The sequence below is a fragment of the Bufo bufo genome, chromosome 4 (assembly GCF_905171765.1).
Source record: "Bufo bufo chromosome 4, aBufBuf1.1, whole genome shotgun sequence".
NCBI classification, from domain to species: Eukaryota; Metazoa; Chordata; class Amphibia; order Anura; family Bufonidae; genus Bufo; species Bufo bufo.
Window position 1 is genome coordinate 318,629,767 of NC_053392.1, and position 144,179 is coordinate 318,773,945.

A 144,179-nucleotide genomic window follows, 5' to 3' on the forward strand; every position below is an offset into this window, starting at 1 on the left:
GTGGCCAGTGCGGCCCCCCTTCCTCCCTCCCCAGAATTAAAAGCAATATGTGGCCAGTGCGGCCCCCCTCCCTCCCTCCCCAGCATAAAAAGCATTGGTGGCCAGTGCGACCCCCCCTCCCTCCCTCCCCAGCATAAAAAGCAATATTTGGCCAGTGCGGGCCCCCCCCTCCCTCCCCAGTATAAAAAGCATTGGTAGCCAGTACGGTCCCCACCTCCCTCCCAGTATTAAAAGCATTGGTGGCCAGTGCGGCCCCTCCCCATCCCTCTCTAGTATAAAAAGCATTGGTGGCCAGTGCGCCCCCCCCCTTCCTCCCTCCCCAGTAGTAAAAGCATTGGTGGCCATTGCGGCCCCCCCTCCCTCCCCAGTATTAAAAGCATTGGTGGCCAGTGCGGCCCCCCCCTAACTTCCTCCCCAGTATTAAAAGCATTAATGGCCAATGCGGCTTCTCCCCATCCCTCCTCAGTATAAAAAGCATTGGTGGCCAGTGCGGCCCCCCCATCCCTCCCTCCCCAATATTAAAAGCATTGGTGGCCAGTGCGGCCCCCCTCCCTCCCTACCCAGTATAAAAAGCATTGGTGGCCAGTGCGGCCCCCCCTCCCTTCCTCCCCAGTATAAAAAGCAATATGTGGCCAGTGCAGGCCCCCCTCCCTCCCCAGTATAAAAAGCATTGGTGGCCAGTGCGGCCCCCCCCTTAATCCCTCCCCAGTATTAAAAGCAATATGTGGCCAGTGCGGCCCCCCTCCCTCCCCAGTATAAAAAGCATTGGTGGCCAGTGCGACCCCCCCTCCCTCCCTCCCCAGCATAAAAAGCAATATGTGGCCAGTGCGGGCCCCCTCTCCCTCCCCAGTATAAAAAGCATTGGTAGCCAGTACGGCCCCCCTCCCTCCCAGTATTAAAAGCATTGGTGGCCAGTGCAGCCCCTCCCCCTCCCTCCCCAATATAAAAGCATTGGTGGCAAGTGTGGCCCCCCTCCCTCCCTACCCAGTATAAAAAGCATTGGTGGCCAGTGCGGCCCCCCCTCCCTCCCCAGTATAAAAAGTATTGGTGGCCAGTGCGACCCCCCCTCCCCCCCTCCCCAGTATTAAAAGCATTGGTGGCCAATGCGGCCCCTCCCCATCCCTCCCCAGTATAAAAAGCATTGGTGGCCAGTGCGGCCCCCCATGACTCCCTCTTCAATATTAAAAGCATTGGTGGCCAGTGCGGCCCCCCCTCCCTCCCTCCCAGTATAAAAAGCATTGGTGGCCAGTGCGGCCCCCCTCCCTTCCTCCCCAGTATAAAAAGCATTGGTGGCCAGTGCGGCCCCCCCTACCTCCCCAGTATAAAAAGCATTGGTGGCCAGTGCGGCCCCCCTTCCTCCCTCCCCAGAATTAAAAGCAATATGTGGCCAGTGCGGCCCCCCTCCCTCCCTCCCCAGCATAAAAAGCATTGGTGGCCAGTGCGGCCCCCCCTCCCTCCCTCCCCAGCATAAAAAGCAATATTTGGCCAGTGCGGGCCCCCCCCTCCCTCCCCAGTATAAAAAGCATTGGTAGCCAGTACGGTCCCCACCTCCCTCCCAGTATTAAAAGCATTGGTGGCCAGTGCGGCCCCTCCCCATCCCTCTCTAGTATAAAAAGCATTGGTGGCCAGTGCGGCCCCCCCTCCCTCCCCAATATTAAAAGCATTAGTGGCCAGTGCGGCCCCCCCCTCCCTCCCTACCCAGTATAAAAAGCATTGGTGGCCAGTGTGGCCCCCCCTTCCTTCCTCCCCAGTATAAAAAGCATTGGTGGCCAGTGTGGCCCCCCCTACCTCCCCAGTATAAAAAGCATTGGTGGCCAGTGGGCCCCCCCTTCCTCCTTCCCCAGTATAAAAAGCATTGGTGGCCAGTGCGGCCCCCCCTACCTCCCCAGTATAAAAAGCAATATGTGGCCAGTGCGAGTCCCCCTTCCCTCCCTCCCTAGTATAAAAAGCATTGGTGGCCAGTGCGGACCCCCCTCCCTCCCTCCCTAGTATAAAAAGCATTAGTGGCCAATGCGGCCCCCTCTCCCTCCCTCCCCAGTATTAAAAGCATTGGTGGCCAGTGCGGCCCCCCTCCCTTCCTCCCCAGTATTATAAGCATTGGTTGGCAATGCGGCCCCTCCCCATCCCTCCCCAGTATAAAAAGCATTGGCGGCCAGTGCGGACCCCCCCTCCCTCCCTCCCCAATAATAAAAGCATTGGTGGCCAGTGCGGCCCCCCTCCCTCCCTACCCAGTATACAAAGCATTGGTGGCCAGTGCGGCACCCCCTCCCTTTCTCCCCAGTATAAAAAGCATTGGTGGCCAGTGCGGCCCCCTCCTACCTCCCCAGTATAAAAAGCATTGGTGGCCAGTGTGACCCCCCCCCCTTCCTCCCTCCCCAGTATTAAAAGCAATATGTGGCCAGTGCAGCCCCCCTCCCTCCCTCCCCAGTATAAAAAGCATTGGTGGCCAGTGCGGCCCCCCCTCCCTCCCTCCCCAGTATAAAAAGCAATATGTGGCCAGTGCGGGCCCCCCCTCCCTCCCCAGTATAAAAAGCATTGGTGGCCAGTGCGGCCCCCCCCTTCCTCTCTCCCCAGTATTAAAAGCATTGGTGGCCAGTGCGGCCCCCCTCCCTCCCTCTCCAGTATAAAAAGCATTGGTGGCCAGTGTGCCCCCCCTCCCTCCCAGTATAAAAGCAATCGGTGGCCAGTGCGGCCCTCCTCTCTCCCTCCCTCCCTCCCCAGTATTAAAAGCAATATGTGGCCAGTGCAGATCCCACCCCCTCCCTTTCTCCCCAGTATAAAAAGCATTGGTGGCCAGTGCGGCCCCCTCCCTACCTCCCCAGTATAAAAAGCATTGGTGGCCAGTGCGACCCCCCCTTCCTCCCTCCCCAGTATTAAAAGCAATATGTGGCCAGTGCAGCCCCCCCTCCCTCCCTCCCCAGTATAAAAAGCATTGGTGGCCAGTGCGAACCCCCCTCCCTCCCTCCCCAGTATAAAAAGCAATATGTGGCCAGTGCGGGCCCCCCCCTCCCCAGTATAAAAAGCATTGGTGGCCAGTGCGGCCCCCCCCTTCCTCTCTCCCCAGTATTAAAAGCATTGGTGGCCAGTGCGGCCCCCCTCCCTCCCTCCCCAGTATAAAAAGCATTGGTGGCCAGTGCGACCCCCCCTTCCTCCCTCCCCAGTATTAAAAGCAATATGTGGCCAGTGCAGCCCCCCCTCCCTCCCTCCCCAGTATAAAAAGCATTGGTGGCCAGTGCGAACCCCCCTCCCTCCCTCCCCAGTATAAAAAGCAATATGTGGCCAGTGCAGCACCCCCCTCCCCAGTATAAAAACAATTGGTGGCCAGTGCGGCCCCCCCTCCCTCCCCAGTATTAAAAGCAATATGTGGCCAGTGCGGCCCCCCCTCCCTCCCCAATATTAAAAGCATTAGTGGCCAGTGCGGCCCCCCCCTCCCTCCCTACCCAGTATAAAAAGCATTGGTGGCCAGTGTGGCCCCCCCTTCCTTCCTCCCCAGTATAAAAAGCATTGGTGGCCAGTGCGGCCCCCCCTACCTCCCCAGTATAAAAAGCATTGGTGGCCAGTGCGCCCCCCCCTTCCTCCTTCCCCAGTATAAAAAGCATTGGTGGCCAGTGCGGCCCCCCCTACCTCCCCAGTATAAAAAGCAATATGTGGCCAGTGCGAGCCCCCCTTCCCTCCCTCCCTAGTATAAAAAGCATTGGTGGCCAGTGCGGACCCCCCTCCCTCCCTCCCTAGTATAAAAAGCATTGGTGGCCAATGCGGCCCCCTCTCCCTCCCTCCCCAGTATTAAAAGCATTGGTGGCCAGTGCGGCCCCCCTCCCTTCCTCCCCAGTATTATAAGCATTGGTGGCCAATGCGGCCCCTCCCCATCCCTCCCCAGTATAAAAAGCATTGGTGGCCAGTGCGGACCCCCCCTCCCTCCCTCCCCAATATTAAAAGCATTGGTGGCCAGTGCGGCCCCCCTCCCTCCCTACCCAGTATACAAAGCATTGGTGGCCAGTGCGGCACCCCCTCCCTTTCTCCCCAGTATAAAAAGCATTGGTGGCCAGTGCGGCCCCCTCCTACCTCCCCAGTATAAAAAGCATTGGTGGCCAGTGTGACCCCCCCCCTTCCTCCCTCCCCAGTATTAAAAGCAATATGTGGCCAGTGCAGCCCCCCTCCCTCCCTCCCCAGTATAAAAAGCATTGGTGGCCAGTGCGACCCCCCCTCCCTCCCTCCCCAGTATAAAAAGCAATATGTGGCCAGTGCGGGCCCCCCTCCCTCCCTCCCCAGTATAAAAAGCATTGGTGGCCAGTGCGGCCCCCCCCCTTCCTCTCTCCCCAGTATTAAAAGCATTGGTGGCCAGTGCGGCCCCCCTCCCTCCCTCTCCAGTATAAAAAGCATTGGTGGCCAGTGTGCCCCCCCTCCCTCCCAGTATAAAAGCAATCGGTGGCCAGTGCGGCCCCCCTCTCTCCCTCCCTCCCTCCCCAGTATTAAAAGCAATATGTGGCCAGTGCAGATCCCACCCCCTCCCTTTCTCCCCAGTATAAAAAGCATTGGTGGCCAGTGCGGCCCCCCCCCTACCTCCCCAGTATAAAAAGCATTGGTGGCCAGTGCGACCCCCCCTTCCTCCCTCCCCAGTATTAAAAGCAATATGTGGCCAGTGCAGCCCCCCCTCCCTCCCTCCCCAGTATAAAAAGCATTGGTGGCCAGTGCGAACCCCCCTCCCTCCCTCCCCAGTATAAAAAGCAATATGTGGCCAGTGCGGGCCCCCCCCTCCCCAGTATAAAAAGCATTGGTGGCCAGTGCGCCCCCCCCTTCCTCTCTCCCCAGTATTAAAAGCATTGGTGGCCAGTGCGGCCCCCCTCCCTCCCTCCCCAGTATAAAAAGCATTGGTGGCCAGTGCGACCCCCCCTTCCTCCCTCCCCAGTATTAAAAGCAATATGTGGCCAGTGCAGCCCCCCCTCCCTCCCTCCCCAGTATAAAAAGCATTGGTGGCCAGTGCGAACCCCCCTCCCTCCCTCCCCAGTATAAAAAGCAATATGTGGCCAGTGCAGCACCCCCCTCCCCAGTATAAAAACAATTGGTGGCCAGTGCGGCCCCCCCTCCCTCCCCAGTATTAAAAGCAATATGTGGCCAGTGCGGATCCCCCCCTCCCTCCCTCTCTAGTATTAAAAGCAATATGTGGCCAGTGTGGCCCCCCCTCCCTCCCCAGTATAAAAAGCATTGGTGGCCAGTGCGGCCCCCCTCCCTCCCTCCCCAGTTTTCAAAGCAATATGTGGCCAGTGCAGCCTCCCCTCTCCCCCCTCTAATTAAAATCACCCCCATCATTGGTGGCCAGTGCGGCCCCCCTCCCTCCCTCCCCAGTATTAAAAGCAATATGTCGCCAGTGCGGCCTCCCCTCTCCCCCCCCTCTAATCAAAATCACCCCCCCCATCATTGGTGGCAGAGGAGAGTTCCGATCAGAGTCTCAGTTTAATCGCTGGGGCTCCGATCAGTTACCATGGAAGCCAGGACGCTACTGCAGTCCTGGCTGTCATGGTTACTTAGCAATTTTAGAAGAATTACACTTACCTGCGCTTTCTGTGGCCGGCCGGGCGCTCCTCCTACTGGTAAGAGAAAAGGTCTGTGCGGCGCATTGCTTATAGCACAGACCTTTCACTTACCAGTAAGAGGAGCGCCCGGCCGGCCACAGACAGCGCAGGTAAGTATAATGCTTCTAAAATTGTTAAGTAACCATGGCAGCAAGGACTGCAGTAGCGTCTTGGCTGCCATGGTAACCGATCGGAGCCCCAGCGATTAAACTTGGACTCCGATCGGAACTCTCCGCTGCCATCAATGATGGGGAGGGGGGTGATTTTAATTAGGGGGGGGAAAGGGGAGGACGTACTAGCCACCAATGAATTTAATACTGGGGAGGGAGGGGGGGGCCCCGACATGCCAATAATTAATTTATTACTGGGGAGGGAGGGAGGGGGGCCGCACTGGCCACCAATGAATTTAATACTGGGGAGGGAGGGGGGCGACATGCCAACAATTAATTTAATACTGGGGAGGGAGGGGGGCCGCACTGGCCACCAATGAATTTAAAAATGGGGAGGGAGGGGGGTCTGGCCCCTGCTGCCTGGCAGCACCTGATCTCTTACAGGGGGCTATGATACGCACAATTAACCCCTCAGGTGTGGCACCTGAGGGGTTAATTGTGCGGATCACAGCCCCTGTAAGAGATCGGGTGCTGCCAGGCAGCAGGGGGCCGTTATGTCCACAGTTCTTAGTATATTCTAACTTGAAGCGTCCCCATCACCATGGGAACGCCTCTGTGTTAGAATATACTGTCGGATCTGAGTTTCACGATCTAACTCAAATCCGATTGTATATTCTAACATAGAGGCGTTCCCATGGTGATGGGGACGCTTCAAGTTAAAATATACCATCGGATTGGTGAAAACTCCGATCCGATGGTATATAATCGGCACACACTCACCCTGCTTTATGTGTGGAGTGTGTGCTGATTGGTTTGTGCGCTGCGTGTGCGGATTGGTTTGTGCGCTGCGCATGCGCACTTCACTAATCGGCACACACGCACGGACAACAGCCCTGAGCACGTACACAGGGCTTTTATTACTATAGATGTGGACACGCCACAAACAGTAGAATGAGCCAGGTGTATCACCCCAATTTATGAATCAGGGACTAAAAGAACTGCTTATCTATTAATTAATGTGGACACACCACAACCAGTAGAGTAAGACATGTGTTTTACCCCTATTTGTGAATCAGGGCCTAATAGAATTTCTTATCTATTAATCAATGTGGACATGCCCCAAACAGTTGAATAATATAGGCGTATCAACCCAAGTTGTAAATCAGGGCCTAATACAATTGCTTATCTGTTAATCAATGTGGACACGTCACAAACGGTAGAATAAAACAGGGGTATTATCCTAATTTGTGAATCAAGGACAAACATAACTGCTTATCTATTGATCAATATGGACACCCTAATGTGGACACGATTCAATTGGATTGCTATGTGCCTAACACCACAATTGACATACTGTAGATGTGCAACAGATTCAACAGATTAATTCTTAATGGTGCAGCAGGTGAACTAGATAAACACACCTATATATTATACTGCCTCTTGACAATGAGTCTGACGCATAGTAAGTTTATGTATAACAGAACAGATTAAGTATTAATGGCACAGCAGGTGAACTAGATAAACGCACCTATATATTAGACTGCCTGTTGAAACCTAGTCCGACGCACAGTAAGGGCTCATGTACACAAGCGTATTTTATTTCCGTGTCCATTCCATTTTTTTTGCGGGTCCGCAAAAAAAAAAAACGGGAGTTACTCTGTGTGCATTCCGTTTCCGTATGTCCGTTCCACAAAATACAGAATGCACACGGATGTCATCTGTATTTTTTGCACCTCTGTTTTTTGCGGACCGCAAAATACATATGGTCGTGTGCATGAGCCCTAAGTCTATGTATAACAGAACTGATTAAGTATGAATGGTTGAACAAGATGCACATAGCAATTACACTCAGCCTGTCCCTGCAGTCTCCCTTCGGTGTGTAAAAACTCTCCCTACGATCTCCCTACACTGCCCCTGCACTCTCCATATCCAATATTCTACAATTAAAAGCTTTATGAAACACTGTCCCTAGCGCTCGCCACGTCTCTCCCTATGGTCAGCTCACAGTGAAATGGTGGAGACCACACGGGATGAGGCGTTTAAAGGGCTTTGAGATCATAGGGGATCACAGGGGATGGCTATCAATGGATTGTCTTGCACGGCATTATAGGTCATATCACATTCCCTGGCTTCTTACTTTCACTTTGTAACATGTGTAGCCGCCATTTTAGGAAGAAAACGATTTCTTACAACAAAGCGCAAGGAAATTCGGATTCATAGCAATTCAAATTTTTCCTAAACTTTGGATCAAATCCCACTTTGGATGCATCAATTAACTCATCTCTAGCTTTCAGGACACTATAATTGACTCTTGGAAGACTAATGGTATATAGCAGGGTTGCTCAACCCGCGGCCCTCCAGCTGTGGCAAAATTAAAACTCCCATTATTCCTGAACAGCCTACAGCTATTAGAGCATGCTGGGAATTGTAGTTGTGCAACAGCTGAAGGGCCGCAGGGTGAGCATTTTAATAGCTAAACAGCAGAATCCAACACACTACACCCCTGCTGATCAGCTGTTCTGCTGTATCTCTGGTGCTGGAAGTAGGCACTGGTGTCTATTGCATACTGGATAGCAGTGGTTACAGCAGAATTGCTCCTTTTCACTTCAGTGGGAGCAGCGTTGCAGTAACCAGTTTCATCCACTACACAATGGCTAGAGCTATGCAGTTCCTGCACCAGAGCTAAAGCAGAACAGCTGTTCAGCAGATGTGCGGGTGAAGTGTCCTGGAGAAGGGATACTTTGAATTGTGGACATTTGCCCCCGGTTTCCCCTATGCAAAGTCATCAACTCCTTATTTTGTTTCACTTTAAAGGGTTAACTTGCACTCACTTATACTGTTTAATACTGTGTAACTGCATTTTATATGTACTGTATGTTGTGACACACATCCTGTTCATTTACACTGTATTTGCACAGCACTGTGGACAGGATTAATGAATACTGGGAGACTTTCTAGCTAATATTGATAAGCTATTAATTTTCCACAGTTACCATAAGATTTAAAGAAGAGTGTGTTTTAGAGTGGGAAAAAACAGACTTGTTTACCACCAAAATCAGACAGACTGACCTTCTGAGAGAGAGAGAGAGCGAGAGAGAGAGAGAGAGAGAGAGAGAGGAACAAATAAATCAGGCCTTTCCTCAGTATAAATCATTCTTCTGCCTGGGAGGAGACTGGAGGTGCTAGCCCAGTGTCTTGCCAGTATTGTTTTGCACTTGAGTTCCTCCAGTAAAGAACTGGTTTACTACAGACTCTGACTCTCTAGACTTAATTCCCATGGGAATGCACCACTCCTTACCAACACTTGGTGACACCTCAACGGTGTCCAGGGGACCCAGCACAGCATTGGGGCCACCCCAAACTTGACCACTGCAAAAGTTGTGGTACCCCCAATCGATCAGATATTCATAGCCTGCCCTGAGGATAAGCCATCAATATAAAATAATTAGACACCCATTTATAATAATACACTTTACTTCTACTTTAGTAGAAAGGGTAGGTATGTAGATTGGACCACAAGGGACTGTATGTCTGTAGGTCTAAGTGCAAATTAATATTACTTACTTCTGAACTTTTCTTTCATGACATAGCGATTATCACACTTTAGAGATGGCCTTGCAGTTCGCCTGGCGGTCGTTTCGCGGCGAAACTTTACTCGTTCGCTGTCTGCCGAACAGGCGAACATATGGCGATATTCGCTCCCGCCATATCCTTTTACATTGTGAAGAACTTTGACCCATGACACATCCATCAGATGGTACAGGACAGCCAATTGAGACGGAGCACATGGACACACCCCTTACCTTATAAATAGACCCGATCTTGCCGCCATTTTACATTCAGTCTTTTGCCAGTGTAGGGAGAGGTTGCTGTGTGGAGCAGGGACAGACTGTTGGAACACAAATCGCTAGCTAATAGGGCCACAAAAGTTCGTTTAAGGACTGGTATAGGTGTGCTATCAATAGGTGTGATATACTGAGGGGTGTAATATACTTATAATATACTGTACTTTCTAACATAGAAAGTATATTATAGCGCAATTGTATTGTGCAGCAGTTGTATGCGGTTCTACTGCGATACTGCAGCCACACAGAGTGCCAAACGCTATTGGAACAAATAATTTCTACTGGTGTGATTTACCAGTTGCCCCCCAAAAAACTGATTGAAGCAGGGGTGTTATATACCAATAATATACTTTCTATATAGTGCATTTAGGTAGTGCAGCATTTTGTTTGCGGTTTTGCTGCATTACCTCAGCTACACAGAGTGACAAACACTATTTGAAGAAATAATTTCTACTGCTGTGATTTACCAGTCCCCCCCCCCCAAAAAAAAAAAAACTGATTGAAGCAGGGGTTTTATATACCAATAAAATACTTTCTATATAGTGCATTTAGGTAGTGCTGCATTTGTCTACAGTTATGCTGCACTACCGCATCTACACAGAGTGAAAAACACTATTTGAAGACTTTTTGGGGCCTGTACTGACCAACAGTTACATATTTATCCTGTGAATGCCTAATGTTCCTCCAGCCACAGAATCCAAAGTTCTGTGCTGTCAGGTGAATGCCTATTGCCTAATTTTTGTGGCCTGTACTGGCCGACAGTTACATTTTTTATCTCTAGCCACATAATCACACCCTTGTCTCACTCCTCTGCCTCTCATTATGGTGGTGTATGAACCTCATTCACCATAAGGACCTTCTAATGTCACAGGGTCATGTTACTGTGCCCCCCACCCTGTACTGTGCTCCTCGCCCCGTACTGTGCCCCCTTATACTCTGCATTGTGCTCTCTTACCATACCCTGTGCAGTGCCCCTAGTCATTCCCTATACTGTGCCCTCTTATACTCTTTTATCCGGTCACGGTATGGCGGTGTTATCCGGTCACTGTACAGAGGCGTTATCCGGTCAATGTACGGCGGTGGTATTCAATATCTGGATGGCCATAACTGTATCCCTTTCCCTGCCCACGCCATCCTTTTTTAGAACTGGCATGAGCGGGAAAAATATGCAGATTGCGGTGCTATGGACCTTTGCGCCACAATCTGTGTCAGAAATACGCCTAACATAGACGTATTTTTATATAATAAATGATCACCTAATTGTATTATCATTCGGGTATAGGGCTAATATCTTTATATTATATAGATTCTAGTGTATTATACTGTGCCCTGTATTTTCCAGTAGAAAATGATCCTTGGGAAACACAGTCCTCATCCCTGACCACCAGGACCAGGTAGCGATCTGTCAGTACATGGTGGCCTCCCCTCTCTGCCACGCTGCTCTGCTGTGTACTGGTGCTTATTCTGACACTAGGGCTAGGTTCACATCCTACTTTTGCCATCCATTTAATGCATACCAAAAATGTATGCGTTAACAGATGCCTCAGACTGATGCCGTACAGTGGCGTCCGTTCACCATAGTTTTCAATGGTAGAAAAAAATTTCTAGGCTCCAGCAGGGCACATTTTAGAGAGTTTCCCTTTAGGACGCATAAAAATGGCCCCTGATTAAAATACATATTTTTTGTGTGAATTTTTGCCAATGATCCCCCTCTGGAATATCACTGTCCATGATGTGGGACTATTTTTGTATTTCTAGTGTTTGCTGGCTGCAAATATGACCTGAAGGTTTTTCAGGTTCGCCTGCCATTAAAGTGAATAGGGCCTGCCGCGAATCGTCCCGGCCGATGTTCGTCCATCACTATCAGTCTTAGTCTCTTTAGTGTTGGCAAATTTATATGATATATTCTGTCTGCCTTCGGTCCCTTAGTCCTTCTGACATCATAAGTGAGAGTTTACAATGTCTATCGTCAGGCTGTAGAAAGCTCTATCCAGTCTTCTATCCTCCAAGTGTGCACAGAATCTTTTCTCTTTTCCCTTCACTGCTTTCTGTCTCTAGTAGGTTTATTTAGCTCTGCTCCAAGCTTATAGCAAAACAAAAGGTCTTAGTTTTGAAACTTTCACTAGAAGTTAAAGAGGATGAGGTTACAACTCATACTCCATAAAAATCTTAACCAAGTTTGAGATAACGTTTTATCTTCTGTAGCACTTGAAATTTTAATTAAAGTTTAATTTAGTTGAAGTTTTTAATTTAAGTGAATCACATGGCGACAATTGTACTGTACATTGCTATTGAATTACACCTAATTATATTTAAAACAGATAGCATTGCTGAAACCTGAAATTTGTGTAGAAATGTTTTTACCCAAACTTCACGACACTCTTGATACTCATCTAATAACAGTTTTAGAATTGTTAACAATTTAACTTCTGACTATATATTTGATACTTTCCGGAACATAATACTTGGGTAAACCTGGTATTGTTTTAGAGATATGAGAAGAATTTATATGTCATAAGTCTTGATCATGGAATTAAGGCTCATTGCTACTGGCTCTGAGTCTATATAGGTCTTTGTCACAGTATGTCATGTGAATGACTATATTTTGTATGAAGGGATTGTCCCATAAAAAAATATTTTACACTTTTCAAAACAGCACATGTATTGGAATCCATTTATAATTGCATGAAATTAAGAATTGCGTACATCCACTGAGTTATTCAAGAAAATATACCTGTAGAGCACCACCTGTTGTTTAATTCCCCCCCCCCCCTTATTTCTCTATTCACTTGGCTGAGGTGGTATCACATGCATATTTCCATCCTTCAACTGCCACCAATCCTATCTTCTGTTATATGCTATGACAGTTACAAAGAGATGGCTGTAGCAGAAAGGACATGCCCCTTTAAAAAGGACATGTCCCCTGAGCTGTCAGCTTGAAATAGATCTGGAAGAACAATGAATAGGGAGCTTTAGATCCATGTGGGTTACAGTGATGGTTCTAGCTTTGTTGGGAAGACATTGTTGTGTACTATGAGATGTCTGATTTTCGTTTTTACATTAAACATGGCATAACCCCTTTAACCCTTTCGCTACCAGTGCCGTGCATGGCACTGGAGCGATTTGTAAACATGGCGCCCGCTCGCACGTGCAGCGGGCGCCATTGCTTGCAGGTCTCTGCTTTTTTATACAGTAGAGACCTGCGGCTAATTACCGTGACCTGCAATAATGCCGATGGCGGTAAAGGCTTTAGATGCCGTGATCAAGTGAGATCACGACATCTAAATGTGCAAAAGCCCAGAAGCTTGTGTAATAAATGCAATAAAATGTGACCAAAAAGTCACACACACTCCAAAATGGTATCAATAAAAACTACAGATTGTCCCGCACAAAATTAGCCCCTATAGAGTTCAGTAGACATGAAAAAAGTTATGGGGGTCAGAATATATTTTTTTTAAAGTTTACATTTATTTTTACACTATTTATACATATAAAAACCTATACATATGGAATATCATTGTAATCGTACTGACCCAGAGAATGAAGGGCATGTGTCAGTGTTGCCGCAAATGAAATGCTGTGAGAACAAAACCCGTAAAACAGTTGAGGAATTGCATTTTTTTCCCAATTTCACCCCATTTGGAATTTTATTTACTGCTTCCACTACATTTTATGCCATAATTAATGGTGGCATTAGAAAGTACAACTTGTCCTGCAAAAAATAAGCCCTCATACAGCTCTGTGAATGGAGATATAAAAAAGTTATGGCTCAAGGAAGATAGGGAGGAAAAATGAAATGCAAAATGAAAATGCAAAAATGAAAAAACCTCCGGGTTAAATGTGTTAACTCAATCATATTATGTGACACTGTATATTGGAATTTTATAGTGTGTAGTAATTTATGGGATTATCATGTGCTACCTTACTATATTTGGCTCTACGTATGTAGTATGGTTATGCTAAATACTTTATAAGGTAATTTATTTCATATACAGTCAGGTCCATAAATATTGGGACATCGACACAATTCTAACATTTTCGGCTCTATACACCACCACAATAGATTTGAAATGAAACTGACAAGATGTGCTTTAACTGCAGACTGTCAGCTTTAATTTGAGGGTATTTCCATCCAAATCAGGTGAACGGTGTAGGAATTACAACAGTTTGCATATGTGCCTCCCACTTGTTAAGGGACCAAAAGTAATGGGACAATTGGCTTCGCAGCTGTTCCATGGCACGTGTGTGTTACTCCCTCATTATCCCAATTACAACGAGCAGATAAAAGGTCCAGCGTTCATTTCAAGTGTGCTATTTGCATTTGAAATCTGTTGCTGTCAACTATCAAGATGAGATCCAAAGAGCTGTCACTATCAGGGAAGCAAGCCATCATTAGGCTGAAAAAAACAAAACAAACCCATCAGAGAGATAGCAAAAACATTAGGCATGGCCAAAACAACTGTTTGAAACATTCTTAAAAAGAAGGAACGCACCAGTGAGCTCAGCAACACCAAAAGACCCGGAAGAACAGGAAAAGGCCAGATTAGAGTTTGCCAAACAACATCTAAAAAAGCCTTCACAGTTCTGGAACAATATCCTATGGACAGATGAGACCAAGATCAACTTGTACCAGAGTGATGGGAAGAGAAGAGTATGGAGAAGGAAAGGAACTGCTCATGATCCTAAGCATACCACCTCATCAGTGAAGCATAGTGGTGGTAGTGTCATGACGTGGGCATGTATGGCTGCCAATGGAACTAGTTCTCTTGTATTAATTGATGATGTGACTGCTGACAAAAGCAGCGGGATGAATTCTGAAGTGTTTCGGGCAATATTATCTGCTCATATTCAGCCAAATGCTTCAGAACTCATTGGTCGGCGCTTCACAGTGCAGATGGACAATGACCCAAAGCATACTGCAAAAGCAATTAAAGAGTTTTTTTAAGGGAAAGAAGTGGAATGTTATGCAATGGCCAAGTCAATCCCCTGACCTGAATCCGATTGAGCATGCATTTCACTTGCTGAAGACAAAACTGAAGGGAAAATGCCCCAAGAACAAGCAGGAACTGAAGACAGTTGCAGTAGAGGCCTGGCAGAGCATCACCAGGGATGAAACCCAGCATCTGGTGATGTCTATGCGTTCCAGACTTCAGGCTGTAATTGACTGCAAAGGATTTGCAACCAAGTATTAAAAAGTGAAAGTTTGATTTATGATTATTATTCTGTCCCATTACTTTTGGTTCCTTAACAAGTGGGAGGCACATATACAAACTGTTGTAATTCCTACACCGTTCACCTGATTTGGATGTAAATACCCTCAAATTAAAGCTCACAGTCTGCAGTTAAAGCACATCTTGTTCGTTTCATTTCAAATCCATTGTGGTGGTGTATAGAGCCAAAAATTTTAGAATTGTGTCGATGTCCCAATATTTATGGACCTGACTGTACAATATGGAAGTATTAAATATATACATATCATTTCAGTATTGTATTGCTTTCATCCTACATAGCTAATGTATGGTGGTGTTAATTACATACTTTATTGTTCAGATTAATAATACTCTGCTGCTTAATTATGCATTTTATGGCAGTATTAATTTTAGCTCTACTCTGTATAGTGTTATTAATTATGAATTATAAGGGGGTATTAATTGTATAGCTGTATACTTTATTATGACTGTGTAAATAGCTGTATTGTTAAGCCATATAGTATTTAAGGAAATATAAAACCTGACCAAGGCCAGATGTTTTTGATTGCCTGTAAGGCCCTTAAAGGGGTTCTACAGTTTGTTTAAACTGATGATCTATCCTCTGGATAGATCATCAGCATCTGACCGGCGGGGGTCCGACCCCCGGGCCCTCCAATATGTGCCCCCCTTGTGCACCTCCAACCCCCCCTGTCCCCGCCTGCCACTGATGCATTTCCCCCCTGCCCCCATCCATATGCATGTATCCTGCCCCTGATGCGGTGCGCCCCCTCCGCACCCCATACATTCATCCTGCCCCCATCTGTGCCCCCTCAATCCTGGCCATACCCCCCACCCTTTTCAGCGCTGCCCCTGCCCACGATGCTGTGTTTGATGGTGACGGCTCCATTCCTGAGCCGCCGCCATCAGCAGCGAGTGTCAGCTGTATGCTGACACTGCTGTAACCCCTTAGATGCCACGGCAGCGGCATCCATGGGGTTAATAGAGGGAGGGGCCTCCCTCTCTAAAACCACTGGGGCTGCCGCGTTGCGATGGCAGTGCCCAATAGTTGCAATGGCAACCGGACGCTTTGCAAAGGCGTCCGGTGTTGCCACCTACAGGAAATCTGGTAGTATTATACTTTGCATTGCAAGAGCATTGCAAAAGATAGTACAGCCATCAGCCCCACTGGATCTTCAAGATCAAAGAGAGACTTGATAAAAAAAAAAATTGAAAATAATAAAAGTAAAAACAAATAAATAAAAATGTAAATAAAAAAAATAAAATTGCCTTTTCCTATAAAAAAAAGACACATACTAGGTATCACTGCGTCTGTAATGACCATCTTTATAAATATATCACATGATCGACCCCGTACAATAAACACTATAAAAGAAAACTGTGTAAAAAAAGCCATTTTTGTCACCTTACAAAATATGCTATTATTGTGTTAAAGTGAAATAAATAAAAAAAAAGTGTACATATTAGGTATCGCCACGTCCATAACAATATGCTCGATAAAAATATCACATGACCTAACCCCTCAGGTGAACACCGTAAAAAAAATATATATATAAACAGTGCCAAAAAATCCATTTTTGTCACCTTACATCACAAAAAGTGCAACACCAAGCGATCAAAAAGGCGTATACCCCCCAAAATAGTACCAATCAAACCGTCACCTCATCTCGCAAAAAATGATACCCTATTTAAGACAATTGCCCAAAAAATAAAAAAGCTATGGCTCTCAGACTATGGAGACACTAAAACATCATTTTTTGGTTTCGGAAATGCTATTATTGTGTAAAACTTAAATAAATAAGAAAAAGTATACATATTAGGTATTGCCACGTTTGTAACGATCTGCTCTATAAAACTGTTACATGACCTAACCCCTCAGATAAACGCTGTAAAAATAAATAAATAAAAACTGTTCCAAAACGGACAATTTTTTGGTCACCTTGCACCATAAAGTGTAATAATGAATGATCAAAAAATCCTATGTACCCAAAAATGGTACCAATAAAAACCTCCACTCTTTCTGTAAAAAACGAGCCCCTGCACAAGACGATCGGCAGAAAAATAAAAAACATACGGTGTTCAGAAAATGGACACAAAAACATAATTTCTTTTTAAAAAATGCTTTATTATTTAAAAATGAAAACAAACAAAGAAAGTAGACCTATTTGATATCATTGCGTCCGCAACAACCTGCTCTATAAAAACATGATCTACCAGATGAATCTTGTAAAAAATTAAAAATAACATAACAGTGCCAAAACAGCCATTTTTTGGTTACCTTGCCTCACAAAAAACATAATATAGAGCAATTAAAAATCATATGTACCCCAAAATAGTACCAATAAAACTGGCACCTTATCCCCTAGTTTCCAAAATAGGGTCATTTTTTGGGAGTTTCTACTGTAAGGGTGCATCAGGGGGCTTTAAATGGGACATGGCATCTAAAACCAATCCAGCAAAATCTGCCTTCCAAAAACCATGCGGCAGTCCTTTCCTTCTGCTCCCTGCCGTGCGCCCTTACATCAGTTTACGACCACATATGGGGTGTTTTTGTAAGCCGCAGATTCAGGGTAATAAATATTGATTTTTGTTTGGCTGTTAACCTTCAATGTGTTAAAGAAAAAAATGTAATAAAATGGAAAATCTGCCAAAAATTTGAAATTTTGAAATTTAATCTCCATTTTCCTTTAGGGTTAACAAAGTTTTTAAAATCAGTTTTGAGTAACTTGAAGTGTGTAGTTTCTACAATGGGGTCATTTATGGGGGGTATCCACTATGTAAGTGTCATGGTCTTACCTGCTTGCTGCTCTCTTTCGTTTGACATGTGCTGGCGGCCATCTTGGTTTCTGGGTTTCTTGTAGCCTTCCACCCTGCGGCTCCTCCTTCCCCTGGGAGGAGCTGGATGCCTAGCTCATATATATAGGAGGTCTGTGGCTTCAGTTCCTTGCTTGGTCCTCTTGTGTTCACATGCTTCTAAGACTGCTGCTGCTTCTGGTTCCTGATCCTGGCTTCGTCTGACTACCCTGCTGGTTCCTGATCCTGGCTTCGTCTGACTACCCTGCTGGTTCCTGATCCTGGCTTCGTCTGACTACCCTGCTGGTTCCTGATCCTGGCTTCGTCTGACTACCCTTCTGGTTCCTGACCTCTGGCTTCGCAAAGACTCTGCTCGGTTTCACCATCCGTTTGGACTTTTGCTTTACAGCTTTATTTTCAATAAAGCCTTCTTATTTTCATTTATCTCTTGTTGTACGTCTGGTTCATGGTTCCGTGACATTAGGACCAAGCCATGAATTCTGACGGTACAGGGCCATCCTCGCTACCCATGCTGGTTGCCAGACTTGATCAGCAGGATCACCTGTTGGGTCGGTTCGCTGTGGCGATGCAAACCCTGCTTGAACGCACGGCTCATTTCGCTCCCGTTGCCGATGGGTCGGTTGTCGCTCCTGGGCTCGCTCCTACTGCCGCTCCGGTTGTTGCGCCAGAGTCTACCCCGACACCTGTTGTTGCGCCTGCGGTGTTTCGGGGTATGACCGGTTCTGCCCCTCTTCCACAGCGCTTTGGGGGAGAGCCAACTCAGTGCCGAGGTTTCCTTAACCAGGTGGGCATTTATTTCGAGTTGCTGCCACATGCCTTTCCTACTGAGAGATCAAAGGTGGGCTTCTTGATCTCGCTGCTCTCGGACAAGGCCTTGGCTTGGGCCAGCCCTTTATGGGAGAACAACAATCCGGTGGTTGCCGAGTTTTCCGGTTTTGTTGCTTCTCTTCGGAAGGTATTCGATGTGCCGGCTCGTGCTGCCTCTGCTGCGAAGCTCCTTATGTCCGTCAGACAGGGTTCACGATCCGTAGCTGAATACGCCATTGAGTTTCGTACCCTGGCAGCAGAGGTGGGCTGGAATAATGAGGCTCTGGTCGCTGCTTTCTCTCATGGTCTCTCGGATGCCTTGAAGGATGAGGTTGCAGCTAAGGACCTACCAGTTGAGCTCGAGTCTCTTATTTCTTTCCTGATTTTGATTGACACCAGACTCAGGGAGAGACCTTCCTTTAAGGAGAACCTGCGGAGGTCTTCTAACAGATTGGTGCCTACGTTTGCTGTCCCACCCGTGCCTCCCTCTCCTCCCACGCCTCCTGGGGATGACTTGTCTGGGGGTGAACCCATGCAGCTGGGGTTTGCTCGCCTGTCCGAGGGGGAGAGGGCACTCCGGAGACGCGAGGGCCGATGCATGTACTGTAATCTCGGTGGGCATTTTCGGTTGGCATGTCCGAACCGTCCGGGAAACGCTCGTACCCTGAGATCCTGTCGGGGGCAGATCTTGGGTGGAGTCTCCTCGTCCCCGGTTTCCCGTGTTGACAAACCACTGATCACTGTTGTCCTCTCCTGGGTCGGGGGCTCGGTGACGACCCAGGCGTTAGGGGACTCTGGTGCTGGTGGTCTGTTCATTGATAGTGTGTTCGCTGCCGCCAATTCCATTCCTCTGCAGGCTCGAGGTTCCCCACTGGCTCTTGAGGCGATAGACGGCAGACCCCTTCTGCCGCCACACGTGACTCATGAGACCCTTCCAGTGGGGATAGCCATTGGTGCCGTTCACAGAGAGTCGGTCTGCCTCCAGGTTATTTCGTCTCCACACTACTCGGTGGTCTTGGGGTACCCCTGGCTCCAGAAGCATAATCCGACTTTCGATTGGAGATCGGTCGAGATCCTCTCGTGGTCACCGCAGTGTGGGGCTAGTTGCATCCATGGGTCTGTCAAGTTGCTGTGTACTTCCTCGGACTCTCTGTTGCCTCCTGAATACGAGGAGTACCGGGATGTATTCGATAAGGTGCGCGCGGTTGCCCTACCTCCGCACCGCCCATACGATTGTGCCATAGAGTTACAATCTGGTGCCGTTCCTCCTCGTGGCAAAGTCTATCCACTGTCGGTAGCGGAGAATGAGGCCATGGAGGAGTACGTGAGGGAGGCGCTTTCACGCGGACACATTCGCAAATCTTCGTCCCCGGCAGGGGCTGGATTTTTCTTTGTGAAAAAGAAGGGCGGTGAGTTGAGGCCTTGCATCGATTACAGGGGTCTCAATCGCATCACGATCAAGAACGCTTACCCGATACCCTTGATTTCCGAGCTGTTCGATCGCCTTAAAGGGGCCACGGTCTTTACCAAACTCGACCTGAGGGCGGCATATAACCTGGTAAGGATCAAGGCGGGCGATGAGTGGAAGACCGCGTTTAACACCAGGACCGGTCATTACGAATCCTTGGTTATGCCCTTTGGGTTGTGCAATGCGCCCGCAGTCTTTCAGGAATTCATCAACGATGTTTTCCGTGACCTGTTGCAGCAGTGTGTGGTAGTCTATTTGGATGACATCTTGGTATATTCTGAATCCATGGAGGCCCACATTCTGGATGTCAGACGAGTGTTGCAACGGTTACGAGAGAACAAGCTGTTCGGTAAGCTTGAGAAATGCGAATTTCACCGTTCCCAGGTAACCTTCTTAGGTTACATCATTTCCGCTGAGGGGTTCTCCATGGATCCTGAGAAGGTTTCGGCTGTCTTACAGTGGCCCCAGCCCAGTGGTCTTCGTTCCCTGCAGCGCTTTTTGGGCTTCGCCAATTATTATCGGAAGTTCATCAGGGACTTTTCCATGCTGGCCAAGCCTCTCACGGATCTGACCAGGAAGGGCAGTAATTCCCAGGTCTGGCCGCTCGAGGCCATCCGAGCTTTTGAGGCCCTAAAGTCCGCCTTTGTGTCGGCTCCGATTCTGTCGCATCCCAACCCTGGGTTGCCCTTTGTCCTCGAGGTGGACGCGTCTGAGACGGGAGTAGGCGCCCTTCTGTCTCAGCGTAGAACACCAGAGGGTCCTCTGCTTCCTTGTGGGTTTTACTCCCGGAAACTGTCTTCCGCGGAGTGCAACTATCAGATTGGTGACAGGGAGTTATTGGCCATCGTGCAGGCCCTTAAAGAATGGAGGCACTTGCTCGAGGGTTCGGTGGTTCCGGTTCTCATCCTGACGGACCACAAGAATCTGACCTACCTTTCTGAGGCCAAGAGATTGACACCACGTCAGGCCAGATGGGCTCTGTTCTTGTCACGTTTTAATTACGTGGTCTCCTACCTACCCGGTTCCAAGAACATCAGGGCGGATGCCTTATCACGGCAGTACTCCGAGCTGTCCAGGGAGGAGTCGATTCCGACTTCGGTCATACCTCCGAATCAGATCCTGGCCGCCATTCGCACCAGCCTGACCTCTCCCCTGGGTGAGCAGATTTTGGCGGCTCAATCTGGTGCTCCCTCTGGGAGACCCAACGGCAGATGTTTTGTGCCTGAGGAGTTGCGCACTCGGTTGTTGCGAACCTACCATAACTCCAAGACCGCGGGGCATCCTGGAAAGAATCAGCTGTCCTGGGCTGTTTCACGTCTGTTCTGGTGGCCTTCCCTACGTTCCGACATCGCCGCATATGTAGCGGCATGCTCCGTTTGTGCCCAGAGTAAGTCCCCTCGGCACCTTCCGTTGGGCCTTCTGCAACCCATAGCCACCGGGGAGCGCCCATGGTCACACCTGGGGATGGATTTCATTGTGGACCTCCCTGCATCCCGAGGCCATACGGTCATTCTCATGATTGTGGATCGGTTTTCCAAAATGTGCCACTGTGTTCCTCTCAAGAAGTTACCCTCTGCACAAGAGTTGGCCACGATTTTTGCCAGGGAGGTCTTCCGGTTGCACGGTTTGCCTAAGGAGATTGTGTCGGATCGGGGGAGTCAGTTTGTGTCCAGGTTCTGGCGCGCCTTTTGCTCCCAGTTGGGGATTCATCTCTCCTTCTCCTCGGCCTACCACCCTCAGTCCAATGGGGCCGCAGAACGATCCAATCAGGCCTTGGAGCAATTCCTTCGTTGCTATGTCTCCGATCACCAAGACAATTGGGTTGACCTCCTGCCTTGGGCTGAGTTTGCCAGGAACACGGCGGTGAACTCTTCCTCTGGGACGTCTCCCTTCATGGCCAATTATGGGTTCCAACCTGCCGTGTTACCGGAGGTATTCTCTCCCCAGGATATTCCGGCTGTGGAGGATCACCTTTCCGTCCTACGTGCTTCTTGGGTACTGATCCAGAAGTCCCTTGAGGTCTCTGCGCAGCGCCAGAGACTCCAGGCTGATCGCAGACGAGCGCCTGCTCCTTCCTACCAGGTCGGAGACCGTGTATGGTTGTCCACCCGCAACCTCAACCTTCGAGTGCCCACTCCCAAGCTGGCGCCTCGCTTTGTTGGTCCCTTCCGAGTGCTTCGCAGGGTAAACCCGGTAGCCTATGCCCTTGCGCTTCCTCCTGGCATGCGGATCTCCAACGTGTTTCATGTCTCCCTGTTGAAGCCACTGGTGTGTAATCGTTTCACTTCCTCGGTTCCTCGGCCTCGTCCGGTCCAAGTGGGCAATCGTGAGGAATATGAGGTGAGCAATATCCTGGACTCACGCCTGGTCCGCGGTCGGTTGCAGTTTTTGGTCCATTGGCGTGGTTATGGTCCAGAGGAGCGTTCCTGGGTTCCCTCCGCAGATGTCCATGCTCCTGCCTTGCTCCGAGCCTTCCACGCACGCTTCCCTCAGAAACCGTTTTGTGCTCCGCGGAGGAGGGGCCCTTGAGGGGGAGGTACTGTCATGGTCTTACCTGCTTGCTGCTCTCTTTCGTTTGACATGTGCTGGCGGCCATCTTGGTTTCTGGGTTTCTTGTAGCCTTCCACCCTGCGGCTCCTCCTTCCCCTGGGAGGAGCTGGATGCCTAGCTCATATATATAGGAGGTCTGTGGCTTCAGTTCCTTGCTTGGTCCTCTTGTGTTCACATGCTTCTAAGACTGCTGCTGCTTCTGGTTCCTGATCCTGGCTTCGTCTGACTACCCTGCTGGTTCCTGATCCTGGCTTCGTCTGACTACCCTGCTGGTTCCTGATCCTGGCTTCGTCTGACTACCCTGCTGGTTCCTGATCCTGGCTTCGTCTGACTACCCTTCTGGTTCCTGACCTCTGGCTTCGCAAAGACTCTGCTCGGTTTCACCATCCGTTTGGACTTTTGCTTTACAGCTTTATTTTCAATAAAGCCTTCTTATTTTCATTTATCTCTTGTTGTACGTCTGGTTCATGGTTCCGTGACAGTAAGCCTCACAAAGTGACTTCAGACCTGAACTGGTCCTTAAAAAGTAGGTTTTGGAAATTTTCTTAAAAATTTTAAGAATTGCTTCTAAACTTCTAAGCCTTCTAAAGTCCTAAAAAAATAAAATGACATTTCCAAAATGATGCCAACATAAAGTAGACATATGGGGAATGTTAAGTAGTAAACTATTTGATGAGGTATCACTTTCTGTTTTAGAAGCAGAGAAATTGAAATTTAGAAAATTGCGAATTTTTCAAAATTCTGGGTAAATTTTGGATTTTTTCATATATAAAGGTGAAATATATTGACTCAAATTTATGACTATCATGAAGTACAATGTGTCACGAGAAAACAGTCTCAGAATGGCTTCGATAAATAAAAGTGTTCCACAGCTATTACCACATAAAGTGACACATGTCAGATTTGTAAATTTTGACCTGGACACTGGGGCATCAATGACCCATGGTCATGAAAGGGTTAAACAAGCTACAGAACCCCTTTAAAGCATCATGCTGGTAAATTTTGAGATTTTGCTATAATATTATTGCATTGTGAAATTTATATATGGTCTTCGTTTGACAAAGAGGACCACTGACAACATGCTATATTACATTTCAATTCAAGTACCAATGAAACAAGAAAGCAAGTGAAAACTATAATTATGGTATTCTTACTATATAATTAATAATTTTCATGCAGAATTTTTCCCTTTAATTGTATGGAATATGATTTTTCCTGGGATTCCCTTTAATGCTTAGTTAAAAAGAAAGACCTTTACCTTGTCCAGATGTGATTCTCTCCAGGGAGTCTCCAGTATGCTTTCAAATGGTTTTACAAGGTTTGAAATCATTTTCCCATAGTATTAAAAAATATAATTTCTCATATTATCTGAAGCATCCAACTATGTTTTGTTCTTCCTCTAGACTTCTATGCAACCATGGCTAAAACAGCCACAGATATATTCTCCTATGCATTAGCTATTCAGGTGTAGCATAGCTCAGTTTATTTCAACTCTTTGTGACTATATTGTTTGTGCACCATAGTAACTATTTTGGTTAAAGGAGTTACCTCATGAAAAATATTGTTATGCAATGAATAGGATAATTCATAGGAAGTATTATTGCACTATATATACGATAAAAATATTGTTATTTTATGTACATTACATTTTCCTCTCTGTTGTTAATTACAGTATGTGGTCCTAATTCTAGTCCACCTTCTCCTCCATTCAGTGGTGTGCTCACATGCTCTTTGGCTTTCTTGCTTGTTTCCTAGTGTCAGTGCTGGTGTAGTGATCTCATGGTGACCCAGCACAGAAACCTTTCATTTATTCATAGAAATGTTTAGCTACATCTCTCTCTAGACAGTGAATGCCGTAGTGCTATTATGACTCCAATCTCAGGTGTTGTGTGTGAGGGCCTATTTTCTCTACAAAGGAGAAAGGCGGCAACAAGAGCTAATTGCAATGCATTCCTGTGGTTGTTGGTGCTTGATGACTTCTGCCCACCAACAGAAAAAGAAGAAAGAGAAAGAAGTCCTCCAGACAATGTGAATAAAAATGACCACTCATTTTTTAATTTAGTCATTTTTTTATTTAGTCATTGTGGAGTTCCAAGAGCTGTAATTTTAGATTTTTGTATGTAGCCATATAATGTACACATGGGGTACATATAACTTAATGATTAACTTTTATTAACTCTTTCTGCATAGGGGATGGGAAAAAAACAGAGATATTGCCAATGAGTTTTTATATTATAAGTTTTGTGAAGTTCATTTTTCAGCACAAAAAACATGATAACTTTATTCTCTGGGTTAGTAGGATTACAGCAATACCAAGTATACATTTAGTTTTTTTTTTAACATTTACTACTTTTACACAGAAAAAAAAAACGTTATTTTTAAATCAACTTATCTGGACCCATGGCTTTTTTATTTTATTTTTTCTGCAGAGCTGTGAGAGGGCTTGTTTTTTGCAGGATGATTTGTAGTTTCCATTGGTACCATTTTGGGGTACATAACACTTTTTGAGTAGCATTTACTGTGGGTTGTAATGGATGTCATGATACCAAATATGTGGAGGGGATTTATTTGATAAAACTTTTACTTTTTTAAACCTTTTACTAGTCCATCCCTCTATCCCCCTTTAAATGCTGCAGTCGCTCTCACCCATGTCTAAGGGGTTAAATGACCCGGATCGGAACTTCTGTCTCATATCAGAGCCACACTCCTGCTCTGTGCTACACAGATCTCCTTAGACTAGGCCAATGTAAAAAAAAGTGGCAGCTTAGCCACTCACTATTGACAAGAGCCAACAACAATTTTTATAGGTCATTGTTTATTTCATTGAAATAATTTAGTCATACCTTAATAGGAGAGTGAGAAGCAAACTGTTGCATTCTGAATATTGGTGATGATTTGTAGAGGAAGGACAAACATATTTCAGAAATGCAAGTGGATACATAGTGCAAAGTTAGCTGTGGTCATACATACAGTATATAATGGTAATGTAAAGCCTCCTGATTCCATGTATTATCATTCTGCAGTCAACAATTGTATTAGTAACTATAAACCCCTTCAGTACTGAGCCACTTTTCACCTTAAATGACAGGTTGATTTTTGAAAATCTGACAAGTGTCACTCTATGTGCTAATAACTTTGGAACGCTTTTACTTATCCGGGCCATTCTGAGATTGTTTTTTCGTGACACATTCTACTTCATGACAGGGGTAGATTTGAGTCAATATATTTCATCTTTATTTATAAAATAATCTAAAATTTACCAAAAATTCTGTAAAATTCACAATTTTCTAAATTAAAATTTCTCTACTTTTAAGACATATAGTAATACTGTCACAGCCTCGTGGCAGTGTCTTGGCCTTCTTGGTGATTGCCGTGACATGGTTGCCACGCATGCTGTTGCCGGTGGTTACGTGTTTGGTATGCTTGTGTGTGCACTTTTGTGGTGTGTGCTGTGTTCTTTAATGTTGGTGTGGACAGCAGCACTAGTGCACGGGTTCCAGTCAGTGTGTCTGTGGCAGGTAAGTGTGTTATTGGTTTCACTTACCTGCCATCTCCTTATGCTGTATGTGTTCCCCTCTCCTTGCAGCCTGGTCTCAGATAGAGACTCCTGTTCCTCCATTACTGGGATGAACAGGTCGTCTCTTCCCTGCTCCTTGGTGAGGGATTACCAGGGCGACTTAGGGTCTCTAGGAATCCAGAGTGTGAGTCTGGATTCGTCCTACCATCGGGTCCGCTCATACGGTGAGGAGTCAGGGAGAGGATTAGGGACGCTGTAGGAGGTGACCTGCTCCCTTATTACTCCTTTTGGCAAGGCTGATCCCCTTTTACCTTTTGACACCGCACGGTGGGGGGTTTCCCCCACTCCCCGCCGTGACAGTATGAAAAGTGCACACACAAGCATACAAAACACGTAACCACCGGCAACAGCATGCGTGGCAACCATGTCACGGCAATCACCCAGAAGGCCGAGACACTGCCACCGCATGCTCTCACAGCAACACGTTGCCGCGGTCAACCGCAAGTGTGGCAACAGTGTCACAGCGTACACCATAGGCCGTGACAAATACCTCATAAAATAGTTAGCAATCAACATTCCCCATATGTCTGCTCTATGTTGGCATAATTTTATAAATGTCATTCTATTTTTTTAGGATGTTAAAAGGCTTAGAATTTAAGAAGAAGAATTTCAAAAATAATTCCAAAACCTTTTTTATAAGCACAAATTCCTTTATAAAGTGATTTTCAGGGTCTTGCATAATAGAAAACACCCGTAAATAACCCCATTTTACAAACTACACTCCTCAAATTATTCAAAACTGATGCTGCAAACTTTGTTAACACTTGAAGTGTTCCACAAGAATTAAAGTAAAAAGGAGGTGAAATTTGTAAATTTCATATTTTTTTTTGTAGATTTTTTGTTAAAGAGTTAACAGCCAAATAAATCTCAATATACATTTCTCTGATTCTGTAGTTTAGAGTAATACTCCATATGTGGTGGTAAACCGCTCTATGGGCACGTGTCAGTGGTCTGAAGGAAAAGAGTGCTATATGATTTTTGGAGGCAGATTTTGCTAGAATGGTTTTTGGGGACTATTTTCTGTTTGAAGAGCCCCTGACATACCCATACAGTGGAAACCCTGAAAAATTGACCACATTTTGGAAACTACACCTCTCAAAGAATATTTTAAGGGGTGTACTGAGCACTTTGATCCCCTAAGCATTGTATGGAATTTGGAAACACTTGGCTATGAAAATCAAAAGTTTCATTTCTTCCAATAAAATGTTGCTTTTGCCCCAAATGTTTCATTTTCACAAAGGATAACAGGAGAAAAAGCACCCTATAGTTTGTTACCCATTTTCTCCTGAATATGGCAACACCCCATATGTGGTGGTAAACTAATGTGGGAGCACGTGGCAGGACTCAGAAAGGAAGGAGCGCCATTTCGCTTTTGCACCGCGGATTTTGATGGATTGGCTTTCAATTGCCATTGGTTTTTATTTTTTCAGTGATTATCTTATATGAGGGCTCATTTTTTGCGTGATGAGGTGACCTTTTCATCGGTCCCATTTTGGGGTTTATATAACTTTTTTATCTCTCGATATTATGCAGTTTGTAAGGCCAGGTGACAAAAATGACTGTTCTGACTTTTTATTTATATCATTTTTACAGCATTCACCTGACATGGTATATCTTGTGATATTTGTGCAGCTTGTTATGGACGCAGCGATACCCAATATGTTTATCATTTTTGTTAAGTTTTATACAGTGAAATCATTTTTGAATAGCATAAAATCTTGTTTTTGTGTTGCCATGTTCTACGAGCCATATTTTTTTTTATTTTTGTGGCGAGTATCATTTTTTGCAGGATGAGAAGACAGTTTTATTGGTACCATTTTGGGGTACATTCGACTTTTTGATCAATTGGTATTACACTTTTTGTGAGGCAAGGTAACAAAAAATGGCTGTTTTGGCATAGTTTTTTGAAATTTTTTATTAAAGCATTCACCTGCGGGGGAATATAATGTGATATTTTTATAGAGCAGGTTGTTATGGATGCGGCAATACATAATATATCTATCATTTTTATTTTTGTTAAGTTTTACACAATGAAAGCATTTTTGAATAAGATAAAATCTTGTTTTTGTGTTGTGATGTTCTGAGAGCCATATTTTTTTTACTTTTCTGGCGATTGTCTTAGGTAGGGTTTCATTTTTTCATTGGTACAATTTTTGGCTACATACTCCTTTTTTATCGCTTGGTAGTACACTTTTTGTGAGGCAAGGTTACCAGAAGATGTCTGTTTTGGCACTGTTTTTATTATTTTTTTATGTCATTCACCTGACGTGGTGAATCATGTGATATTTTTATAGAGCCGGTCGATACGGATGCGCCAATACCAATATGTCTTCCCTATTTTTTCCCATTGTTTTAACTTAATTTTGGGAACAGGACGCATTTTTTTTTTTATGTGAAACTTTACATTTCTTATTATGTAAAACATGTTTTTTTACTTTTTTAAACTTTTTTTTTTGCCCCACTCTGGGACTTCAACTTTTGGGGGTCTGATCCCCTGTACAATGCATTGCAATATATGTTTTTTGTAATGCATTCGTTGTAAGTGTATTACACAGTGTAATGCCCTTCAGCCTGTTTGCCTGTGAGATCCAGGGGGCTGGATCTCATAGGCTGACATGTAAGGCAACCACGATGCTCATTGAAGGGATACTGCACATGCTGAAAGCTGCATTGCGAGGGTTAAAGAAGAAAGAGAAGCAGCGTGGCAGGCAAAAGGTGCAGCACGTCAGTCGCACAGCAGCGCACATTACTCAGCTTTTCAGGTATGTGTCCGCTGCCTGCTCCCCCCTGGCTACTGACTGTGCCCCCTGGCTCTTGCCTGTATCCCCTGGCCTGCGCCCCCCCTGGCCCTTTCCTGCAGCCAAAGTAGGAGGAGGAATGGCAGTGGGCATGGGTGGATTAGGGCAGGTTTGATTAGAAGAGACTATGGAGTTCTGGACTATGTGTAAATCTGGGAGAGTAGAGGAAAGCAGGCCAGGTACAGCAGGTTGCAGGCAGTGTAGCTGCCACAGCCTCCTGTATTATATGCATCTCTGCTATAGTAGAGAACAGAAAGCTGGCACAAGGAGTGGGCAGAAGCTGGGATGACTATCTGCCGGGTAGCCATCCCAGCCTCTACCCACTCCTTCCTATGCCAGCCTTCCGTAATAAAGCATGCGGTACATGGCAGCCTCCCCTCTCTGCTCGCTGTTCTGCCATCTACTACTGCTTATTTTGGCACTTTTTTATATGCACACGTGATGCAAGGATGGTCCTGGGCTGGCATCAGGTGTGTACTTATATGTGCCGGAGGAGAGGGCAGAAAGCGGAGGCTGCCATGTACTGCAAGCTATAGACAGGAGGCTGGCAGAGATTGGGATGAAAGTTCAAATCACCTCCCTTCCCAATGTTTTAAATAAAAAAAAAAACATTTTCACTATTAAAATTTTTTTTTTTTAAAAACACGATTTTGGTGACCAAATCCCCCCCCTACCCCCTACCCCCTACCCAACATACACATACACCAAACAAAAAAAATTTGAAAAAGGGCCCATGCACACAACCGTATGCCCTCTGAGACATACCGTCTGAGGGATGAAGGGGGTGGGGGGGCCGTCTAAAAGTTTGCTGTGGGGCCAAGTCACTTTTAGCTATGACCCTGCCCTGAGCTCTGCTATAAAGGATATCTACACCTGTTTTGGTAGAAAAAAGTCTACTAGGAACATCACAAGTTTGGATGGTCAACCTCTTAAATTCCAAGTTATGCTTTTGGTACTGCCCTGTTCAAAGTGCTTTAATCTGAACAGGATAAAATCTAGAGTCGCTAGATCTTACGCTAAAGTTCTTCATAAGTTGATTCATAAAGCAAAAATATGGGCCGATTTCTTGCGTAGGTATTAGCTTTACTAACTATAATAGCTAAATATGGATTTCATTTTTAAGTTAATATCCAAGATGAGAGTTCTCCATGCTAGAGTGCATCCTATCCCTAATTACATGTCTGTTAATTTGATTTTTCCTAATCCCTGAAGTAATTGGTTAACAGAAGCAAAGCGATACACATACTAATGGCTTGCTTTCCCCAAACTGTTCCTACTGGAAGAGAGCGCCTGGTGTGTAAATCTGAGACTGGAACAAAGATACACTAATTATCCTTCATTTATTCGTCTGCTTCAATGGTCCTAAATACCAAAGTGATTAATTAGCACAAGGCAACAAGGGCAGGATATCACACCCTTCTCTGTGTTTAAGTGTTGGAAAGGTTTTATACAAGTGTTGACAACAGCATATCTCCAATATTTCAAGAGGGTATAACGTACGGTTGATACACTTAATTGGCATTGGTTAAACCTTTTACCTAGGATTGCAGATATAATTAATATGTACTTAATTTGCTTTCACATTTACATGATTTTAACAGCATTTCTAATTATTATAAATATTCTCAAAAATTAATATTCCGATATGACAGAAAACAGATTGTTAACAAATCTTAATTGGTTTACCTGAATCATTTAGACTGCAGTTTTATAGACATTCAATTTTTATATATACACGTGTGTATGTTTATGCATTTTTTTTATTCTATACTGTTAATGAACAAATAATAACATAATTTATATTGTCTGCATTTTTATGTGATTGATGTCCAATAAAGTTCACAAACACACAAGCAGTTCACGACATGCTTGTATGTTCGAGGTGTGTGAGCTATGTATGAAAAAGGCTCAGGAGCTGAGCCCACTCCATACGTGGTAGGTGCTCACTGTGTAATACAGCTGATACCTGGCTACAATGACCAGGATCAGAGATAACTCAGATTTATGTAATTTAACCCTTCCAATGCCACAGTCAATAGTGACCTCAGCATCTAAGATGTTAAACTGAGGAAAAAGGCTCCCTCTGTCTTCTGATCGGAGACCCTGAGGTGAAATATATGGGTACCTTTAGCTCACTCCTCACACAGCTCTGTAAACAGAAATATATTTTTTATAGTGATACAAAGAAACATTTTTTCAAGTTTTTATTTTTTGAAAGTATAAAAAAAAAGTTTATACATTTTGGATAACTGACCCACAGAATACAATTGCCATGTCATTTGTAGTGCACAGTGAACGCTGTAAAAAACAAAACCTCATAAAATGGCAGAATTGCATTTTTTCAATTTCATCCCACAAATAATTTGTTTTACATTTCCTAATACATGATATGGTAAATTCAATGGTGCCATTAAAAAAAAATACTTGTCCTGCAAAAAAAAAAACCTCAACTGGATATGTAAACAGAGAAGTTAAAAAGTTATAGCTCACAGAAGCCAGGGAAAATACAAAAATTAAAAGAAAAGAAAAAAGGATTATTGGCTGGGTCCTTAAGGGGTTAAATATGATGGGAACGGGGCATGAAATTCTCACTGCTACTGGAACAATATTTTATAGATGGATGAAACCAAAATATAAATTTTTACATTAAATAGGTTGTCCCACAAAAAAATATTCTGCAGTTTTCAAACCAGCACCCAGATCTGAATACTTTTGTAATTGCCTGTAATTAAAAATTTAAATAATGCAAATAAAAACTTGTCTGTTTATGCTTTGGGACTATTTGGTTTTGGTAAACTGTCACTAGTTTATTGTTTTTGTCTCCTGTCTACCTTTCCCGTGTAGGACCCAGAACTTAGTCAAGAAGGATCGTCTACCACAGAAACATTGCACTTTATATGTGTATATGCTGTGAAGTTTTCGCAAAAAAAAAAAAAAAACGGAGATGCTGCTGCGACTTTTCTACTTCGTCTACCACACATGTCAGCAACCACCGGCACTCCAGGTGTTGTGAAACTATATCTCCCATCATGCTCACTTGCTTGGCTGTTCTCTAAACTTCCACATAAGTGGAAAGAGCATACTAGGAGTTGTAGTTTCACAACAGCTGGAGTGCCGAAGGTTGCTGATCCATGGTCTACCAGTTGCGGATCGTTATTTAGGATAGATCCTACGATAGGGACAGTAGTTTGAGTAGCTCAGAATCTCACTAGTCCCCACAGTGACACGTTCTGTGCACACAGGTCAACGCTGCAGCTAATCACTGGCCTGAGAAGCCCTATGTATAACTGAGGCCAGTGATTAACTGCAGCTGTGACCTGTGCATGGAACACCACCAATGCAGCCAAGAAGATTACATCATACAGCAGGCGGACTGGTGTGCAGCACTCAAAGAAACAGGGAAGAAAACAGGTGAACATTAGAGATGTCCCGAACTATTCGCCGGCGAACAGTTTCCGGCGAACATAGCTTGTTCGCGTTCGCCGCGGCGGGCGAACATATGCGATGTTCGGTCCGCCCCCTATACATCATCATTGAGCAAACTTTGACCTTGTACCTCACAGTCAGCAGACACATTCCAGCCAATCAGCATACCCTCCCTCCCAGACCCTCTCACCTCCTATCAAAAAGCAAGGACAGTATCCATCTTAGATTCATTCTGAAGCTGCAGTTTTCACAAATTTGACTAAGTTATAATCGCAATGCAATTAATACAGGTTATATTAATCGCATTGCGAATTCAACTTAGAGCTGGGTTCCTAATGGTTGTATTGCTAAAATATAACGAAGATTGAGAATATAGTGCTATATTCGTTATATTCGTCAATTCTAGCAATACAACCATTAGGAACTCAGATCTAAGTTGTAATCGCAATGCAATTAATACAGGTTATATTAATCGCATTGCGAATTCAACTTAGAGCTGGGTTCCTAATGGTTGTATTGCTAGAATATAACGAAGATTGAGAATATAGTGCTATATTCGTTATATTCGTCAATTTTAGCAATAAAACCATTAGGAACTTAGCTCTAAGTTGAATTCGCAATGCGATTAATGCAGGTTATATTAATCGCATTGCGAATTCAACTTACCACACTCTGCGTCAACTACGTAATTTTCCATGGGAGTTTTGCCATGTATCCCCCTCCGGCATGCCACAGTCCAGGTGTTAGTCCCCTTGAAACAACTTTTCCATCACTATTGTGGCCAGAAAGAGTCCCTGTGGGTTTTAAAATTCGCCTGTCTATTGAAGTCTATGGCTGTTCGCCCGGTTCGCCTGTTCGCGAACATTCGCGGAAGTTCGCGTTCGCCGTCCACGAGCAGAAAATTTTATGTTTGCGACATCTCTAGTGAACATTAATTTGTTACTTTAGTCCATTTACTGTGGTTGTCCAAGTTTTTATATAACTCAGACAACCCCTTTAACAAAGAAATATGCCTTCTTCTTAACTTAGCAGCCACTTCATGTCCTGAACCTTCCTCTCTTGCGCAGATCATTGACTTGCCCATATAAGTCTATAGAAAGGGGAGCAGGAAAAGAAAGAAGTAAATGCAGAGAGAAATATTGCTGCTGAATCTAGTAAGTATTTTTCTGTCTAACCCCAGTCTTGGATTTACAATTACACTAATTAATATGGCTGTTTCTTAAGGTGTACTACATAGAGCATATCCTTTTCCCTGTAGGAGACATCATAGTGCCTAGTCTCCATCCACTAGCTCAATGATAACTAACAATTTGGGTTGGAGCCTCAGAGGGGAAAAACTGATGAGCAAAGGACAAAATGTCCTGAAATACTATCCTTTTTCACTTGCATCACAGTTAATCCTGAAATATTACCTAAAACAACAGGTATGCTTCAAGCTAAACTTCAATTTCTTATAACACAACTGAAATAATGAGAAAATGTGCTTAACGCCTGTTTCAATTAAAATATCTTTTTCGAAATAGGACGTGATCTGTTCCAATGTTAGTGATGAGGTAAGGACTAGTTGATCGAGCACCAAAGTGCTTGGGTGTTCGGGTGCTCGGTTCAAACACCTCAGGATGCTCGGGTGGTCTACCGAGCACAATGGAAGTCAATGGGAGAACCCGAGCATTAAACCAGACACCCCCTGCTTTGAAGAGGGGAGGGTGTCTGGTTCATAGGAAAAGGTCAGAAATTGATGGAAACACCACTGAAATGGTTCGGGAACAGCATGGGGAGGATGTCTGGATGCATCTTGGACTCCCAGGTCGCTGCTGGGAACAATGTTGTCCGAGTAGTACACCACTTTTACAGACTGACAATAATATGCACAAAACCAAAGATAAAATCAGTTTTAGAGAAAAAATTGTTAGGAAACATTCTTTCCTGAATATTTACTTGTATATAAAGTGCAAATACTGGCAAAAATTACAAGGAAGAGGCACTCCAATACAACCTGTATATCACATAATGGAGGGCCTCATTCACACTGTGGTACAATTGTTCAGGTAGTGGGACTCCTACACTCATAAAGCCTATGCACTAAGTGAAAGGGCTTTCAAAAATTACAAGGAACCAGCACTCCAATACATCCTTTATTATACATAAAGGAGGGCATCATACACCCTTGAAAAATTATGATTGATGGACTGCTGGTGAAACTCAAAAACATTAGGAGCAATGGCCTGCTGGTGACCCTCTAAAACATTATGGGTGAGGGCCTGCTGCTGAGATGATGATCTAAAACATTAGCGGTGAGGGTCTGCTGTAGAGTTGACTCTCTAAAACATTAGGGGTGAGTGTCTGCTGCTGATCTGGGCATCGGAAAAATTATGGGCGTGCCTGATGCTTAGCTAACCATTGAAAAAGTTATAGGTGAGGGCCTGCTGGTGAGCTGACCCTGTAAAACATTATGGTTGAGGGCCCGCTGGTGACCTGATGCTCAAAAACATTATATGCGAGGACCTGCTAGTGAGCTGATCCTCTAAAAGATTGTAGGTGAGGGCCTGCTGGTGAATTGACCCTGTGAAACATTATAGTTGAGGGCCTGCTGGTGAGCTGACCCTCAAAAACATTATATGCAAGGGCCTGCAGGTGAGTTAACCCTCAAAAAGATTGTAGATGAGGGCCTGCTGGTGAGCTGACCCCCTAAAACATTATATGCGAGGGCCTGCTGGTTAGCTGACCCTTTAAAACATTATATGCGAGGGCCTGCAGGTGAGCTGACCCTCTAAAACATTATATGCAAAGGCCTAGAGGTGAGCTGACCCTCTAAAAGATTGTAGGGATGGTTTGCTGGTGAACTGACCCTCAAAAACATTATATGCGAGGGCCTGCTGGTAAACTAACCCTCTAAAAGATTGTAGGTGAGGGCCTGCTGGTGAGCTGACCCTCTAAAACATTATATGCAAGGGCCTAGAGGTGAGCTGACCCTCTAAAAGATTGTAGGTGATGGTCTGCTGGTGAGCTGACCCTCTAAAACATTATATGAGAGGGCCTGCTGCTGTGATGATAATCTGAAACATTAGGGGTGAGGGTCTTCTGTAGAGCTGACTCTCTAAAACATTAGGGGTGAGTGCCTGCTGCTGATCTGAGCATTGGAAAAATTATGGGCAAGTGCCTGATGCTTAGCTAACCATTGAAAAATTTATAGGCGAGGGGCTGCTGGTGAGCTGACCCTTGTAAAACATTATGGTTGAGGGCCTGCTAGTGAGCTGATCCTCTAAAAGATTGTAGGTGAGAGCCTGCTGGTGAGTTGACCCTGTAAAACATTATGGTTGAGGGCCTGCTGGTGAGCTGACCCTCAAAAAGATTGTAGGTATGGGCCTGCTAGTGAGCTGACCCTCTAAAACATTATATGCCAGAGCCTGCAGGTGAGCTGACCCTCTAAAAGATTGTAGGTGAGGCCTGCTGGTGAGCTGACCCTCTAAAACATTATATGCGAGGGCCTGCTGGTGAGCTGACCCTCTAAAACATTATATGCAAGGGCCAGCTGGTGAGCTGACCCTCTAAAACATTATATGCAAGGGCCTGCAGGTGAGCTGGCCCTCTAAAAGAATGTAGGTGAGGGCTTGCTGGTGAGCTGACCCTCTAAATCAGTGGTCCCCAACCTTTTTTGCACCCAGGACCAGTTTCATGCAAGACAATTTTCCCAGGGACCAAGTGGGGGTTAAGGGGGCAGGGTTTTTGGGGTGGGGCTTAGGGGGTGGGCGGGCATTAGTGGGTGCTAGTCAGTACTGACTGATTCACTCGCATAACAAAACACAAGGTGCATATTAATATATATAACACTATATAAAGACTATATAAACTGACTAGGGTCTCTGCTGCACTAGTCTCTGCTGCACTGTACCGTATAAGATGCACCTAGGTTTTAGAGGAGAACAATAAGAAAAAAATATTTTTCATTACACCTCAGGTCAGACCAGCAATCAGACCCCCAATGTTAATCAGACCTCTGCTGACAGCCCTAATCAGACCCCCAATTCCTCAGATCAACCCCCCAACCTTTAGCCATCTATCAGCCCCCATGTCAGCCATAAGCCCCATGTCAGCGATCAGCCCCCATGTCAGCCATCAGCCCCCATGTCAGCCATCAGCCCCCCATGTCAGCCATAAGCCCCCATGTCAGTCATAAGCCCCCCATGTCAACCCCCAGCCCTTATGTCAGCCATTAGCCATATGTCAGCCATCAGCCCCCCATGTCAGCCATCAGCCCCAATGTCATCCATCAGCCCCCCATGTCAGCCATTAGCCCTCATGTCAGCCCCCAGCCTTTATGTCAGCCATACCCCCCATGTCAGCACCAAGCCCTTATGTCAGCCATATGTCAGCCATCAGCAATATATCAGCCCCCAGCCCTCATGTCAGCCATCAGCCCCCCATGTCAGCCATCAGCCCCCCATGTCAGCAATAAGCCCTTATGTCAGCCCCCAGCGCAAAAAAAAAAAAAAAAAAAAAAAACACTTACCTCTCCTGCTCCTGGACGCCACCACTCCTCACCATCACTATCCTCTTCTTCCTGCTGTCGGCTGTGTATCGCGGCACACAGTGTAAGGTCACAGAGCGCCCTCACGATGTGCACAGCCCTGCACAGCTGATAGCCGAGCCAAGGAACAGGAAGCGGTGAGTACAGATCCTTTACCTCTTCCTGGTCCTCCTGTACTAATAAAGCGCTTCCATAATGGAAGGGCTTCAGTAGTACTGCGTTAAAGACGGCCCTGATTGCCGCTGCCCGGCAAACAATCTTCCAGGGCCCAGTCCTGGGCCGCGGCCCAGCGGTTGGGGACCGCTGCTCTAAAACATTACATGCGATGGGCTGCAGGATAGCTGACCCTCTACAACATTAGGCGCGAGGGCAGACTAATAAGCATGTTGATATGATGGAAGAGGAGGAGGACGAGAAAAGGAAAATTGAACTATATACCCTTTTTGTGGTGGAAGGGGTGCATGGGAATACAGTATATTCAGCACATTATAAAAAACACATTTAAAGTGCATTTATGTTTAGCCGCTTTCCTCTGGTGGAGAAGAGAAGTCAGGGGCAATCCAGGCCTTGTTCATTTTTATAAGAGTCAACCTGTCAACCAGTTGACAGGCGGATGCACTTATCAGTTATTATTCCCCCAGCAGCACTAAATGCCCGCTCTGACAAAACGCTGGTGGCAGGGCAGGCCAGCACCTCCAAGGTGTAGAGCACCAGTTCGTGTCACGTGTCCAGCTTAGACACCCAGTAGTTGTAAGGCACAGAGGGATCATTGAGGACGCTGACACGGTCTGCTATGTACTCCTTCACCATCTTCCAAAACTTTTCCCTCCTTGTGCTACTAGGCCGAGCATCAGGGTGAGGGTGCTGGCGGGGTGTTGTGAAAGGCTTTGGAGAGTGTTGCCCTGCCTCTGTTGGAACTGCTGTGTATGCCCCTCGTCTCCCCTCCTCGTTTGCCCAAGGAACTACATACTCTGCTGCTAGCGTTGTCAGCTGGAAATGTTTGGAGCAATTTTTCCACAAGGACTTTCTGTTATTGCACCATTTCGCTCGTCCTCTCCACCACAGGAAAGAGAGATGAGAAGTTCTCTTTGTAGTGGGGGTTAAGAAGGGTGAACAACCAGTAATCAGTGTTGTCCAAAATGCGTAGGTCACGGGAAAGGCAGCCTAACATAAAGTCAGCCATGTGTGCCAGACTGCCAACAGGCAAGACTTAACTGTCGTGCCAGGGTGATGACTCTCAATCTCCTCATCCTCTTCCTCATCTTTTGCCCATCCACGCTGAACAGATGGAATTAAACTTCCATGGGTACTACCCTCTGTAGCGGAGGCAACCGTCTTCTGCTCCTCATCATCCAATTTGCGATGAGAAGACGAACTGAGGGTGGTCTGGCTATCACCCTGTGTAATGTATTCCCCCATTTCCAACTCTATCACATGCAAAGCGTCGGCCTTAATTGTGAGCAGCGAGCGTTTGAGTAGACACAGAAGTGGGATGGTTACACTGAAAATAGAGGCATCACCGCTCACCATCTGTGTTGATTCCTCAAAGTTTCTTCAAACCTCACAGAGGTCAGACATCCATGCCCACTCCTCGCTTGTGAAGAGCGGAAGCTGACTGGAAAGGCGACGACCATGTTGCAGCTGGTATTCCACTACTGCCCTCTGCTGCTCACAAAGCCTGGCCAACATGTGAAATGTTGAGTTCCAGCGTGTGCTCACGTCGCACAACAGTCGGTGAGCTGGCAATTGTAAGCACTGCTGCAGCATTGACAGACCGGCAGAAGCTGTTGATGACTTGCAGAAATGGGCACACACGCGGCGCACCTTCACCAGTAGCTCAGGCAAATTGGAGTAGGTTTTGAGAAACCGCTGAACCACTAAGTTGAACACATGGGCTCGGCATGGGATGTGTGTGAGTTTGCCAAGCTCCAAAGCCGCCACCAAGTTACGGCCATTATCAGACACAACCATGCCTGGTTCTTGGTTGAGTGGCGAGAGCCATAGCTCAGTCTGGTCTCTTATCCCTTGCCACAGCTCTGGGGCGGTGTGCTGTTTGTCACCTAAGCAGAACAGCTTAAGCACGGCCTGTGCTACACTGCTTCCAGCTACTGACTGGCTGGCTGAATGGTGCGGCAAGAGGATAATTCAGAGGTAGAAGTGGAGGAGAAGGTGGAGGAGGAGAAGTAGGGGTTGGAGCCACTAACATAGGTGGTGGCGGAAACCCTGATGGAATTAGGGCCTGCAATCCTTGGCATCGGTAGCACCTGTGCCACCCCAGGGTATGACTTGCTCCTGGCCCCCACAAAGTTCACCCAGTGTGCCGTCATGGAAATGTAGCGTCCCTGGCCGAAAGCACTTATCCATCTGTCAAAGGTTAAGTGGACCTTCCCAGTAACTGCGTTGGTCAGGGCATGGGTGATGTTACGGGGCACATGCCGGTGTAAGGCGGGCACGGCACACCATGAAAAATAGTGGGAGCTGGGGACTGCAAAACGAGGGACGGCCACTTACATCAGGCTGCAGAAGGCCTCAGTGTTCACAAGCCTAAATGGCAACATTTCCAGGGCCAGTAATTTGGAAAGTTGCGAATTTAGTGCTATGGCCTGTGGGTGGGTGGCTGGGTATTTGCACTTGCTTTTAAATGCCTGGGTTAGGGACATTTCTATGCTGCGCTGGGACACGGAAGTGGATGTGGTCGCTGATGGTGCTTGCGAAGGTCCAGTTGCAGGGGATTGGCCAGCACGTAACACAGGGGAAGAGGAGGCAGTGGTGTGACCCGCAGACACAGATTGTGGAACCAGGCGTTCGGCCCAACTATTATGGTGCTTTGATGCCATGTGGCGGAACATGCTGGTGGTGGTGAGGATGCTAGTGTTCACGCCCCTACTCATTTTTGTATGGCACAGGTTGCAAATTACAATTCTTTTGTCGTCTGCACTTTCCTCAAAAAGCGCCAGACTGCGGAACACCTACCCCTTGGCAAGGGATATTCCCGCAAGGGTGTGCTCCGGGGAACTGTTGCGGGCCTGTTTGGTGTGGCCCGCCTTCTCCCCTTTGCCACCCCACTTCCTCTTCCAGCCTGTTGGGGTGCTGCGGACCCCCCCTCCCCTGTACTGCTGCCCTCGCTCGGTTTGCCAACTTCCCAGGTTGGGCTAGTGACTTCATCGACCACCACCTCCTCTTCCACTTCCTCACTCTGCTCATCCTCCTGACTTGTTGACCTAACCACAACCTCAGTTATTGACAACTGTGTCTCATCCTCATTATCAACCTCTTGAGACACTAATTGCGGTTGACCTATTGGCAACTGTGTCTCATCATCATCATCCACCTCGTGAAACACTAATTGCCGTTCCCCACCGTCATCTTCATGACTGTGGATGCTCAAGAGTTTGGGAAACAGGGCACAAGATATCATGTCCCTCTTTAAGCGGGCTTGTTGAGAGGCCCAAATGAAGGAATGGCGCTGAAAAGAGCTCCTTGGAATATCCGAGTGTGGGATCAGTTGTTTGGCATCACTCTCCATGGTGGGAGGAAGGAGGATCAGGGTAAGGATTGTGTTGACCAGACTCTTGGTTGCTGAGACTGGACTTGGTGGAAGACAGGGTAGTGCTTAAATGACTGGTAGCATTATCTGCTGCAATCCAACCAACCACCTGGTCGCATTGGTCTGACTTTGAGAGCATTCTCCTGCGCCGCCCTGCAAATTGGGACATGAAGCTAGGTATCGTGGATGATTGTTTTTCTTGTGCTCTGGCAGCAGGCACAGTTTCAACGTGCCCAGGGCCACGGCCTCTGGGTGCACCATCAGCATCACGGCGACTTCTCAGTCCCTTACTGCTCGTCTTCTTCATACTAAATGTTATATATGCTTGAAAGTATGTCACACGTACATTAGCGTAGGATTTGTAAGTGGATGCGCAAATTAATTTAAAAAGGTATTTGGAATGTGGAAACGTCACAAAGGAGATATACTGCAGATATTGTCGCTGATGTCAGCAGCGGCTAATATAAAATTACAGGGAATGTCACAGGTATTTCGGATGTGGAAACGTTACACAGGAGAAATACCGCAGATGATGTCGCTGATTTCAACAGTGGCTAATAAAAAATTACAGGGAATGTCACAGGTATTTGGGATGTGGAAACGTCACATAGGAGAAATACCGCAGATAATGTCGCTGATGTCAGCAGCGGCTAATATATAAAATTACAGGGAATATCACAGGTATATTGTATGTGGAAACGTTACATAGGAGAAATACCGCAGATAATGTCGCTGATGTCAGCAGCGGCTAATATAAAATGACAGTGAATGCCACAGGTATTTGGGATGTGGAAACGTTACACAGAAGAAATACAGCAGATAATGTCACTGATGTCACCAGCGGCCAATAAAAAATTACAAGGAATGTAATGTTGAAACATTACACAGGAGATGTACCCCAGATAATGTCACTGTCCACAGAGGACACCGTCTACGGAAAAAGTACACTGCATGTCACTGATATTTTTTGGATGTGCACACGTTACACGGGAGATGTAGCGCAGCTAATGTCACTGTCAACAGCGGACGTCTATTGAAAAAGCACAGTGGATGTCACAGATATTTTTGGGATGAGCACACGTTACACAGGAGATGTAGCGCAGATAATGTCGCTGTCTGCAGCAGCCTAACTATTGCGCGCTATTTAGCGCAGGATGCACTAAAAATAGATATTTCTGCCACACACAATAGTCCTTAAAAGATCTTTTGGGTCTGTAAAGTTTTAGCAATTTTGCGCAGGTTGCGGTAAAAATATATATTGCTGCTGCCACACACAACAATAGTCCTTAAAAGGACTTTTTGGTCTCTGACAAGTTTTTCAACTAAAAAATAAAATATTTCACTCCCTACACTATCTTTCCCTTCTTCAGCACAGCTCTCACTGACTAACAATGAGCCGAACACCTGTCATTGCGTGCTATATAGCACCCGATGACGCTTTCCGGCCAGCCAATCACTGTAATACCAGTAACCAACATGGCTACTGCATTATAGTGCGTAGCAGCTAACAAACGTGCGGGGAGCATGATCGATTAAACACTAGTAAGGACAAAAGTGATACTTTTTTAGGTGAAGGTGACAGAATTTAGCAATAAACTGCCTCTGAGGAAGTAAAGACAAATCAGGGTTGAGTTTAGCTGTAACATGAAATAGTAGAAATGAAGCGATGGATCCAGCATCGAAGTTAGAAAATATCGTGGGTTCCTTTATTCAGTATAGTACAAATCCATACAGTGACAGCATCTCCTTAGTGTTCCAAATGAACGTCTACGCGTTTCGAACAAACATGTTCTTAGTCGTGACCGACTGTAACATTTCAGACCTGGAGTCTAACAATGATTGTGATATTATAGTGATAGAAAAATTATAGTTTTAGTAGAGGAAGAAAAGGAGAGACAAAGATTATATTGGATGCATGACAGAATTGAATGCCTCCATACACTTATTATTTTTATTTTTTTGAAGATTCTTGTTATAGGAGGATTTCTATAGTTATGACCCTCTTGGACCAATAGAATAAAGTGATAGTTGTGCTAGGAAATTGGCACATCACTTATCCTCACTCAGATTTCTTTAGAAGCATCATGTCTATTATGATGCTGCCCTTCTTGATTGAAGATCCCACACAAAATTCTGTGTGCAGTGACGTATGACACCACCACGCCAGCCAGCGTGTTGACGTCATCACAAACTGCGCTAGATTTCGTGCTGGATCTTTAATCAAGATGGATGAGGTGAGTATTATTATTATTTTTTTAACCCCTGAAAGGCCTCAATTTTTACATCAGATGCCGGGAACAGCAATGAACGCAGCATCTGAGGGGTTCAATGACGGGTGGCGGGTTCACCCTTCATTGCGCCCGCTACTTACAAAGAAAAGTAATTAATCACGAAGCAAATTTATTTGTGAAATTTGGCGAAGCAGCCAAATCAAAGTTTTCATAACTTTGCTCAGAATACAGATACAGTTTTTTTTTTGTGAAATTCACAGCATAGCCACTGCACAATTTGTATCTACCAGATGCAGATTTTGCTGCAGATTTTTTTCTTGCATTATAAAGTACAATCTCAAACATGTAGAGCATGAAACTGAAATATCATAGCATACCCTAAAATTTGTGGAGATTTTTGCTTGTCAAGTGTGAATGGGATCCCCATCAACTAGCAATTTACAGTGCAACAAATCCACCACATCTGAATCTACGATTAAAATTATTTTCAATCTGTGTTTACTGATATAATTTTATGTTATTGGGGTAATCACATGCCAATATAATAGGCTGACAAAGGCATGTGTCCATCTCCATCTAGATCAAATACTCAAAGGAGTATTTGAGGAGTACCATCTCAAATACAAAACTTTAGTTCATCCAGAAAATACATCCTACAGTTTCTATTTTATGGCTGATTATACAGACCACCAATGTGCAAAACAATTATAGTCTGTGTGTGTGTGTGTGTGTGTGTGTGTGTGTGTGTGTGCGTGTGTGTGTTAACCTTTAAAATGAATGCAATAATTTTTATTTAAAGCAATAACCATGCACTTGAAACTCAGTACTATTTGTAAGGGAATAAGACTTTCAGAATATTGATCATCTGTGTCTAACAAAGTATACCTTTGCACAGTTTGCCCTTGGCAATTTTTTTGATCTCTTTCCATTTCCCCCTAAGGTGACATATAGCATCTACCCTCAAAGAATTCTGTAGTCCTGGTTTATTCTAATTCCTTTCTCCTATGATATCAGAACCAATATCTTGACTTCACTGCAGTATAATTCTTCAAGGCTTTAATACTAAAAATGTTTAATATTCCACATTCCCCTCAACATTATTAGTTGTTATTTGTATTGTTTATAATAAGTTTTATTGTTATTATTATAGTTTTTAATTATCAAAGTGCATACAGAAATAATAGCAGAGAAATAACAAAAATAAATAACACACAAAATTTTCTTCCCCAAGGACTTATTCTAAGTTGTAATCATTACATTATGGAAGTGTATTCAATATTTACCTGGCAATTATATTTCCTCATTAACAGTATACACAGTATAAATAATCTAAAGCTTTCGGGAGCTTTTGGTAAAGAAAGAAATATTCAATGTTTAGATTCTATTAATAACTTATTGAGATAATAGTATATATGTGTCCTATGCACAACGCACAAAAAAACAATCTCAGCATACTTCATATTCCTATGCTCATATTGGTTATTCTCAGTTATAAATATATAAATTCTATATAAATGGAGCAATAAGTATTAGAGGATAAAGATAAAAAGGGACATCAAATCTGATATGGCAGGTTTTTGGAATTCAAATGTTGCAAGTGTTGTTGCATGCAGGAATTGGCTCAAAATTTAGCAACATTTTGAGGGTTGCACTTTCAGAAGTGGAGTGAAAAGTTGGTCATGATTTCATAGTAGATAGCTTTTTTTATTACATTTATGAAGTGTAATTTTTTTTTTTATTCCCAAAAACTCCATGCCAAATATTCCCCAGGAGTACTTTCACTGAAATAGATGGAACTACTTTACACTTAATTATATTCATAAGTTTGGCACAGGCGCACATAGCAACTATAATCTAAAAAGTAACCTCAAATACAGCTACAATGATAAATTCCCCCCTAACATTTTAGGGTTCATATGAGTTTTTTATGAGGTGAAGTGGGCTAATATTGCAATTCTGTCAGTGTTTTTATTTTTATTTTAATGGAGTTCTCCATGTGGTATATTTGATATGATAATTTTATTCTATGTGTTGATGGCGATACCAAATTTATATTGTTTTCTTTATGTTTTACCACTTTTATATCATAAAATAACTTTTTATAAAAAAATTATTTTGCTTCACCAAATTGAATACCCAGAACCTTTTAATTTTTCCATCAATGTAGCTATGTGAGAGATTATTTTTTTGCAGAATTGGCTGTCATTTGTACTGGTACAATTTTGGGGTCTACATGACTTTGAGTGCTTTTTATAAAAAATTTTAGGAGGTTAAGCAGGCAAAAATTGCATTTCTATCAGTGTTTTATATTGTTATATTTTATAATGTTCTCCATATTGTATATTTGATTAAAAAAATTACCACTTTTATAACATAAAATCACTTTTTATAAAACATCATTTTTTTTTTTGCATCACCAAATCGAAGACTCATAACTTTTTTTATTTTTCCATCAATGTATCTGTGTTAGAGCATGTTTTTTTATATGGTAGGCTATAATTTTTACTAGTAGAAATTTGGGGTCTATATGACTTTTTGATCACTTTTTGTTTCATTTTTTAGGAGGTGAATCGGGCAAAAACTGAAATTTTGTTAGTGTTTTTTAAAAATTTTTATAGGGTTCTCCATGCGGTATATTTGATATGATAATTTTATTCTGTGGGTCGATACGGTTATGGCAAAACCAAATTTGTATATTTTTTTTCATGTTCTACCACTTTTATATCATAAAATCACTTTTTGTAAAACTTTTTTTTTTTGTACCACCAAAATCTAAGACCCATCATTTTTTTTTTTCTGTCAACATAGTGATAATGCCTTATTTTTTGTAGGATAGGCTGCAGTTATTATTGATAATTCTAATTTTTAGGATACATATGACTTTTTGATCACTTTTTATTAAATTTTTTGGGGGAGATGAGGCAAAAAAACAACAATCCGCCATTGTTTTTTATTTTTACAGCGTTCACCAAGTAATTATGGGCATGGTGAAACCAATTATGTGTATTTTTTTTTTTTTTTTTTAAATCTCTTATAAATGAGAGGATATGGGAAAAGGAAATTCATTTTATTTTTTTAATTTCCTTTTTTACATTTACTTTTTAATTATTATTTTTTAAACATTTAAAAAAAAGTCCCACTTGGATCTTGAAGATCCAGTAGGGATAATGGCTGTACTATACTTTGCAAACTCTTGCATTGCAAAGTATAATGTTATCAGTTTTACACTTATACTTGGCAACACTGGATGCCTTTGCAAGGTGTCCGGTGGCCATGACAACTATCAGGCCGCTGCCATTGCAGTGCGGCAGCACGATGGTTGAGAGAGGGAGCCCCCTTCTTCTATTAACCTCATGGATGCTGCGGCTTTTTACTGACTGCAGCATCTAAGGGGTTAAGCAGGCAAGATCGGTGCCAGCACTGATCTCACCCAGCTGACACTCGCTGCTGACAGCGGCTGCTCTGGAACTAAAACTTATCAAAGACATCATTCATGATATGCATTTAAAACATTTGAAAAAAAAAATGGTGGAAGAGAGAGGATGCTTTCAATTGCATTGAAGATCATCTTATTTAATGAACATAAAATACAAAATACATATACCGTATTTTTCGCCCTATAAGACACACCGGCCCATAAGACGCACCTAGGTTTTTGGGGAGGAAAATAAGAAAAAAAATATTTTTAACCAAAAAATGTGCTTTTGGTGGGTTTGAAACTAATGGTGGTCTTTGGATGGCACTATTACTCGGGATCTGTGAAGGACACTGTTATGGGGGGATCTGTGGATGATGGACACTGTTATGGGGGGGATCTGTGGATGACGGACACTGTTATGGGGGGATCTGTGGATGACGGACACTTTTATGGGGGGATCTGTGGATAACGGACACTGTTATGGGGGGATCTGTGGATGACTGACACTGTTATGGGGGATCTGTGGATGACTGACACTGTTATGGGGGATCTGTGGAGGACGGACACTGTTATGGGGGATCTGTGGATGACGGACACTGTTATGGGGGGATCTGTGGATGACGGACACTGTTATGAGGGGATCTGTGGATGACGGACACTTATGGGGGGATCTGTGGATGACGGACACTGTTATGGGGGGATCTGTGACGGACACTGTTTTGGGGGGATCTGTGACGGACACTGTTATGGGGGGCATCTGTGGCTTGCACTGTTACAGGGGGATCTGTGGATGGCACTGTTACAGCGAGGGATCTGTGGCTGGCACTGTTACAGGGGGGGATCTGTGGATGGCACTGTTATATATGTGCCATCCACAGACCCCCCCAGCCCAAAACAGTGCCATCCACAGACCCCCCCAGCCCATAACTGTGCCATCCACAGATGTCCCCCATAAAAATGTCATCCACAGATCCCCCCCCGCCGCTCCAGTATACTAATATAAGATGTCTTATTCAATTAATAGTTATTAAACATACCCCCCAACTCCTAATAGTACCTTACATCCTAACAGCTTCTGTACAATGCCGGCACGCAGGCCGGGCGGCCGGCGCGTCCCTTAGTGACGTCACTTGCCTGCGCCGCCTGCTTCATTCATAAAGTAGGCGGCGCAGGCACGTGACATCAGGGAGTTACGATGCTGCCCGCCCGGCCTGCCTGCCTGCATTCTACTAAAGCGGTTAGGATGTAAGGTACTATTAGCAGTTGGGGGGCATGTTTAATAACTATCAATTGAATAAGACATTTTATATTAGTATACTGAAGCGGCGGGGCGGGGCTATAGTACACTGACTGCACCGCCCCGCCACTATTGCCGGCCCCCAGCTCCTCCTCCCAGTCCCTCCCCGATCGCTCGTACATCACAGTTTGCGATGTAAAACTGACAGCATTCGCCCCATAAGACGCAGGGGCATTTTTCCCCCATTTTGGGGGGAGAAAAAGTGCGTTTTATGGGGCGAAAAATACGGTAATATAATTAGGCATATGACCCACTGAGACTATGTACTAAATGATATTAAAACATTTTATAGCCCCCATACACATGCTGTACACCAGGGCAGAAACATACACAGTTACTGACCAGGCTTGGACATGGTGTAAAACCCAAGTTTCATCCACGGCCTCAGACTATATACACAGGATATATAGACAGAGTGGCAGAGATATGTTATTAATAATTCATGGACATAAATATGTTGCAAAAACATAGAGTTATCCAGTTTCCAGCAGTGGTATTGAAATACATGAGATTTTTTTAACATGCTATTTTTATTTAATATCATTTGTAGCAAGTAGAAAAAATGAATATAGATACATCAAAGTAGATGCATTTTCTCTATAGTATAAAAGTAATCAATTGTAAGAAATAGGTTGGAAGTATTACTGATTTATAAATTTAGGGAGTTTTTATGCCATATTTATAAATTTATACTTTTCATCTTTAAGATTGATTGCAGTATCAAAGACTGTGAATGTGTGCAACATATGCTGAGCATTTATTGTGTACATTTCTGATTGCATCAAATATTAAATACTACTTATTCTTTGGGACTTGTTAGTGTCTCATTGAAAAGTTGCCTATGGCATTTACAAGATGGATTGTAAAAAGTGCTTTTGATTATCGTTTTGGATTGTCACCTTGACAGTTTGGTAAGGATTTGCAAGCCAGTGCGTAGGAAAACACACAGTTTTTTTTCTCTTTCAGTTAAATCACTTTCCCAATAGACATCACTTTAGAAATGCAGCAAAAGTAAATACTTCATGAAAAGACTACCAAATAGCATGATTTAAGCTAAGTTTGCAATTCATTAAGGCTTGACTAAAGGTCCTTCAACCAACTAGGCATAATTGTGTGATTATATTGTGCTACTGGAATAGACTGTTTATATACTACTCTAGACTTTATTAGATGTTTATTTTACAACTGATCAAGGAATTGTGTGTTTTGTTTTTTTACTGTTAGCTTGATAATAATGCTATTAATGCATTAATTGTATTTTTTATTTTCATTTTCAATACATAGCACAACAAAAGGGACCATATATATATTTTGACAAATACACATTTTTTTTTTTTACTAAAACATATTCAAGTTATACAGTCAGGTCCATAAATATTGGGACATCGACACAATTCTAACATTTTTGGCTCTATACACCACCACAATGGATTTGAAATGAAACGAACAAGATGTGCTTTAACTGCAGACTGTCAGCTTTAAGTTGAGGGTATTTACATCCAAATCAGGTGAATGGTGTAAGAATTACAACTGTTTGCATATGTGCTTCCCACTTATTAAGGAACCAAAAGTAATGGGACAATTGGCTTCTCAGCTGTTCCATGGCCAGGTGTGTGTTATTCCCTCATTATCCCAATTACAATGAGAAGATAAAAGGTCCAGAGTTAATTTCAAGTGTGTTATTTGCATTTGGAATCTGTTGCTGTCAACTCTCAAGATAAGATCCAAAGAGCTGTCACTATCAGTGAAGCAAGCCATCATTCGGCTGAAAAAACAAAACAAACCCATCAGAGACATAGCAAAAACATTAGGAGTGGCCAAAACAACTGTTTGGAACATTCTTAAAAAGAAGGAACGCACCGGTGATCTCAGCAACACCAAAAGACCCGGAAGACCACGGAAAACAACTGTGGTGGATGACCGAAGAATTGTTTCCCTGGTGAAAAAAACACCCTTCACAACAGTTGGCCAGATCAAGAACACTCTCCAGGAGGTAGGTGTATGTGTGTCAAAGTCAACAATCAAGAGAAGAGACTTCACCAGAGTGAATACAGAGGGTTCACCACAAGATGTAAACCATTGGCGAGCCTCAAAAACAGGAAGGCCAGATTAGAGTTTGCCAAACGACATCTAAAAAAGCCTTCATAGTTCTGGAACAACATCCTATGGACAGAGGAGACCAAGATCAACTTGTACCAGAGTGATGGGAAGAGAAGAGTATGGAGAAGGAAAGGAACTGCTCATGATCCTAAGCATACCACCTCATCAGTGAAGCATGGTGGTGGTAGTGTCATGGCGTGGGCATGTATGGCTGCCAATGGAACTGGTTCTCTTGTATTTATTGATGATGTGACTGCTGACAAAAGCAGCGGGATGAATTCTGAAGTGTTTCGGGCAATATTATCTGCTCATATTCAGCCAAATGCTTCAGAACTTATTGGACAGCGCTTCACAGTGCAGATGGACAATGGCCCAAGGCATACTGCAAAAGCAACCAAAGAGTTTTTTTAAGGGAAAGAAGTGAAATGTTATGCAATGGCCAAGACAATCACCTGACCTGAATCCGATTGAGCATGCATTTCACTTGCTGAAGACAAAACTGAAGGGAAAATGTCCCAAGAACAAGCAGGAACTGAAGATAGTTGCAGTAGAGGCCTGGCAGAGCATCACCAGGGATGAAACCCAACATCTGGTGATGTCTATGCATTCCAGACCAGGCTGTAATTGACTGCAAAGGATTTGCAACCAAGTATTAAAAAGTGAAAGTTTGATTTTTAATTAGTATTCTGGTTCCTTAACAAGTGGGAGGCACATATGCAAACTGTTGTAATTCCTACACCGTTCACCTGATTTGGATGTAAATACCCTCAAATTAAAACTGACCTTCTGCAGTTTAAAGGGCTTCTGTCAGCCCACTAAACCGTTTTTTTTTTGTTTACTAATAATCCATACACTGCGATTTATGCATACATAAGTTAAATAATCATTTCTGTTCAGTAGAATTTGCTAAAAAGTGATTTTTAAAATATGCAAATTACCTTGCTACCAGCAAGTAGGGCGGCTACTTGCTGGTAGCAGCCGCATCCTCCAACCCTAATGACGCCCCCTCCGCATTGTGATTGACAGGGCCAGGGAATGGAATCGTTCTCTGCTGGCCCTGCCTGTTAGCATTCAAAATCTGGCGCCTGCGCTGCGGCCGTACGTATCTTCAATCTGCGCAGGTGCACTGAGAGGCGGCCGCTCTCTCCTCAATGCGCCTGCGCCGGGTGTAGATGTGACGTCATCGGCGCAGGCGCATTGAGGATGGAGCGGCCGAGCGAGTGGCCGTCTCTCAGTGCGCCTGCGCAGATTGAAGATAGGTACGGCCGCGGCGCAGGCGCCAGATTTTGAATGCTAACAGGCAGGGCCAGCAGAGAACGATTCCGTTCCCTGGCCCTGTCAATCACAATGCGGAGGGGGCGTCATTAGGGTCGGAGGATGCGGCTGCTACCAGCAAGTAGCCGCCCTACTTGCTGGTAGCAAGGTAATTTGCATATTTTAAAAATCACTTTTTAGCAAATTCTACTGAACAGAAATGATTATTTAACTTATGTATGCATAAATCGCAGTGTAGGGATTATTAGTAAACAAAAAAAAAAAACGGTTTAGTGGGCTGACAGAAGCCCTTTAAGCACATCTTGTTTGTTTTATTTTAAATCCCTTGTGGTGGTGTATAGAGCGAAAAATGTTAGAATTGCGTTGATGTCCCAATATTTATGGACCTGACTGTAGTTATATAATGGACATGGACATAAAGTCCAGACTTTTAGCTTTCATTTGAGGGTATCCATATTAAAATTGGATGAAGGGTTTAGGAGTTTCAGCTTCTTTACATGTGGTACCCTGTTTTTAAAGGGACCCAAAGAAATTGGACAATTTTCTCAGGCAGATGTTTCATAGGCAGGTGTGGGCAATTCCTTCATTATTTCATTATCAATTTAGCACATAAAAGGCCTGAAGTTGATTTAAGGTGTGGTGCTTGCATTCGGAAGATTTTGCTGAGAAGTAAACATGTGGTCAAAGGAGCTCTCCATGCAGATGAAACAAGCAATCCTTCATCTGCAAAAACAGAAAAAAACAATCAGAGAAATTGCTACACTGTTAGGAGTGGCAAAATCAACAATTTGGTACATCCTAAGAAAGAAAGCATTGGTGACCTCAACAATGCAAAAAGACCTGGACGCTCACGGAAGACAACAGTGGTGAATGATCTCAGAATAATTACCATGGAGAAGAGAAACCCCTTCACAACAGCCAAGGATATAGGCGTATCAATATCCAAAACTACCATAAAGAGAAGACTGCATGAAAGGAAATTCAGAGGGTTCACTGCACGGTGCAGGCCACTCATAAGCCTCAAGAATAAGAAGGCTAGATTGGACTTTGCTAAAAAAAAAAAAATCTTAAAAAACCAGCACACTTCTGGAAGAACATTCTTTGGACAGATGAAACCAAGATCAACCTCTACCAGAATGATGGAAAGAAAAAAGTATGGTGAAGGCATGGTATAGCTCATCATCCAAAGCATACCACATCATCTATAAAACATGGCAGAGGCAGTGTAATGGCTTGGGCATGAATGGCTGCCAGTCGCACTGGGTCCCTAGTGTTTATTGATGATGTGACACAGGACAGAAGCAACCGGATGAATTCTGGGGTTTTCAGAGACATATTGTGTGCTCAAATCCAGCGAAATTCAGCCAAACTGATTGGTCAGCGTTTCATAATACAGATGGACAATGACCCAAAACATAATGCCAAAGCAACTCAGAAGTTTATTAAAGCAAAGAAGTGGAATATTCTTGAATGGCCAAGTCAATCACTTCATCTGAACCCAATAGAGCATGCATTTCACTTGTTAAAGACTAAACTTCAGACAGAAAGGCCCACAAACAAACAACTGAAAACCGCTGCAGTAAAGGCCTGGCAGAGCATTAAAAAGGAGGAAACACAGTGTCTGGTGATGTCCATGAGTTCAAGACCTCAAATAGTCATTGCCAACAAAGGGTTTTCAACCAAGTATTAGAAATTAACATTTTATTTACAATTATTTAATTTGGCCAATTACTTTTGAGCCCCAGAAATGAAGGGATTGAGTTTAAAAAATGCTTTAGGTCCTCATATTTTTATGCAATCATTTTGTTCAACCCATTGAATTAAAGCTGAAAGTCTGAACTTCAACTGCTTTGTTCAAAATCTATTGTGGTAATGTACAGAGCAAAAATTAGAAAAATGTCTGTCTAAATATATATGGATCTCTGCTCTCTGACCTTATAAAGACTCTTTATAGATCAGTTCTTATCTTACTGATAAGAATGTGGCTTAAATAAGTGTTTATGACCTCACAGTAGTTTAGAGATAAGGTTTATTAGATGACCAGCACAAAGTGAAAGTACCAGTCACACAGCTATAAAAACAGCTAATCCTCTGTGACAGAACAGCTCAATATTTTTAATAACGCCCAATTAAAAAAAATGATTTTTAGCCAAAAAAGAGGAACATGCAATCATTAAAAAAAATTGCATCCAAAGGTGTACATACCCTATAACAGTTTAATTTTGTATAGAAGTTATCCTATAAAGGTGATTGCTTATTTTTGATTATTAAATGATTAGGACAACTTTTCAACTGATCTATTTCCACAATTGATGTAGCCTTGCTATGCTCAAAGAGAGAACCTGTAACATTAAACAATCCATCCTATCTATGGTTAAGATGTTATAGAGCAGGAGAACAGGAGCATATTTATTAATTGTTTTGTGGAAAAGGTTCAGCATAAGGTGTGTGTTTTTTTACATTTTACTTCCTGCTTTCTATATGTTTAAGAGCTTGTTCACACGAACGTGTGAAGCCGGTGCCCATGCTGTGGACCGCAAATTGCAGTCCGCAATGCACGGGCATCGTCCGTGGGGCAGGCACATGGGGATCGCAGATCCATTCACTTCAATGGGTCCGCGATCCTTCAGTTCCGCAAAAAGATAGAGCAAGTTCTATCTTTTTGCGGTGTGAAAGCATGGAACAGAACCCCAGAAAGCACTCCGTAGTGCTTCCATAGTGTTTCGTTCTTCCGTCCCGCACCGTTCCGCATCTCTGGATTTGTGAACCCATTGAAATGAATAGGTCCGCATCCGTGATGCGGAATGGCCACGGTACGGTGCCCGTGTATTGCAGATCCGCAAATGAGGTCCGCAATACGGCAACGGGCATCGCATGTTCGTGTGAACGAGCCCTAAGAGTCCAGTAGGCAGTTTTATCAGTTATTTACAGCCTATACCTGTATCAGTGTTCATGGTCAAGTGAATATTATGTCCCCCTGGATTATTATTTTTTATTTAGTTCACTATATTTCTTAATGAAATATAAAAAAAAAAACAATAAACTATTCTACACTAATCATTATTTAATTATCTCTAAAAATATTGCCAGGTGTTAGGAAATTTTATGAAATAAATTAAAATAAATAATCTAGGAGAACATGATCTTTACTAGATTTTGTGTTCATACAGACAAAGATGTCACTAAGGCTAGTGATTGACGAACATCTGCCGGGGTGTTTCGCGAACGCGATCGTGCGAACACGATCAAATGTTCGTGAACCGCAAGTTTGCGGTGGGTCCCATTCATTTTAATGGCAGGTGAACCTGAAAAACCTTCAGCTCATATTTGCAGCCAAGAAATAATTACTAGAATGCGATCTCCATTCATTTTTGTTTTCAATGCGAAATATCGGCAATATAATTTTCGCATACGTGCATGCGCAAATGCACTATACAGTACCCAAATGCATATTTGAATACTATATTGGTATATAACACCCCGCTTCAATCAGTTTTTTGGGGGAACAACTGGTTTATCACACCAGTAGAAATTATTTGTTCCAATACCTGCAGTATCGCAGCAAAACCGCACACAACTGCCGCACAATACAAATGCACTGTAATATACTTTCTAACATAGAAAGTATATTATAACATTGTACACGGAAGGCAATCCATTAGAATATGATAAAACGTAACCTTTAATAATTTTACTATGAGGGTCCATTCACACTGGCAATGTGCATTCCGCAATTTGTGTACCGCACATCGCCGGCACTATAATAGAAAATGCCTACTCTTGTCTGCAATTGCGGACAAGAATAGGACATGTTCTATTTTTTTGCGGAAACGGAAGCACAGATGCGGAAGTGCGGATCCGCAGATGCGGACAGCAAATTCCGGCCCCATTGAAAATGAATGGGTCTGCACCCGTTCCCCAAAATTGCGGAACGGATGCAGACCCATTTTGCGGACGTGTGAATGGAAAAGATATCCCTCAAAATGAAAATAAATGAAATTATTAAAGTTAACCAAAAAGCATAGATGTGGTAGGCAATAACAAGTGCTCGGTGGCACTAAATCAGGTGCTCGTCGGCACCAAATCAGAAACCATATGTCCTACCACAATCCGGGGGGTTCCAGTGCACATCGATGAATCCAGGAGGGAAAGCAAAAAAACATCCATCCCTGGGCTAGATGATGATGTGGTATTGAAGGACAGGGTGGGCAAAGAACTGTCCCTGATATTGCCCTACAGGGGGGTGCTATTCTGGCCCTGATAGCCTAACCAAAGACCACCCGCCCTGATAACAGCGACCTTGTCTGGAACCTAACCCATAAAAATGGCCCTAGTAAGCCCCTAGCTCCTAGGCCCCTGACTTCCAGGTGATCACTATATAGATCTATGTGACTTCCAGGTGATCACTATATAGATCTATGTGTTTTTGACTCATTATAAAAGTATATTATAAGTATATTGCACCCCTCTGTGTATCACACATATTGATAGCACACCTATACTAGTGCTTAAAATGACTTTTGTGGCCCTATTAGCTAGAGTTTGGTGTCCCTAAAAGCCTGTCCCTGCTCCACACAGCAACCTCTCCCTACACTGGCAAAACACTGAATGTAAAATGGCGGCCAGATCAGGTTTATTTATAAGGTAGGGGGTATGTCCATGTGCTGAAATGTCTCAATTGGCTGTCCTGTACCACCTGATGGATGTGTCATGGGTCAAAGTTCTTCACAATGTAAAAGAATATGGCGGGCGCGAATTTCTCCATATGTTCGCATGTTCGGCGAATCGCGAACACGCTAAGTTCGCCGCAAAACGACCGCTGGGCGAACCACAAGGCCATCTCGAATTGAGGCATAGAAAGACCAGGATTAGAGATCAATTAAATTCCTAAAATTAGTTTTGTGTCCGATTTGTTGAATTTTTCCCAAAATTCTATTTATGTCCAAGTAAATCTACATGAATCAAATATGCTTTGTTTAGCCTTAATGGTATATGATACTCTGAGGTCTCCTAGGACTTGATATTTTGTCATTATCTCTTTTATTAAAAAAAAGTATGAATTTTTGTTCTCAACCACCCATTTTAAGCTCTTGAATACAATAACAGTTGACAATTATGTCAAAGGGACACTGACATATATATAGCTATGGGTAAACACATGGTTAATGCTGTTAACAAACTTGTTTAAAACACACTACTGGGTACTGGGAGGGGGAGGGAAAGGAGTTTAAAATTGAGGGATAACCATATGTATTCTATGTATGGTGTTACATTTTTATTGATATACAGCTATATGTATTTCCAACTCCACCATTTAATATTGCATATCATGTAGTGGGTAGTGGGAAAATAAAATTCCAAATGGGGTGAAATTGCAAAAAAAAAGCAATTCCACCACAGTTTTGCGGGTCTTTTATTTACGATGTTCGATGTGCGATAAAACTGACCAGTTAATTTTATTCTACAGGTCAGTACGAATCCGGTAATACCTTATATGTATAGTTTTTGTTATGTTTTGATCAGTGATAAAAAAAATTATAAAGTGGGAAAAAATTAGTTTTTTTTTGTCACCATATTTTGACCCCTATAACTTTTTTTGTAATTGTATTTACGGAGCTGTATGGGTGCTAATTTTTTGAGGGGCGATCTGAACTTTTCATTGATACCATTCTGGGGTGTGTATGACTTTTTGATCACTTTTTATTAATTTTTTTTTAATTTGAGGGTATTTACATCCAAATCAGGTGAACGGTATAGGAATTACAACAGTTTGCATATGTGCCTCCCACTTGTTAAGGAACCAAAAGTAATGGGACAATTGGCTTCTCAGCTGTTCCATGGCAAGATGAGATCCAAAGAGCTGTCACTATCAGTGAAAGAAGCCATCATTAGGCTGAAATTTGAGGGTATTTACATATTTACATTCTTTTTAAGAATATTCCAAACGGTTGTTTTGGCCACGCCAAATGTTTTTGGTATCTCTCTGATGGGTTTGTTTTGTTTTTTTCAGCCTAATGATGGCTTGCTTCACTGATAGTGACAGCTCTTTGGATCTCATCTTGAGAGTTGACAGCAACAGATTCCAAATGCAAATAGCACACTTGAAATGAACTCTGGTGTGATAATGAGGGAATAACACACACCTGGCCATGGAACAGCTGAGAAGCCAATTGTCCCATTACTTTTGGTTCCTTAACAAGTGGGAGGCACATATGCAAACTGTTATAATTCCTATACCGTTCACCTGATTTGGATGTAAATACCCTCAAATTAAAGCTGACAGTCTGAAGTTAAAGCACATCTTGTTCGTTTCATTTCAAATCCATTGTGGTGGTGTATAGAGCCAAAAATGTTACAATTGTGTCGATGTCCCAATATTTATGGACCTGACTGTATGTAGATCGCTGAGTTCAATTGGAGTTCTGATAACAGATTCTGTCCCATTCTCTCCCTCACAGCAGCATCCTCTCCCTACACTGAGCACAGCAGAGTGACGTGCAGCGCTATGTAACTCCAGCTTATATAGAGGCTGGATCACATGCTGCACTGGCCAATCACAGCCATGCCATTAGTAGGCATGGCTGTGATGGCTTCTAAGGTCACATAGTTAAACGCTTGTTGATTGGCTGCTCTGCAGCCTTTCAAAAAGAGCTAAGAAATCACTGAACACCGAACCCCAACTTTTACTGAAATGTTTGGTTTCGGGTCGGGGGTCCAAAAATCCTAAAGTTCGGTACGAGCCCGAACTTTACAGTTCGGGTTCACTCAACCCTAATCTACAAGAAAATGTCCTTATTCCTGTCTCAAGTGATTGCAAATGCAGCCAACAGACCTGCCCAGCATTTCCACAGTCAACAACCTCTGCAACCCATCGTGCTAGAAATCCAGCATCAGACCTTCACAAGACCTGTGTGAGAAATTTGCCCTCTTCTTCTCAGACAAAGTCTCCTCCATACAATCTGCCATTCAAGTTACAGCACCGGAAACCAAAGCAGAGCCATATAATGGATGCAAAAATAGCCTACCACCATGGTCTGATTTCAAGGTAATTACTGAAGAAGATATCCTAGCTATCCTATTAAACCTTCGCCAAGCTACCTGCGAACTAGACCCTGGCCCAACTAAGTTCATGTTGAAATGCCCTGAGCTATTTAGACCAGCATTCCACAAAATAATCAACTGTTCTTTACAAGAAGGCAGGTTTCCCACCTGTCTGAAAGAAGCAATTGTCAGACCGCTACTCAAGAAACCATCCTTAGACCCAGATGCTTTAAACAGCTAAAGACCTGTCCCCAACCTCCCTTTTCTGGAAAAAGTTATTGAAAAGGCTGTCTATCTCCAACTTAAAGCCAGGCTCTCAAGGAACAACATCCTTGACCATCTTCAATCTGGCTTCACACTAAAGCTGTGAAACAGCCCTCACCCAGATCTGAAATGATCTGCTCATGGCAAGAGACAGAAGTCAATGTTCAATCCTGATTTTGCTTGACCTCTCAGCAGCTTTTGACACAGATGATCACGAAATCTGTATTAACAGGCTACAAGAGTACTGTGGCATAGATGGCTTAGTTCTCCAGTGGTTCATCTCCTTCCTGGCTGGCAGAACTCATAGGGTATCCTTGGGGCCCTTCCTCTCCAACACTATACCACTAAAATACGGTGTACCCCAGGGTGCGATACTATCCCCTTTACTGTTCACCATATACAGTTGCAAGAAAAAATATGTGAACCCTTTGGAATGATATGGATTTCTGCACAAATTGGTCATAAAATGTGATCTGATCTTCATCTAAGTCACAACAATAGACAATCACAGTCTGCTTAAACTAATAACACACAAAGAATTAAATGTTACCATGTTTAATTGAACACACCATGTAAACATTCACAGTGCAGGTGAAAAAAGTATGTGAACCCTTGGATTTAATAACTGGTTGAACCTCCATTGGCAGCAATAACTTCAACCAAACGTTTCCTGTAGTTGCAGATCAGACGTGCACAAAGGTCAGGAGTAATTCTTGACCATTCCTCTTTACAGAACTGTTTCAGTTCAGCAATATTCTTGGGATGTCTGGTGTGAATTGCTTTCTTGTGGTCATGCCACAGCATTTCAATCGGGTTGAGGTCAGGACTCTGACTGGGCCACTCCAGAAGGCGTATTTTCTTCTGTTTAAGCCATTCTTTTGTTGATTTACTTCTATGCTTTGGGTCGTTGTCCTGTTGCAACACCCGTCTTCTGTTGCGCTTCAGTTGGTGGACAGATGGCCTTAAGTTCTCCTGCAAAATGTCTTGATAAACTTGGGAATTCATTTTTCCTTCGATGATAGCAATCCGTCCAGGCCGTGACGCAGCAAAAAAGCCCCAAATTATGATGCCCCCATCACCATACTTTAGAGTTGGGATGAGGTTTTGATGTTGGTGTGCTGTGCCTCTTTTTCTCCACACATAGTGTTGTGTGTTTCTTCCAAACAACTCAACTTTGGTTTCATCTGTCCACAGAATATTTTGCCAGTACTGCTGTGGAACATCCAGGTGCTCTTGTGCAAACTGTAAACGTGCAACAATGTTTTTTTGGGACAGCAGTGGCTTCCTCTGTGGTATCCTCCCATGAAATCCATTCTTGTTTAGTGTTTTACGTATCGTAGATTCGCTAACAGGGATGTTAGCATAAGTCTTTAGCTGACACTCTAGGATTCTTCTTCACCTCATTGAGCAGTCTGCGCTGTGCTCTTGCAGTCATCTTTACAGGATGGCCACTCCTAGGGAGAGTAGCAGCAGTGCTGAACTTTCTCCATTTATAGACAATTTGTCTTACCGTGGACTGATGAACAGCAAGGCTTTTGGAGATACTTTTATAACCCTTTCCAGCTTTATGCAAGTCAACAATTCTTAATCGTAGGTCTTCTGAGAGCTCTTTTGTGCGAGACATCATTCACATCAGGCAATGCTTCTTGTGAAAAGCAAACCCAGAAATGGTGTGTGTTTTTTATAGGGCAGGGCATCTGTAACCAACACCTCCAATCTCATCTCATTGATTGGACTCCAGTTGGCTGACACCTCACTTCAATTAGCTCTTGGAGATGTCATTAGTCTAGGCGTTCACATACTTTTTCCACCTGCACTGTGAATGTTTACATGGTGTGTTCAATAAAAACATGGTAACATTTAATTCTTTGTGTGTTATTAGTTTAAGCAGACTGTGATTGTCTATTGTTGTGACTCAGATGAAGATCAGATCACATTTTATGACCAATTTGTGCAGAAATCCGTATAATTCCAAAGGGTTCACATACTTTTTCTTGCAACTGTACATGCTGCCACTTGGAAAAATCATACAAAAACATGGCCTGACCTTTCACTGCTATGCGGATGACACCCAGCTATATTTATCTTTCAAACCTGGCGTCACAGACCCTACCCCACAAATAAATGCGTGCTTAGCTGAGCTTCAGGAATGGATGAATGATAACTGGCTAAAATGAAATGTGGACAGAACTGAGGTTCTTGTTATCAGAGGTCAGCGCTCGACAGTAAAGCAGCTCCAGTCCCAGCCAGCGCCACTAAGGATAGGGAGCTCAGACCTGAACAAATCAGACTTTGTGCGCAGCTTGGGCGTCTTAATTGATGGGGAATTAAGCTTCAGGAATCAAATCTCAGCTGTTGTGAATCTTTCCTTCATTCACCTAAGGAACATTGCAAAAATTAAACATCTCATACCTCCAGCAGATCTCCCAAATCTTATTCATGCCATCACGGTTGGACTACTGCAATGTTCTCTATACAGACCTTCCAAACAAAGACCTGCATCACCTGCAATTAGTACAGAATGCCGCTGCAAGGTTGTTAACAAGCCAACCCCGCCATTGCCACATAACACCAACCTTTCGCTTACTACACTGGCTACCGATAAAATAGAGAATTCTGTTTAAGATTGTCTTATTGACATTCAAATCCTTGCACAATCAAGGCCCTGGATACCTGAAGGACTTGTTACGACTGCATCACACCCCCCACAATCTTAGATCAAAAGGATCTAATAACTTGATCACCCCTAGAGTCCACCTCAAAACCTTTGGAGACAGAGCCTTCTGTCATGCCACCCCTACACTTTGGAACTCCCTGCCACACTCAATTAGGACATCCCCATCCCTGGAAGCATTTAAGTCCAAACTGAAAAGCCACCTGTTTAGTCTGGCATTTATGAACACCTGACTATTTCCTCTGTAACACAGTCCAGCCTGCAACCCTGTATTGATCTGAGACATATCTATGCACTCTGAGTCCTATGGGAGAAAAGGGCTTTACAAATGTTATTGTTACAAATATTATTGTTATCTGAGGGGTTAAATGTCAGTGATCGGTATTATTGCTGGTCACAGACATTAGCCGCGGGTGTCTGTTAGAAGCACCCTCAGCGGGCAGGAGTGGGCACCATATTTAAACACCTACCCAGTCACCGTACATGTACATCGTTGAGTGTGGATGTGTTAAAAAACACACTATGCCATTGCATATATGTTATGCTATTTCATATAGAAACCTTCCAAAAATTGTTCCCTATTTGGGACAGATGGTATGTAAACACATACAGTGTTATGGGAAAAAAACTGTGGCTTGTTGGGACCAAGCTTCCCAAAATTATGCTTCGTTGGGGCAGATTTCCTGTTTATACATGCATATGTTAATGTCAGAAGAAACAGTGTCATGTTCTGTACAAGCAACAAAACCTTATGTCCTAACGGGCACAGAATGCTTGCTTGCATTTATACACACACAACTGTTAATTGTCAGAAGAAACTTTGTTGGGATAGTAGTAGTAGTAGTGGCAGCTGCGTAGCGCTTATGGTAGTGGCAACAGGCGTAGTGAAGCAGACATATGATAAGGAAAATGATGGTAGGCAGGCAGACAGCAGTAGCGGCATCATGTGGCACTGTCAACAATGGCAAAGCTATTTATTGGCCTCAGCCTCAGAGGTGCATGAAAATCTTCACAGATCCATGGCTGATTAATTTTGACAAAAGTGATGTTTTATAAATTGGTGGAGGACAAGTTTGTCCATTTGGGTGTGACAATACCACCTACCCTTTCTGAGATGATATTAAAAGCTGGACAAGACAGTAGAAAGAGAGCAAACAGGGCCAGTTCTGGCCACTGTTCCAATCTGCCTCCCTAGAAATCCATGGTGTCAGGGAACAAGGTATGTGCTGGGGAAAGGCCACAGTCATTTGGAAAATGAGAACATTTTAAACAATTTTAAAAAATGGACAGCTGGGCAGAAAGATGAATATCATACAGCAGAATTAAATTTTGGGGAAGATGCAGAACTGTGCCACTACAAACAGTTAACAGATGGCCAACTCACGGAATATGGCAAAAACTATGGGTGATGTCATGGAGAATTCAGCTTTAGAAAAGTATAACATTTTGATGAACACACCGAACCATGCCACTATGGACACCTGGCCAAAAGTCCAAATGACAGGATTCGGCAAAAACTGCAGCTGATGGCATATAGAAGTATTACATTTTTGAGAATTACAATTTAGTGAAGGCCTGTGCCACTTTTACCAAAGTGGTACCATAGCAACTGAACAACCAGCAACTTGACCAGATAGGAGTTAGACTTGCAACAAGCTAATTGCTAGTCAACAAGAGTTTTCTTATGCCACACATTCCATTGTGGATATTTCATGATAGAGAAGAGGACATAGAGGAGGAGGAGAAGAAGCAGCTGATGCTGTTCATAATGACAGGGACACTGAACTGCTTGGGGATGTGGGCAAAAGACCAGAAGGAGGACAGACTTCTTTTGATTGGGAATACTATCCAGTTCTATTTTCTCACAGGATCCAGTGATGCCACCTCATGTGCTACAATGGAGCCCTAAAACCTATGCTGGTCTTTGAACGAGCACAGCTTATTTTAATCTTGCAAATTTTGCACAAAGCTGTGGTTTTGTGTGCTGACCTTGAGGAGAAAAAACGACATACAAGAGTTGCTCAAACAAAGCTAGAAGCAGAGCCTGCAGTCACAGTATCACCAAGCTGACCACAAGAGAGCAGATCTGGTGCTGCCAGTTCTTTGGGAGATATTGGCTGTACATTGCCTCTTTACTTTATTGCCACCGAGGCCACCCCCAACCTCCTCTGATGTCACCTCCACCTCAGCACCCCTATCCAGCTCCCACATCCTTTCCAACCCATAATCATCATAGTCCTCATCCTCCCAAACACTTTTTTCAGATTGTCATGTGTCATCATGGGCTTCTTGGCAAGTGCAAATACCTCCTTTGTCCTTCTCTCGTCTGTTCTTCACACAATCGGCCACAAGATTTTCTCATGTGTCTATTCCCTCATCTGGAACTCTGGAACTCACTTCCCCAGCACATCAGACTTTCCCTGAACATCCAAACCTTCAAAATTAACCTGAAAAGCCTAACACTACACAGGCAGATGAGCAGCTTTTACCCTCACCTACTGGGTCATTCTCCCTTCCCTCGTCGATTGTAAGCTCTAGCGGGCAGGATCCTCTCCCACTCTGTACCAGTCTGTTAAGTTTCATATTTATTATATTTTTATTTTTTATATTTTGCATGTGTAACCGCTCTTGATGTACAACACCATGGAATTAATGACGCTTTCATAAATAATAATAACATGATAAAGGTACAAAATGGAATGTAATGAGTTATTTTTAAAACTCCAGGTACGGTATTTACAATAAGACATAAAATTGAACTCACATTACCCAGAACATCTACTTCATATCTGCAGTTTCTAGGTAAATGGGAATATTTTAGAAAATGTATAGCTTTGAATTTTATTGTGATGAAGCCAATCTGGGGAAGGCTGAAATTTAAGACGCACTTAAGATGCTCCTAGGTTTTAGAGGAGGAAAATAATAAAATAAAAAAATTTCAGTTAAGACAACCAATCAGACCTCCAATGCCAATCACACCTCAGCTCAGACCCCCAATTCAAGTAGGACCCCCAATCATACCTCAGATCAGATCTCCAATGTTCTTAAGACCCCCAATTAGATCTCAGATCAGACTGTCAATGTGAAAAAGACCCCCATTCAGACCTCAGATCAGACCTCCAATGCGATTGACCCCCCTAATCAAACCTCATATTAGAGCCCTAATGTGTATAACCCCCCCCCCCATTCAGACCTCAGATCATACCACCATGTTAATCAAAGCTCAGAACTGACAAATAATAAATAAATCAACTTATCTCTCCTGCTCCAGATGCCATCACTGCAAAGCATGAGGTCACAGAGCATGCCAATATGGTCATAACACAGTGTGTGAAGCCCAGCAGGAGAAGACCAGAAAGAAGTGAGTACAGAGCAGATACAGGGAGCAATTTATTCACCGCTCCCTGGTCCTCCTGTATTAATGAGTGCTTCCATAATGGAAGCACTCGTTAGTATTCGACCCATAATACACACTGACATTTTCCCCTCATTTTTGGGGGGAAGGGAGGTTGCACCTTGTAAGGCAAAAAATATGGTAATAATATTCATACACTATAACTTGGAAAAGGAAAAAAAAAACTGAGCAGAATAAGAATCAATTTCCACCATTCCTAAAGTAGCAATAAATTAATATTAGCTGTGATATGTATATGACAAATGAACAAAATATCAGAGTGAAACTGTTATTATTTTTTCTGTAAAAGCTATAACACATAATATCACTGTAAAATAATAACTCTGATGGTTTCTCACTGTTGAGTTAAAAGTCTTTTGTGTATGCTTTATGGAATCAAAATGTCATTGCCCTTTGATTCCAGTAATAAAACCAACTCTAACATAAAAACAAGTAGTGCTGTTAAAGCTTTAAACATCCCCATAAACCATCATGAGTCACTGAGTACATCATCTTCAGGTACAGGATCTTTCATTTTCCTCTACCAACAAACATCAATCACATTTAGTATCCTTACATCTTTCAACTATGATATGTTGCCAAGATTTCTTTTTATTTAGATGACATTCAGATGCTCAAACTTATTTTTGTTCTATCTGTTAATTTAATTATTAGGCATAGACAATAATTTAAATAGGATAAGTCATATATTTCAAATGAATTCTAGGTAGCTTTATGACAAATGAAAAATGATTGCATGATACAAATTTTTAAAAGTAGAAAATCCAAATAGTAATAATTATAATGGCTGACTGTAAATATTTCCATATTTTGTTAGGAATCAATCAACATGCTAAACAGTTGAATTATAATCAGGATTCAACACAAATTCTCAATTGATATCTAATTATATATGGAGATACATTTAGATGAAAGTTAATGTATAATAATCCATCACTGCATTAAGCTAAAAGCACAATTTGACTTTCAAATACATTTATTTTTAATAAAACATTAGCGTACTTGATATCTAGTTTATAGTTTACACAGGTAATGTTATTTTTTCTGGTTATTATGCATAACAAATGCCATTTTGTGCTGCCTGGTAAGTGTTAACTTCATGATTTTTTTTTTTTTTAAGTAGTTAGGGTTGTACATACTCATATTATGGTACCTATATATTTTTTATAGAGCTGTACTGTACCTCTGCATGACTTTGAGTATATATATGGGCATATAGATTTTCCTGTATCTATATAGTTCTATAGGCATCTGAAAAATGTGGAGGAGAATAATCATGCAATACAGTGTTGCACAGTGCACTATACAGTGACACAGAGTGGCAAAGCCTCTGAGGTACAGAGCTGGAGGAACTCTTCATCCCTTCGGATGGTACTGGATGCCTGTTCAAACTGAGCTCAGAACATTCTTTTGACATATACTGTATGTGGAAAATGTATCACTGAATGTATGTGCTAGATTCTTTAACTGTATACCTATACCGTGGCATAAATATCTCACTGACTTCCATTGGAAAAAAACATGTGTTAAAAAAAAAAGTATACTAATACATGCCAACAAAGCAAATGAACAAAAGGATATTTTTTTCATATTATTATTATTATTATTATTATTATTATTATTATCATTATTCTTTTAAAGCACCATTATTTCTAGGTTGCTGTACAGGATAAAAGAGCACATACGTACATAATATCATACGCAAATAAGTACAATAAACATGAACTGACTGACAGACTGGTACAGAAGGAAAGAGGACCCTGCCTGCGAAGGCTTAGAGTCTACAGGGGGATGGGGGAAGTAGATAGCAGGTGAGGGCAGAAGCTTCTCTGATGGTTGTGTATTGGCAGTAGGGTTTAATGTAGGTTTCCCTAAAGAGGTGGGTTTTAAGGTTGCTTTTGACAGTTTGGATCTTGGGGAAGAGTCTGATGTATACATACAGAAAATGCTAGTCTGTGGGCACACTACTATATATGCTAGTATCACTGTCTAGTGTAGAGGCCAAGAACAGTAGTTCTTTTTTGGATTTTGGATTTTTTGGTCATACTAAGAAGTCAATCCTAGTGGGAGCAAAAGTGTAAAAATCGTAACATGTTTTTCCTGATTTGGTGCAGCTTTAGCACTGCTTTTGGCATTTTACCTTCTGTGTGAAAATAATTGTGCAAGTTATATGCAGAACTGAGGACCTGGTAGGTGGAAGGACAGATACAAAACTCATGTCTAAAAATTGGAGGATATTGGAAGAAATTTACTATAAAAGTTTCCAAATCCATCAATCAGATTTTGAAACAAAATATAGATATTAAGATCTAAATAATACCCGAAATCATTTGTAATGTAGAATATCATTGTGGTCCCAACATTTATGCTTTTTATATATCCAATCGTTTCTCACACAAACAGAACTGCAATACGTATGGACAATGTATAAACTATGTCTCTGTGCACTGTATGGTACATTTTGTTTAACCACACTCACCTACATTTAATTATATATAATTTCTGGACAATTATAAGGAGTGACATTTTTTATAAAGGTTGCTATTACTATTTTGCGTTAACAAGCGCTATATCTTCAGTGCAGGTTGACATCTGCAATGTTTACTCCATTGCAACAAACAAGTAAATGAGGCGCACAATAATTTGCTTGTCATCAAAAGATTCGGCTAGACTGGATGCTTAGCTTGATTCATAAATTCATGCTGTGTATGATAGAGTGTGCCTGGCTGAACATTGATCTATAGCTGGGCATTTCAAAATGACCATCACCTTGAATCTGTCAGGGCATTTGTTAAAAGTAACTTATCAGTTGTGGGTAATTTATCACATTAACCAGAATTCTTTATAGATTTAGTATTTTACTAACACAAGAATATATTGTGAGATTCCATAGCCTTGTAACATATACGGTAATTCATTTTTATATATGGCACTCCAAAAGTATTAGAACAGTAAATTTATCAATAAAACTCACTGTAATGTATTTTCTCCTACTCCTTAACTTCTGCTTTATTAACATTGTACATCTTACATGAAGATCTTTTTGAACTTCGTTTGTCATTTTTTACTAATTGGGGCAGATTTACTAATCCTGTCTAATAATTAATGTAAACTTAGACTAGACAGTCTAAAGATGCACCAAATTTAACAAACTATCTCATACTGGATGATAACATTTTGGTACATTTAAGCCACATTCATCAAGCCATGACCCCATGTTGGACAACACATGGGGAAAATTTACTAATCCTGTTTAATATTTAGAGATCAGTGTAAACTTGTAATGCAGTGGATGTAGACCTACTGTGCCACTAAACAGAATTTTGACTAGTGTTGAGAGAATTGAAGTTAACGAAGTGGAATTCAATCAGAATTTCATAAAAAAAATTATTCGCCACAAATTCGAATTTTTGGTGCTTTGTGGTAACGAATCAATTTTTCCTGACATGGCGGTAAAAAAAAAGCATACTCATCTCATCCATTTGATCGCAAAGAGGCCATCACGGCCCTCTTGATTGCAGAAAATGCAACAATTTTCACATGTCATTACATCAGTGCGCGTGAGAATTAGCGCATTTTCTTCAATCATGATGGCCGAGATGGTCTGCGATCAAATGGATTAACCCCCTGATAGGCTGAATGTGACTTTCAGATGCCACAATCAGCATTGAACGTGGAATCTGAGGGGTTAAATGACGGGGCGGTGCGATCGTAGTTCATTGCACCCGCTCCATACAATGGAATGCGATTCATTACGAACTAATTAGTAATAAAACAAATTTCTTGTTGAAGGTCAAGGAAGCAGCCAAATCAAATATTTGAAAATTTTGCTCATCACTAATTCTGACTCTTGAATGACAAATTATGGGACTTTCATTTTCACTCTGTCATTTACCAGACAATTTTATGTTAATGCAAAGTCCAAAGTTTGGTACACAAATTAATAAACAATAGCAAAAGTGTTTTTTATGCAAATTACAGACAGAGGTGCAGTTAAACAGTTCTCCCCTTCTACAAACACTGGTATTGAAAATTTACAACAGTAATACAATGCATTGAATGAAACTGTTGCATTAAAGGGGTGGTTATGCCATATATATTTATGACCTATTGTCAGGATAGGTCATCAATATCTGATCGGTGGGGGTCTGATACCTGACACCCCTGTCAATCATCTGTTTAAAGAGGAGTTGGTGCTCCATGTGAGCACTGCTTCCTCTTCATTACACTGCCTGTCATCTCATGAGTGCAGTGTAATGACGAGTACTCGCCAGTGGCATAGTGTGTGGGGGGCCATGGGGGCCGTTGGGGGCATTGCCCCGGGCACAAAATTGCAGGGTTGCCAGGCAGCAAGCACTTCAATGAGGGCCATGGAAGCCTATGGCTCCCATCCTCTCCATTCATCCTGATAGGCTTCAGGCTAGTGGCCTGAAGCCTATGAGGCAGTAGAGTGACGCAGGAGATCGAGATTAACTCACCATGACCTCCTGCGTCGGATCTCACGTGATGACGTGGTGCAGGAGGGCACAGTGATGTGTTTGTGACTGCCTGCGCCAGGACGCCCGAACAAGGGAGGCGATGAAGAGAGGTAACAGGTAAGTATTTATGTTTTTAATAGGCAGGCATAATGGGGGCACTGTGGGGGTTGGAGGATATTATACAAAGGAGGCAATTATTATTACAATGCTACAGAGGGGGCCATGAGCATTACTATAATACCGAGAGGGCCATAATTATTACTATTATACAGAGGGGCCCATAATTGTTACAATAATACTAAAAAGGGGGCCATAATTATTACAATAATACTACAGAGGGGGCCATTATTACAATGATATAAATGCTATACAATTATAGCAATTAGTACAATAATACAGAAGGGGCCATTATATATTATAATTAGAGATGAGCGAATCAAAGCTGACGAAGTGGAATTCGTTCCGAATTTGAGGAAAAATTTGATTTGCACCGAAGGGAAATTCCTCGCGCTTCGTGGTAAAGAATTACATTTTTTCCTAAAATGGCTGCTGCCTGTGTCAGGACATGTAAAAAAGAACTCTGGGAAGCCGGGATCACCTATAATGCCATGCGTGCAGCAAATCAGCATTCAGCCAGCCCTGTGATGTTACAGCCCTATAAATAGCAGCAGCCATTTTAGATTCTGCCATTTACCAGTGTACTTAGTGCAGGGAGAGACGTCAGCAGGCGCTAGGGACAGTGCTAGGAAAGACTTGATTGTGGTGAAAAAAACGATTTATAAGTGCAGGGAAAGGATAAGGTGGAATCGTTCAACAGCATTTGTGTAGTACAGGGTTCAGTAGTTGAGGATGACTGGGTAATAGGAACAATCCAATTACACCTTGGTGCACTGACTGGGGATCCAAATTGCCATTATACAGCTCTGTCATTCCAGCAAACAGTTATTGTTATTGGGGTGCAAGTGCTGTTTGATACAGCCATTAAAGACTTGATTGTGGTGAAAAAACGATTTATAAGTGCAGTGAAAGGATAGGGAGGAATCATTACACAGCATTTATGTAGAACAGGGATCAGTAGGGCAGGTTACAGACTGGATAATAGGAACAATCCTATTACACCTTGCTGCACTGACTGGGAATCCAAATTGCCATTATACAGCTCTGTAATTCCAGCAAACCGTTTTTGTTATTGGGGTGCAAATGCTGTATGATACAGCAATTAACAGGGTTTATTACAAGGAAATATTTCTACAGTACGTCTTAGGCTACTTTCATAATAGCGTTTTGGCTTTCCGTTTGTTAGATCTGTCATGGGTAGTAATGGACAAACATCGGGTGGGACGTTTCGCGAACGCGCGTTCGCAATCAAATGTTTGCGAACCGCATGTTAGCAGCGGGCCCCATTCACTTTAATGGCAGGAGAACCTGAAAAACCTTCAGGTCAAATTTGCAGCCACCAAATACTTACTAGAAGTGTACAAATAGTCCCACAACATAGACAGTGAATAACAGAGGGGGATCAATGGCAAAAATTCCCGCAAAAATATGTATTTTAATCAGGGGCCATTTTTATGCGTCTTAAAGGGAAACTCTCAAAAACGTGCCCTGCTGGAGCCTAGAAAATGTTTATTTTAGGTCATGGGAGTATGGGCCCCAAAAATTAGGCAGTCACCTCACAGAAAAGAACAAGTGATTATGTGCCTGGAGGTATATTAGGCGGTCAGTGGATAACAATTTTACTGCAGGCCAGTGGAGTACAGAACCCAAAAATTATGCATTCACTGCACAGAAAAGAACAAGTGATTATGTGGCTGGAGGTAGTATATTAGAAGGTCAGTGGATAATAATTTACTGCAGGCCAGTGGAGTACAGGCCCCATACAGTAGGCATTCACCGGACAGAAAAGAACAAGTGATTATGTGGCTGGAGGTATATTAGGCGGTCAGTAGATAACAATTTTACTGAAGGCCAGTCGAGTATAGGCCCCAAACATTAGGCATTCACCGGTCAGATAACAACAAGTGATTATGTGGCTGGAGGTATATTAGAAGGTCAGTGGATAACAATTTTACTGTAGGCCAGTGGAGTAGAGGCCCTAAAAATTTGGCATTCACCGGACATTAAAGAACAAGTGATTATGTGGCTGGAGGTATATTAGGCAGTCAGTGGATAACAATTTTACTGTTGGCCAGTGGAGTACAGGCCCCAAAAATTTGGCATTCACCGGACATTAAAGAACAAGTGATTATGTGGCTGGAGGTACATTAGGTGGTCAGTGGCTAACAATTTTACTGTAGGCCAGTGGAGTACAGGCACCAAAAATTATGCATTCGTTGGACAGAAAAGAAAAAGTGATTATGTGGCTGGAAGTATATTAGATGGTCAGTGGATAACAATTTTACTGCAGGCCAGTGGAGTGCAGGCCCTAAAAATTATGCATTCACTGGACAGAAAAAAAACAAGAGATTATGTGGCTATAGGTTTATTAGATGGCCAGTGTATAACAATTTTACTGCAGGCCAGTGGAGTATAGGCCCCAAACATTATACATTCACTGGACAGAAAAGAACAAGTGATTATGTAGCTGGAGGTATGTTAGATGGTCAGTGGATAACAATTCTACTGCCGGCCAATGGAGTATAGGCCTCAAGCTTTAGGGATTCACCGGACAGAAAAGAACAAGTGATTATGTGTCTGTAGGCCAATGTAGTATAGGCCCCAAAAATTATGCATTCACTGGACAGAAATGAACTAGGGATTAGAGATGGCCTTGCGGTTCGCCCAGCGGTCGTTTCGTGGCGAACTTTGCTCAATTGCCGTTCGCCGAAAAGGATGAACATATGGTAATGTCCACCGGCGCCATATTCTTTGCATTGTGTAAAACTTTGGCCCATGACACATCCATCAGGTGGGACAGGACAGCCAATTGAGACGTTTAAGCACATGGACACACCCCCTACCCTATAAATAAACTCGATCTGGCCGCCATTTTACATTCAGTTTTTTGCCAGTGTAGGGAGAGGTTGCTGTGTGAAGCAGGGACAGACTGTAAGAGAGTATAGAGACACCAAACGCTAGATAATAGGGACACAAAAGTCCTTTTAAGGACTGGTATAGGTGTGCTATCAATAGGTGTGACATACCAAGGAATGTGATATACTTATAATATACTTTCTAACTTAGAAAATATGTTATAGTGCATTTGAATTGTGCAGCAGTTGTGTGCGGTTCAGCTGCGATACTGAAGCTATAAAGAGGGACAAACGCTATTGGAACAACTAATTGCATCTGTTGTACTATACCAGTTGGCATGAGAAAAATCTGTTTTGAGGCAGGGGTTGTGATATACCTATAATATTATTTCTATATAGTGCATTTGTATTGTGCAGCATTTGTGTGCGGTTCTGCTGAGATACAGCAGCTATACAGAGGGATAAACGCCAATGGAACAATTAATTGCAACTGGTGTGATATACCAGTTGCCCCCCAAAAAATCTGATTGAGGCAGGGGTGTGATATACCTATAATATAATTTCTATATGGTGTATTTGTATTGTGCAGCATTTGTGTACGTTTCTGCTGAGATACCGCAGCTATACAGAGGGACAAACGACATTGGAACAACTAATTGCAACTGGCGTAATATACCAGTTGCCCCCCAAAAAACTGATTAAGGGGTTCTATATACCTGCTTCCACAAATACTGCTCTTCTATAGGGACTTTGGCACAAGGGTCATTTTGAAAATGACAGGCAGAGGAAGAGGAAGGCCGTTCCGCAGGGGTGATAGGGGTCGGGCAGGTGAACCAGGCCGGAGTCTAAGTGGAAATTTGGAGAAGGTGCGTTTGATTACATCAAAGGACGCACTAGAGTTGGTTGAGTGGCTCACTCAGCCTTCCACTTCTGCACCCTCCTCATCCTCTTTATCAGCACCTTCCTCACTCTCTGCTGTGTGCACCCCCAAAGACACCACCACCATAGCCCCTCCACTCGAGTCAGCAGAATTATTTTCCCATCCATTCCCAGACCTTACCGATGCACAGCCATTCTTGGCATCGAAAGAGGAAGAGGAGGTAGCAACAGCCGCCACCCAGCGGTCTGACGTCAGTACCCAGATCACCCCAAGGAGGGTGGTCCCCGCTGTTGCTTCCTACTCTGAGATCTCTAATGTCAGTGGTGGTGAAGGTGACGATTATTACGTGTCGATGGACCTCACGTGGGTGCCCACAAGAGAGGAAGAAGAGGGGAGTTTAGAGGGAGAGATGGAGCAGCAGATAGGGAGGAGAAGCAGGCAGAACTCGCGGTGCACAGAAGGCAAAAATCAGACTGCAAATGTGTCTGGAGCGAGCCATCCACCATGCACGGTCACATCTTCCGCTCCCAGGACGCCGGCACATGGCTCCGAAATGTGGGCTTTTTTTAAAGTGTCAGCTGCCCAACACTCACCTAGGGACGACCACCTTAAGAAGGCACCTGGCCTCCCATCACCGAGCCCAGTGGGAGCAACGCCATCAGAACCCACAAAGCCACACTCCTGGTGCTCCGCATCCTGCCTCTTCTCCTCCTCCTCCTCCCATTTGTCCTCCACTCCACCTTCCACCGTGCAGTCGTCGCGTTCATCTGGCACAAGGCAGGCTTTCATGGCCCAAATGTTCGAGCGCAAAGAAAGGATGATGCCGGATATTCCTCTTGCCCAACGTCTGACCGCAGGCTTGTCAGAACTGCTAGCCCGAAACTACTCCCATATAAACTGGTGGACTCAATGGCCTTTAGAAAATTTGTGGCCATTGGAACACCGCAATGGAAGGTCCCCGGAAGGAATTATTTCTCCCAGAAGGGCATCCCTGAACTATAGGGCCATGTTTAGCAGCAAGTGAATGTATCTCTGGCACACAGTGTCGGTGCCAAGATACATCTGACCACAGATACGTGGTCTAGAAAACACGGGCAAGGAAGGTGCATAACTTTTACTGCCCACTGGGTGAACCTTCTGATAGCTGTCAAGCATGTAACCCGTGGCACCCGTGTCGATTTGGTGTTACCGCCACAGATTGCATGCAGGCCTCTTCTCCTCCTCCTCCTACTCCATCCTCCGTCTCCTCCTCAGCTGACTCCTCCTTTTCCACTGCTACCGCCTCTTCCGCTGCACCTCCCAAGCTCCCCAGTACTTATTCGACGTGCCAGATGAGACGCTGCCATGGTGCCTGGAAGCCAAGAGCCACATCGGTCCTGCACTCCTTTCAGCTCTGCAGTCACAGGCTGATCAGTGGCTAACCCCGCTCAATTTGATAGTTGGTAAAGTCGTGTGCGACAATGGTGCCAATCTGCTGAGCACGCTGAAACAGGGCAAAATGACTTCAATAAATTTCTGGGTTTTAAAAAACACCCACTTTGGGCGAAATACTTAATTTGCGGCCTTGTCTGCATCTCTACGTGTAAGATACACGCTTTAGATACTGATGTACTAGTCTGGTATTAAAAAAACACCCATTTAGGGCAAGATTCTAAATTTGAGAAATATGAGGAGAGCGTCAAATAAGGGACGTGGCCCCGGTCGTGGTGCTGCTGGTGGAGCTCCTGTTGCAGGGAGAGGATGTGGTTGATCTGTGCCAGCTACAAGCACAATTGAAAGACCTTCCTCAGGTGCGAGTAGGCGACAGAACCTTCAGCGGTATTTGGTCGGGCCTAATGCGGCTCTACGAATGGTGAGGCCACTCGTACAGGTGATAGTAGATTGGGTTGCTGACAGTGCCTCCTGTTCCTTTACATTGTCTCCCATCCAGTCTCCTGCTGAAAGATCAGAGTTGGCACCTGCAGCCGATGTCCATCAGTCTTTCACCTCACCCCCTTGCAAATCAACCAAGCAGTCTAAGCCCCAAGTCATGCAGCAGTCTCTTGTCCAGCCAGGGCACAGTTCTGGAGGATGAAGAGGTGGAGGATGAGGAGGAGGAGATGGAGGAGGAGGAACCTTGTTCACAGCAGGGTGGCACCCAGACCAGCTCATGGCCATCACTGGTGCATGGCTGGGGGAATACAGAGGACACAGACGATACACCTCCCACAGAGGACAGCTTTTTATTATCTCTGGGCAGCCTGGCACACATGAGCGATTACATGCTGCAGTGTCTCCGCAACGACCGCCGAGTTGCCTGCATTCTAACTTGTGCTGATTACTGGGTGGCCACGCTGTTGGATCCCCGTTACAAGGACAATGTACCATCCTTAATTCCCTCAATGGAGCGTGATCGTAAGATGTACGAGTACAAGCGCACGCTGGTAGACGCGCTGCTGGTGGCATTCATATGTGACAGCGGGGACACAGTAGAAGCACAAGGCAAAGGCAGAGGAGGAGGAAGAGGTCGCCAATGCAGCTGGAGCACCACCAGCCCCTCAGAAGGCAAGGTTAGCATGGCTGAAATGTTTAAAAACTTTGTCAGCATGCCACAACAACCAGCACCACCAGCTGATATGGAACGTTTTAGCAGAAGGTGGCATTTCAGCAACATAGTGGAGCAGTATGTGTGCACACGCCTACACAAACTGAATCTCGGGTCTGCCCCCTTCAACTTCTGGGTCTCCAAATTGGGCACATGGCCTGAGCTTGCCCTTTACGCCTTGGAGGTGCTGGCCTGCCCTGCAGCCAGTGTATTGTCTGAACGTGCGTTTAGCACGGCAGGGGGCGTTATCACAGACAACCACAGCCACCTGTCCACAGCCAATGTGTACAAGCTCACATTCATTAAAACTAACCAGGCATGGATTTCACAGGACTTGTCCGTACCTTGTGCAGAATAGACATGTATGCCGGCCTTAACTAGCCGTTGTTATACTACAGCGCAATTGCTCATTGTTGTATTTTGGATATTTCACACTCTTTTGGAGTGTACCCTAATTTAAAAAAATAATAAAAAATATTAAAACCAAAAACCAGTGTTGACTACCTCGTCCTCTTCCACCGCCGCTTCCACCTACACCGCTACGTCCACCGCCTCTTCAAACTCCTACTCCATATGGACCTCCACCTCATAAATCAAGTTCATTTTTTTTATTTGTACGTATTTTATGTCATTTCACTAATTTGTCTGTTACATTTTCTGGTAAAATTCAACACTTTTTGGGTGTGATATACCCCGTTTGTACTTAGTAGACAAGTAAAAACATTTCACTAATTTGTCTGTTACATTTTTGGGTGAAATTCACCAATTTTTTTGTATGATATACCGCTGCTCTACCTAGTAGACAGGTAACATTTAACTAATTTGTCTCTTACATATTTGGGTGAAATTCACAAATTTTTGGGTATGATATGCCCCTGCTCTATCTAGTAGACAGATAACATTTCACTAATTTGTCTGTTACATATTTGGGTGTAATTCACCAATTTTTGGCTGTAATATACCACTTCTATACCTAGTAGACAGGTAAAAAAATGTCATTCATTTGTCTGTTACATATTCAGGTGAAATTCACCAATTTTTGGGTGTGATATACCCCGGCTGCACCTAGTATACAGGTAAAAACATTTCACTAATTTGTCTGTTACATATTCGGGCGTAATTCACCAATTTTTGGCTGTGATATACCACTGCTATACCTAGTAGCAGGTAAAAACATGTCATTAATTTGTCTGTTACATATTCGGGGGAAATTCACCAATTTTTGCCTGTGATATACACCTCCTCTACCTAGTAGACAGGTTAATAAATTTCACTAATTTTTCTGTTACATTCTTGGGTGACATTTTACCATTTTTGCCGTGAATAAACCCCTGCTTTGCATAGGTGACAGGGACCAAATTTTTAAAAAATCATCTGTTACATTGGTGGGTGACATTAACCCATTTCTGTCGATGAAAAAGCCCTGCTCTGCATAGGTGACAGGGAATTAAATTTGTAAAATTTGTCTTTAATTGGCTCTTTCGATCCTTCTGCTTTAATAACTTGTCCCACATTTCAGCTCGATCACATTGCAGCCATTGACCTCCCTTGGATTTGGTATCCCTTTCTCATGCTCCCTCTCCGGCGTGGAACCCTGATTCGCCGAAAGTTGATAGAGAAGATATCCAAATGGCTTGTGGACGGCACGGGGACGTGCGATCAGGCAGAAGTTATCTAGAGTCAACAATGCGGCAGCAGGGCCTCACCTGTCTAAAGTTTCCAAATCCAAAATACCCCAGTGACATTCCCTATAATTTTTTATTAATCATTCTAATAACAGGGCATCTTAAGAATCCTGTATTGTTATTTCTCGTCACTACCTCCCCGAGTCGGGAGTGGGTAATTGCTGCGCCCCCTCCTTTCCTTCAATTCTTTCTTTTTAATAGCTTCTCCCACATTTCCGCTCGATCACAATTAAATTTCATCCATTGATCTCCCTTGCATGTGGTCTCTCTTTCTCACGCTCCTTCTCCGGTGTGAAACCCTGATTCGCCGCTAACCGTGATCAACATGGTAGGCGCAGAAAAGAACATAGAAAGTTGATAGAACAGATATCCAATTGGATCGTGAACATCACGGGGACGTGCGACATGGGCAGTATGTTTGTACACGCCTATACAAACTGACTGATGGGTCTGCCCCCTGCAACTTCTGGGTCTCCAAATTGGGCACATGGCCTGAGTTTTCCTTTTACACCTTGGAGGAGCTGGCCTGCCCTGCAGCCAGTGTATTCTCTGAACGTGTGTTTAGCACGACTGGAGGGGGTTATCACAGGTTATATTTCCCAATGTTTTGGGGTGTACCCTAATTTAAAAAAATTAAAATGAATTCAAAACCAAAAAGCAGTGTAGGCTACCTCCTCCTCCTCCACCGCCGCTTCCACCTACACCGCCACATCCACCGCCTCCTCAACCTCCTACTCCATATGGACCTCGTCCTCCTATATTTTTACGTATTTTATGTTATTTAAAGTAATTTCCCTATACAAATTTGTTTGCAGAGCACTTTGCCATGCTCTTAACCACATTTTAATGCCATTTGCAACCCTCTAGCCCTTTCCATGACATTTTTACAGCCATTTTAGTGCTCAAAAGTTCGGGTCCCCATTGACTTCAATGGAGTTCGGGGTCAAGTTTGGGTCCCGAACTCGAACTTTTTTGTAAAGTTCGGCCGAACCCGTCGAACCCGAGCATCCAGGTGTCCGCTCAACTCTCATGGATAAAAATTTTACTGCAGGCCACTAGAGTACAGGCCACAAACATTAGGCAATCACCTGACAGTAAAGGGCTTTAATGCCGCTGTTTATACATAAGACAAGGACCATTCTTTATTCTGAGTTGTGGTCGATATTTGTGGGTTGGCATGAGTTAATTCAATTACATGTGGTCTCGTCACAGTTGTTGAATTCCTTCAAGATCCATGCCCCATTAATTTTTAGAAATGTGAGGTAGTCCACACTGTTGTGAGCTAGGCGAGTGCCCTTATCCGTCACGATCCCCCCTGCTGCACTGAACGTCCTTTCGGACAGTACACTCGACGAAGGGCAAGCCAAGAGTTCCATGGCTAATTGTGCCAGCTATGGCCAGAGGTCAAGCCTGCACACCCAGTAGTCCTCGCTTATTTGAGCATCCACATCGGCTGTTAACCTGATGTAGTCGGACACCTGTCGGTTTATGCGTTCCCTGAGGTTGGATCCGGAGGGCGGCTGTCGATGGGTTGGCTGCAAGAATGATCTCATATCTGAAGTGACCAACACATCTTCAAACTGCCTTCTTCTTGCAGGCGTGGTAGGATTGGTACTCGCAACTGTTTCGCTATGTGTGGAAATTTCTCTGCCAGCGCCCGCAACAGCAGAATGCAGCATCTCTCACAGCGAGGCCTGGAAATGCTGCATTCTGACAGTCCTCTGTGATGCTGGTAACATGTCTACCATTTTGTGTTTGTGCCGGGGGTCTAAGTACGTTGCCACCCAATACTAGTCCTTGCCCTTTATGCTTTTAATACGTGGGTCCCTCTTGAAACACTGGAGCATGAAGGCTACCATTTGCACTAAATTGGAAGCGGTAGAGAGTCCTGGCTCCTGCTCATCGCCCAAGAGAATGTCATCCTCGGTCTCCTCCCGCCAGCCATGCACAACACCAGGGATCCCCAAAAAGTCCCCCTCAAAGCCTGCTATTCTTGCTCCTCCTCCTCCCTCCAGCCACCATCCTCCTCTGACTCCTCTTCAGACTCCTGCTGACTTGTCTCAGATGGAGTAGCCTCCCTGGGAATTCATTCAGCATTGCGTCTTCCTCATCGTCCAGCTCCTGCTCATCGACGGCTTGATCAATGACATGACGCAATGCATGCTCCAGAAAGAAGGTGTAAGTTACGATGTCACTGATGGCGCCCTGGCTGCGACTGACCAGTTTGGTGATCTCATCAAATGGCCGCAGAAGTCTGCATGCATCGCGCATGAGCAGCCACTGACGCTGTGAAATGAAACCAAGCTCCCCAGAACCTGTCTTGTTGCAGAGTTCGTACAGGTAGTCTTTAACGGCATGTTGCTGGTGGAGAAGCCTATCAAGCATATACAAGGTGGAGTTCCAGCGCGTCGGGCTGTCACAAATCAAACGTCTGATGGGCAGGTGGTGTCGCCGCTGAATGTCAGCAAGGCGAGCCATGGCCATGTAAGATCTTCTAAAATTATATTTTCCTGGACCCCGGCGTATTTGGTAATGAATCGCTCCATGACTAAGTTCAGGACGTGTGCCATGCATGGCACGTGTGTCATTTTCCCCTGTTTCAGCGTGCTCCGTACATTGGAACCAATGTCGCACACTACTTTACCAACTGTCAAATTGAGCGGGGTTAGCCACTGATCGGCCTGTGACCGCAGAGCTGAAAAGAGTGCAGGACTGGTGTGGGTCTTGGCTTCCAGGCACAACAGCCGTGGCACAGCATAGCAACTTCTAACCTGGCATGTCAAATAGGTTCTGGGGAGCTTGGGGGGTGCAGCGGATGAGGCGGTAGCAGTGGAAAAGGAGGAGTCAGCAGAGGAGGATGGAGTAGGAGGAGGAAAAGAAGAGGCAGGCCTGCATGCAATCCGTGGTGGAAACACCAAATCCACATGGGTGCCATGGGTTACATGCTTGACGGCCGTCAGAAGGTTCACCCAGTGGGCAGTAAAAGTTATGTACTTCCCTGCCCGTGTTTGCTAGACTACGTGTCTGTGGTCAGATGTATCTTGGCACCGACACTGTGTGCCAGAGTTATATTCACTTGCCGCTGAACGTGGCCATATAGCTATGGGATGCCCTTCTGGGAGAAATATTTCCTTCCAGAGGGACCTTCCATTGTGGTGTGCCAATAGCCACAAATTTCTAAAGGCCTCCGAGTCCACCAGTTTATATGTCAGTAGTTGGTGGGCTAGCAGTTCCGACATTCCAGCGGTCAGCTGTTGGGCAAGAGGGTTATCCGGCGTCATCAACTTTTTACAATCTAACATTTGGGCCACGGAAGCCTGCCCTCTGCCAGATGAACGCGACGACGTCATGGTGGAAGGTGGAGTGGAGGATAAATGGAAGGAGAGAGGAGAAGGAGAAGAGGCAGGATGTGGAGCGCCAGGAGTGTGGCTTTGTGGGTTCTGACGGCGTTGCTTCTACTGGGCTGGCTGATGGGAGGCTAGGTGCCTTCTTATGGCATTCGTCCCAAGGTGATTGTTGGGCTTAACACGACTTGACAGCATAGGCTGCAGATGGCAACACTATTGTCAGCAGCTGACACATAAAAAAAAGCCCACACTGTGGAGCCATGTGTTGACATCCTGGGAGCGCAAGATGTGACCGTGCATGGTGGATGGCTCGCTCCAGATACATTTGCAGTCTGCTTTTTGACTCCTGTGCAATGCAAGTTCTGCCTGCTTCCCCTCCTTCTTCTCCCTATCTGCTACTTCGTCTCTCCCTCTGAACTCTCCTCCTCTTCCTCTCTTGCTGGCACCCACGTGACATTCATTGACACGTAATCATCATCACCTTCACCACCACTGAACTCGGAGTAGGCAGCAACAGTGGGGACCACCTTCCTTGGGCTGATCTGGGTACTGTCGTCAGACCGCTAGGTGGGGGCCATTGCTACCTCCTCTTCCTGATCCGATGCCAAGAATGGCTGCGCATCGGTAAGGTCTGGGAATGGATGGGAAAATAATTCCTCTGACTCGAGTGGAGGGGCTATGGTGGTGGTGTCTTTGGGGGTGCACATAGCAGAGAGTGAGGAGGGTGCAGATACAGAGGATGAGGAGGGTGCAGAAGCGGAAGGCTGAGTGAGCCACTAAACCAACCCTTATGCGCCCTTTGAAGTTATCGCACACTCCAACTTCCCACTTAGGCTCTTGCCTGGTGAACCTGCCCGACCCCTACCACCCCTGCGGAACGACCTGCCTCTTCCTCTGCCTGTCATTTTCATAATAATCCTGTGCCAAAGTCCCTAGAGAAGAGCAGTATTTGTGGAAGCAGGCATATTGCACCCCTCAATCAGTATTTTGTGAAAGCAGGTATTTTGAACCCCTTAATCAGTATTTTGTAGAAGCAGGTGTATTGCATCCCTCAATCAGTATTTTGTGGAAACAGGTTTATAGAACCCCATAATCAATATTTGGTGGAAGCAGGTATATCGCACCTCTCAATCAGTATTTTGTGGAAGCAGGCATATCAAACCCCTTAATCAGTTTGCCATTTGTTAGTGGCGAAATAAAAATATATTCGCCATCCAGCCTTGCACTTATCTATTGAAAAGCCTCTTGTGTAGTGCAAAAATAGAAAAAAATGAGGGCCTTATTGTCGTTCAGCAATGCAGTGATATATTCTACAGCCCTGTTTGCTGTTTATTAGTGGCGAAATAAAAATATAATTGCCGTCCAGTGTTGCACTTATCTGTCGAAAAGCCTGTTGTGTTGTGTAAAAGTAGAAAAAAATTAGGGCCAAATTGCCATTCAGTGGTGCAGTGATATATTTGACAGCCCTGTTGGCCGTTACGGAAAAAATAAATATTTGTCGTCCAGCGTTGCACTTATCTGTTGAAAAGCCTTTTGTGTAGTGTAAAAATAGATAAAAATTAGGGCTTAATTGCCGTTCAGCGGTGCAGTGATATATTTTACAGACCTGTTTATCGTGTATTAGTGGCAAAAAAAAATGTATTCGCCGTCCAGCATTGCACTTATCTGTTAAAAAGCCTTTTGTGTACTGTAAAAATAGATACAAATTTGGGCCTAATTGCCGTTCAGCGGTGCAGTGATATATTCTACATCCCTGTTTGCTGTGTATTAGTGGCGAAATAAAAATATATTCGCCGTCCAGAGTTGCACTTATCTGTTGAAAAGCCTTTTCTGTTGTGTAAAAGTAGAAAAAAAATAGGGCCCAATTGCCGTTCAGCGGGGCAGTTATATGTGGTGAAGTCCTTTTTGAGGTATGGACTGAATTACGTAGTGGTTAAATTTTTTATGTGAAACAGGCTTTTTTTGGGAAAATTGATGGCTGATTGTAGACTTTCTTCTGTATAAACTGAATTCCATTATCCTTGCATTAGTGAAATTTTTAATTTTAACCATATTTTCTTTGGGAATGATGATTGGTGATTGTTCACCTCCTTTTGCGGTATGGAACAAATTACTTATTGGTAAAAAAAAAATATTTGACACTGGCTTTTTTTCGGAATATGTATGGATGATTGTACACCTCCTTTTGCGGTATGGTTGGAACGACTTAGTGGTGAAATTCTTTATGTGACACAGGCTTTCTTTTGTAAAATGTATGGGTGATTGTACAACTCCTTTTTCGGTATGGACCGGACTACTTAGTGGTGAAATTCTTTATGTGATACAGGCTTTCTTTGGGAAAATGTATGGGTGATTGTCCAACTCCTTTTGCTGCATGGGCCGAATTACGTGGTGGTGAAATTTGTTATGTAAAACTGGCTTTTTTTCGGAAAATGTATGGGTGATTGTGCACCTCCTGTTGCGGTATGGGCCAAATTGCTGTCACGGCTGTATGTGAGCAACAAGAGCATACACTGTAAATAGAGCTACTGACCGGACCCAAACTAGGGAGGATAAAGGGTGACCCCTGTCAGACCCTCAAAGCTCTCCCTATGCTGCTAAAGCACATGCCCGGATCCAAATGGTGGAACGAGGCATGCCCGCGTACCTAAGACTGATGACCACTGTAACCCCTACACTAGTGGAAGGGGCACGGCCACCGGTGCCCTGCTCAGTATATGGAGGGAACCGTGGTCGCCTCAGATCCAGTCAGGAAATAAACAGATACACAATAATGTCTGCACACTTAGCTGAAGGAGCTGCGGCAGCAGAGAAGACGGATCCAAGGAGAGCTGGCAATATCCGGAGTACTTGCTGCAGCAGAACACAGGTCCAGTGAAATGATAGCTAACAAGTGATGATACTCAAGCAAGAGCTACAACTCAAATGAGAAATATAATCCACGCCCTACAATAGGAGGAGGGGTGATTTAAAGGGAGGGAAATCAAACGCAGGAGGAACAGCTGGGAGGAAGGAAACAGAAAGTAAACAGAGCAGTGAGAACTCCTCCCAGCTCTAGTAGTGACATCATCACAGGGGTGGAGAAACAGAGCTGTGAGAACGTCCCAAAGCTCTGGTAGTGACAATTACGTAGTGGTGAAATTTGTTATGTGAAACGGGCTTTGGTTGCAAAAATTGATGGGTGACTGTACACCTCCTTTTTCTGTATCGGCCGAATTTCGCAGTGTTGAAATTCTTTATGTGACACTGGCTTTCTTTGGGAAAATGTATGGGTGATTGTACACATCCTTTTTAGCGTTGAGCGAGCATGCTCAGTCAAACTGCTATTCAGCTCAAGCATCGCTATGCTCAGCAGATCCGAGTGCTCGGCTGAATACTTCAGGTGCTCAAGTAAAATTTAACACAATGAAAGTCAATGGGAGACCCGAGCATCAAACCAGGAACCCCATGCTCTGAAGAAGAGAGGGTGTCTGGTTCACAAAAAAAGGTTAGAAATTGATGGAAACCCCATCAAAATGGTTTGGAAACAGCATTAAGAGAATGGCTGGATGCATCTTGGACTTCTATTATCTACGACATACAATAGACAACTACACAAAGGGTATATGCCAAAAGCTAGGTATATGCAAGCCATCAATCTATCCATGAGACGATGATAGGCTTAGTCAGCATACCTTACAATGGCAGCCTTGTGCACTATGAGACTTGCGCACCTAGATCAATATCATTAGGGAGACAAAAAGTTTTCTGATTGTCCTAACATAATATTCGATAACCTTTCTATACAGTTTTGTCATGTAAAAGCTAATTTGGATAAATATGGGCATATGGGAAAGACATGCAAACGAGCAGAATCTGCCTTGTTTTTCAGCTGTCATAAGACTATGAAAACCAATAGATTTCACTATTGAGTTCTCAGGACCTTACGTGGCTAGCAGTGATGTGGACCAGGTATGACGTGTCTGGATCAGTGTCAGCCACAGAGCTTTTTTTCTCTGTGCCCGTCGAACCTCGCATGGACATTTCTTATGCCAGCCACGAGAGGACTTCAAGACTTTATGGAATGATATTCATAAATAAAAGGACGAGGTCATGTTGGAGGAAGTGGACAATTTATTCCAAAGTCTTTACTCGCAGTTCTTCAGACACTTTAGAATCCAATTCACATCGGCAACCCAGCTCGTCAAGGTGACAGCATCAGTGGCATCACCGCATTGTGAAGGAAAGGTGAAGGTCCTCAGTAAGGACTACCTAATCCGAGTGCTGGGATTCATTACGGAGCTGGCCATCAACAACATCCAGTATTAAACACATGGACGACTCTCATCTTGGACCTTGTCCACAATGTTCGGGACCCCCGGACGTCTTACTTGTCTTAGACATGATCCCTGCAGTGCTTACTACATGTTATACAGTTTCTGACCATTCTGTTACAGTGGCTGTGAGATCTGCACATACTAAGGCTTATTTATGAAGATTTTTGGGTGTTGCCTTTACCGTCCAGTTACCTTCCAGCTGTGATTGTGTAGCCTGCACTGTAGGAATGAGCTGGAGTCGGCGTGTTTGCTGGACTGTCCTCCAGTTATCAGCCATAACCCCATACATTTCATGATAAATATACATTACCATTGTGGTCACCCCGACACTGGTCGTTAATCCATTCTTGTTGATGAAGCACTTTTTTTTTCCAGTTTCTCTTTTAAATATTGTGGTTTTGACCCTTCTGTGTTATATTTTATGTGTGTTAAATTAATGTCCTGTTTGTTAAATAAACGTTGTTTTTCTCCCCCGTTAAAAAAAATATAAAAATAAATTGGCTTGTGATTTGGTAGCCAAAAGCAGGAGTGGGTGCAAAACACACAAGACATGCAAATATTCCGTTCACGTATCATCTCTGTTTTGGATAAACTCCTGGATTTTTTGGTATTAGCAATGGTGATAGATTAATGAGCAAATGCTGACCGAGTGAAGGCGGATGCTCCACAGACAGGATCCGTTTTTTGTAGGTTATTGTTCTGACGGATCAAAGGAAGGGCAAAATAATCAGTGACGTAAACACAAACTTACTGCTGACACCCTCTCCACTCTGTCAGGGGGCTCTACTTGTATAAGCGTTTAATAGAACAGGTTCTGTAGACATCTATGTGGAATCAGCGGACAACGGTGTAAAAGGAGTGCGCTTCTTCTCGACGCTAACATTGACCTGTAAGGCTGAGTTCATACTTGAGTTATTTGGTCAGTTTTGGCCCTGTGACTGCCCTAATAAGTGAAGTGTGCAGTGATTCTAAGAGCGATGCTTGTCATTTGCATGTCATACTGACTCACAGTATTATTTCACTACCAAAGCAGACTCCCTATGCGTGGTACTGCAAGGCACAGTGTTCTACAGCACTATAAAGGATCTCTGCAGCCAGGAAAAAGCTGTTTTTTAACATAATTTGGTGCGAATAAATTCAGATCAAACCAAAATTTTCCCCAAAAATTATATATATAATTTTACAGAGGGCAATATACTTATAGGTACTATGGTGGGAGGGGGGGGGGGGTCTTTTATCTGAGAATGATAGTAAAGTGAGAAATCCCCCAAAAAATTCTGTGAAACTCTGCAGAGACAAGATGCGACTGAAAGAAGGTATAATGGTGGTCTTATCTCCGAATGAAGACGCTGAGGAAAGAGTCTACATCACAGGAGAGATCAATGGATGTAAGAGGTATGTGCTGCTATATTCTAATGTATATTTCATAGTAATGTATGTAATGTCCATCCAAATATCTGTTTCATGGTAGGGTTGGGGGATGGCCCACACTGCCGAAGCCCCAGACTTCAGGTCACACTGTGCGTTTTCTGAATTCTGGGGCCTCACACTCATGTACTACATTATCTATACTCAAAGAGTTATTACCGTATTATCTGTGGTCACTTACGTAGGACTGCAGGTGAAATCTACTGCATTATCTGTAAAAAGGGGGGTGGCCACAGGTATGGGGGTGGGGTGCAATACTTGTCTTGCCCTGGGTGCTGGCAACCCACGCTACACCACTGGTAATTGCTCCATTCGCATTAATGGAGTGAGTATTTGGAATTACACCATGCCACCGCTGCACAGAAGAAAATGTGTAGTGTAATGACCAGTAAGTGACGCTTGCATGTAGTGCCTACTCCTCTTCAAACAGCTGCTTGGCGGGGGTGCCGGGTGTTGGACCCCTGCAGATCAGATAATGATGACCTATCCTGATGATATATTTAACTATGTTAAATATATACTGCAAGTGGCTACTCAACTGTATACCCCATGCAGTCAGCAGACGCAAGCAACAGGACATGTTTTATGTGATGTCAACCACAAGTAAATCAGGTGCAGTCATCACAACTTTGAAAGTGCCAGTCTGTCTCAGAAACCTATTTCCCATTGACTTCTATTGAGAAATAAGATGCTGCAGTTCCTAACCGCATCATGACCACATCAATACCATGCCATGTGGTTGTACCCTTACACTGATCAGTGTATTAATGTAATGCAATGCATTAACTAAAAGTACAGTATACAGTATATACTGCTCAGTATATTGATGTAATACATTGTGTTGAATTTAACTGCTATGTTAATGCAGTACAATGTGTTCACTAAGGCTAGGCCTACACGACGACAATAAGTCGCGCGACAGATAGGGCGCAACATTTGTCGCACCAATGTCGCGCAACAATTTTTATAATGGCAGTCTATGGTGTCGCACTGCAATATGCGACATGCTGCGACTGCGACGCAACAGTCGCAGAAAAATCCATCTCGAATGGATTTTCTGCGACTGTTGCGTCGCAGTCGCAGCATGTTGCATGTTGCAGTGCGACACCATAGACTGCCATTATAAAAATTGTCGCGCAACATTAGTGCAACAAAATGTCGTGCGACAAATGTCGTCGTGTAGACCTAGCCTAAAACTGCATGGTATATTGATGTAATACAATGCGTTAAATTAAACTGGTATTTTAATGCAGTAGAATGTATTCATTAACCACTTCCTGACCAGCGGTCTACATGTATGGCGCTGGCCGAGACTTTAAAGATGGTGCCCGCTTGCAAACAGCAGACACCCAGGCCGAATGTCCGTGATCTGCATTATTGGACTTTTAATCCTACAGATGCCGTGGTCAAATGTGCTTGTGCTTCCAGATGTGTTCTGGCTCCCCCAGTGAGGATCGGGGGAGCCAGATGCAGTGTGCGCCAGCCTCTGTCCTACTGAGTGACAAGAGGCAGCCAAGCAGACAGGGACTCCATAGGAACATAGTAAAATACTCAGTCTATGGGAATAGCATTCTGATGATTGTTTGTTATAGTTCCCAATGGGAACAATAAAAAAAAGTAAAAAAAAAAAAAGTTTGAAAACAAATTTCAAATCACCCCCCTTTCCCCAAAATAAAAACACATAATCAATAAATAAATAAAAAAACACATCATGGGCATTGCCACACGAGAAAATGCCCGTGCTATTAAAATATAAAAATACGCTGAAACAGAAAGTAAAAGTAGCCTATTTGACATTTTTCACCTCCCACAAGAAAAATTTCATAAAAGTGATCAAAAAGTCAAACACACCCCATAATGGTATCAATGAAAAGAACAGATTTCCCGTCAAAAAATTAGTCCTTAAACAGTTCCATAAACATAACATTCAAGTTTTTTTTTTTTTTTCAGTATTAAACCGCAAGAAAAACTATATATATATATATATATATATATATATATATATATATATATATATATATATATATATATATATGGTATCACCATAATCAAACTGACCTGGAGAATGAAAGTAACTGGTCAGTTTTACCACATAGGGAACTCCATAAAAACAATACCCAAAAAACTGTTGTGGAATTGAATTTTTTTTTTCACACCATTTAGATTTTTTTTTTTTACTGCTACCCACTACATCGTATGCAATATTACATGATGTAATTAGAAAGTGCATCTTGTCCCGCAAATAACAAGCCCTCATACAGCTATGTGAATGGAAAAGTAAAAAAGTTATGGCTCCGAAAAGGCATGAAGGGAAAAACGAAAAAACCTCCTGGGGTATATTGACGTAATACAATGCATTGAATAAAACTGCCATATTAATGCCGTACAATGCTTTCATTAAAACAGCATGACACAGTATATTGACATAATACATTAAATTAAACTGCTATATTACTGTAGTTATTGCAGTACAATGTGTTAAGTAAAACTCCACGGTATGTTGAAACAATACAATACCTTAAGTAAAACTGCACTGTATATTAAATACATTGAATAAAACTGGTATATTGATGCACTGAAATGTGCTTAAATACCCAATAACAAACGGTAGCTACCGTATATACTCGAGTATAAGCCGACCCGAGTATAAGCCGAGCCCCTAATTTTACCCCAAAAAAATGGGAAAAATTATTGACTCGAGTATAGGACTAGGGTGGGAAATGCAGCTATAATGCAGAGTGTATGTGTATATAATGCACACACTCTACATTATATACACACATCTGCAAGAGGGTGACTCCCTGTATTTAATGCAGAGTGTGTGCATTATATACACACACACACTCTGCATTAAATACAGGGAGCCATCCACAGATCTCCCCCCTAAACAGTGCCATCCACAGATCTCCCCCCTAAACAGTGCCATCCACAGATCCCCCCTAAACAGTGCCATCCACAGATCCCCCCCTCCCCTAAACAGTGCCATGATGGCACTGTTTAGGGGAGGGGGGATCTGTGGATGGCACTGTAGGGGGATCTGTGGATGGCACTGCCATCCACAGATCCCCCTACAGTGCCATCCACAGATCTCCCTACAGTGCCATCCACAGATCTCCCTACAGTGCCATCCATAGATCCCCCTACAGTGCCATCCACAGATCCCCCTCCCCGACGCTCACAGCAGTATATTTAAACTAATCAGTAACCTTTAACTTTGGATATCTTACTTTGTCTTTGCTTCGGTAATACAGGCAGTGCGGGGAGCAGCGCTCACTCACTGACATCACGCGCCTGCTCCCACTAGGCGGCGCAGGCACGTGACGTCAGTGAGTGAGCGCCGCCCCCCGCACTGCCTGCTATTACCGGAGCTAAGACCTAGACTCGAGTATAAGACGAGGAGGCTTTTTGAGCACAAAAATATGTGCCAAAAAACTCGTCTTATACTCGAGTATATACAGTAAATTGAAACAGATTTTTTCAGTAACAGAGGAGCAATTAAACATGCCCTGCTGCGAACACTTGGTAAAATGTGAAGAACTGCTTAACTATCCACCATAGCAAAACTGCACTGTTCATGTCTAGAAAAAAATGAGGTTGGTTCAGGATTTTGGCGGTTGAAGAATTTCATATATGAACTTTCCACTTGTTGCCAGAACTTTTCCTCAGTAAACACTCTATTTTTCCTCCTATAAAACCCTAACTTTGTATGTATGGAATGAATCTACCTACATGAATATGCCCTATACTGTCCGTACAAAACTTAGATTGCTAGCTTGTATCTGTATTTGATTTTTGCCAGATACATCAAAGACAAATGCTCTCAGGTCGCAAGCTACACTGAGAATGGTGTCTCTGGCTTATGATCAAGCCCAAAGTACCTGCCAAAATCCTGTCTCTGATTGGCACACAGCCTGTCTTTTAGCCTCTGAGCCAATCAGAGTAAGTCCTCTTCTCCTCTCCCTCCCCTCCCAGGGTCATTTAATCCTCCCTGCTGTTTTCCCAGCCAATTTTTGTTTTTATTGGTACCATTTTGGGGTACATATAACTTTGGTATTCAATATGTGAGCGAGAATCTAAATCACACATCCTCATTACTATGCTTTTGATATAACAACTGTTTTAAATTACAGCATGATAAAACATGGCTATACAGCATGGCGCGGCACTGTGCTGCGACTATCGTGCCCCCACACCGCTCCAGCAGGCAATGGGACCCAGCAGCCGCATAGCGCCCTCACTGTGCGGCAAAGCCACCTAGGCCCTGGGCCCCATCACTCCACCAGCACAGCACAAAAGCAGCTGCTGGAGCGGTGTGGGGGCACGATAGTCGCCGCACAGTGCTGCGCCAAAGTTAGAATAGGTCCACACTTGAAGAGGCAACCTTGTCGTGGTAAGTGGGCCTATGCTCTTTGATCAAACTGTATACTAATGCCTCCTAATAGTGCATAGCAAATGATTGATAATAGTGCTGTATAGCCATGATTTACCATGCTGTAATTTAAAACAGTTGTTACATCAAAAGCATAGTAATGAGGATGTGCGATTTAGATTCTCTCTCACATATTGAACATCTAACTTTTGGATTGTTTTTTATTTCATTTCTTTTGGAGTTGAGGTGGGCAAAAACTGCAATCATATCAGTGTTTTTTATATAAATTTTTTGATGGGTTTCACCATGCAATATATATTATATGATAACTTAATTTTGTGGGTCAATAGAAATGTTAGTTAGTTCTATTTCATGTTTTACTACTTTTGCATCATAAATCACTTTTTTTTATGATTAAAAATATATTTTTTTCAATGCATTGTCATACCTAAAACCCATACCTTTTTTATTTTTCTGCCAAGGCAGCTGTGTGAGCGGTTGTTTTTTATAGTGTGGGTTGTAATTTTTATTTTTACCATTTTGGGGTTACATATGACTTTTTGATCATATATTTTATTTATTTTTTTGTGGGGGAAGTGAGCTGCTGCCATGCGAGTCTCTTGCAGTGCTGTATATTTACGCCATAGTGCAGGAAGGTGTTAATTGTTTTTGCCGCATTTGTATTGACATGTAAAATAAGTTTGTCATGATTTTTTTACCACAGCAAAAATAAAAAACAATGGTGGAATTGCATATTTGCTTCTTTGCCAAACTATTTTTTTTTTTTTTTTTACCATTTTGCAGTACATTATATGGAACGTTAAATGATGTCATTAAAAAGTATAACTTGCAAAAAGTAAGCACTAGAGTTGAGCAAACACCTGGATGTTCGGGTTCGACGAGTTCGGCCGAACTTTCGAAAAATGTTCGGGTTCGGGATCCGAACTCGACCCGAACTTCATCCCGAACCCAAACCCCATAGAAGTCAATGGGGACCCGAACTTTTGGGCACTAAAAAGGCTGTAAAACACACCCGGAAAGGGCTAGAGGGCTGCAAAAGGCAGCAAAATGTAGTTAAATCCCCTGCAAACAAATGTAGATAGGGAAATGATGAGTTAACATAAAATAAATAAAAATTAAACAATATTAATTGGAGTGAGGTCCCATAGCACAGAATCAGGCTTCAAGTCACCCACAAATGGAGAAGGTCACTTACTATTATTTTGACCACAGCACCCAGACAAAGGAGAGAGGTCCCACAGCAGAGAACCAGGCATCATATCACCCACCACAGGAGTAGGCCACCATTTAGTTACTTTGACCCCTACACCCAGACGGAGGAGAGAGGTTACACAGCAGAGAATCAGGCATTTAGATCACCCACCACAGGAGTAGGCCACCATTGAATCAGACCCCGGCAACCATGTCAGATGGCACAAGCATAAGCTTTATATCAATCAGCACAGGAGAAGGCGACTTTGACAGACTTTGACCCCTACACCCGGACGGAGGAGAGAGGTTTCAAAGCAGAGAATCAGGCATTTAGATCACCCACCACAGGAGTAGGCCCCAATTTAATGGGACCCCGGCAACCATGTCAGATGGCACAACCATCAGCTTCATATCAATCAGCACAGGAGAAGGCGACTTTGAAAGACTTTGACCCCTACACCCAGACGGAGGAGAGAGGTTTCACAGCAGAGAATCAGGCATTTAGATCACCCACCACAGGAGTAGGCCCCCATTGAATCAGACCCTGGCAACCATGTCAGATGGCACAACCATCAGCTTTATATCAATCAGCACAGGAGAAGGCGACTTTGAAAGACTTTGACCCCTACACCCAGATGGAGGAGAGAGGTTTCACAGCAGAGAATCAGGCATCATATCAACCACCACAGGAGTAGGCCACAATTTAATGGGACCCCGGCAACCATGTCAGATGGCACAACCATCAGCTTCATATCAATCAGCACAGGAGAAGGCGACTTTGAAAGACTTTGACCCCTACACCCAGACGGAGGAGAGAGGTTTCACAGCAGAGAATCAGGCATTTAGATCACCCACCACAGGAGTAGGCCCCCATTGAATCAGACCCTGGCAACCATGTCAGATGGCACAACCATCAGCTTTATATCAATCAGCACAGGAGAAGCCACCATTGAGTTACTTTGACCCCTGCACCCAGGAAGAGGAGAGAGGCCCCACAGCACATATTCTGGCATCATATCAGCCACCACAGGAGAAGCCACCATTGAGTTACTTTGACCCCCGCACCCAGGAAGAGGAGAGAGGCACCACAGCACATATTCTGGCATCATATCAGCCACCACAGGAGAAGCCACCATTTAGTTACTTTGACCCCTGCACCCAGGAAGAGGAGAGAGGCCCCACAGCACATATTCTGGCATCATACTAACCACCACAGGAGAAGCCACCATTGAGTTACTTTGACCCCTGCACCCAGGAAGAGGAGAGAGGCCCCACAGCACATATTCTGGCATCATATCAGCCACCACAGGAAAAGCCACCATTGAGTTACTTTGACCCCCGCACCCAGGAAGAGGAGAGAGGCACCACAGCACATATTCTGGCATCATATCAGCCACCACAGGAGAAGCCACCATTGAGTTACTTTGACCCCTGCACCCAGGAAGAGGAGAGAGGCCCCACAGCACATATTCTGGCATCATACTAACCACCACAGGAGAAGCCACCATTGAGTTACTTTGACCCCTGCACCCAGGAAGAGGAGAGAGGCCCCACAGCACATATTCTGGCATCATATCAGCCACCACAGGAGAAGCCACCATTGAGTTACTTTGACCCCGCACCCAGGAAGAGGAGAGAGGCACCACAGCACATATTCTGGCATCATATCAGCCACCACAGGAGAAGCCACCATTGAGTTACTTTGACCCCTGCACCCAGGAAGAGGAGAGAGGCCCCACAGCACATATTCTGGCATCATACTAACCACCACAGGAGAAGCCACCATTGAGTTACTTTGACCCCTGCACCCAGGAAGAGGAGAGAGGCCCCACAGCACATATTCTGGCATCATATCAGCCACCACAGGAGAAGCCACCATTGAGTTACTTTGACCCCCGCACCCAGGAAGAGGAGAGAGGCACCACAGCACATATTCTGGCATCATATCAGCCACCACAGGAGAAGCCACCATTGAGTTACTTTGACCCCGCACCCAGGAAGAGGAGAGAGGCACCACAGCACATATTCAGGCATCATATCACACACCACAGGAGAAGGCCTCTTTTAGTGATTTAGGCCTTTGGACCCAGACAGAGGAGAGAGGCACCACAGCACATATTCTGGCATCATATCAGCCACCACAGGAGAAGCCACCATTGAGTTACTTTGACCCCTGCACCCAGGAAGAGGAGAGAGGCCCCACAGCACATATTCTGGCATCATATCAGCCACCACAGGAGAAGCCACCATTGAGTTACTTTGACCCCCGCACCCAGGAAGAGGAGAGAGGCACCACAGCACATATTCTGGCATCATATCAGCCACCACAGGAGAAGCCACCATTGAGTTACTTTGACCCCTGCACCCAGGAAGAGGAGAGAGGCCCCACAGCACATATTCTGGCATCATACTAACCACCACAGGAGAAGCCACCATTGAGTTACTTTGACCCCTGCACCCAGGAAGAGGAGAGAGGCCCCACAGCACATATTCTGGCATCATATCAGCCACCACAGGAGAAGCCACCATTGAGTTACTTTGACCCCCGCACCCAGGAAGAGGAGAGAGGCACCACAGCACATATTCTGGCATCATATCAGCCACCACAGGAGAAGCCACCATTGAGTTACTTTGACCCCCGCACCCAGGAAGAGGAGAGAGGCACCACAGCACATATTCAGGCATCATATCACACACCACAGGAGAAGGCCTCTTTCAGTGATTTAGGCCTTTGGACCCAGACAGAGGAGAGAGGCACCACAGCACATATTCTGGCATCATATCAGCCACCACAGGAGAAGCCACCATTGAGTTACTTTGACCCCTGCACCCAGGAAGAGGAGAGAGGCCCCACAGCACATATTCTGGCATCATATCAGCCACCACAGGAGAAGCCACCATTTAGTTACTTTGACCCCTGCACCCAGGAAGAGGAGAGAGGCACCACAGCACATATTCTGGCATCATATCAGCCACCACAGGAGAAGCCACCATTTAGTTACTTTGACCCCTTCACCCAAACAGAGGAGAGAGGTTCCACATCAGAGAATCAGGCATCATATCAACCACCACAGGAGTAGGCCACAATTTAGTTTATTTGACCCCTGCACCCAGGAAGAGGAGAGAGGCCCCACAGCACATATTCTGGCATCATATCACACACCACAGGAGAAGGCCTCTTTCAGTGATTTAGGCCTTTGGACCCAGACAGAGGAGAGAGGTCAGAGATTAGCTTCATATCCCCCAGCACAGCAGAAGACCGCTTTATTTGACTTAGGCCTCAGCACCCAGACAGAAGACAGAGGTAGCATGGCAGAGGTTATGGCTTCATGTCACCCGTTAGTTTAACCGGCCACTTTCATCTGGTTAGGCCCCGGCGCCCAGACAGAGAAGAGTTTCATTCAACTGTGGGTTTCATAAAATTTGTATCAAATAAAGAAGTGGCCCGTAGCACAACAAGACATGTTTTAGGCAGTTAATAAGGACTACTCTGCACAAGGGAGGGACAGGTCCTGTGGGATCCATGCCTGGTTCATCTTTATGAAGGTCAGCTTGTCCACGTTGGCTGTGGACAGGCGGCTGCGCTTGTCAGTAATGACGCCCCCTGCCGTGCTGAATACGCGTTCAGATAAAACGCTGGCCGCCGGGCAGGAAAGCACCTCCAAGGCATAACATGCTAACTCTGGCCACGTGGACAATTTCGAAACCCAGTAGTTGAATGGGGCCGAACCATCCGTCAGGATGTGGAGGGGTGTGCAGACATACTGTTCAACCATGTTAGTGAAATGCTGCCTCCTGCTAACACGTTCCGTATCAGGTGTCGGTGCAGATAGCTGTGGCGTGGAGACAAAACTTTTCCACATTTCTGCCATGCTAACCCTGCCCTCAGATGAGCTGGCCGTGACACAGCTGCGTTGGCGACCTCTTGCCACTCCTCTGCCTTCACCTTCCACCTGTTCCCCTGTGACATGTGGGAATGCTCTCAAGAGCGCCTCTATCAGCGTGCGCTTGTACTCGCGCATCTTACGGTCGCGCTCCAGTTCAGGAATTAAAGTGGGCACATTGTCTTTATACCGGGGATCCAGCAGGGTGGCCACCCAGTAGTCTGCACACGTTAAAACGTGGGCAACTCTGCTGTCGTTGCGCAGGCATTGGAGCATATATTCGCTCATGTGGGCCAGGCTACCCATGGGTAAGGACAAGCTGTCCTCTGTGGGAGGCGTATCGTCATCGTCCACCGTATCCCCCCAGCCACGCACCAGTGATGGGCCTGGGCTGCCACCCCGCTGTGAACTTGCGTCATCCTCGTCCCCCTCCACCTCCTCCTCCTCATCCTCCTCCTCATCCAGTACAGTGCCTTGGCTGGCGACTTGTGAACCTGTCCTCTGCTGCTTAAACAAACCTCCCTCTGAGCCACTTCGAACAGACTGGCCCGAAAGTGTTAGAAACGAGCCCTCATCCTCCTCCTCCTCCTCCACCTGGGCCACCTCCTCTAACATCATTGCCCTAAGTGTTTTCTCAAGGAGACATAGAAGTGGTATTGTAACGCTGATAACAGTGTCATCGCCACTGGCCATGTTGGTGGAGTACTCGAAACAGCGCAGCAGGGCACACAGGTCTCGCATGGAGCTCCAATCATTGGTGGTGAAGTGGTGCTGTTCGGCAGTACGACTGACGCGAGCGTGCTGCAGCTGAAACTCCACTATGGCCTGCTGCTGCTCGCACAGTCTCTCCAGCATGTGCAAGGTGGAGTTCCACCGGGTGGGCACGTCGCATATGAGGCGGTGAGCGGAAGGCCGAAGTTCCGCTGAAGCGCAGACAGGCGAGCAGCGGCAGGATGTGAACGGCGGAAGCGCGCACAGACGGCCCGCACTTTATGCAGCAGCTCTGACATGTTGGGGTAGTGGTGAATGAACCTCTGCACCACCAAGTTCAGCACATGCGCCAGGCAAGGGATGTGCGTCAAACCGGCTAGTCCCAGAGCTGCCACGAGATTTCGCCCATTATCGCATACCACCAGGCCTGGCTTGAGGCCCACCGGCAGAAACCACTCGTCGGTCTGTTGTTCAATACCCCGCCACAACTCCTTTGCGCTGTGGGGCCTGTCCCCCAAACATATGAGTTTCAGAATGGCCTGCTGACGTTTACCCCGGGCTGTGCTGAAGTTGGTGGTGAAGGTGTGTGGCTGACCGGATGAGCTGGTGGAAGCAGTGGAGGAGGAAGCCGAGTAGGAGGAGGAGGCTACAGGAGGCAGAGAATGATGCCCTGCGATCCTAGGGGGCGGAAGGACGTGCGCCAAGGAACTGTCCGCCGGGGGCCCAGCCGCCACTACATTCATCCAGTGTGCAGTTAGTGAGATATAGCGTCCCTGGCCGTGCTTACTGGTCCACGTATCTGTGGTTAGGTGGACCTTGCCACAAATGGCGTTGCGCAGTGCACACTTGATTTTATCGGACACTTGCATGTGCAGGGAAGGCACGGCTGTCTTGGAGAAGTAGTGGCGGCTGGGAACCACATACTGCGGGACAGCCATGGCCATCAGCTGTTTGAAGCTGTCTGTGTCCACCAGCCGGAATGACAGCATTTCAAAGGCCAGCAGTTTAGAAATGCTGGCGTTCAGGCCAAGGGCTCGAGGGTGACTCGGGGGGAATTTGCGCTTCCTCTCTAAGGTTTGAGATATTGAGAGCTGAACGCTGCTGTGTGATATAGTGGAGACGCTAGTTGACGGTGGCGGTGGTGGTGGTGTCGGTGGCACATCCTCTGTTTGCTGCTCGGCAGGTGGCAACATTCCTCTCGAGGCGGAAGCCGAGGCAGCAGCGGTAGAGGGAGCAGGGGGAGCCTCAGCGAGTGCCTGGTTTTTAAGGTGTGTACCCCACTGCAGTTCATGCTTTGCATGTAGATGCCTGGTCATGCAGGTTGTGCTGAGGTTCAGAACGTTAATGCCTCGCCTCAGGCTCTGATGGCAGAGCGTGCAAGTCACTCGGGTCTTGTCGGTAGGACATTGTTTAAAGAAGTGCCATGCCAGGGAACTCTTTGAAGCTGCCTTTGTGGGGCTGGGTCCCTTTTGGCGATGTCCAGTAGCAGGCGAACTCTGGGGGCGGCGGCTCGTCTGCTTTGGCCCCCTGCTCCCTCTTTGGCTTCGCTGTTGTCTCGGTCTCACCACTACCTCTTCCTCTGAACTGTGAAAGTCATCGCCACGACCTTCAGTCCATGTGGGGTCTAAGACCTCATCGTCCTCTGCATCGTCTTCCACCCAGTCTCCCTCCCTGACCTCCTCCTGTTCAGTCTGCACACTGCAAAAAGACGCGGCAGTGGGCACCTATGTTTCGTCATCATCAGAGAGTCGGTGACTCTGCTGTGGTGGTATTCCCATGTCCTCTTCATCTGGAGACATAAGTGGTTGTGCGTCAGTGCATGGTATGTCTTCCTCCACTGGGGAAGGGCTAGGTGGACGCCCCTGGGAAACCCTGGAAGCAGAGTCTTCAAACAGAAGAAGAGACTGCTGCATAACTTGTGGCTCAGACCGTTTCCCTGATATGCTTGGGGGTGATGTGACAGACTGATGGGCTTGGTTTTCAGGTGCCACCTGTGCGCTTTCCGCAGAAGACTGGGTGGAAGACCATGTGGTGAACGTGCTGGAAGCACTGTCGGCCACCCAATCGATTAATGCCTGTACCTGCTCAGGCCTTACCATCCTAAGAGCGGCATTGGGCCCCACGAGATATTGCGGTACATTCTGCCGGCTAGTTGAGGGAGTTCGTTCCCTACTGTGTGCGCCTGGGGCCGAACGGCCACGTCCTCTACCAGCAACAGAGGCTCCACGGACACCACCACGACCGCGTCCTCGTCCCTTAATAGTATTTTTCTTCATTGTTGCGATTCAACTCGCACCACAATGAAATATATTATTTTTTATAAGCAAAATCCCCTCACTGGAATACTTTCAGTCTTTTGACTGTATGGATTACAGATGGAATGACTGTTATATGTGAGTACCGCTTTCTTTGACAGATTCTAGTATGGGTACATATATGTTTTCCCAACCCCAGCACATTAGTTTGCTAATTCCAGATGTATGAAACGCAGGCCTAACTGTATCTAGTATATTGAACGCCAGATAAACTAACTTGGCCTTTTTTAAATAAAAAAAATTCCCTCACTGGAATACTTTCAGTCTTTTGACTGTATGGATTACAGATGGAATGACTGTTATATGTGAGTACCGCTTTCTTTGACAGATTCTAGTATGGGTACATATATGTTTTCCCAACCCCAGCACATTAGTTTGCTAATTCCAGATGTATGAAACGCAGGCCTAACTGTATCTAGTATATTGAACGCCAGATAAACTAACTTGGCCTTTTTTAAATAAAAAAAAAATTCCCTCACTGGAATACTTTCAGTCTTTTGACTGTATGGATTACAGATGGAATGACTGTTATATGTGAGTACCGCTTTCTTTGACAGATTCTAGTATGGGTACATATATGTTTTCCCAACCCCAGCACATTAGTTTGCTAATTCCAGATGTATGAAACGCAGGCCTAACTGTATCTAGTATATTGAACGCCAGATAAACTAACTTGGCCTTTTTTAAATAAAAAAAATTCCCTCACTGGAATACTTTCAGTCTTTTGACTGTATGGATTACAGATGGAATGACTGTTATATGTGAGTACCGCTTTCTTTGACAGATTCTAGTATGGGTACATATATGTTTTCCCAACCCCAGCACATTAGTTTGCTAATTCCAGATGTATGAAACGCAGGCCTAACTGTATCTAGTATATTGAACGCCAGATAAACTAACTTGGCCTTTTTTAAATAAAAAAAATTCCCTCACTGGAATACTTTCAGTCTTTTGACTGTATGGATTACAGATGGAATGACTGTTATATGTGAGTACCGCTTTCTTTGACAGATTCTAGTATGGGTACATATATGTTTTCCCAACCCCAGCACATTAGTTTGCTAATTCCAGATGTATGAAACGCAGGCCTAACTGTATCTAGTATATTGAACGCCAGATAAACTAACTTGGCCTTTTTTTAATAAAAAAAAAATTCCCTCACTGGAATACTTTATGGCTTTTCACTGTATGGATTACAGGTGGACTGGTATTAGTAGGGGTGACACAAGCACACCCAAGTCCCTGATGTAGGATTTCTATGGCACAGACCACTATTACAAGTGATTAATGGACGTTGGGAGAGATTGTGCTGCAGCACTAGTCCCAAGATGGCCGCCGCCTATCAGCCCAGTAACATGTGCCACAAAATGGTCTGCACAACCTTTAAAAAAAATAGCCTTGGACTGTGCTGCTAAATCGCTATTGGTCTGAATCCCAGGTGTAGATGTCTGACTTGTTTGGAGCTTTGGAATGCACACTGTGGCAGCTTCTGCTGCAGCACTACAAGTCGCAAAATGGTGGCCGGCGGTCAGCCCAGGTACATGTGGATGGAAAAATCACTCTGGCCACTCTAAAAATAGCCAATCCCTATCAAAAAAGCAGCTCAGCTGCAGTTGTTCAGATGAATCACAGGTGGAGGAGAGAAATTTGCTTCCAGTTATTCAATTATCCCTGCCTATTCTCGCCCTAGCATCAGCTGCGTCTATCCCTGTTCTATTCACATCGGGAGTGAGCACGTCCCGACGTGCGCACAAGCTTATAAAGAGGCTGAGTCACATGCTGCACTTGGCCAATCACAGCCTTGCCAATAGTAGGCATGGCTGCGATGGCATCTTAGGGCAAGTAGTATGATGCATGTTGATTGGCTGCTTTGCAGCCTTTCAAAATGCGCCAAAATACATGCCGAACGACGAACCCGAACCCGAACTTTTACGAAAAAGTTCGGGTTCGGGTCCGTGTCACGAACACCCCAAAATTCGGTACGGACCCGAACTATGCTCGAACTGTTCGCTCAACACTAGTAAGCACTCATATGGCTATGTCAATGGAAAAATAAATAAAAATGTGGGTCAAACATTTAAAGAAGTGTTACAACTCTGTAAAACTATAAACAAAAATTTTATAATTCTAATCTAATCATTTTCCTAATTAGTTATATTACTCATACATATTCTAGTTTATCTTTTACTTTACATAAATCATAAAAAAAAACTCAATTAGGCTTTACCCTAAGGCTAGGGCAACACGGCAAGATGTGACTTATTTTCGAGCAACAAAAAGGAACAACGACACTAAGTATCGTGTTGCACAAAATTCATGTCACACCAATGTCGCACAACATTTTTTGTAACTTAGATTTTTTGTGACTGTCATGTTGCAGTCTCAGTGAGAAATCATTGACAATAATTATAAAAAATGGTGAGCGACTTTTCAGCGACAAGAAGTCCCAGGACACGTCGCCGTGTACCCTAGCCTAAGGCCACTTTTACACAGTCAGGCCTAGTTCACACAATTGTTTTTTTTGCGAGTGTACGGGCCGTTTTTTTGTGTTCCGTATACGGAACCATTCATTTCAATGGTTCTGCAAAAAAAAGGAATGTACTCCGTATGCATTCTGTTTCCGTATTTCCGTTTTTCCGTTCCGTTGAAAGATAGAACGTGTCCTATTATTGCCCACAAATCACGTTCCGTGGCTCCATTCAAGTCAATGGGTCCGCAAAAAAAAAAACGGAAAGACATACGGAAATGCATCTGTATGTCTTCCATATCCGTTCCGTTTTTGCGGAACCATCTATTGAAAATGTTATGCTCAGCCCAATTTTTTCTATGTAATTACTGTATATGCCATACGGAAACGCAACGGAAACAAAAAACAGAACAACGGATCTGTGAAAAAAGGACCGCAAAACACTGAAGAAAGCCATACGTTCGTGTGAACTGGCCTCAGTGTTTGATCAGTGATCAAAACCAGGTGCGGACCACAACACAGATCAGGTGCAGATCTTTCCATTATACATTATGTCTGCGTAGCCTCCGCTTTTGATATTGGCTCACAATCACTGGGGGAAGTCACTGATCAAACACTGACTATGTGAAAGCAGTCTAAATCTGCCCTGAAGCTTTATTCACATGTCAGTATTTTGGTCAGTGATTTCCATCAGTGATTGGTCTCATGCACACGACCATTCTGTTTTTTGCGGTCCGCAAACAACGGAAGCTGCCCGTGTGCCTTCCGCAATTTGCGGAACGGAACAGGTGGCCCATTGTAGAAATGCCTATTCTTGTCCGCAAAACAGACAAGAATAGGACATGTTATATTTTTTTGCGGGGCTACGGAACGGATCAACGGATGCGGACAGCACACGGAGTGCTGTCCGCATCGTTTGCGGCCCCATTGAAGTGAATTGGTCCTCATCCATACCGCAAAAAACTGCGGCTTGGATGCGGACCAAAACAACGGTCGTGTGCATAAGGCCATTGTGAGCCAAAACCAGGAGTTAAGGCTACACAGAGATAAGATATAAGAGAAGACATCTGCACCTGTTATTTGTTTATCTCTGCACCTAGTTTTAGCTCAAAATCACTGATGGAAATCACTGACCAAACCAGGCTGTGTGAATAAGGCATGAGGAAATGATAATCCATTCAATCTTCCAGGTTTTTTTGACTAGCATGAAATGTACATCATGTCTTCTCTTTGGTAAATATTTAAAGTTGCACCACACTTATGGTTGCCATTTTGAATCCAACTTGACATAAAACCTATCCTCATGAAATCACAGCCATTATGCACACAATTGTTATATGCACTGTAATAAGTGATGATGCATATAGTGAAAGTGAATGAAACTCAACATTACTTTGCACATTGGCACAGCGAATGGTGGTGGGGGCACGACTGGTGGGTCACACAAGTGCAAACAGAGCGACAATGCCTTGGCCAAGTCATTTATATACTGTACCAGGCTGGGGCAAGAAATGAAATCTGCCCTGAGCAAAATAAAGTCTTGTTATAACCACGATTTACAATCTAAAATAACATTGAGATAAATAGTCCAAATTATCAAAAGTTGCTAAAAGTTTTAAGATTTTCTTTTCTTGTAGCCACAGCTGAACACATTTCCAATCTCACAGGAAGTAAGACAGTTATTTTCTCCTTGAAAGTGATAAAAAGCAAACTGATTAAATCAAAGAGGTTCTTAAAACCCCAAGGGAAAGCTGCATGCTTCTTCTCTGAAGTATTCCCAGCAGAAGCTTGGCAAGTCTGTATCTCACTATGAGCCATCATTATAGCTGTTTTAAAAAACTCAGCAGGTCACCATATTTTACAACTGCTATGCATGTAAACACAAACAGAAACTGCTAATTACTTCAGATAATATTGTGAAAACTTTCCTTATTATCACCAGAAATCTTTTCAAAGGTCACATTTTAGCACTAAATAAATGAACCACATATGCTTTAATCACCTACTCTTTACACAGCTTTAAGCAGCTCGTCTTATTTAAACCATTTTATCATGTGTTGATATATAGAACAATAAGTTCTCTTTCCAAAGTAACATTTGCATTGCTTACAGTCATGCGGTAATCATATGATAAATTCTATAAATCATAATGTTATTACATAAATAGAAATGCATAGTATAATAGGAAAAAGAGATTAAAATGATCTTCATTGTACATTTTACCAATTACTAATATCAACAAAAATGTGATTGTTAACTATTTTAACATGTATGTAACAATTTTCGACACACTGTAAAGTTATCATTTTTTTCTCCTTAAAATCATTCCATTTATTAGTTATCCACAACCCTTGACAGCCAATGAACCCATGTATGACCTGTTGTAGTAAAAAAAGAAATTCTCGAGAAAATTTTTATTGTCAAATAAGCATAATAAAATGGCAGCAAGTATGTTGTGGACGCAGCCACTCACATAATGAGACAAAAATTTGAGTTCAATATTTGAGCTTGGCTAGTTTTTGTGTAGCTGTAGACTAAGCTTTAGACCAGGGATGTCAAACATGTGGCCCTCCAGCTGTTGCAAAACTACAACTCCTAGCATGCCCTGATAGCTGTAGGCTCTCTGGGCATGATGGAAGTTGTAGTTTTGCAAGAGCTGGGAAGCCATAAGTTTGACATGCCTGCTCTAGACGAATACCCTTAGTTTCTAAGAACCCTTTTACAGTGGATGGGGAACAGGGAAATTATTGAAAATGAGCGTTTGTAAGAATTCCCAATAATTGCCCTGTGTAAATAGTGCAACCAGTCAACCAATAACCATGATCGCTTTTTATTGATTGAGATGCTGCACTCGAGGAACAGGTAATGGAATAGCACAGATCCATACTGTTCAACAGTCCTTGTTCGTCGCTGCCCACCCCTGTTCTATTAGGAACATTATTCATTGAACTACCACTATTTTCATTTTTGCCTTCACCAATAGAAATGAGTGAAGTTTTGAAAAATTTGATTCAGAAGCTTTGTTGAAGTTCAACAAGAAATTTGATTTTCAAATTAATTTGTCACAAATCATGTATTCCCAGGCCAATCTGCCTAATCATATTCTTCACACTTGGTGGCCCAATCTCAGTGTGAAGGCTTGGAATTTAAACTGCAGGGAGAGTGGATGGAGTGCATTTGAGACTGGTGAACTACAGACTCTGCTACAATTTATCACCGTGTACATAACTGTGCAGTGCACCAATATGCAAGTAGTGGCCCCATGACAGAGTTGGGAGAGTGGCAGCAGCAGCAGTGACATTGACAGTAGTCGCCCCATGACAAAGTGTGGATGGTGGCAGCAGAAGTAGTAATGGCAGTATCAGTGACAGTAGCGGCCCCATGACAGAGTGGGGAGGGTGGCAGCAGTGGCAGTAACAGTAGTGGCTGTCTGCTCCCTGTTTAACCATTCTGCTGGTCTTGGGGGCTCCTCAGCATTCCACACATTGTGCTGCTGGCTGTGTGGAAGGAGCAGTGAAAGCCTGGAACCAGCCTCCTGCAATGCCAGAAGAGCGATGTGTCTGTGTGTGTGTCTGTGTGTGTGTGTGTCTGTGTGTGTGTCTGTGTGTGTGTGTGTGTGTGTGTGTGTGTGTGAGAGTGCGTCATGCCGCTGTTGGGAACGATGGGTGTTTTGATTATCAAGGAAACAGGTGAGTATTTGTAAAATTAAAAATACAGTGCCCCCCCCCCTTGACTTTTTATGTATTTTGTTACATTACAGCCTTAAGTTCAATGTTTTCTTAATCTGAATTTTATGTGATGGATCAGAACACAATAGTCTAAGTTGGTGAAGTGAAATGAGAAAAATATATAAATAAAACTATTGTTTAGAAATAGAAAACAGAAAATTGGCATGTGCGTATGTATTCACCCCCTTTGTTAGGAAGCCCATAAAAAGCTCTGGTGCAACCAATTACCTTCAGAAGTCACATAATTAGTGAAATGATGTCCACCTGTGTGCAATCTAACTGTCACATGATCTGTCATTACATATTCACACCTTTTTTGAAAGGCCCCAGAGGCTGCAACACCTAAGCAAGAGACATCACTAACCAAACACTTCCATGAAGACCAAGGCACTCTCCAGAAAAGTAAGAGACAATGTTGTTGAGAAGTACAAGTCAGGGTTAGGTTATTAAAAAATATCCAAATCTTTGATGATCCCCAGGAGCACCATAAAATCTATCATAACCAAATGGAAAGAACATTGCCCAACAGCAAAGCTGCCAAGAGACGGCCGCCCACCAAAACTCACGGACCGGGCAAGGAGGACATTAATCAGAGAGGCAGCACAGAGACCTAAGGTAACCCTGGAGGAGCTGCAGAGTTCTACAGCAGAGACTGGAGTATCTGTACATAGGACGACAATAAGGCGTACGCTCCATAGAGTTGGGCTTTATGGCAGAGTGGCCAGAAGAAAGCCATTACTTTCAGCAAAAAACAATAAGGCACGTTGTGAGTTTGCGAAAAGGCATTTCGGAGACTCCCGAACTGTATGGAGGAAGGTGCTCTGGTCTGATGAGACTAAAATTGAACTTTTCGGCCATCAAAGAAAATGCTATGTCTGGTGCAAACCCAACACATCACATCACCATGTTTTTCAGCAGCCAGGACTGGAAAACTGGTCAGAGTTGAGGGAGAGATGGATGGTGCTAAATACAGGGATATTCTTGAGTAAAACCTGTACCACTCTGTGTGTGATTTGAGGCTAGGACGGAGGTTCACCTTCCAGAAGGACAATGACCCCAAACACACACGGCTAAAGCAACACTTGAGTAGTTTAAGGGGAAAAATGTAAATGTGTTGGAATGGCCTAGTCAAAGCCCAGATCTCAATCCAATAGAAAATCTATGGTCAGACGTAAAGATTGTTATTCAGAAACGATCCAACTTGAAGAAGCTGGAGCAGTTTTGCAATGGGGAATGGGCAAAAATCGCAGTGGTAAGATGTGGCTAACTACTGTGAAAGGGTAAAAAAGTAGGCAGAACTACTACGAAGTGAAAACTCATCTCTGAAAAAGCTTTTATGCAGACGGATCTTCGTCTGTATGAAAGTAACCTATGGCCACGGATCACGGCCGCGGATGCCAATCTTGTGTGCATCCGTGTTCTTTCACGGACCCATTGACTTGAATGGGTCCGTGAACCGTTGTCCGTAAAAAAAATATGACAGGTCATATTTTTTGGACGGACAGGAAACACGGATCACGGATGCGGCTGCAAAACGGTGCATTTTCCAATTCAATGGGACCGCGAAAAAATACGGAAAACGGCACAACGGCCACGGATGCACACAACGGTCGTGTGCATGAGGCCTTAGTCTCTCAACATTTTGTGAAGAAAGGGGAGTTCTCTTTGAAGTAACTATTCACCCCACCACACTGAACACCCGCTATGATGCCACACTACATGCGGAGCAGGAATGGGTGGTTTCTTCAGAAGGCGAAAAAGTCGCTCGCCACAGTACAAGACACTTATTACAAATCACTCAATGGTGAAAAAGTACAAAATTGCTATATGTAGTGCCAACAGACCTGAACGAGAGCAAAGGAGTGGGAGGGAAAAGGGAGACTGGGTCTCTTTCTCCTATTAATCCCTCCCTATATGTCTACACCTCTTAAGTTATCACTAGGTGTCCCTACGCTGCGCCATGTGACTGCCCAGTTTCATCAGAGAAGGGAGCAAGCGAGGGAACTATTTTGGCACGCTAAGGGATATACTATAAATAAGCCCACAATAGCAAGCAAAATACAGCTATATCCCAAAAACACAGTGCCCGAAGCATTTCATTGGCCTAGGGCCAATTCATCAGGGGACTTGAATAGATGAAGTACAGCAATACAAAGTATCCAATATATGAAGTGCACAAAGCAAAATAGTCAAAAGAAAACAAACAGCAAACAGCAGCCAAAACTTAGCTTAGCAGCAGTGGCAGAGGCTCCATCTGATAAAACTAATGGAGTGTTTCGTCCTCATAGCACAGCTCTCTAGTTTCTTTGAAGATGATAGTCATCCAGGCAGGCTTGTGGCAGGGGCGCATATGCTAGTGTGCAAATTAGCCTTTTAAAGGTAAACAAATTGCACATAAGCCGCATCCCATCTGGCACATGACCCGTCACGTGATTAGAAAGCCGTGACCTCACAGTCACATGGGCCATCACGTGATCAAATGGGGGCCGGAGCAGCAGTCACAGGATCAATATAAGGAGTGCCTGTGATATACCAGGCACTCCCCTTCAGTGATGCTGCAAAGGCCGTAGAGACATCACTTACAGTGGATATTGTAATGTGGGCGAGATTTATAGACGATATCTTTGTCATTTGGCGGGGGACTAAGGAGGTATTTAGAGATCTGCTAGTCACCCTCAATACGAACAATATAGGCCTTGGTTTTACCTCTGAAATTGTATCTAATTCGCTCCCCTTTCTGGATATTTTGATAGAAAGGGCCCCAGGGGGAGGAATCCAAACCAAGACCTTCAGGAAACTTACATCTACAAACTCATTCTTGAAGTGGGATAGTTATCATCCACAACCCCTCAAAAGGGGTATCCCTGTAGGAAAATACCTAAGAATGAGAAGGAATTGTTCTACATTGAGGGATTTTAATGAGCAGGCAGCAGATTTATGCATAAGATTCAGTGAAAGGGGTTACCCGGATTATATTTTGAGGAAGGCGTACCAGAGAGCCTTAACTAATGATCGCACGGAACTCCTGCACCCCAAGAAAGATCATAAGGGGAAAGACTCTATTCATCTGATAGCTACATATGATGGGGGTAAAACACCAAAAAACAACTGTATCATAAATATCTCGCATGGAGTTATTCGTATTATCACCTACACAGCTCAAGGAGCAACCACACAGAGAGCAATTCTAATTAATTATTCCTTTATTGGATATCCAAAAACATTAAATGGTATATCAATAAAAACATATACAAAAACAGGACATAATGGGAACACTACGGTGTTACAATAATTGTATAAAAACAGAGAGTAAGCTCCAAACCAATAAGGGACTAGTATCCCCCCATACACAATAAAAGCTTGTGTATGTTTTTGTATATGTTTTTATTGATATACCATTTAATGTTTTTGGATATCCAATAAAGGAATAATTAATTAGAATTGCTCTCTGTGTGGTTGCTCCTTGAGCTGTGTAGGTGATAATATGATGGTGGTACTGATGAGGTAAGGAAGATAATCTCCAGACATTGGGGTATCCTCAAAGTTGATCCTGACATTAGTGATGGAGGCACCACAAATGACTTACAGAAGAGGACACAATTTACGTGACCATCTTGTTCACAGCCACTACAAAAATAATGAGGGATGGTTACATCCCATCCGTGGGTGTTACCGCTGTAGTGGCTGTGTAGCCTGCCCACACATTATCCAAGGTCGCACCATCACTAGTAATGTTACAAATAAAAAATATACCATCAGAAGTTTCATTAATTTTTGAGCTCAAAACTATGCAACCTAAAGGGTTAAATGACCAACTTATCATTGGTTGTTTCATTTGACTTCACCAGGTGCTCCCCCTGTGGTGCTGTCCAACGTTGGTGTTTCACCTCACTGGAATCCCTTTGATTCACTTTGCTATAAGGACTGTTTGGTCCTATTATATTGAGTAATCTTGCCATACTAAGCCTTTATTCAGACCTGGCAGTAGTTACTGTATACTGCCCTGGTCTATATGTGTTTGGATCGGCGCTGGAACTTATTGAGCGCCAATTTGGAGAAACTGACAAGGATGCCTGTGACTTAACTGACATCCTCTCCCCTGTTTATCCACCCCTTGCAGCATCACTGAAGGGGAGTGCCTGTTATATTACAGACACTCCCTATATTTATCCTGTGATTGCTGCTGCGGCCCCGTTTGATCACGTGATGGCCCATGTGACTGAGGTCACTGCTTTCTAATCACGTGACGGGTCATGTGCTGGATCTGATGCGGCTTATGTGCAATTTGTTTACCTTTAAAAGGCTCATTTGCTGCCACACACTGCTGCCACAAGCCCGGCTGGATGACTATCAGCTTCAAAGAAACTAGAGGGCTGTGCTATGAGGACGAAACATTCCATTAGTTTTATCAGATGGAGCCTCTGCCGCTGCTGCTAAGCTAAGTTTTGGCTGCTGTTTGCACTTTATCTCTTGACTATTTTGCTTTGAGCACTTCATATATTGACTACTTTGCATTGCTGTACTTAATCTATTCAAGTCCCCTGATGAATTGGCCCTAGGCCAATGAAACGCATCAGACAGTGTTTTATTTTTATATAGCTGTATTTTGCTTGCTATTGTGGGCTTATTTATAGTATATCCCTTAGTGTGCCAACATAGTTCCCTTGCTTGCTCCCTTCTCTGACGAAACTGGGCAGTCACATGGCGCAGCGTAGGGACACCTAGTGACAACTTAAGAGGTGTAGACATATAGGGAGGGATAATTAGGAGAAAGAGACCCAGTCTCCCTTTTCTCTCCCACTCCTTTGCTCCCGTGCAGGTCTGTTGGCACTACATATAGTAATTTTGCACTTTTTCACCATTGAGTGATTTGTAATAAGTGTCTTGTACTGTGGTGAGAGACCTTTTTGCCTCCTTTTGGGTATTTTTAATGATGTATTAAAAGTTTAAGTCTTATTTGAGGTTACCCACCAGTTCTGTTAATTTTTATTTTGTATTTACAATTGGGGACCCAAATTTAGTTTTGGTTATTTATTTATTTTTGGTTATCATTAGCGACCATTATACTCCTGTGGTTAATTTAATATTTCTTCAGAAGGCAGCTAAAGAAAACTGCTCATCAGAGACTCCAGACCTAAGTTGCTGCTTATGGAGCTGGTGCTGCTCCTGTCCCCCCCACCCCCACCAGTCATGGCAGTGGTTCATGAGCGCAGAGGTTCCCTGGTCAGACCTTCCTGAGAACGGGCAATGGCTCTTGTAGACAGTGACCATCCGACTACACAGCATTTCCTAAAGTAGTCCATTTTGGCATCCCACTGAAAAGATCAAAAAAATGCACCAATTTTTTGACCTGTAGCCAGGGTCTAACAATGTGGATAGCCAGTAGTTATCCCTCTGCCGAATCATGACAATGCGGCTGTCACTATGCAAACATGACAGCATGCATCTGGCCATTTGCACAAGGGACTCGGAGGGCCTCCCTGCCTGCATCTCCACTGCATATTGCCATGGTCTGTCGGGCTCATCTTCGTCGTCGTTTTCTGGTCCTCATGTTCTTCTTGCTCCTCCGGCTCCTCTCCTGTCCCTTGGGTAGATAAACCACCTAGTTGTGTATAAAATTCTTGGGTGTTTACATACTCTTCCTCATCCTCCTTCTCTTCCAGTTCATACTTCTCAGGGCTCAGGTGGCCGTGAGATGTAGGCGCCATGTCTCTGCATCCCCTCCACAATGTGAAGGAGTGAAATGACATCAATTATCCCTCAAATGACCTGAGCAAACGGCATGTGTCACGCATGAGCTGCCACTATCTAACGTGGAAATTACAAAGAGTAGTAAACCTGTCCATCTGCGGCATTAAAAAATTGTTGACCGCCTTCCTCTGCCCGTACAGGCGATTTAAACATATGGACCATTGAGTTCCAATGGGTGGAAAAGTTGCATATCAGGAGATGTTGGGGAAGAGGATTTTGCCTTTGCAGCTCAAGGTTGGCATGTATGGCACGGTATGAGTGGCTTAAGTGCATGCACTTTCCTGGACATTTTCAACAGTTCTCGCAGTTCAGTAGAAGCCTTGAGGAACCAGGTGACATCGAAATTAAAGACGTGCGGCATGCAGGGCACATGGGTCAGCCCTCCCTGACGCAGTGCAGACAAAATGTTCTTCCTGTTACCATTAACCATTGTTCCTATCACCAGTTAGCAAGGAGACAGCCAGTGTTCGATTCCTTTATTGATGACGCAGAGCAGTTCCTTTCCAGTGTGGCTCCATTTGCCCAGGCTGACGAGGTGCAGAACCACGTAACAACACCTAGCTTTGCATAGGTGACATGATGGAGGACCAATGTGAACTGTGCCTAGAGAGGAGGGTGAGGAAAATGTGGAGAATGAGGTGGTAGAGGAAGACTTTGGAGAAGAAATCCGACGCATTGCCATCACCTGGCCAAGTCGATGGTGTGCCTAGCCCAGAACCACATTTACCCAGTGGGCTGCGAATTACATATTTTGTCCTTCACCATAGTTACAACTCCATACGTCAGCGCTGCCGTGAACTCTACCAGACACCGAGAGGCCCAAGGAATGTCTCACCTTCTGCTCAATGTACGTGTGCAGGGCTGGTACAGCTGTTTGGGAAAAGTAATGTCGTCTTCAGACTCTTCATCTTGGGTGGGCAAAAGCCATCAGTTTCTCTGAAAAGTCAACCACATGGAAAGGGAAGGACTGTAGTACCAGCCAGATGCACGTTCAGCTTCTGTGCCTTTTGGAAGAGTGCACGCATACTGTTGTTTTCTTGCAATCGCCTCAGTGATCTATTGCTGTCGAAACAAGTGATGAGGAGAGGAAGGAGGAGGAGCATCAGGAGCAATATACCACATATAAGTAGATGGGAAGGAATGACAGCTTCCTTCTGCTGATGTTGATAATCCCTGACTGCTGGATAGGGGATGTGTGCCGGTGGGAGATACAGCAGTTGCTGCATCAGGCTGTAACACTAAATGAGTGGCATGGTTTTACCACACCCCTGTATGGTGATGCTTCATGTGTTCATGCAGGGTCGTCATGACAACATTAGCACCTTGGCCGTGCCTCACCCTTTGTCCACACATCCTGCATACCGCCACTCTAAAGTCCTCCAGTGACTTTGTGAAAAATTCCCACACTGCCGAGTATTGCATTTTCCCTCCACCACTGTGTGATTGCCGTTGCTTTTATAAACCCGTGCACTGCTAGTGTGTTCCTCTCAGGTAGTCTCCCAAGTAGCAGATGGTGTACTCCCACGCTTGGCTCCATATTTCCCACTGCTTCCACCTTGATGTCTCATGGCCATGCTGCTACCCTCGCCCCCTGATGATAATGATGCCCCCTCTTCACCCAGCTCCCACGTGCGATCAGCTACATCATCATCTACATATGTTTGCTTGTGACACCTTCACCTGACTCTTGCATACGTATCTGACCTCTCACAACATGTGCTCCCATCTGTTTGTCATCACTTGTAGTTGCACGCCTAAAGGAGTCCACATCAGACCTCTCATCCACGTCTGGGCTGGCCTGTAACTGCTGACTGTCCTCACAAAGCTCATCCTCACTGAAGTGCAGAGCTGGTGGCTATCATTACTTGGCTAGAAGAAGGAGCAGCAAAAGCAAGAGGCAGGTTAAGGACAGGTAAGGGTATTGAGACAGTTCCTGGGGCATGCCAACTAAGTGTAGTGTCAGAGGAACGCACTGATTCCTGGCTGTGTGTATCGGTTGTAACTTGAGATGATTGTGAAGAGCAATAGTGTTGAGCACGAATATTCGAATCGCAAATTTTAATTGCGAATATCGCCACTTCAATAGTTCGCAAATATTTAGAATATAGTGCTATATATTCGTATTCGCGAATATACTAATCGCAAATTTATCGAAAATTTATCAAAACTTTATTGTGAATATCGGCACTTAGCAACATCCTTAGCAACCAATTGGAAAGTTGCTTACCCCTTAGTGTTGATCGGGAATATTCTAACCGCAAATTTTTATCGCGAATATATTACATTGCCGATTTTCGCAATTAAGTAAATCATGACTGGAGATCACGAATTCTCAAATTTGTGAATTTTTGGCGAATATTCGGCAAAAAATTTGCGAAATATTGCGAATTAGAATATTGCCTATGAGAATATTGCACTAAAGAGAAAGTCAACCATTCCAGTTCAGCTAGATTGTTGGACAAAACACAACCGCTGGATGACAGTGGCAGCTCTCTGCCTGCTGCTGCGGCTGCTACCACCACCCTTTCTTCTGCTGTTACTTGTGTAGGCTATAGCATCATTTTCGCTAACAGAACGGATTAGCTATGAATGTCGGTTCACTTCAGAGTGACGTACAAAGCAATATATCAGACCTGCCTTTAATACTGACGCATAGTAACTGTTTTGCTAACCGAATGGATTATCTCTGAATGTCGATACACTGCACAGTGATGAACACAGCAATATAATAAACCTGCCTTTAATACTGATGCACAGTAACTGTTTTGCTAACAGAACAGATCAGCTAAGAATGTCGGAGCACTGCACAATGATGCACATGGCGATACACTCTCCCTGCATTCTCCCAGCAGTCTCCCTGCACTTTCCTTGCATTCTCTCTACACTCTCCCTGCAGTCTCCCTGCCCTCTCTGTAAACAGTTTCCCTTTGTAGTAACACTGTCTCTAGTGAATGAGCGTGTTGTCACGTCTCTCCCTATGCTCATCTCTCAGAAAAATGCTGGCGATCACATGGGAACAGGGTTTTATATAGCTCTGCCTAGCTGTGACATCACAGGAGGATGGCTACCTGTGGATTGGCTGGCTTCACAGCATTATGGGTGACCCAGGCTTTTCTTTTCTACACTTACTTTCACTTTCTAACACGTGCAGCCACCATTTTAGGAAAAATAATTCACTACCACGAAGCGCAAGGAAATTCAGATTTGTTTAGAATTGAAGTTTTCCTAAACTTCGGACCGAATTCTGCTTCAAATGCTTTGCTTCGCTCAACACTAATCACCACCACTCCCCTCCTCTCCTTGCGCTCATGGCTGCTTCTAATTATTAATTAGCTATAAGTGCTGGACTGCCCTCTCACTCCTTACCTTAGCTTAGGTTCCCTGTTTACTAGTTTACCAGTGAAGGTGTGCTATATTATTTCTCTGGCCATATATACCAAACATCTGCCTGTTCACTGACTCCACTGCCTAGCCTAACATCACCCTGTCTACCATAATGACGTTTTGCTGCCTGCTATGACCTCACATTTTTTTTATGGATTTGCAGAAACTCTGCATGCCCTCACCTCTGCCTGTTTACCGATTACGAGTATTGCCTGACCCCTTGGTGCTTCACACCAGTGTCTCTGACCCCTGTAGATCAGCTGCCGACTAGATTGGGGCTATTCCAAAAGCTATTAGCCTGCTCTAGAACTGAACGAGTGCCATAGTTACCAGGTGCCTGCAGTTTCACACTGCAGACACTTGGGGATAATGTCTGCGATTGGCGGTAAAGCCAATCACGGACATCAAAAGTGATCATGGCATCTGAAAGGCAGATGCGCACCCTTTGCAGGCCGGAATGCCTCCCCTTGGTTGAGATGGAGGAAGGCGTTCCATTGCAGTAATAACTAAGAGCCTGTACTAGGCTTCTACCCTTCTTACTGGTACAGTATGTCTCAATGCAGGCCTGCAGGTGGTAGCACTGTATTCGAATATACTAATCTTTGTGTATTGTATTGGACACAATTCCATTACCTTATGCAAATTTCAGTCTGATGATTGCATGTTGTGGTCCACCTGGGGCCTGAAAATAAGGAAACAAAAAGGTTTAAAATAAAAAATAAATAAAAAGAAAAATATTAAAATGAATATCACCCTCCTTTCCCCAAAATTAAAAGAAAAAGAAACAAACAATAAAAAAAAACATTATAGGCATCACTGCATGTTACAATTCCCATACTTTTAAAATATGAAAAATGTGTTCCATACGGTGAATGGCGTAATGGAAAAAAATAAAACAATATGGCAGATTCGCTTTTTTTTTCCATCACTTCTTCTCCCCAAAATTTGACTAAACATACACACTCCAAAATGGTAACCTGCAAAAAATTAGCCCTCACACAGCTCTGTAGATGTAACTATAAAAAAAAGTTATGGCGGTCAGAATATGGTGATGAAAAGAAAAAAACTTTTTTTTTCCAGTTTTTAATTTATTTTTCACTATTAAAACACAAGAAAAACTATGTAAATGTGGTATCTTTGTGATTGTACTAACTCAGAGAGTGAAGGGAGCACTTTTACTGTATACAGTTGTGAGCACTGTAGAAACTAAATCCATAAAACTCTGGGGATTTTTTTCCCCCTAATTCTATCACCTTTGGAATACGCAACATTAAATAGTGCCATTAAAATGTGCAATTTGTCTTGCACAGATTTGCAGTATTTGAATTTGTAAAATCACTGACTTTTAAAGCTGAGTTAAACGGGTTATCCCATGATTAATGTAAAAAATGACAGCCATCATATAGTGCATGGCAATCTCTTTCTAACAAAACTAGAAACAGCCCTATACCTCATGGATCCAGAGCCCCCCCCCCCCCCTTTCCAATTGCACCTAATTCTAAGGAGAGCTGTCCTTTCTGCTGCATCTCTGTCCCTGTAACTGTCACAGCCAGGTCTGAACTGGGACTGAAATTTAGCCCTGGCAGTTTAAAACAGACAGGCCCACTAACATGTCACCTTTTTATTCTGAGTGTGTATTTATGAGTGTGCACAGTTTTCATGTATTTGGTTTGGTTTGTTGTATGACTAGTCTTAAAAATATACTTATTTTATCATTTACACGGGGTGGGATCCCGACTCCATGCTTCATCACCAAGTGTGCCACACTGGTCTACTATTTGCTTAAAAATATACAGTCAGGCCCATAAATATTGGGACATCGACACAATTCTAACATATTTGGCTCTATACACCACAACAATGGATTTGAAATGAAACAAACAAGATGTGCTTTAACTGCAGACTGTCAGCTTTAATTTGAGGGTATTTACATCCAAATCAGGTGAACGGTGTAGGAATTACAAAAGTTTGCATATGTGCCTCCCACTTGTTAAGGAACCAAAAGTAATGGGGCAATTGGCTTCTCAGCTGTTCCATGGCCAGGTGTGTGTTATTCCCTCATTATCCCAATTACAATAAGCAGATAAAAGGTCCAGAGTTCATTTCTAGTGTGCTATTTGCATTTGGAATCTGTTGGTGTCAACTCTCAAGATGTGATCCAAAGAGCTGTCACTATCAGTGAAGCAAGCCATCATTAGGCTGAAAAAACTAAACAAACCCATCAGAGAGATAGCAAAAACATTAGGTGTGGCCAAAACAACTGTTTGGAACATTCTTAAAAAGAAGGAACGCACCAGTGAGCTCAGCAACACCAAAAGACCCGGAAGACCACTGAAAAAGACTGTGGTGGATGACCGAAGAATTCTTTCCCTGGTGAAAAAAACACCCTTCACAACAGTTGGCCAGATCAAGAACACTCTCCAGGAAGTAGGTGTATGTGTTTTAAAGTCAACAATCAAGAGAAGACTTCACCAGAGTGAATACAGAGGGTTAACCACAAGATGTAAACCACTGGTGAGCCTCAAAAACAAGAAGGCCAGATTAGAGTTTGCCAAATGACATCTAAAAAAGCCTTCACAGAACTGGAACAACATCCTATGGACAGATGAGACAAAGACCAGCTTGTACTAGAGTGATGGGAAGAGAAGAGTATGGAGAAAGAAAGGAACTGCTCATGATCCTAAGCATACCACCTCATCAGTGAAGCATGGTGGTAGTGTCATGGTGTGGGCATGTATGGCTGCCAATGGAACTGGTTCTCTTCTATTTATTGATGATGTGACTGCTGACAAAAGCAGCAGGATGAATTCTGAAGTGTTTCGGGCAATATTATCTGCTCATATTCAGCCAAATGCTTCCAAACTCATTGGACGGCACTTCACAGTGCAGATGGACAATGACCCAAAGCATACTGCAAAAGCAACCAAAGAGTTTTTTAAGGGAAATAAGTGGAATGTTATGCAATGGCCAAGTCAATCACCGGACCTGAATCCGATTGAGCATGCATTTCACTTGCTGAAGACAAAACTGAAGAGAAAATGCCCCAAGAACAAGCAGGAACTGAAGACAGTTGCAGTAGAAGCCTGGCAGAGCATCGCCAGGGATGAAACCCAGCGTCTGGTGATGTCTTTGCGTTCCAGACTTCAGGCTGTAATTGACTGCAAAGGATTTGCAACCAAGTATTAAAAAGTGAAAGTTTGATTTATGATTATTATTCTGTCCCATTACTTTTGGTCCCTTAACAAGTGGGAGGCACATATGCAAACTGTTGTAATTTCTACACCGTTCACCTGATTTGGATGTAAATACCCTCAAATTAAAGCTATCAGTCTGCAGTTAAAGCACATCTTGTTCGTTTCATTTCAAATCCATTGTGGTGGTGTATAGCGCCAAAAATGTTACAATTGTGTCGATGTCCCAATATTTATGGACCTGACTGTATATATACACCAGGGGTCTGCCTAGTGAAGGATGTGACTTTTCTGTGACATTTCACATATAGCAATATATAGGTCTACTCTCACTTTTAAGCCTTAAACATAGACTACTTTGAAAAGTGGTGTGTCTCCTAAATGTCGCAATTTACATGGTATGTGATATTTTTACACCAAAAACCTGACATATCTAGTTTGATGAAAATCCAAAATATTACCACAAATTTGCATGCAACAAGTCTGCGACTGATGTACGCCACAAAAGTGGCATATAGCAGTTCGTTAAGGAGCCCCTATACAGTACATCTTTAACATACCAATATTAGTTTTATTTAGATCTAAAATGTAATTTCGGACCAAGAAGAGGACGCCAGGAATGATATCACCACTTGGCACCAGGACAAAGAAGGAATGTTTGAACATGTTGGCAACTTTCCCATGAACACTTGTTCTTTCACTTGCATTGTGTATTAATAGCCATGCTCAATCAATTAAAATAAAACTTAGTTGGTTTTCAAGGCCAAGAAAGGTGAAAAACATGATATAGCAAACAGCATGATTTTGAAAGTAGATATGTAACCTGAAAATGGTAGCACTGAATGTGTAAACTGTCTAAATCATCAATAGTAAATTTAGATTTGGATGGAAATTTTGGTTGCAGTAGAAACATTATAGTCATGATCATTATGGACAGCGGACATACTGTACATGAGCTTATTATATGTAATGATGATAAGCCTCTGTATTTTGTGTCTATGCATTTCACATGAAGGAAACAAAAGAGGACAGCGTACAACTAACTCCTATTTGCCAAGAAAATCAAATAAAAACTAAGAAGAAAAAACCCAAAAAGGTCTTGACTTATATATTTTTTTTCTCTCTCTTGTTTCTCACTTTATATTTGGTATTAATTCTATATCAAATCTGATTAGTTTAGAATTGTTTTGCTCATCTTTAATTTTAAATAATTTCAAAGCTTACACTACACAGAAAAAGAGAAAAGAAAGAGAACAAAAAAACACATAACCTTTGGTTCCCAGTTTCAATCAATTAAAAGTGTTCTCTTTAAACCACATGTTCAATCTCTGTTTGCACCTACATCTCATCTTTTCTCTTCCATCCCAATTCAATAGACATGTTTTAAAGGGAACCTGTCGCCTCCAAAAACCATCTGAAGCTGCCAGCAGTACCTGACAGTAGTCAGCAGTATTTTTCTGACAATTGTTTTGTTCCTGAATGCAAATGCGGCAAAAGCTCTGAAAATGTTCTTTTATCCCCTGCCGGCGTGCTTTTCTAGACATGCTTGAAGTCAAGGGGGCAGCAGCCTCCTTGCTTCAAGTCAAGGTAACCAAGCCCCCTTCCCTGCCTCTTCGCTGTGACTGACAGCGCTTACGCAGAGAGTTTCGCAAATCCAGCCAAATTGCCGGCTGTCAGTCACAGTGAAGGGGCAGGGAAAGGGGCGTGGTTACCTTGACTTGAAGCAAGGAGGCCTCTGCCCCCTTGACTTGAAGCATGTCTAGGGAAGTGCGCCGGCTGGGGATAAAGAAACGTTTTCAGAGCTTTTGCCGCATCTGCATTCAGGAACAAAACAATCGTCAAACACACTGCTGGCTGCTCTCATGTACTGCTGGCGGCTTCAGATGTTTTTTGGAGGTGATGGGTTCCCTTTAAGGTATATATTATCCTTATGTATAACCTGAATGTTTGAAATCACAGATGATTTCAAGTTTAATAATATTAAATTGAAAGTGGCATCTAACACACAACACTCAACCCATCTTGCCTTTTCTCATATTATCATCTTCTTGATATCTAAGAGTGCTAACCCAGGTAATGGAGCTATATTATACTGGATGTATAACTTTCAATCTTTAACAAAAGTTCAAATACTTTAACCGAAAACGGGTTCATTCCAGCATAAATGATCTGTCTATGAGTTGAATTTACTGTTTCTTGTACACCCAAATTAATAATAATTACAGCTTATCTTGGCACAATTACATAGCAACATTTATTAAGACCTGCGTTTTAGACGCCAGTCTTAATAAGCCCAAGCGCTGGAGGTGGATCATTAAAGCTATGTAGCGTCGCTAGCCACTACTACCATAGATTTTAAATGTACGACAGCTTTCCTACTATCTTACATTCAGACCATTTTCTACGCCTACACCAGGCGTAAAAAATTGAGACTTCCTGCCGGCCTGTCCCCTTCCTCGCCATGCCATGGGACTTGGCATAAACAAGGAAGAAGTTGAAGATTCTCCCACAACATGGCGTACGACAGAATCTGTGCCAGATATACGCCACAAAAGTGATGTATATCTGTTTGTAAATGACCACCATAGTTTGTTAGGCCAAAAAAAGACATACGTCTATCCAGTCCAGACTGTTATCCTTTAAGTTGATCCACAAGAAGACAAAAAAAAAGAGGTAGAAGCCAATTTTCCTCATTTAAGGGGGAAAAATTCCTTCCTGACTCCAATCAGGCAATCAGAATAACTCCCTGGATCAACAACCCCTCTCTAGTAGCTATAGCCTGTAATATTATTACACTCCAGAAATACACCCAGGCTCCTCTTGAACTCTTTTAGTGAATTCACCATCACCACCTCCTCAAGCAGAGAGTTCCATAGTCTCACTGTTCTTACCGTGAAGAATCCTCTTCTATGTTTGCTTGGAAACCTTCACAGTCCTGGGGATAAATAGATGACGGGAGAGATCTCTGCAATGACCATTGATATATTTAGAAATAGTTATTAGATCTCCCTTCAGTCATCTTTTTTTCTGAATAACTGAATAAGCCTAATCTTGATAATCTTTCTGGGTACTGTAGTCCATCCATTCCAGCTACTTCAGTTGCCTTTCCTCTCAACCTTGTTCACAGGAGCACAGAACTGTACACAGTACTCCATGTGTGGTCTGACAAGTGATTTGTAAAGTGGCAAGACTATGTTACCATTATGGGCAACTATGCCCCTTTTGATGCAATCCATTATCTTATTTTCCTTGGCAGCAGCTTTCTGACACTGGTTTCTACAGCTTAGTTTCCTGTTCATTAAAATTCCTAAATCCCTTTCTATGTAATTTTTACCAAGTGTTTTACTATTTAGCATGTACTGGTAACATGTATTATTCCTTCCCATGTGCATAACCTTACATTTGTCAGTGTTAAACCTCATCTGCCACTTCTCTGCCCAAGAATCCAATCTATCCAGATCCATTTGTAGCAGTATATTGTCCTTTTTACATGTTAATTATGTTACATAGTTTAGTGTCACCTGCAAAAAATAATATTTTACTGTGCAAGCCTTCTACAAGATCATTAGTAAATATATTGAAGAAAATAGGGTCCAATTCTGACCCCTATGGTACCCCACTAGTGACAGTTACCCAATGTGAGTGTGTACTGGTAATAACTAGTGTTGGGCGCGAATATTCGAATCGTGAATTTTAATCGCGAAAATTGCCACTTCGAGAAGTCGTAAAGATTTAGAATATAGGGCTATATATTCGTATTTGCGAATATTCTAGATTTATTTTTCATCAGTAACCTCCCTTCTTGCTTGTGGGCCAATGAGAAGGCTGCAAGGTCTTTGTCTGAGCTTAGCAGCATCCCTAGCAACCAATAGGAAAGTTGCCTACCCCTTACGATATAAGAACCTCCCCAGCAGCCATTTTCTGTAGTTTTATAGAGTTCTGAGAGAGACAGCAGTGTCATTGCTGTGCTCTGTGCTTTAATGTTTAATTACATTAGTTAGTTAGTATATATATATATATATATATATATATATATATATATATATATATATACATATAAAATACAGGTAGTTAGTGGGAGATAGTCAGTGTAGGTTAGATCGTGATATAGTGTACCAAGTTCCAGTGTTAGGTAGGGTGATAGGTTCTGCTGTCCATACATACATTCTACAGACATAGTTCTGTGATATCACAAGTTCAACAATACTTAGTGAACCAATCGGTAATATGTAGTCAGACCTGCTAAAATGTGAAGTTGCACATATTGCGCAAAAATTTGCGCATCAATAATTGCCGATTAATTACTAATTTGTGTAATCGCAAATATATTAGAGCACTCTATCTGCACATAAAACTATTGTAATGTTCTGCCATGCCAACCATTTTCTCCAGTCTCAAGAAACTTCTAGCTTGAAAAATGTAGCAACAATGACCCACGCTTGTATTGCATGCACAAAACGCACATATTACATTGCCGAAAATAATTGCGAATTCTCAAATTTGCGAATATATAGTGAATATTTGCCCAAATGTTCGTGAAATATCACAAATTCAATATTAATAGCCACTCTGTTTTCTACCACTGAGCCAGTTACTTACCCACATACAGACATTTTTTCCCAGTCCAAGCATTCTCATTTTATATACTAGCCTTTTAATGTGGCACTGCATCAAATGCTTTGGTGAAGTCAAGATACATGACATCCATTGACTCGCCATGGTCAAGACTAGAACTTACCTCCTCTTAGAATCTGATTAAATTAGTTTGACATGACCTATTCCTCATGAAGTCACGCTGATATAGTGTTATACACTTATTTTCATTTAGGTATTCCAAGATCCAAGCATCCATTAGAAAACCTTCAAACTGTTTACCCATGTAAGATGTTAAATTTCATAAAGAAACACTTTCTTAACTTAAAATGCTCAAATTTGTATCTTTAGTAGAGTTGAGTGAACACCTGGATGTTCGGGTTCGAGAAGTTCGGCCGAACTTCCCGGAAATGTTCGGGTTCGGGATCCGAACCCGAACCGAACTTCGTCCCGAACCCGAACCCCTTTGAAGTCAATGGGGACCCGAACTTTTGGGCACTAAAAAGGCTGTAAAACAGCCCAGGAAAGAGCTAGAGGGTTGCAAAAGGCAGCAACATGTAGGTAAATCCCCTGCAAACAAATGTGGATAGGGAAATCAATTTAAAAAAAAAAAAAAAATGACCCAATATCAATTGGACAGAGGTCCCATAGCAGAGAATCTGGCTTAACGTCAGCAAAGAATCAGTCTCTTCATGCCATAGCAAAGAATCTGGCTTCATGTCAGCAGAGAATCAGTCTCTTCATGCCATAGCAGAGAATCAGTCTTCATGTCATAGCAGAGAATCAGGCTTCACGTCACCCACCACTGGAACAGGCCACTGTCACACATTTAGGCCCCGGCACCCAGACAGAGGAGAGCGGTCCCGTAACAGAGAATCTGGCCTGATGTCAGCGCAGAATCTGTCTTCATGTCATAGCAGAGAATCAGGCTTCACGTCACCCACCACTGGAACAGGCCACTGTCACAGATTTAGGCCCAGGCACTCAGGCAGAGGAGAGAGGTCCCGTAACAGAGAATCTGGCCTTATGTCAGCACAGAATCTGTCTTCATGTCATAGCAGAGAATCAGGCTTCACGTCACCCACCACTGGAACAGGCCACTGTCACACATTTAGGCCCTGGCACCCAGACAGAGGAGAGCGGTCCCGTAAAAGAGAATCTGGCCTTATGTCAGCGCAGAATCTGTCTTCATGATATAGCAGAGAATCTAGCTTCACGTCACCCACCACTGGAACAGGCCACTGTCACACATTTAGGCCCAGGCACCCAGGCAGAGGAGAGAGGTCCCGTAACAGAGAATCTGGCCTTATGTCAGCACAGAATCTGTCTTCATGTCATAGCAGAGAATCAGGCTTCACGTCACCCACCACTGGAACAGGCCACTGTCACACATTTAGGCCCAGGCACCCAGGCAGAGGAGAGAGGTCCCGTAACAGAGAATCTGGCCTGATGTCAGCACAGAATCTGTCTTCATGTCATAGCAGAGAATCAGGCTTCACGTCACCCACCACTGGAACAGGCCACTGTCACACATTTAGGCCCCGGCACCCAGACAGAGGAGAGCGGTCCCGTAACAGAGAATCTGGCCTTATGTCAGCGCAGAATCTGTCTTCATGTCATAGCAGAGAATCAAGCTTCACGTCACCCACCACTGGAACAGGCCACTGTCACACATTTAGGTCCAGGCACCCAGGCAGAGGAGAGAGGTCCCGTAACAGAGAATCTGGCCTTATGTCAGCACAGAATCTGTCATCATGTCATAGCAGAGAATCAGGCTTCACGTCACCCACCACTGGAACAGGCCACTGTCACACATTTAGGCCCAGGCACCCAGGCAGAGGAGAGAGGTCCCGTAACAGAGAATCTGGCCTGATGTCAGCACAGAATCTGTCTTCATGTCATAGCAGAGAATCAGGCTTCACGTCACCCACCACTGGAACAGGCCACTGTCACACATTTAGGCCCAGGCACCCAGGCAGAGGAGAGAGGTCCCGTAACAGAGAATCTGGCCTGATGTCAGCACAGAATCTGTCTTCATGTCATAGCAGAGAATCAGGCTTCACGTCACCCCCACTGGAACAGGCCACTGTCACACATTTAGGCCCAGGCACCCAGGCAGAGGAGAGAGGTCCCGTAACAGAGAATCTGGCCTTATGTCAGCACAGAATCTGTCTTCATGTCATAGCAGAGAATGAGGCTTCACGTCACCCACCACTGGAACAGGCCACTGTCACACATTTAGGCCCAGGCACCCAGGCAGAGGAGAGAGGTCCCGTAACAGAGAATCTGGCCTGATGTCAGCACAGAATCTGTCTTCATGTCATAGCAGAGAATCAGGCTTCACGTCACCCACCACTGGAACAGGCCACTGTCACATATTTAGGCCCAGGCAGAGGAGAGAGGTCGCGTAACAGAGAATCTGGCTTCATGTCAGCACATCATAAGTCTTTATGTCATAGCAGAGAATCAGGCTTCACGTCACCCACCACTGGAACAGGCCACTGTCACACATTTAGGCCCCGGCACCCAGACAGAGGAGAGGTTCATTCAACTTTGGGTTGCCCCGCAATATAATGGTAAAATGAAATTAAAAATAGTATTGAATGAGGAAGTGCCCTGGAGTAGAATAATATATTGTTAAGGGGAGGTAGTTAATATCTAATCTGCACAAGGGATGGACAGGTCCTGTGGGATCCATGCCTGGTTCATTTTTATGAACGTCAGCTTGTCCACATTGGCTGTAGACAGGCGGCTGCGTTTGTCTGTAATGACGCCCCCTGCCGTGCTGAATACACGTTCAGACAAAACGCTGGCCGCCGGGCAGGCCAGGACATCCAAGGCATAAAAGGCTAGCTCTGGCCAGGTGGACAATTTGGAGACCCAGAAGTTGAATGGGGTCGATCCATCAGTCAGTACGTGGAGGGGTGTGCACAGGTACTGTTCCACCATGTTAGTGAAATGTTGCCTCCTGCTAACACGTTCCGTATCAGGTGGTGGTGCAGTTAGCTGTGGCGTGTTGACAAAACTTTTCCACATCTCTGCCATGCTAACCCTGCCCTCAGAGGAGCTGGGCGTGACACAGCTGCGTTGGCGACCTCTTTCTCCTCCTCTGCCTTCGCCTTCCACTTGTTCCCCTGTGACATTTGGGAATGCTCTCAGTAGCGCGTCTACCAACGTGCGCTTGTACTCGCGCATCTTCCTATCACGCTCCAGTGTAGGAAGTAAGGTGGGCACATTGTCTTTGTACCGGGGATCCAGCAGGGTGGCAACCCAGTAGTCCGCACACGTTAAAATGTGGGCAACTCTGCTGTCGTTGTGCAGGCACTGCAGCATGTAGTCGCTCATGTGTGCCAGGCTGCCCAGAGGTAAGGACAAGCTGTCCTCTGTGGGAGGCGTATCGTCATCGTCCTGTGTTTCCCCCCAGCCACACACCAGTGATGGGCCCGAGCTGCTTTGGGTGCCACCCCGCTGTGAACATGCTTCATCCTCATCCTCCTCCACCTCCTCCTCATCCTCGTCCTCCAGTAGTGGGCCCTGTCTGGCCACATTTGTACCTGGCCTCTGGTGTTGCAAAAAACCTCCCTCTGAGTCACTTCGAAGAGACTGGCCTGAAAGTGCTAAAAATGACCCCTCTTCCTCCTCTTCCTCCTGGGCCACCTCCTCTTCCATCATCGCCCTAAGTGTTTTCTCAAGGAGACATAGAAGTGGTATTGTAACGCTGATAACGGCGTCATCGCCACTGGCCATGTTGGTGGAGTACTCGAAACTACGCAACAGGGCACACAGGTCTCGCATGGAGGCCCAGTCATTGGTGGTGAAGTGTGTCTGATCCACAGTGCGACTGACCCGTGCGTGCTGCAGCTGAAACTCCACTATGGCCTGCTGCTGCTCGCACAGTCTGTCCAGCATATGCAAGGTGGAGTTCCACCTGGTGGGTACGTCGCATATGAGGCGGTGAGCGGGAAGGCCGAAGTTACGCTGTAGCGCAGACAGGCGAGCAGCGGCAGGGTGTGAACACCGGAAGCGCGAACAGACGGTCCGCACTTTATGCAGCAGCTCTGACATGTCGGGGTAGTTGCGAATGAACTTCTGCACCACCAAATTCAGCACATGCGCCAGGCAAGGGATGTGCGTCAAACCGGCTAGTCCCAGAGCTGCAACGAGATTTCGCCCATTATCGCACACCACCAGGCCGGGCTTGAGGCTCACCGGCAGCAACCACTCGTCGGTCTGTTGTTCTATACCCCGCCACAACTCCTGTGCGGTGTGGGCCCTGTCCCCCAAACATATGAGTTTCAGAATGGCCTGCTGACGTTTACCCCGGGCTGTGCTGAAGTTGGTGGTGAAGGTGTGTGGCTGACTGGATGACAGGTGGAAGAAGAGGAGGAGGAAGCTGAGTAGGAGGAGGAGGAGACAGGAGGCAAAGAATGTTGCCCTGCGATCCTTGGCGGCGGAAGGACGTGCGCCAAACAGCTCTCCGCCTGGGGCCCAGCCGCCACTACATTTACCCAGTGTGCAGTTAGGGAGATATAGCGTCCCTGGCCGTGCTTACTGGTCCACGTATCTGTGGTTAGGTGGACCTTGCCACAGATGGCGTTGCGCAGTGCACACTTGATTTTATCGGACACTTGTTTGTGCAGGGAAGGCACGGCTCTCTTGGAGAAGTAGTGGCGGCTGGGAACAACATACTGTGGGACAGCAAGTGACATGAGCTGTTTGAAGCTGTGTGTGTCCACCAGCCTAAATGACAGCATTTCATAGGCCAGTAGTTTAGAAATGCTGGCTTTCAGGGCCAGGGATCGAGGGTGGCTAGGTGGGAATTTACGCTTTCTCTCAAATGTTTGTGAGATGGAGAGCTGAACGCTGCCGTGTGACATGGTTGAGATGCTTGGTGACGCAGGTGGTGGTGTTGGTGGTACATCCCATGTTTGCTGGGCGGCAGGTGCCAACGTTCCTCCAGAGGCAGAGGAAGAGGCAGAGGCGGCGGCAGCAGAAGAGGCCGAGGAGGCGGCAGCAGCAGAAGAGGCCGAGGCGGCAGCAGCATAAGAGGTAGCAGAGGGAGCCTGAGTGACTTCCTTGTTTTTAAGGTGTTTACTCCACTGCAGTTCATGCTTTGCATGCAGGTGCCTGGTCATGCAGGTTGTGCTAAGGTTCAGAACGTTAATGCCTCGCTTCAGGCTCTGATGGCACAGCGTGCAAACCACTCGGGTCTTGTCGTCAGCACATTGTTTGAAGAAGTGCCATGCCAGGGAACTCCTTGAAGCTGCCTTTGGGGTGCTCGGTCCCAGATGGCGGCGGTCAGTAGCAGGCGGAGTCTCTTGGCGGCGGGTGTTCTGATTTTGCCCACTGCTCCCTCTTTTGCTACGCTGTTGGCTCGGTCTCACCACTGCCTCTTCCTCCGAACTCTGAAAGTCAGTGGCACGACCTTCATTCCATGTGGGGTCTAGGACCTCATCGTCCCCTGCATCGTCTTCCACCCAGTCTTGATCCCTGACCTCCTGTTCAGTCTGCACACTGCAGAAAGACGCAGCAGTTGGCACCTGTGTTTCGTCATCATCAGAGACGTGCTGAGGTGGTATTCCCATGTCCTCATCATCAGGAAAAATAGGTGGTTTTGCGTTAGTGCATTCTATCTCTTCCACCCCTGGGGAAGGGCTAGGTGGATGCCCTTGGGAAACCCTGCCAGCAGAGTCTTCAAACAGTATAAGAGACTACTGCATAACTTGAGGCTCAGACAGTTTCCCTGATATGCATGGGGGTGATGTGACAGACCGATGGGCTTGGTTTTCATGCGCCATCTGTGTGCTTTATGCAGAAGACTGGGTGGGAGATAATGTGAACGTGCTGGATCCACTGTCGGCCACCCAATTGACTAATGCCTGTACCTGCTCAGGCCTTACCATCCTTAGAACGGCATTGGGCCCCACCAAATATCGCTGTAAATTCTGCTGGCTACTGGGACCTGAGGTAGTTGGTTCACTAGGACGTGTGGCTGTGGCAGAATGGCCACGTCCTCTCCCAGCACCAGAGGGTCCACTAACACCACCACGACCATGTCCACGTCCGCATCCGCGTCCCTTATTAGATGTTTTCCTCATTGTTCCCGTTCACCACAATTTTGAGAATGGCAAATTTGGGAATAGTTTTTCAACCCAGAACAAAAAGTCTGCTTTTACGGTCACTACAAATAACTTGACCAGCTAAAACAGTACACATTTGGTTGAATAGAAATGTGAGGCCTGTTTTTTTTTTGCGCTGTGTGACAGGTATAGGTTTAATCACAGAATCAGACTTCTATAAGCACGGTAGCGTGTGTCTTAGGTTTTTCTGAATGGCACTATCAGCACCTTCAATGTAAGATATCCTTTTTGGGATAGATTTCAAGTAGGCCTCAAATACCAGAAACTAGTTATTTTGAGAATGGCAAATTTGGGAATGCTTTTTCAACCCAGAAAAAAAAAAGTGCTTTTACGGTCACTAGAAATAACTTGACCAGCTAAAACAGTACAGATTTGGTTGAATAGAAATGTGAGACCTGTTTTTTTTTGTGCTGTGTGACAGGTATAGGTTTAATCACAGAATCAGACTTCTATCTGCACGGTAGCGTGTGTCTTAGGTTTTTCTGAATGACACTATCAGTACCTTCAATGTAAGATATCCTTTTTGGGATAGATTTCAAGTAGGCCTCAAATACCAGAAACTAGTTATTTTGAGAATGGCAAATTTGGGAATGCTTTTTCAACCCAGAAAAAAAAAAGTGCTTTTACGGTCACTAGAAATAACTTGACCAGCTAAAACAGTACAGATTTGGTTGAATAGAAATGTGAGACCTGTTTTTTTTTGTGCTGTGTGACAGGTATAGGTTTAATCACAGAATCAGACTTCTATCTGCACGGTAGCGTGTGTCTTAGGTTTTTCTGAATGACACTATCAGTACCTTCAATGTAAGATATCCTTTTTGGGATAGATTTCAAGTAGGCCTCAAATACCAGAAACTAGTTATTTTGAGAATGGCAAATTTGGGAATGCTTTTTCAACCCAGAAAAAAAAAAGTGCTTTTACGGTCACTAGAAATAACTTGACCAGCTAAAACAGTACAGATTTGGTTGAATAGAAATGTGAGGCCTGTTTTTTTTTTGCGCTATGTGACAGGTATAGGTTTAATCACAGAATCAGACTTCTATCTGCACGGTAGCGTGTGTCTTAGGTTTTTCTGAATGACACTATCAGTACCTTCAATGTAAGATATCCTTTTTGGGATAGATTTCAAGTAGGCCTCAAATACCAGAAACTAGTTATTTTGAGAATGGCAAATTTGGGAATAGTTTTTCAACCCAGAAAAAAAAAAGTGCTTTTACGGTCACTAGAAATAACTTGACCAGCTAAAACAGTACAGATTTGGTTGAATAGAAATGTGAGACCTGTTTTTTTTGTGCTGTGTGACAGGTATAGGTTTAATCACAGAATCAGACTTCTATTTGCACGGTAGCGTGTGTCTTAGGTTTTTCTGAATGACACTATCAGTACCTTCAATGTAAGATATCCTTTTTGGGATAGATTTCAAGTAGGCCTCAAATACCAGAAACTAGTTATTTTGAGAATGGCAAATTTGGGAATAGTTTTTCAACCCAGAAAAAAATATGTGCTTTTACGGTCACTACAAATAACTTGACCAGCTAAAACAGTACAGATTTGGTTGAATAGAGAAGTGAGGCCTGTTTTTTTTTGCGCTGTGTGACAGGTATAGGTTTAATCACAGAATCAGACTTCTATCTGCACGGTAGCGTGTGTCTTAGGTTTTTCTGAATGACACTATCAGCACCTTCAATGTAAGATATCCTTTTTGGGATAGATTTCAAGTAGGCCTCATATACCAGAAACTAGTTATTTTGAGAATGGCAAATTTGGGAATAGTTTTTCAACCCAGAACAAAAAGTGTGCTTTTACGGTCGCTACAAATAACTTGACCAGCTAAAACAGTACAGATTTGGTTGAATAGAAATGTCAGGTCTATTTTTTAGGCGCTGGGTGACAGGCTCAACTTGCCCCTGATGTAGTATATGGCCAAAAAAATAACCACACTGTTGATGGTTAAATGCACTTGGGTGACACAGGCTCAGCCTGCACCAGATGTAGTATATGGCCAAAAAATAATCAGACTGTTGATGGTTAAATGCACTTCGGTGACACAGGCTCAGCCTGCAGCTGATGTAGTATATGGCCAAAAAATAACCAGACTGTTGATGGTTAAATGCACTTCGGTGACACAGGCTCAGCCTGCAGCTAATGTAGGATATAGCACAAAATAACCACACTATTGATGGTTAAATACACTTGGTGATAGCTTGTGCTGGCGCACCACAAGTCACAAAATGGCCGCCGATCACCCCAGAAAAAAAGTTATCTAAAAACGCTCTGGGCAGCCTCAAAAAAGTGAGCAAGTCAATATGATCACTTCAATGATCCACAGCTGCAGATCGATCACAGAATGAAGTCTTTTGGAGGAGTTAATCTGCCTTATCTCGCCCTAACGTCGCAGCTGCAACCTCTCCCTATGCTTCAATCAGCAGAGTGACGTGCAGCGCAACGTGACCCAAGCTTATATAGAGGCTGGGTCACATGCTGCATTGGCCAATCACAGCCATGCCAATAGTAGGCAAGGCTGTGATGGCCTCTTGGGGCAAGTAGTATGACGCTTGTTGATTGGCTGCTTTGCAGCCTTTCAAAAAGCGCCAAGAAAGCGCCGAACACCGAACCCGAACACAGACTTTTACGAAAATGTTCGGGTTCGGGTCCGTGTCACGGACACCCCAAAATTCGTTACGAACCCGAACTATACAGTTCGGGTTCGCTCATCCCTAATCTTTAGGTTATGCACAAAAATAGAATCTTGGTGCTTGGAAGATACATCAACAATCCATAGCTGGAGGTGAAGTGAACATCAGCTTTCTGCTTCTTGGGTTGTCTTAAGCAAACCAAGGCTAAACATTTAAAATGATTAATGAAGCACAGGCCTACTTCAAGTGTTCCTCATCACTTATTTACTCATGTGACATTTCTTTATATATGTTGGCATAAACACATGCAACTACTGGCAAAACATTTGACCCTAGAGTCAGACTATTTGTCATGCTAATTTATTTTTTGTCCAAAGTTGTAGACTCTATAAACTACATGTGGTTCTAATTACACAAAAATATATAAGACTGAATAGTTGCAGGGGTTATGATCAAACTGTAAGGCATAAATTGTAGTTGTAATGCAAAACAAATCTAGTATTTGTTGTGGAGATTTAGACTCTATAGAAATGTAACTCTGTTACATAATTCTTGAGTAAATGTCATAGCATGATGATATGATACTGTATTAAAATGAATGTATCTATTTATCAATGTATTCAATTCTTTATTTGTATACTATACATAATATAAAGAATATCAATAAATAAATGCAAACCTACCCTAAAGGTAATCTGTTGGCAAGAAATTCACTGCTAAACCAGGCACAATACCCATAACTAGTGAAGGACAAACATCTGCCGGGACGGTTCGCGAACGTGATTGCGCGAATGCTATCAAATGTTCGCGAACCACAAGTTCGCAGCGGGTCCCATTCATTTTAATGGCAGGCGTACCTGAAAAACCTTCAGCTCATATTTGCAGCCAAGAAATAATTACTAGAAGTGCATAAATAGTCCCACAACATGGACAGTGACATACCAGATGTATTATTCGAATTTGCAATCTCCATTCATAATTTTTTTCAATGCGAAATATCGGCAATATAATTTTCGAGTACGCGCATGCGCACACCAGTTATAATTGTTTTATCCAATACCGTTTGTCACTGTATGCAGCAGAGGGAACGCAGCAAAACCACAAAGAAATGCTGCAACACCCAAATGCACTATATGGAAAGTATATTATTGGTATATAACACCCTGTTCTATCAGTTTTTTGGGGGTGACTGGTAAATCACACCAGTTATAATTATTTTTTCCAATACCGTTTGTCACTGTGTGTAGCAGAGGGAACGCAACAAAACCGCAAACAAATGCTGCTGTACTCAAATGCACTATAAAGAAAGTATATTATTGGTATATAACACCCGCTTCTATCTTTTTTTTTGGGGGGGGCGACTGGTATATCACACCAGTTATAATTATTTTTTCTAATTGCGTTTGTCGCTCTGTGTAGCTGCAGTATCGCTGCAGAACCGCTCACCACTGCTGCACAATACAAATCCACTATAATATGCTTTCTATGTTAGAAAGTATATTATAAATGTATTACACCCCTCTGTACTGCACACCTATCAACATTCCACCTATACCAGTCCTTAAAAGGACTTTTGTGGACCTATTTGATAGCGTTTTGGTCCCTAACAGTCTGTCCCTGCTCCACATAGCAACCTTTCCCTACACTGACAAAAGACGGAATGTAAAATGGCGGCCAGATCGGGTCTATTTATAAGGTAGGGGGGATGTCCATGTGCTGAAAATTTTCAATTGGCTGTCCTGTACCACCTGATGGATGTGTCATGGGTCAAAGTTCTTTACAATGTAAAAGAATATGGCAAGCACGAATATCGCCATATGTCCACATGTTTGACGAATCGCGAACGAGCAAAGTTCGCGCGAACTGCAAGGCCATCACTACCCATAACCCTTGTAGGGCTAGCTCAGATTAATGTAATGTTAGCAATCTTTTGCTTTCGTTTGGAAAAAATGTATTCATATGCAAATCAGCAGCTCAAGCCACTTGTTGCACCCTTGCTTCTTCTGCAAGCTAATTACTCTCCTTCTTGATTGACAGGGCTAGGTTTCTGCATTTTCATCTTGCCTATCAATCAAGGAAGGGAAGGGGTTGGCAGAGGAAGTAGAAGGAACAATGGTGCACGTAATGGCTTGGGTATGTCCTCAGTGCACTTATCTGCTCGTTTATATTTGCAAAATCAAGATTTTTTCTCCAGAATAAAGGAATGGATCACTAAGGGCTCTTTCACACCTGCGTTCTTGTCTTCCGGCATAGAGTTTAGTCGTCGGGGCTCTATGCCGGAAGAATCCTGATCAGGATTATCCTAATGCATTCTGAATGGAGTGAAATCCGTTCAGGATGCATCAGGATGTCTTCAGTTCCGGAACGGAACGTTTTTTGGCCGGAGAAAATACCAGGCGCTCCAGAGTGACGTCAGGGAGCCCCAAGCGCATGGATCATGTGATCGCATTGGACACGTCATCCATGCGCATGGGGCGCTCTGACGTCATTCTGGAGCGCCTGGGGAGTTGCACGGACTGTAAGTATACCGCTCCCCCGCTCCCCGCTCCTACTATGGCAGCCAGGACTTTAATAGCGTCCTGGGTGCCATAGTAACACTGAAAGCATTTTGAAGACGGTTCCGTCTTCAAATGCTTTCAGTACACTTGCGTTTTTCCGGATCCGGAGTGTAATTCCGGCAAGTGGAGTACATGCCGGATCCGGACAACGCAAGTGTGAAAGAGGCCTAAGTGAAATATAACATAGCATTAGTCTGAGCTAACCCCACAAGGCATTGTGCCTGGTTAAACTGTTAATTTCATGGTGATATATTCCCTTTAGAAAGTCTAAAATAGACCAGCACTATGTCTAATTGGTACAGTGGATATAAAATGTCTACACACCCCTGTTAAAATGTCAGGTTTCTGTGATGTAAAAAAAATAAATAAAGATAAATAATTTCAGAACTTTTCCCACCTTTAATGTGACCTATAAACTGTACAACTCAATTGAAAAACAAACTGAAATCTTTTAGGTGGAGGGAAGAAAACAAAAAAAAAACTAAAATAATGTGGTTGCATAAGTGTGCAACTTTATAACTAGGGATGTAGCTGTGTTCAGAATTAAGCAATCACATTCAAAATCATGTTAAATAGGAGTCAGCATACACATGCCATCATTTAAATTGCTTCTGATTAACCCCAAATAAAGTTCAGCTGCTCTAGTTGGTCTTTCCTGAAATTTTCTTAGTCGCATCCCACAGCAAAAGCCATGGTCCACAGAGAGCTTCCAAAGCATCAGAGGGATCTCATTGTTAAAATGTATCAGTCAGGAGAAGGGTACAAAAGAATTTCCAAGGCTTTAGATATACCATGGAACACAGTGAAAACAGTCATCATCAAGTGGAAAAAATATGGCACAACAGTGACATTACCAAGAACTGGACGTCCCTCCAAAATTGATGAAAAGACTAGAAGAAAACTGGTCTGGGAGGCTACCAAAAATCCTACAGGAACATTAAAGGAGCTGCAGGAATATCTGGCAAGTACTGGCTGTGTGGTACATGTGACAAAAATCTCCCGTATTCTTCATATGGCTGGGCTATGGGGTAGAGTGGCAAGACGAAAGCCTTTTCTTACAAAAAAAAACATCCAAGCCAGGCTACATTTTGCAAAAACACATCTGAAGTCTCCCAAAAGCATGTGGGAAAAGGTTATATGGTCTGATGAAACCAAGGTTGAACTTTTTGGCCATAATTCCAAAAGATATGTTTGGCGCAAAAACAACACTGCACATCACCAAAAGAACACCATACCCACAGTGAAGCATGGTGGTTGCAGCATCATGCTTTGGGGCTGTTTTTCTTCAGCGGGAACTGGGGCCTTAGTTAAGCTAGAGGGAATTATGAACAGTTCCAAATACCAGTCAATATTGGCAGAAAACCTTCAGGTTTCTGCTAGAAAGCTGAACATGAAGAGGAACTTCATCTTTCAGCATAACAACGACCCAAAGCATACAGTACATCCAAATCAACAATGGAATGGCTTCACCAGAAGAAGATTAAAGTTTTGGAATGGCCCAGCCAGAGCCCAGACCTGAATCCAATTGAAAATCTGTGGGGTGATCTGAAGAGGGCTGTGCACAGAAGATGCACTCGCAATCTGACAGATTTGGAGTGTTTTTGCAAAGAAGAGTGGGCAAATCTTACCAAGTCAAAATGTGCAATGCTGATTGACTCATACCAAAAAAGACTGAGTGCTGTAATAAAATCAAAAGGTGCTTCAACAAAGTATTAGTTTAAGGGTGTGCACACTTATGCAACCATATTATTTTATTTTTATATTTTTTCTTCCCTCTACCTAAAAGATTTCAGTTTGTTTTTCAATTGAGTTCTACAGTTTATAGGTGGAAAAAGTTCAATAATATCAATACCTTTTTTAAATATCAAGATATTTCCAGAAAATGTATGTAAATGAGTGAATAATTGACTAAAGGATAACTATCTGTATCAGTATTGAAGACTGCATATTTCAACATTTTTATTAACTAGCTTAGAAATGGAAAGTAAAATGGCTGAAAAAAATTTCAGTTATCTGGGGACAGAATAAATAACATCTATACCCATAACAATGGGGCATTCACTACATTAAGAAGTGATATTTGTACAGACGAAAGTTGTAGAACTATTGTGTTGAGTAATCAGTTTGACATTGGGTAAAACCCTAAGGGCATTATTCCTGTATCCTTTGTTTACATCCTTTAACCTCTGTACAGGGATGTGCACTTCGCTTCAGGGTAGTATCTGCACTGCTACCGCCTGGTGTACTTGGCAGCTGACACTAGTGCACAGCACCAGAGGCACAAACAAGGCACTAATACAGAGCTAGCCAGAATACAGGTAAATCAAACACAGACACAGGCAAGAGCCAAAACACTGAAGACTGACAGACTTCAGGAACATCAGGATCCCAGGCAGATGGACTACAGTAACTCGTACTGACATAGCAGATACATGCGCAGAAACTTAGCATGGTGGAACCGGCACAAAACTCAAAGACACAATGCAGACATAGGCAGACAAAGCAGCTCCAGACACAAAAACTTGGCTAGACATAGACACATAGACACAGAATTGTGAATTCATAGGCAAACAGAAGTAGGACCAAATTCTGATGTGCAGTGGCAAAATCGATGGAGCAGACATAGCAGATAATGGACGACAGTGGTTAAGTCTGGTTTAAGCAGAAGGAGGCACAAGACACTGACAAAGTCGCTACAGGACACGCTGCAGACAGAAGTCGCAGACACAGATAAAATGATTAAGCTCCATACAGACCCTAGGTCAAGCCAACAGAGTACGTAGTAATACATAGAACAGACACAAGGCAAAGGAATAGGTCAGAATTCAGATATGGACAAAACCAGAACATTTCAGACACAAACTTGAGAGACCAAGTAGATAAAGCTTCAACATAAGACACACAATCAAGGCAGATTAATGAAAGCATGTAGCACAACCAGGGCAGGTCACAGAACACAAGAAACAAATAGACTGACGCAGAAACTGAATAAAAACTTGACTTAAAGAAGACCTTTCACCTGGATATCCTTAATCAATTTATTATCCTACATTATAGTTTGGCCCCCACTGATGTCTTGGCACTTTTTTCTTCTAAAGAACCACCCGTTCATCCGCTGTGATCCCCGTATATTTTGGCGCCTCATATGCTAATAAGGTGACTCGGTTATACTAGGCGTGGACTTGTATTTCTCCTGGGCACAGTTATCTTCTCCCTGGCTGCAAGTGCATCCAATCAGAGCACCCCGCTCTTAGTCAGGGAGAAGGAGCTGCGATTCTCTCGAGAACTTGGAGGTGACTTCCATGGAGGATTTATCCAGGTGAAAGATCCTCTTTAACAAACTCATCACACTGGCACAATTCACACCACAAGTAACTGATGCCAGGATACATGGATCAATGGCAACATGAATCGCCATTGAACACAAGCTGCCAACGCTGGTAGACACGGTACAATGCACCAGAAAAATTCCATAATAACAAGTTTTGCCTTTTTTTTCTATGAATAACGGCATTCAGAAAAACTGTTTTCCATGAGTCTAGAAGGTTTCTTTATCATATGAGCTATGAGATTATATAACTCAATGAAAGAGTATGTTGTGATGGTTAAATAGTGCATATCATTTCAGAAAACTTTAAAATGTCATAGTAGCATGTCATAAGTTATAATTGGGGGGGTATGATTGATTTTGCTTAGCTCTACATGAAGTGCAAAATTTATTCGACTTCGACATAGATGCTATAGACCTATATACTGTGACCATTCAACATTTGCATTTTCGTAGTGTTTATTATAAATGATATACATACAAAACAAGAAATAAGGTTATACTGCAACCACAAGGAAGTCTAATAAAATGTAATTTCAGTTATATCCAAATATTAGATCAAAATTACATTGCCACAAAAGAAATGCATAGGGATAGCAAAAAAAAAAAAGTATATTTATGAGAGTAACATGTTGTAAAGTGTTTTATAATAAAATATGGTGTACGTTGGTGGTTGGTGGTGTACGGTATGGTGGTTCTGAAATGTACATGTGATTTACAGCATGATCGAGTATAAAATGTATAGTTTAACTTGGAATTAAGAGAAGATGCAATTGCACTTTAGAAACTGTTAAAAAAAATCTGCAAACTAGGACAATTAATAGGAACAACACCTTATGTTCCACTAATTAGTAGTAATATTCAGAGTTATCTCCTAAATTCTTAAAATATAAAGGTGATATGTTACTACCCATTAGCAAGGTCAATTGGTTCCTCACCCATTTTGTTACTGACTATAGCTGACAGTTCCTTTCATTATCACCTTGTCTTCTCTGCTTCTTTCATGTCATGCAAACATCATAGTTTTGGTCACTCATGTTATCCAACGGAAGAGAATATTTTGGCATAAAAGATAGACATACCATACATGAATGCTGGTTTTAGGATTTTTATCAGCCTATACATGCTCTGCATTGAGGAACTATTACTGTCAAACGGATGCCTGATCTCTGATGACAGGTCTAACATGGCAGCAGAGTGGTCTTTGGAATTCTCTTAACCCTGCCTTGAGAGCAGCATATTGCTCTGACTTTTAAAGGGATAGTTTGTAATAATTTTACATTACACGATCAAGTTATTTTCTATGAAATTATTGGAAATAAACCATAAATATCTCCAAAGAAAGCTTTAAGTCAAAATAATAGTATTTTTAATAAATGATAACATGTATAAACTATATTTCATAATACATTTTTATAAGGGTGTGAAAGGAAGAAGGGGATTTAGATGTCTATATAAACATATAGAGCTATATGTCCTTATGAAGTTATTTAGCATAGAATTTTTCTGCACAATTAGATATAAAATGAAACTAAATGACTGGTAGTAAAGATGAGCAAATCAATTCAAAAAAATAGATTCATCTCATCAGCAGGACTTCACCCATGGAAACTGTCCGCACAGGTGAGCGAGTACCTACATGCTGCTCTTATTAGTAGAGCAAGGGCACAGGCTCTGCTTTGGCTTCAGAGCAGTGTTCTACGTAGGCAATGGGCCACAGACAGGAAATTGTCAGGATTGGGCTAAATGTCCCGCCCTGTGAATCTTGCAGCTGGTGGGCACTTCTTCACTTGTGGGGCCCCCCCACCCATCACCACAGGTGAAGAAGCTCTAGTGATGAGACTAATCGATTCTCTCATCTCTAGGCAGTACACATTAAATGCTTGTGCTTATGTACACGGGAGAATTATATAGCATAATAATACGGTAATAGTATGTAAAATAGAAATACTAAATAATTTGAGAAACAGATGAACTAAAAGTCTCTGTTCCTCATTTAACACATTTGCAGAGCTGCTATGTGATATGTAGTCACTATATAAATACTGTACATATAAATAATTTTAGTCAGTCTCTATTTGTAGCTATTGAATCGTGATATTACTGAGTTAAGATAATGTAGAACCATGTAAATCCATTCATATATTCAGTGAGGCTCAGGCTGGCCCACAGGGGAACAGGTGAATCCTTGGTAGGCGCCTGGGCAAGTGGCGCCCCCAACCCCTTGCAGGTGGAAAATGTCACAGTAGATTGACTGCACTACATACAAAAAGGCAACTTACAGCATCTCAACCAGTTAATTCACCCACATAAAAACTAGGTGCATTATTTAAAAGATTACCAGATTTATTATTATAGATGCATCAGGTGGAGGAGAAGACTTCTAGGCACAGAAGCATGCCAGCCAGTATCCTCTTTCCTCAGGGACCTGCCTTCTCAAAGTTGCTGCAGGAAGCCCATAATCAATCATCTTGAAATGCACCTGAATTTTCAAAAAAAAGTTTGCATAATGGCTATGCTCCTTTGTAAAATCATAACTGTCAAGAAGCAGACCTACATGGGCTTCCCTCCTGTTTTTTATCCATATTATTCCCCGTTTCAGCTGCACAGCTAGATGCATTTCACTCAGAAGGAGGGGTTGTCTCCTTTCTGTGAATTCTGCCAGCTCTGTACTGCTATAATGTCCTTTCCATCACTTCCCACTATGTTTATTTTCAGCTCTGGAGCTCACAGAACAGATGAGTAGGGTTAAATCACACTAAGACACATAGAATGCTCCTACAATGCTTAGGAATCCCAGTCTGACACTGTATTTAGTATCAATTCATATCTCATGCATATGAGTTTATATAACACATATGTCCTGTTGGGATGTTATATTTTTGTATGTGTAGCCACAAAGTGGTTATGATTAGAGATGAGCGAATCGAAGCTGACGAAGTAGAATCAGATTTTTAGGAAAAAATTAGATTAGCACCGAAGCTGAATTTCCACGTGATTTGCGGTAACGAATAGCATTTTTTCCTAAAATGGCTGCTGCAAGTGTGAGGACATGGAGCAATGAACTCTGGGAAGGCGGGATAACCCATAATGCCATGCATGTAGCCAATCAGCAGCCAGTCAGCCCTGTGATGTCACAGCCCTATAAATATATAGCCTCAGCCATCTTGGATTCTGCCATTTCCAGTGCAGGTAGAGATGTCAGCAGGCGCTAGGGACAGTGCTAGAAAAAACTTCATTGTGCTAAAAAAAATGATTTACAGGTGCAGGGAAAGATTATGCAACGTGTAGGGAAAGGATAGGGAAGAATCATTCCACAGCATTTATGTTGAACAGGGTTCAGTAGGGGAGGTTACAGCCTGGGTAATAGAAACAATCCTATTACACCTTGCTGCACTGACTGGATATCCAAATTGTCGTTCTACAGCTCTGTAATTGCAGCAAACCATTCTTGTTATTGGGGTGCAAGTGCTGTTTGATACAGCCATTAATATGCTTTATTACAAGGAAATATTTCTATGTCTTCTTTGCCCTTGTGCGGTGCAGTTCTATGTTCTTAAGCATTTTTTGGCTTGTATTAGTGGGAATAAAAAGGGCTTATGGCCTGTTGTGTGGTGAAGTGCAAAAATTACAGCCCGTTTTGTCGTGTATTAGTGGCAAAATAAAAATATATTTGCCGTTTAGCGGTGCAGTTATATGTTCTAAAGCCCTTTTTGTCATGCATTAGTGGCAAAAGTAAATATATTTGCAATTCAGCAGTGCAGTTATATGCTCTAAAGCCCCTTTTGTTGTGCATTAGTGGTAAAAGTAAAATATTTTTGCCGTTCAGCGGTGCAGTTATATGTTCTAAAACCTTTTGTGGTATGTATTAGTGGCAAAAGTAAAATATATTTGCCATTCAGTGATGCAGTTATATGTTCTAAAGCCCTTTTTGCCATGTATTAGTGGAAAAAGAAAAATATATTTGCCGTTCAGTGGTGCAGTTATGTTCTAAAGCCTTTTGTGGCGTTTATTAGTTTACAGCCATTAATATGCTTTATTACAAGGAAATATTTCTATGTCTTCTTTGTCCTTGTGCGGTGCAGTTATATGTTCTTAAGCATTTTTTGGCTTGTATTAGTGGGAATAAAAAAAGGGCTTATTGCCCGTTGTGTGGCGAAGTGCAAAAATTACAGCCCGTTTTGTCGTGTATTAGTGGCAAAAGTAAAATATATTTGCTATTTTGCAGTGTAGTTGTATGCTGTAAAGCCTTTTGTGGCACGTATTATTGGCAAAAGAAAAATATATTTGCTGTTCAGCGGTGCAGTTATATGTTGTAAAGCCTTTTGTGGCTTGTATTATTGGCAAAACAAAAATATTTTTGCCGTTCAACAGTGCAGTTATATGTTCTAAAGCCTTCTGTGGCTTGTATAAGTGGAAAAAAAATAAGGGCCTATTTGCCGTTTAGCGGTGCAGTTATATGTTCTAAAGCCCTTTTTGTCGAGCATTAGTGGCAAAAGAAATATATATTTGCCATTCAGCGGTTCAGTTATGTTCCAAAGCCCTTTTTGGCGTACATTAGTGGCAAAAAAACAAATATATTTGCCATTTACCGGTGAATTTCCATTGTACTACAGCCATTTACAGGGGGTATTAATAGGATAGATATGTACATCCTACTAGCCGTTCTTTGGTGAATTGTGATTTATTTTTTGGGGGTGTATTAATAGGAAAAAGAATACGGGAAAATTGATGGGTGATTGTAGACCTCCTTTTGCAGTATGGACCGAATTACGTCGATTAGTCAATTGTTGGTGTATTTTTTAGTGAAACAGCCTTTTTTTTGGAAAAATGATGGGTGACTAGAGACTTTCTTCTGTGTGAAATAGCCTTTTTTTTGGAGAATTGGTCGGTAGCTATAACTACGGTCAAGGACAAAATATATCCTTTACGGCCCACTGGATAAATGTGGTTCCTGCCCAGCCACACCAGCAACTTGGCCAGGTGAGGCCGCTTCCGCCTCCACATTTTTACTCTGTTGGTCTTGCGACAATGTCCGCCTCTACCTTCTCATTCTCCACCGTGTCCTCAGCCTCCACTGCAGGGACAATTAAATACTGATGGATTACTGACCAAATGCTGACCAAGTGAAGACGGATTCTCAACAGACAGGATCTGTTTTTTGGGGATTTTTGTTCTGACGGATCAGAGGAATGGCAAATTAATCAGTGACGTCAAAACAAACTTACTGCTGACACCCTCTCCACACTGCCGGGAGGTTCTACTTATAATCGTTTAATAGAACAGGTTCTGTATACATCTATGTGGAATTAGCTGACGACGGTGTAAAAGGAGTGTGTTTCTACTTGGCATTTTTACAGGACCGCGCGACTAACTCCTATAAAGTCTCCTCTGAGTCGAATCATTAGAGCAGACTCCCTATGCGTAAGGCACAGTATTCTACACCACTATAAAGGCTCTCTGCAGCCAGGAAATAGCAGTTTTTTTACTGTGATTCACTGCAAATAAATTTGGATAGAAGCAAATTTTTTCCAAAAATTTGGCAAACTGACCAAATAGAATTTTAGAAAAATTTGCTCATCTCTAGTTATGATATGAATTATAACCCCTTGAGGGTTTTGCTAGTATGTCACGATAATATACTGAATTTGTATTGTGAGAAACTGGGGTGCTTAACAAGATTTGTGGAAAGTTACACGTGGACACATCTGTAATAATTATTATTTTCATTATAGAGTTTCATTTGGCATTTGCACAGATTTTCTCAGTATAGATGAATACAGTATAGGTAAAAGGGCTATCTCATAGAGACTAGCTTAATTTACATATAACTCCCTGACTCGTGTTGCGACTTTTATTAATTTTTATTTACAATTGGTCACTAGGACCATAGATGTCCCTAGGCTGACACGTAGCAAAAATGTGGGTGGACAGCACTCCTAAGTGGTGATGTGTCGGGTGCTCGTCTCCAGGAGGGGTGGTAAAAGGCCCCAGTAAAGCAATTTGTAGAAATCCAGAAAAATAAAAAAAAATGGAGACAGCACGTCCAAAAAAGGTGCAAAAGGTGGAATTTATTCCGGGTGCAACGTTTCGGCTGTGTTAGCCTTTTTCAAGCTGACACGTGTCATTAATATTAATATATAACATTTATTACTTGTCCATAAAAATAATGATATCTAGAACTCTAAAGTTAAAATTATCAGCTATGCCTGACTTTAATGTATTATTAGTCACACTGTGTCTGGTTATTAGGTACATCCACTAAAAGGCACTCTTCATTTGTATCTATTTGCCTCTTGTCTTTTTCTATTACAGCATCGTCTATACTCAGACAGTGCACACTGTTAATTCCACAGTGTGCTACTTGCTGGCAGCGATTGCCTTAGTGAACTGCACTCCTTTTCTCATCTATCTACCAGACCTCTATTAACCGCTTTACGTCCGCCCATAGGATATAAACGTCCTATGGGTGGACCTCTATTTCTGAAAGCACGTTTTAAAACGTCCTTTCAGAAATAGCAGCTGCACGCTAATCGTGCAGCTGCTGATCGGGTTGCCCGCTGTCAGTGACAGCAGGGCAACCCAGAGAGGAGGCAGGGACAGTGCCCAGGTGTCCCTGCCTTCAGGATCGCTGCAGACACAGCGCTCACCGAGCGCTGTGTATGCAGAGAAGGAAGCGCTATGCGCTTCCTGTTCCGGCCCGGCGGTCATGTGACCGCCGGGACCGGACAGTGCAGGGGCTGTGTGAGGTCTTTCAGAGACCTCGATCAGCCCTGCTCTGAGGCTGTACAGCGCTGGATTGCTGCTGTACAGCCTCTCTAGGGGTGTATTTGTCCTGTAACTGGGGCTACTATGTCAGCCCCAGTTACAGGAGAAATCAACAGTGAAAAAAGAAAAAGTGAAGTAAATGTCCCCCAGAGGTCTTGTATAACCTTATGGGGGACGAAAAGTGTAAAATAAAAAAAATAAAAAGAAAAGGTTGAAAATAAAAAAATAAAAAAAAGTTTCACATGTAAAAAAAAAAAGTCCCCAAGTAAGGAATGAAAAAAATATGTTAAAAATAGAAAAAATTAATTAAAATAGACATATTTGGTATTTCCGCGTCCGTAAAAACCAGCTCTATAAAAATATCACATGACCTAACCCCTCGGATGAACACCGTAAAAAAAAAAAAAAAAGAACAGTGTCAAAACAAGCAATTTTTGTCACCTTGCATCACAAAAGGTGCAACACCAAGTGATCAAAAATGCATATGTCCCACAAAATAGTACCAATAAAACCGTCACCTCATCCCGCAAAAAATGAGCCCCTACATGAGAAAATCTCTCAAAAAATAAAAAAAACTATAGCTCTCAGAACATGGACACATTAAAACATAATTTATTTGTTTCAAAAATGCTATTATTGTGTAAAACTTTAATAAATGAGAAAAAGTATACATATTAGGTATCGCCATGTCCGTAACAATCTGCTCTATAAAAATGTCACTTGACTGAACCCCTCAGGTGAACGCTGTAAAAATAAATAAATATAAACTGTGCTAAAACAACCAATTTTTTGGTCACCTTGCCCCATAAAGTGTTATAATGAATGATCAAAAAATCATATGTACCCAAAAATAGTAACAATTAAACTGGCACCTTATCCCCTAGTTTCCAAAATGGGTTCACTTCTTGGGAGTTTCTACTGTAAGGGTGCATCAGGGGGCTTCAAATGGGACATGGCATCTAAAAACCATGTGGAGTTCCTTTTCTTCTGCGCCCTGCCGTGTGCCCATCCAGCAGTTTATGACCACATGTGGGGTGTTTCTGTACACCGCAGAATCTAGGTAATAAATATTGAGTTTTGTTTGGCTGTTAACCATCGATGTGTTAAAGAAAAAAATTGATTAAAATGGAAAATCTGCCAAAAAAGTGAAATTTAAAAATTTGATCTCCATTTTCCTTTAATTCTTGTGGAACGCCTAAAGGGTTAACAAAGTTTGTAAAATCGGTTTTGAATACCTTGAGGGGTGTAGTTTCTACAATGGGGTCATTTATGGGGGTATCCACTATGTAGGCCCCACAAAGTGACTCCAGACCTGAACTGGTCCTTAAAAAGTGGGTTTTGGCAATTTTCTTAAAAATTTGAAGAATTGCTTCTAAACTTCTAAGCCTTCTAACGTCCTAAAAAAATAAAATTACATTTCCAAAATGATGCCAACATAAAGTAGACATATGGGGAATGTTAAATAATAAATATTTTATGAGGTATCACTTT